The sequence below is a fragment of the Equus quagga genome, chromosome 13 (assembly GCF_021613505.1).
Source record: "Equus quagga isolate Etosha38 chromosome 13, UCLA_HA_Equagga_1.0, whole genome shotgun sequence".
NCBI classification, from domain to species: Eukaryota; Metazoa; Chordata; class Mammalia; order Perissodactyla; family Equidae; genus Equus; species Equus quagga.
Window position 1 is genome coordinate 96,983,275 of NC_060279.1, and position 135,049 is coordinate 97,118,323.

Below are 135,049 nucleotides of genomic sequence, written 5' to 3' on the forward strand. Positions count from 1 at the left end.
AGCCCCAACAGTGGGTGGGGGGACAGAATTCTGGATTCGTGGAGGTGGGGCTGGAGGCTGGAACTCCTGGTTCTCTGAAAGGAGACAGAGCTGAGAGCTCGGACCCCGTGAGTCCTGAGGAAGGTTGAGGGGCCTGCAGTCCTGCGTTCCGGGAAAGGAGATTTGCTAGACATCTGGTTGGGAGGGAAGAGAAGGCTGGGGTGGGAAGTCAGATCTCAAAGGAAGAGGGGCCCGGAGCTGCTGGTTCACGGTGGAGTCGGTGGAGTCGCGCTGCCCCCCAACCCCCGCCCCCGGGTCCTGAGGGAGGAGGAGCCTGCAACCGGCAGTCAGGTCCAGGGGGAAGGACAGCGGAGGGGTCTGTTCTCCTGGTTCCACGCGGGGGGTGGAGAGTACTGAGGGCCCAGACCCCTAGTTCTGAGACTGCTGGGGGCTGGGGACCTGGATTTCCAGATCCTGAGGGAAGAGGGAGCTGGAGGCCCGGACTCCTGGGTCTGAGGGAGGCAGGAGCTGGGGATCTGAACTCCTAGGCATGGAATGAGGGGCTGAGACGGGGACTCCTGGGTCTGTATGAAGGAGGAGGGATCTCTGGGGCGGGGCTCTGGGGTCTCGGCGGAGAAGGGGGTCAGCGGCCCCGACCGGGACCCGCTGAGCACCGGCTCCGTGTAGCTCTCTGGCCGCTGGGGCCCGGTGTTCACGGTGCGGCTGGGCCCGCGCCCTGCGGTGATGCTGTGCGGCTACGCAGCGCTGCGGGACGCGTTGGTGCTGCAGGCGGATACCTTCTCCGGCCGCGGGGCCATGACAGTCTTCGAACGCTTCACACGCGGGAACGGTGAGGCTCCAGGACCCGCCACTTTGGGCGACTAAAGGGCGGGGCCCGGTAGAGAATCCCGGCTAATGAGCGCAAACTGCGAGGAGAGGGCGAGGCGGAGCTAAAGCGCAGGGCTCGAATCGGGGGGCTGGTTCCTCGTGCAGCCAATAGAAAAGAGCCTGAGAGTGAAAGCCAAAGAGAGCAAGCGCTGGTCAGGGATGCGGACCAGCGGAGGTGGGGCCAATGTATGGGCAGGGCCGAGAAGGCTGGGGTGGCAACCAAGAGGTCTGGAAAAGAAGCAGAGTGAAGGGTTGCGAGGAAGTGGGCTCCCGGACCGAACGCTTCCGGGATGGGCGTGGCCAACTCCCCGGGCCGCCCCCTTCTCTGCCCCATCCCCAGGCATCTTGTTTTCTAATGGACAGCGCTGGCGGACGCTGCGCAATTTTGCAGTCGGAGCGCTTAAGGAGTTCGGGTTGGGTACGCGGACCGTCGAGGAGCGCGTCCTGGAGGAAACGGCTTGTCTGCTTGGCGAATTTCAAGCCCTCGCTGATGCGGCCTGGCGGGAAAGAAGAGGGGCCTGGTGTGGGTGTGATCAACGGATGAGAAGGGGACGTGGGAAGACGTTTGGGTGGAAGGAAGCCAGTAAGCTCAAGAGCTAGCGAGGGGCTGGGCCAAGCGTTATGACCTCATCTATTCTAACTCCCAGGAGCCCCGTTCGACCCCCGGCGGCTACTAGATAATGCTGTATCTAATGTTATCTGTTTCGTGGTCTTCGGGAACCGCTATGGCTATCAGGACCCGGAGTTCCTGAAGCTCCTGGACCTCTTCAGTGAGAACTTCCGTATCATGAGTTCCAGATGGGGCGAGGTGAGAGGACCGCCCGACCCCTCCGTCGTGTGCCCATCCTATGCCAAACCCCGAGTACACAGACCCACCTACACTGGATCATTAGAATGGGGCGATCTTAGAATCTTGGAATGTTAGAGCTCTGGAACTGATAACATCGCAGTCCTGGTCCAGTCTCACCGTATGGAAACTAGTGGTCTTGTTCAAGGTCCTATTGAGATCCCGTCCCCGGAGATGTACAACATTTTCCCCTCCATCCTGCACTGGCTCCCGGGCCCGCACCACCGAATCTTCCGAAACTTCGCGGAGCTTCGGGTCTTCATCTCCGAGCAAATCCAGCGGCACCGGCAGACGCGGCAGCCGGGGGAGCCCCGCGATTTCATTGATTGCTTTCTGGATCAGATGGATCAGGTGCACGCCCCCGCTGCCCTAAACTCCATCTATGCCTCCCACCAGCAGGCGCCTGGCACGCGGCAGCGCCCGTCTCCTCTGCCCACAGGAACAGAAGGACTCAGAGAGACATTTCCAGGAGGAGACATTGGTGATGACGACGCACCTTTTCTTCGGTGGCACCGAGACCACGAGCAACACCCTGCGCTATGGGCTCCTCATTCTGCTCAAGTACCCAGAGGTGGCAGGTCTGCGAGCTGGAGGGCCAGGGATGAGGGGGCTAGGGTTGGGGCTGGCTGGGGTCCACGGCGGATGCAGCTCACAGCCTGAGCCGGCCCCAGCCAAGGTACAGGCTGAGCTAGACGCCGTGGTGGGTCGGATGCGTGCCCCAAGCCTGGAAGACCGTGGGCGCCTGCCCTACACCAACGGTGTGCTGCACGAGATCCAGCGCTTCATCAGTGTGGTGCCGCTGGGGCTGCCACGTGCCCTCACCCCCGACACCCACCTGCGCGGCCACTTCCTGCCCAAGGTACCCACCAAGCCTGGGGATTCTGTGTGTTGGCGCGGGGAGGGAGCGGCCTACCTATTAGCCGACATCTGCAGGCTTGGGCGTGCACACAGCGCTGACCGACTAGCCCTGGGAACAAGAAGGGCGGCACTGGCTTTTAAATGGGGTCTTGGATGGATGAAGGATAGTGGCCTGCCAAGTCCCTGAGGAACTCTTGTGTATCCCTCCAGGGCACCTTCATGATTCCTCTGCTGGTGTCCGCGCACCGGGACCCCACCCAATTCAAGGACCCAAACTCCTTCAACCCCAGGAACTTCTTGAACAATGAGGGCGAGTTCCAGAGCAATGATGCCTTCACGCCCTTTGCCCTAGGTCCGGGCCAGGCAGGGAGGGGAACAGCCTGGACAGGCCCTGGGGCACATGAGGTTCTCACTCCACATCCCTGTGTCCCCAGGAAAGCAGATGTGCCTGGGCACAGGCCTGGCCCGATCCGAGATCTTCCTCTTCTTCACTGCCATCCTGCAGCGGTTCTGCCTGCTCCCTGTGGGGAGCCCCACCAACCTCGACCTCACCCCACAGTGCACCAGCCTGGGCAACATGCCCCCAGCCTTCCAGCTCCGCCTGGTGACCCTCTGAGGTCAAGCCTGGCCACCCTCTGCACACTGGCTCTCAGACCTCCTTACCCGCCATGGTCAATAAAGGCCCTGAACGGCAGGCGAAGGGGTCTCCTCACCGAGAGCGGGAGTGGGAGGCAGGGGTGTGCAGCTCTGAGGTAAACTTTTATTTATTTCTTGGCTGACAGGACTTTCACACCCATGCTCCTCCCGGCACCTCTTATCCTGCCCAAGCAGCAGCAGCCTAGTCCAAAAGGTGCCATGGCCAAAGGGGTTGGGGAGTCACTTCACATTCCAGGCTGGAGGAGTGGGGGGCTTGGGGATACTCCCCCCACAAACCTTGGCCAGCAAGAGGCCATGACTCAACCCAACCCCAAATCCTACACCTGGTGGGAGGTGGCAATGCCTCCTTCCAGCTCCCCACCCCTGGGACACAGGCCCCAGCTCCAGGAGTGGGAGCCCCCAACACTGGCCCCTGCCCAGGTCAACCCCAGGCCCCATCATGGGGCAGCAGGGGTCTCTCCTCCTCCTCAGTCCTCAGTGACGGACGGAACCCTCCACACCAGGCAGGACAGAGGCAAAGTCGGAAGCAGCAGCGGAGGCGGGGAAGGAGCAGGCACCGAGACTGGCGGGCTGCTGGCCCGGCAGCACAGGGCCCGCGCTCTCCCGAAGTCAGGGCAAGCTGTCTGTCCATGCAGCTCTGGAGCTGGCCACTAGGTGGGTGTAGTCGGCTGTGACACAGGGACTTGGACACCTTTCTGTCCTGATGCTGGGGAAGAGAGGGGGACCAGAGAGAGTGAGTCATCAGGGAAGGGACAAAGAGGCCAAGGAAAACCTGGGAAGATGGGGGAGAGGACCAGAAGAGAGGGGGCTCCTGCTGGAGGTGCAGGAGAGTGGGCTGTCTGGGGAAGGTGGGCAGAGATGAGGAAAAACGAGTGGACGATTTAATAAGAGACTGACGAGGTGGATGAGGTGGCTTGAGGCCTAGTGAGGTACATGGACTAGGAAGGACGTGAGGGAGCAGGACGCTGTTTGGGAAGCACGTACCTAGCAGATACTTGTCTTTGGCTGCTGCTCTCTCCTTGGCATCAAAATACCAGACAGTGATGGCGTACCTGGGGACCAGAGCATCCGCAGGGCAGTTACAGACCACTCTTCTTCATTCCAGGCACTGTATCCACAGTGACGCTAGAGTCCATCAACCCTTCTGAGCCTGGTTCTGTTCCCACCTAGGCTCCCTCTCAGCACTTCGTCACTCCCTAGTCACTCCCGGGGTCTAACAAGACTTTCTTGGCACGGGGGGGGGAAGGGAGGGCACCTGGGCACAACCCCAGAAGTATAGATCGTACCTGGTGGCATAGGCAGGTTTCACCTCATGGGGATTCCGCCGGTCAGACCAGAAAATGAGCAGGCGGTCAAAGAGGGGCTCGATGTTGGCTACCACGGGCCGGCCCTCAGGGAAGATCTGTAGCAAGCCGCCATGCACCTGAGGGCAGGCCAGAGGGTGAGACTCCTAGGAGGCTGGCTGGGCTCTCTGGAGCCTCCACCCTGCATCGCCTACCCCCAGGGAGCCCAGCAGGAGACACAGGACCCGCACACATCACACCCTCCCACCACTCAGGCTCTTAGGATGAATGACAGCCCAGAGTCCACATCACCATGGAGACAGGCAGGAAGCTACTCAAGAAGACAGAAAATGGAGGGGGGCAGGGAGGAGGGGGAAGGGGGAGCACTGGGTAGACAGCACCATTCCCTGAAGCTGTCACCACAGTCTGCTGGAGAGGAGGTGCCATTTCTCAGAAAGAGAATGCCGTGGACGGCACCGCCCGCTGTGGGTTGAGAGGAGGAAGGGGAGAACCCTAAACGCTGAGCTGGGAGTGGAAAATGAAGTGGATACAAGCCTCCCCACGCCCACCCCCACCCCCTACCTTGATGTCCCAGTTCTGATTCAGGTAATAGATACAGGTGATGCAGCGCCCATCGCCGTGGGGATTGTCAACGTGCCTCACGTACCCCAGCCCATTGCCTGGGTAACACGCCACCATGGCCTGGCAGAGAGGGATGGAGGTGGGTCGACTGGGGTAGCCAAGGACGTTACCTGCTTTCTCACCCACCCCTACCCCTCATCTCTCCTGACTCAAGTGCCCTGGGCTCCAACCCCAGACCTTCTCCTTTTTCAGCCAAGCCCCCATCCACCAGAAACCTCAGCTCCTGCACCTCAATAGCCCACTCCCCCACCAACACACATGCCCAGGGCCTGGCACCCAGATGGACCTCAGTTTTTGAGGGTTTGCTTTTCTAAAGACAACCTGACCCCACCTCAGACATTTCAGTAGAATGAAGCCAATTTAAACGTCTTCTGGGGCGCAGGGATGTGCCCTCACAGCCTGCACTGCGGGTTCCACCCTTGGCTGCAGAGTGGAATGCCCTGGGACACTGATGCCCAGGACCACCTCGGCGGTTGGTCTAGGGTGGAGCCTGAAATTTTTCCAGGTTCCCCAGGTCATTCTAACATGCAGCAGTGCTGAGAACCACTGCCCTTAACTACCAAGAATCCCCACTAAATAAATTCTGCCTCCTAGGCATGTGAACAGGTACCAAAACCTAGAGTGTGGTTAATCTGAGATCTAATCCCAACTCTAGCCCTGGACAGTCCCATCATCGGCACGGGCCTCAACTGCCTCCTCTGTAAAATGGAGCTAAAAACACCTGCTCTGTGGACGGCTGTAGCATTAGCCCCTCTGACAACATAACCCACAGGTCTCACAGTACTCATTCCAGGTCCTGGCTCCTGTGGTTACAGATATGGTCACGGGGTTCTCGCCTCCTCTCCCTGATGGCGGCCCTGGCCCTGGCCCTGCCCAGCCCTGCCCACACTAAGGCCTGGGCCCAGTGACTCCAGGTCCGTTTCACATCAGGGAGCCGAGGGAAAGGTGGATGTGGTGTGAGGGAAAGGGCCCAGGCATTCCTACAGACCTAACTCCCGGGGTCAAGTCTCAGTCCTGCCACATGAGCTGTGATGTCAGGCAGGCGACTTCACTCCCCTGTCTCAGTTCCTCACCCATGAAATGGAGCCGACAGGTACTTCACAGTTGTGGGAACTGAGCAAGATAAAAATTTCTGGAAAGGCACCCAGCATGGTGCCTGCCACATGATGCAAAGCCAAGCACAGGCTGAAATAACATTTTAAAAAAAAGGCCCTGTCCTACCCTGGGCCCAAAGCCACTGGGAGGACTGGATGAGGCAAAGAGGGAAGCACCCGCATGAAGACCCTCCCGCTCCTCCCCAGCTGGGGACCATCTGTCTTGACCCCTTGACCCAGACTGATGCCAGTCCAGGCTCTGCTGGCTGCTGCTCCCCTCTAATGCTCAGCTACACCTGTGGCCCGCAGCCTGGCAAGACAGCCCTGAGATAAATATTCCCAATCAAAATGATCAGCATCTGCTCCCAAATAGGCTTGCCTGGCACACTGCGGAGGCCAGCTGACTCGGCCCCTCGGCCTCCTCCCAACACGGTATTCCCAGGGCTCACCCCAGCGTGGACAGCACACCACTCTGCATTAAACATGTGCACTCGACCCTCCACGGAACCTACCCTGGGAAAGGAGGCCAGGAGGACTGCCACCAGGTAACGCCACCCAGCAGTGGAGAGCCACGCTCCTCTCTGGCAGCACCAGGGCAAGACCCTGGCCCCCACCCTCCCGGTCCCGAAGAACCTTCTCTGCACTGCTCACTCCCTACGGATGGGTCAGCCTCTGAGTAAGCACCTCAACAGGAGGAAAGATCGTGGCTGTGGGCCAGGGTGGGGGTCTGGAATCAGTGAGGCCTTGGTTAGGGACGGGCAAACCCTCCCCAGTTGGAATCCAAGCAGAGATTCTGCTAGTTCTGCACAAGGACGGGGTGGGGAAAGGGTCCAGCGCTGCAACCTCTTCCCCCAAAATCTATCCCCACACAGCAGCCAGAGACCCTTTGCCCCAGCTCTCCATTGCTCCAATTCCTCAAGTTCCCCACTGCATCCCAAGAAAATACAAATTCCCAACCACAGCCTCCAAAGCCACCAACCTCATCTACTATCCCCATCACTCTGCTCCAGCCTTGAGGGCCTCCTGACTGCTCTCTGACCAGGCCAAGGCCATCCCCAAGCTTCTGCACCTGCCTGGAACTCTTCCCCTGGTCCTCCTGGTTATTCAGGTCTCAGGTCAAGGGGCACCTTGAGTACTCTGGCTGAAGGCACTTGGGCTGATTTTCTACTCCACCTCCTCAATGTGAAATGAGCACAGGGACTTGTTTACCTAGTATTGGCCCTACAGGCGGCCCCATGCAATCCCCTGGGGCCAGGCCTGTCACCTTGGTGCCCAGGTGGCAGCTGCTGACTGCAAGCACTCCTCTGGGTCTCAGGGCCTCTGTTCCGTCCTGCCCTGTGCACCCTCACACAGGGTCTCCCACCACACAGGGAGGGACACCCATGGAATGGGACTCATGCATGAAAGCTGGGCACAGAAACAAGCCCTTTAAGGCCCCATCCTTCCTCCTACATACACACACCCTGAGGCGGGGAGCATCCTCTGGCCCCAGAGGCATCTACTTCCTGCCCCAACATGGGAAAGGGACAACAAGCAGAGTGACATGGAAACTTGCTCTTCATCCCGCCATCTCAGGGAAGGGGCAGCTGGGATCAGACCCAGGAGACTAAAGAGTTAAAGGCTATTCCGTGACAAGGTGCCAAGAGCCCCATCACACACACAGCCCCAAGTCAGGAGACTGAGCCAATGACAGCAAGCTCCACCTCCACACTCCTCTTAAAAGGGCAAACCAAGCCAGCGAGACCCTCCCTGGGGTCCCCTATGGTAGTCCTTGACACCAGTGGGAGTCAACTCTTTCCCAGCTGCACGTCAACTGAGCAGAGGAACTAGGGAAAGGAGGGAAGACAGGACAACACAGGAGCTCCAGTCAGGCTGGGGCCGACCCTAGCCACACTGGGGATCTGTGCCCCACCACCACTGTGGCCACCCACCTCAACGGCCCCCAGTCTTACTTCAGAGCCTGGGGAGGGAGCCCAGACGGCACTCTGTGAAGGTGGGGAAGCCTGGAGCTGCTGTCTCAGCAGGGCAGTGGAGGGTCTGTGAGGAACTCCAGGGACTGGGTTGGCTCCTCCCCGCCCTTCTCAGTCCAGCCTGGCTTGTTCTCACCTCGCAGGGCAATAAGAGTCACCCAGGGCTAAAAAGGTCCCAATACTCCCCCTATCCTAGCCAGGGCCCCATTCCAAGCACATCGAAGGCACCAAAGGGGAAGAGATCTGCTCCTTCTACTCTCCCCTCCCCTCCCCTCCTAATACGGCCACAGCCTAGCTAGGGACTTAACCTGGTTTCCCTGTCCTGTGGATGAGCACCCTGAGCCTCAGAGACATGGCCTGCCCTGGGCCACTCAGCTCTTGTAGTCTCCCCCCAACCTCCCTCCTGTGAGGACAGGTGACCCTAGGGTGAAGGTGCTCAGCACCTGTGGCCAAGGAAACTCCCACTGACTTCTCCCGCCTGTGCAGGAGCCGAGCCCAGGGAACGGCCACCTCCAGCTCCCCAGCTATCAAGTGCTGCGAGCGAGAGGGAAGTAGGCCAAGTTCTAGCTGAGGTGGGGAGGACCCTGGCCTCAGCTGGGGGGAGCCCTGGTCCCTAGCCAGCTCCAGCCCGAAAGGGAAGCTGCACAGAGACAAAACCTGAAATGGAATCTGAGGGAGGAGGGAGGGGACATCAGAAGCACAACCTCATGCCCACAGGGCAGATGGCAGCCTGTGCCATCAGCCAGGCATCACTGGCGTGCAGTGGGCACACCTGTATGGCCTTGTCCCAATGACACCAAGGCTTGGACTCAAGGCCAGGACCCTCACACCCGTCAACGAAGAGAATTATCATGTCAGCAGGCGGGAAAGGCCCTGTGGACTATTGTCTTGTGCAGGGTTCCTGACCCCAGGTTCTTGAATGGGCAGCTGGAGGCCCAGGAGGCCCTGACAAGTGCACATAAACTCTAATCAAATGAGGTTTCCTTAAGAGAGGATCTGTGGGTTTTGGCAGATTCTCAAAAAGACCCAGATTCCAAAAAAAGATTAATTACTACTACTATAAAGTAAAAATAAGGGACCAAGAAGAGACACGAAGGCACAGGATCAAGGAAACAGACCAGCTCTGGACAGGAACGAAGTGATGGGCAGACAGGACAGAAAGGATGGAGGACAGAGACTAGGACAGGGAGGGGGAAGACGGAGACAGGACCTTCACCTGGACAGGTGCACAGTCGCCCAGTGCAACCCCAAGAAAGCTGTCCTTGATGCAAGTGGCAGAGTATGGCACAATACAGTCCAGCACCAGGCACGGCAGGCAGCGCCTCCTCCCTCAGCCTGGCACTGGCCTCACCACTACCACCCTCCCCCAACCATCTCCTGGTTCTCCTGCCTGGAAGACAGAATGGACAGACCAGAGACAGATGGCAGACAGGATGGAATAGACGGACAGGACAGCACAAAGGGACAGATGAAGGGACAGGTGAACAACGAAGGATCAAGACAGGGACAGATAGGTGCAGATGACCAGAGCAGAAACGTGGGCCTGTCTACAAGGACCATTCTAGGTCTGGGGCCCATGAACTTCCATCAGGGAGCTGTGAACCCACCAGGGCTCACACAGCTGTGGGGCTATGAATGTCGGCACCTTTTCTCAGGTTCTTCAAGATGAACCCTGGCAAAGTCAAGAACCACTGTTCCTACACGCCAAAACCCTGGTTTACAGGTGCACAAACTCAGGGCCACAGGGAGAAAGCACACAGACCCCCCCCCCCCAGTCCCCAAGGGGAGCGAGAGCCCAAAGCGAACCCCAACACTCCTCCATTGGAGCTGCCTAAACCGTTCGTGACCCCAGAAGCCCGCCTCCAAGCCCAATGATGCTCAGAGCACTAGGCAACCAACAAATGAGCGCGGGCAGCCCCTCCACCCAAGGCCCCGCAGCCTCACCTTGGTGCGCCCGTTGATGACGTAGCCGCCCAGCCGCCCGGCGCAGTGCCGGATGACGGCGTCCACGTGGGCCATGAGGGCGCCGATGCTGCGGCAGCCCGGCTCGTGGCCCTCCACCCAGGCGATCTGGTCCCCGCGGATGCTGCGTGGCGGGATAGCCCGCTGGCTCACTAGCTGCCCGTCACGCAGGCGCCCGCCCCGCTTCAGGGCCTCCACCTCGGCCAGCACGCGGCCGCCCAGCGCCGCCCCCAGGAAGCTGTCCTTGACGCAGATGCCATAGTACCGCATGCAGGGCACAATATAGTCCAGGGCCAAGCGCTCAGGCGCAGCGGGCAGCACCTCCTCCCTCGGCCCGGCGCTGGCCTCGCCATTGCCACTGCTGCAGCCCACGCCACCCTGCCCCTCCCCCTCCGCCTCCTGGTTCTCCTGCTTTGCCCAGGGCCGCTTGCTGGGTGCGGGGGCATCCCCACCATCCTCTGCCCATTTCCGTTTGGGAGCCTCAGGCCGGGCGCCCTGGGCCGCCAGTCTCTGGCACCCCTTGGTGACCAGCGCTGCAGCGCCCTCACTCTGAAGCGGCCGCAGTTCGCCGCCATCCTGCCCGCCAAAGCCCTCCCGCAGGGGGCTGGCTGTGGTGGAAGAGGCTGTGGCTCTGGGGGTCCCACTCCCCGCCGAGGCCTCACCAGGCACTCCTGGACAGTGGTAGGAGGGTAGCAAGGAACAGGGCAGGTAACTTTCCACCCCCATCCTGGCCCGGCCAGGCTCCAAGGGCTCTGACACAGAATCCAGCAACTGAGGGAGAGCTTGATTCAGGGGCTGCGGCTGGCACGGGCTGTCCATGGCAGCAGCGTCTTCATCCCCCGGGCATGGAGGGCACGGCCCGGGCCCATGGTGCCACCCTCCTCCGCCTCCTCCTCCTCCACTTGATGCAGCCGGGGGCAGGGGCGGCTGGGCCTGGCGTGGGGCAGAGTGAGACAGGGCAGGCAGCAGAGGCTCTTCTCGTGCCCTGGGGGTGCTCGCTGGTCCCCAAGTCCTCTGCTGTCCCTAGGGGCTTGGGAAGGGACCCGTCAGGGTGGCTGGATGGAGAGAGAGAAAAAGAGATGTGAGACGAGTTAGAGGCAGGCCTACTTGGGGAAGGAGTGAGGGATTTAGGGGCAGTGGAAAGGAAGACTGACTTGGCTACAGAGATCCCCAGAACCTAAATCAAGTGGGGGAGAAGACTGTAGGAATTTGGGGGGGAAGTCACTGACAAGAGGCAGAGAGGGGGGCAGCTGGAGGAGTGAGGCTGGGTAGATGACCCAAAGCCAAAGGACTGCATCGGGGGCTGTGGGAGAGAGCATCCTCAGACAGACAGAAGACAGAAAACAGAAAACGGAGACGGGGCCCGTAGTGGAAAAGAAATGCAGGAAGAGTGGGGAGCAGGAGAGTTGGAAACAAATAGACAGGGGGGGATCTGCCTGGGGGTTCCAGAGACACAGAGGAGGAATGTGGGAGGTCCACAGACGGAGGAAGCTGGGGAGACCAGAGACAAAGAGAACCGGGAGCCCAGAGACAGAAAAACAGACCGAAGAGAAGCTGGGAGGGAGGGCCTGAGACAGCCGGACACAACAGGGTGGAGGGGTCGACCCGAGCGCAACGGGAGGAAGCCTGCTGGGGGCTGACACACATCCAGACGGAAGGGAGGTCCTAAGACAGACAGACAGACGGAAGGAGCCGCGGGAGGAGGGTTCACAGCGACAGAGGGAAGGGCGGGGGAGGGTTCACGCACTTCGGGGACAAGACGGAAGAAAAAGGAGCCCCCCTCCCAACTCCCTGCAGTGCCGGGCCTGAGGCCCCCTCGGGGCGCAGCAGGCGACGGAGGCAGGGCCTCGGGACCGCCCGGACCCCGCGCCTGCTCCCCTCCCCCAGCCGGCGCGCGCTCCCAGCTCCCACCCCCACCCCCCAAACGGCCCGCACTCGACATGCCGGCGCGCGCTCCCTCCCCCACGCCCCACCCTCCCCTCCCCGGGGCCGCCACGCGCCGCCACGGCGTGCCGGCGCGCGCCCCCAAGCCCCGCCGGCGTCGCGCCGGCACCCCGGCTCGAACGGCGTCTGCTCCTCGCTCCCTTCCCTCCCCGCGCTCCCCTCACCGAGCCTTTTCCTCCGGCCCCGGCGCCGCCGTTTGTGCCAGCCGCCCAGCGCCGCACAGCGCGCCATACCCCGCCCCCACCGCCCGCGACGCTCCGCCCCCGCCTCGCCCGGTGGGCACGTGACCGCACCCGGGCGGAGGGACATCCGTGCGCAGGCGCGAGCGGCGCGGGGCGGGGCGAGGAAGTTCAGAACTCCCCCCTCGAGAAAGGGGAAGTGGGTCGGGCGCCGACGCGAGGTTCATTTGCATTCTTCGCTCCGCCCGCTCCGCGCGAGAGGAGGACGGCGGTTAGGAAGGGCTGGACTGGGGAGGGGGAGCTTCTGCGCCTATTATGCCAAACACGCCGGAGGGGTATGCAAATAAGGCTATTTACAGGGGCAGGCCCACCCGCTCAGAGCCCAGACCGCTGCGGAATAATAAGTAGCCGGCTCCGGGAGTGCCGTGCACATCATCGATGTCATTTGTACGGACAGCTCCGCCCTCTTACAGCCGAAGAATAGGGATGAGGCTTTGAGAAATGTCTGCGCAGTTAGTTGGGAAATTTATGTAAATTCGCACGTCAGTAAGTAATTTACGTAAGGATTTTTTATAACGGAGGAAAGAAAGTGCAGAACGTCCTTGAGGAAGGGAGAACGGACTAGAAGCGATGTGCAAATCTACCGTGACCCGCTCCGCCCTGCCCCCTCGGGACAATTGTGGGAGTCGGAATAAAGCAACCTAGGAAAGCTACATTTGCACGGCAGCCTCTAGTCTTTACTAACATTTTGGGCGCAGGCCTGGGGGGACTATGCAGATTAGGTTATTTATATGCCCCGCCCCCTCCGCCATCGGCCGTGCTGAGCAGGGGCTCAGGCCTGCCGAGGATGTGGGTTAAGGCCGACTTGAGGGTGGCCGAGCAATTGGGAATGTCCTGAGGGGCTGCACCTGTCCCTGGCAGAGCACGTGCAGGTGTCAGCGGTTCACCTGGACACAAGGTGGTAACACACCAGTCTTGACTATGCACCTGAGTCAGGGTTGCATAAAGCCCCACGTAGCGCTCTTGGGCAGACACAGGGTTCACACAAGTATATCAAAGGAGCCAAATTCACACCAAAACGCATGCAGACCTCAGGGGCATACGTTTCACAGTCACGTACGCAATTGTCTGACACCGCCTCAGACTTTCAGGAATTTTCAAGAATGTGCCGTGCGTGGGTGTCGCCCACCAGGCACCAGCCGCAGCTCACTAACAGGCCAGAATTCTCATTTCCTGGCCTTGGGGTCCCAACACCACCAGCCTCGTGGATACAATCACCAAGGACAGAGTAGTCACAAGCAACAATGTCACACACAAGCAGCACATTCCTACAGATCTCTTCACACACATCACAAACATAAGGACATCAGTGTTACATATGTAGGCCTCCAGCATGCATTGCCACAAAATGTGCACACAGTGCCGATTCCCTCCACAACAGACACCTGAGTCATGGAGTCATGGAGTACCCCCACACTACGACCAACCCAAAAACATGGACCCCAAACACCCTGACACATGAGTCTTCCATCAGGGACCTCTTCTGTCTCTCCTCCCTCCCCACCACCCCAAAATGATGGAGGCCAAGACACAGGTGTAAACAATGCTTTATGGGGGCGGGGTGGGGACGGGACAGGCCTCCAGGTAATAAATAACACGTACTCGCAATGGCAGGACCAGGCAGGGAGCTGGGGCCAAATGGCCCTGGTCTCAGGCTTTGGGAACTCTTCGAGTATGGCTGGGGTTTCAGGGGGAACAGGGGTTAGCCAAGACAGATGAAGCAGCAGCAGGTACGGATTCCCCCTTCCCCCGTGGCTCAGTCTTGCCCCTCAGCCAGGCCCCACCAGGCCAGGGAAGGGGGACAGGTGGCGGGGCAGCTTCTCCGGGGCCAGGACAGGTGAGGGGCTTGGCCTCCTGGGGCCTGGGACTGGGCCCCAGCCGGAAGGGCAGGGCTGGTCCTGGAGAACAGGTGAGCTGAAAGAAAAGTGTGTGGTGAACTCGAGGGATCCTGGCTCTGTCCAGCTGGTGTCTCTGTCTCGTTTCTGGGTATCTTCCTGCCCTCCTATCTGTGTCTGTCTGTCCATACCTATCTCTTTCTCCTAAAGTTTCTACATGGTCTGTCTGTCTGACTTTGTTTCTCGTCTGCAGGTAATTCGGGCTCTCTCTTGGAGTGTGCCAGCCCTGGTTAAGATTGAGTGTTTTCACTGCTGCTGCGGCCCAGGTCACCCAGGTTCCCCAGTCTGTCAGGTTGTAATACTGTGGCAGCTGCAAGCTGCTGGGATGCATGTCACCAGTATTTCCAATACCAGCAGGGTCCCCTATGGTGGACAGGTTTCAGCGGATCTTCCAGACTAAGACAGACTAGGAAAAAGGACATGGCCACCCTCTGGAAAAACTGGCCATGAAAACCCTACGAACAGCAGCGGAGCATTGTCTGATAGAGCGCCAGAAGGTGAGAGGATGGCACAAAAAGACCAGGCTGGGTTCCACTCTGCTGGACACAGGCTCACCAGGAGTCGGAATCAACTCCAGGGCACTAACAACTCTGAGGGTTCTTGCATCTTCTTGTTTCTCTGCCTCAGAGAGCTGTCTCCTTGAGTCTGTAGAAGGGCATCTCAATGTCTACATTTTCTATCTCTACGTCCTTCTATGTTTCTGGACCACCCTGGCTCTACATCCCGTTCCAGTGTTTTCTAAAATGCGGAGACTCATTTAGTTAGCGGTTCTTGATTTGGCTGCAGATAGCGTTACCTGGGAGCTTCTAGAAATCCCGAAACCACTTCAGAATCTCTGGGGTGAGGCCCGGGCTGCAGCAGCCATTAAGGCTCTCCGGGTGATTCCAGTGTGCAGCACATGAATGGGCTGGGAAATCAGTTTGGTGGGCCTGGACCGATTTTTTTATTGAAATGGAATAAAATAGAATAGAAAATATCAGAGCGCATCATATGTAATAAGAATATACTGGTCCATAGAGACAGAAAGCAAATTGGTGGGTGCCCAGAGCCTGGGTGGGATGGGGAGAGACTGCTGAGTGGGTGAGGGGTTTCCTTTTAGGGTGATAAAACTGTTGTGGAACTAGACAGAGGCAGTGGTTGCCCAAGTTGTTGCACAAGTGAACGGCACGCTTTAAAAGGCCTAAATTTATGTTACGTGAATTACACATCCATTTTTTTAAAAAAACAGATTGGTGCTAGGAAACATGTGTTTCAGTTTTCTATTTGTGTGTGACTATATTAGGTCAACATAGAAAATATATTTCCTCCTGCAGATCGCAGTCAACAAAGTTTGAAAGAGCACTGTCTTAGGACATTGGATTCACTGAGGCCAATTCTGAAACAGATATACTAAGCCCTGACGTGAGCAGTACACACCCACCCACTTCTGCACAGCCCAGAGGCTTTCCAATGGGGAGTGAGAAGAAAAATAACAAGTAGCCCTCCGTCTACCAAGTCTTTACTAAGTGTCTGGCTCTGTTCTAAGCACTTTATGTGAACTAACTTAATCTTCTGAATACCCACCTGAGGGACGTACTATTATAGCCCCATTTGACAGATGAGGAAACCAAGGCCCAGAGAGGTTAAGTAATTTGCCCAGAGTCACTCTGGCACCAGGTGAGAGAGCCAGAGTGTAACACAGGCAGCCTGGCTCTGGAGCCTGGTCTAGCACCCCCTTCCCTTCTCAGATGGGGAAGACAAACGCCATACAGATAACAATGATCAAGTGTACAGAGCTGGATGCTTTCAAAAAGGAAAGGGCACTTGGGGGACCACCCAGCAAGAGGGAGTAACCCCAGCTGGGAAGCCCTTAAAGGTTTCCTGCTGCAGGAAGAGTCATTTGAGCAGAGAGCAGATGATGAGTGGCAGCTGGCGGGAAAAAGAAGGCAGGCAGAGGGGTGCGCCAGGCCGAGGCCCAGCAGACACAAAGGCCTGGAGGGAAGAGAGAGCGCTGCCGAAGCACTCACCCTTGACTCCTCTCTCTCAAATTCCAGATCCATTCCATCAGGAAACCACAGTGGCTCTGCCAAAGGCTAACCACTTTCCCCACCGCCGCCCTGGAGCAGCCGATGGCTGGGAGGAGGGTGGGCAGGAAGCACAGAGGGGAGAATTGGGAAGATATACACAGCCCCGGAGAGGTGGGGAGAGGTGGGAGTTGGGGCAGGGGAGTTCGGCAGTGGCCAGTCCCTGCAGGGGGTCAAACACCAGGCTCAGGAGGCTTAGCTGTGTCCCCTGGGCCCCGGGAACCATGGATGGTCCAAACAGGGGGAGGACAGGATGAGATCTGTGCTTTAGGAAGACCTGGTGGCTACATCAAGAGGGGACAGGACTGGAGACAGAGGCCAGAAGGATACAAACCTATCCACTTCTCAGTCCCTCCTCTGCCCCCGGCCTGGTCCTGTCCACCATCGTCTCTCATCTTGACTTTGCAGTAGCCTCTTCGCTGGTCTCCTGCCCCCCACAGTCTCTCCTCTATATGCAGTCAGAGGGACCCTGAGTCAGATCCTGTCCCTCCTCTGCTTAGAGCGCTCCTGTGGCTCCCGTCCCACCCAGGGTATAAGCCAGAGGCCTCAGCATGGTCCACAAGGCCCTAACTGATCTGCTTCCCCCAACCCGAGGCCTCATCTCCTGCTCAACTCCCCCCTCAATACATACACACCACACACACTGCACTCCAGCCATGCTGGCCTCCTTGGACTTCCTCACCCAGGCCAGGCACAACCCTACCTCAGGGCCTTTGCACCAGCTGTTCTCTCTGCCTAGAGCACCTTCCCCTAGGGACCCACATGACACCCTCCCTCACCTCCTTCAGGTCTTTGCTCAAATGTCACCTTCCCTGTGAGTCCTTTCCTCATCATCATGTCCAACATTCCACTCCGCCCCCTCTCCTCTCTTTGCCTGGCTTTATTTTTCTCTATATTCTTATGTTTCTAACTACTATGCCATTTACTCATGTATCTTGTTTACTGTCTGTCTCCTCCCAAGAACATGTGGGCTCCACCCGGGCAGGGATTTTTGTCTGTGTTCCCAGTGCATGAACAGGACCTGGCCCTCAGTGGGCACTCAATAAAAATCTGGTGAATTATGCATGGAGGGTCAGAGATCCAGGGCAGAGAGCCGGCAGTGGGATGAGAAGGACCGGTGAGTTCCCTGTGGCCAGGAAGATGGCTCCTTTAACTCAAGTGGTCTTGCATCTTTCTCTCTCATTGTTTCTCGTCATCTCTCCTGTCCCGTGTCTCTGTCTCTGCCGCATACACCCCTTTGCCAGGAGACCACCCCTGCGGTCCCTGAGTCCCCAGTATCCCACCTGGCTCCGCAGGTCTCAGCAGCCACAGGGCTGAGGGGCCACGGCCTGGGCGCTCCGAGGCTGCCGCAGCTGGCGAAGGGAGGCGTCCCCGTACTGAATGCCTGAGCCCATCCTCTCGGGGTCGAGCTCGCCTAGGGAGGAGGGCAGAGGTCAGGACTGGTCCCTCGGAGGAGACCTCGGCGCCCCACCTTCCTCTCCGACTCTTGCTGGTCAGTCAGTCGGGGGCCTCACCTGAGTCGATCTTGTTCAGGATGGTGCGAGCACACTTCAGGAAAGCCTCCTCCACGTTCTCACCGGTGAGAGCGCTGGTTTCCAGGAACATCAGCTCTGGGGGCAGATGCTCCGGAAGGTCAGGGCCTCGGGCGTCCCCATCCCCCAATCCCACTCTGACCTGCTGCCCCTCAGTCTGTTCCTCAAACGCTCCTCCTTTGCCCTCACTCCTTGTCTGTGTTGTTACCCTGCCATGAATGCCGCCCTCCCCAGGTACCCACCCAGCTCTTCCTTCAGAGCTCAGCCACACATCTCCTCCTCCAGAAAGTTCTCCTTGACCTCCCAGGATGGGTCAGGTGCCTCCTTTGGGCTCCCACAGCCCCTGTGCCTCCCCCATCCCAGCTCTGACCCCTCTGGGCTGTCACTATCTGCAAATGGGCCTGGCCCCCTCCCCCACCCACTGGACTGTGAGCCTATGAGAGCTGGGCCCAGACTGTCCTTGTCACTGTGTCCCCAGCACCATCTAGCACAGGCCTAGGCGCCCTGTGACAGGGCCACGCAGTAAGTTAAGAGCCAGGATTCAAACCCACATCTCTCTAACGGCAAAACCTCCTCTCCAGTTTGGAGATTACAAACTGGAGAACATGGGCAGATGCTAAAGCCAGCAGCTGCTTGGCCAATGTGATATTTTCGAATGAGATATCCCCTAGGGCCATGGGAGTTTGCGGTCTCCACCTTATACCAGTAGCCCCCTCACTGCCTCCCCATCCTGGTGGAAACCTCCTTAGCAGCCAATGTTAATCAAGCACCCACCCAGCGCAGGAGGTGCTGAGGGCTTTCCATGTACCATCTCCCTTTAACCATCATGGATAATGGGAGGTGGAAACACTGTGATACCCACTTTCCAAATGAGGAAACTGACGATCACAGTGGTCACACAGCTCGCATGTGGCAGCACTCAAATTTGAACCCAGACTTCTAAATCTCCACATTCCCCTGCTGGGTACAGCCAGAGACACAGGAGGCCCAGAGAACTGTCCCCTCCTCCAATGAGCCCCCTGCCCCTGCCGGCCCATGGCTCGGCCCTCACCGTTCTCCTGGGCAAAGCGGGAGGCCTCCAGGAAGGTGACCTCACGCTCCGGGTCCAGGTCCTTCTTGTTGCCACAGAGGATGACCACGATGTTGGGGCTGGCCAGCGTGCGGGCATCCGTCAGCCAGGCAGCCAGCGAGTTGTAAGTCTCCCGGCTGTGGAGGAAGGAGAGAGGAGGGAGGCCAGGCAGGAGAGGGGTGGCCCCGGCCCCGCCCGGCCCGCTCCGAGCACCCACCTGGTGATGTCGTACACCAGCAGGGCTCCAGCCGCCCCTCGGTAGTAACTCCGTGTCACCGACCTGTGGGGCCAGGGGGACCCAGTCACCCCTGAGGCTGGGGTCTGCCCCGAGACTGCCCCCCTCTGCGGAGAGAGACTGGTGGTTCGGAGGCCCCCCTTCACTGCTGGCCCATCCCCCAAAACCTGGCCGTGGTCTGGTCTCACTACAGTTTCTCTGTCTGTGAGGCAGTCCCTCAATGTCTGTCTCTCTAGCTGCCTGTCTGAGTCTCCCCCATCTTTGACTCTCTCTGTGTCCCCATCTTTCTGTAGCTCTTCACTGGTCTCTGTCTTTCTGTCTGTCTCTCTTATGTGCGTATGTCTTTAATTCTCTATTTCTCTGGCTCTGCCTCTCTCTGATTCTGGCTCTCTCATCCTCACCCTTGCTTTCCCATTCATTCATTCATTCATCATTTTCTGTCATCTCCCCTTTGCCCAGTCCTGGCCAAGTGCTATGCAACAACATTCACTTGTCCCTTTCCGGCTGTGTCTCAGGGAGGCCCCTTTCCCAGTGTGGCCGACTGTCTGTATCTCCCTGTATCACCGTCTGGGTGCCTCTGGAACTCGTGCAATCATTCCACAAGCATGTAATGAGCACTTCCTGTAAACCCAGCCCATGCCACACACCTGTCTCTGTCTGTCTCTGGGCTCCATGCACCTCATCCAGGGAATTCACACATGAGTATTAACTTAGCAGCTACTAAGGACTGCCCAGGGAGCACACTTCTCTGTGGACTGGATTCCCTGTTTTTCTCTCCTTCTCGGTCTCTGTTTCTATGTGTCTATTATCTTTTCTGCAGACATGTCCTGAAGACATACTGTGCTAAGCCCTATGTATTTCTCTCTTTTTCCCCAGAACACATCCATTTCTCCATCTCTCTGGTTCCACCTGTCCCACTTCTCCATCTCTCTCTGTCTCTGCCTCTGGCTCTCTTCTGTCTCCTAATCTCCCTTATCTTTCTCTTCTTCTCAGTCTCTGTCTCTCTTTCTCTCTCCCTCTCTGAGTGTGTGTATCTCTCTTGCAAGCTTCCCTTTCTGTTTTAGTCATTCTCTCTCAACTTTGACCCCTCGCACCCACCCCTAAACATCTCTTTCTCTCCAGGCAGGCCCCATCTCTCCCTGGGCACAGGTCTCCATCCCTCCAGCCACATGGGTCTATCTATCATAGTCTCTCCAGGGCCTGTCGGTCCCTCCCTGCCTCTCTCTCTCTTCATTATGTTTCTTTCTCAATCTCTTTTCCTCTCACTGTCTCTGTCGTCCTCTCTCCAGGAATCCGTCTCTCTCTGGCTCTATGTACCTGCTAATCAGAGTCTCTCTCCCTCTGCCTTGCCTGCCCTCTCCGTGTCTCCCTGCTCCTATCATCTCCAAGTGACTCTGCACACCTCTCTCTCTCTCATTTTCTCTCCTCTCTCCTCCCCCTTCCTCTCCCTCTTTCTGTCCTTGGGAGCCCAGCCCACCTACCGAAATCGCTCCTGGCCAGCTGTGTCCCAAATCTGCAGCTTCACAGTCTTCCCACCCACGTTGACCACCCGGGATCCAAACTCCACGCCGATCGTGTGGTTGGAGTCCTGTTTGACTGGGAGTGGGAGGGAGAGAAGAGGCAGTGCAGGAGCTCCGAGGATTCCCTGTCCTCCAAGGCCTCCTCAGCCTGTACAAACCCATTCTCATTGCTGGGGTTACTGAGGCTCAAGGAGGACCTAGCAAAGGCCATACACCAAGGCAAGGAGCAGGCAGCCAGCACTGGAGTTGGACCTATGGCCAGCCCTGCCCCTGTCCACCCCATAGTGCGTACGCCATGCCCATGCCCACGGTTCAATGCTCCCAGGACCACCCCCAGAAACTCACACTTATTCTCAATGAACTGATGAAGGAGACATGATTTGCCGGTTCCTGCACTGCCAATCACCAGGAATTTGAAAAGGAAGTCTGGGCAGATGGAGCAAAAATCAGGGAAACCCATTCGGGGAGAGAGAGAGACAGGGGAAAAGACAGAAACCAAGAGATCATCACAGTTACAGGGAGAGAAATAGACACAGGCAGAAACTGAGCAACGGATAACAACAATAACAGATCGTTCTTATATAGTGCTTACCATGTACCAGGCACAGTTATAAAGTGCTTTACTTACACCAACAGCTCACTTAATCCTCAGGAAAACTCTATGAGAGGGGTATACTAATAATTATCCCCATTTTCCAGATGAGGAAACTGAGGCCAGAAAGGTTAACTGACTTGCCCAAGGTCCCCCAACTAGGCAGAACTGGGATTGGAACCCAGGTCAAATGGCTCCAGAGTCCAAAACCTTAGCTAATTATTTGGCAATCGTCTCTTGAAAGCCATTTTATCAAGGTCTACAATCTTGTCCTTGTCCCTCACGACTTCACCTCCTACTACTCTCTGCCTCAGTCACTCCACTCCAGCCTCTGTCCTTCAGTTGATTCCCTGAAAATGACAAGCTGGTTCCCATTTGCTCCCTCTGCTTTTCTCTATTTGTTGAATGAATAGAGACTCCTAAACCAGTCCTAATAAGACTCTCTGACTCCTGAACCAGTGCTCTTTCCACTGCACCCTGTCGTCGCACCTCGTATCCATCCATCCTGATTTCCCAATTCTCAGTCCCTCCTCCCTCCCTCTGCCCAAGGCCCTGACCATATTCTCAAGCTTAAGCCCCACCCCTTGCCACTAGTCCCAGCCCCTACTTCAAGGCCAACTTATCCCCAACCCCACTCCAGACCTCTCAAACCAGAGCAGTCCAGGGTCCAGAGCATCCCTTCACGCTTCCCCCTAAACCATCAAGCTCGACCCCTGCCATTCACACAGTCAGCCCCGCCCCATCCTCTCAGGCTCCGCCCGACACACTAAGGCCCACCCTTTCCCTCAAGGTCTATCTCTGATCCATCGTGACTGGCTCCCACAAATCCCGCCCCAGATCTATTTAAACCACACACCAGACCCTCAGGCTCCGCCCAAATCGATGAAACTCAGCCTTAGACCCACTAAACCCCTCCCAGCATCCACTAGGCCCTGCCCCACAATACCAGACCCCGCCCCCGGATATGTAAAGCCCCGCCCCACTCCCCACAGGCCGCATCCTCCCCCAGCTCGGACCCCAGACCCCAGCTTCGGTCCATCACCCTCACCGTAGGTCTCGGCCATGACTCGGTCGCGGCCGCTGGGGGCCACAATATGGCGCCGCGGCCGCGCCTGCTCCTCGGCTGGCAGCCGCTCCACTCCGGCTGCAGCCCGGGCTCCTTCCTACTCCCGGGGCCCGGCGCCGCCACTTCCGCCTCCACCCCCCTCCGGCGCGACCCGCTAGGGTTGCGGGATACCGGGCCACGCTCCTCGAGGGCAGGGATTGGGGGACTCGGCGTCCGGGGGGTGGGACGAAAGGCGCGGATTGGCGGTGTGAGAGGGGACGAGCCGAGAGGGGCGGGACCAAAGCGAGTGATTGGCGGAGGAAGTGGGAAGGGGCGGTGCAGAGGATGCTCCGCCGAGCAGAGAAACGGATTTGGTCAGGAGTCCGACTCCGGATTGGGTAGGAGCAGACTGGGGCGGGGATACGGATGCAAAGAAGAGGCCACGGGCAGGATTGACAGAGCCTGGAAGAGGAGAGGATTTTGAGCTGGCGAACGCGGTTTCTGACCTCAAAGGCAAGAAGGATGAAAATTGGGGGGGATACACGCAAGTTAACCTCCGCCTCCCTTTGCAGATAATCTGCCAAGAAAACCTCTGCTCTGCGATTTGTGTCTTGCTCACGGTCTGATTGGCTCATTCCCAATACTTCAGTTTCCTTTCATTGGCCGAGAGGACACTACCATCCCCCAATTGGGCTGTTTTCTCATTTGCTTGTATGTGATACTTAAGCTTAGGAGCCCCCCTCCAGTACCCAGTGCAGCAAAGAGCTTTGAGTCTGTGAAACTCTGCCCAGCAACCACTGACGTCACCACAGTCAGTGAGTTGATTGGCTAAATGCAGGAACGCGGGGGAAACATTTCCTTTATAGAGCCCCACCACAAAGACCACAGAGACCAGCAGTTTGCACTTGGCTGATGTATTTGCATAAAGCCGGGGAGAAAAAAACAGCAAGGACGGCGGTAGGCTGAGCTCACTGGCAGTAGAAATCCCATTTCTGAAAGAGAAAGGGGAAACCGTGGGGAGAAACCCAGCGATCACACCACAAAGGATCAGTGGTTTTAGCAAAGCCTGTGGCGGCAGGCGCCGGTTTGGCTGCACAAGTGCTATGCAAATTAGCCCAGGGCCCTCTAATCTTTGCACCTCTCAACTTCACCGGGACTTAGAAATCACTCCCCATTTTACAAATGAGAAAACTGAAGCAGGGAATTTGTCCCAGCACGCAGAACTAGGCTGCCGGGAGCCAAGGGGAGGGGCATCTTTGCCCATCATCACAACCCAAGGATCCTCCCTCCAGATCCCTGCAGGCCCCCGAAACACTCACATCTGTCTTCACTTCGATTTTGCCAGGTTTCAGAGTGGACTCCTCGCGTACAATGCTACTGGGGAAATAGCCCAGGCGAGCAGCCAGGTCTCCATAGTAATCTCCCTGAACCTGGAGAAGAGGGGTTACAAGGCAGGGTCTGGGAAGATGGCAAGCTCGTTCCTGCTGAAGACCTTTGCACTCTCTCTTCTCCCTGATCTCCACATGGCTGGCTCCATCTTTATGATGGAGACTCGGGTCTCAGCTTAAAAACCCGCCCTGACCGCCGGATGTAAAGTAGTCATCTGGTCACTCTGTATTAATTCTCAGAGCAGCGCGTATCTGCTGATATTTTTGAGGACTTGTCTCCTTCCATTAGAATAAAAGGGATCATTTGCTGTTCTATCTGCAGTGTCTAGAACAGAACTTGGCCCCACAGCAGGTACCCAAAAGTAAAAGTAAAGTAGATCACAGTAGCCCCCCAAAACTATTTCAGTTCACCCCCTCGAATTTCCCCTTCAAGAGCAAAATTAGGGTGCACTCCCACCCTAGCCCCACACCCTTTCCTCTTCTGTTCTCCCAAGACTCACGCTGCCTCCCCAGAAGAGCCGCCCTCGGCCCTTCAGCTTGGAGTAGACATACACGACTTGGCCCCTGTGTATGGTCAGGAAACGGCAGTCGGGGGCCACGTAGTCCTGAAGGGCCACAGCCATGGAGATGGGGTCTGGGGAAGGAATAGAAGGGAATGACAGGACCCTCCTCACAAGATAGCAAGCCAAGCCCCCACACCCGCCACCCCCCAACTCTTACGGCTGCATTCCTCATCAGCACACAGCTTCCGATCAGCCAGTTTGGGCATGGGGCCTCCGACACTAGGCCCTGGGAAGGCAGACAGCAAGATGATGACACCGAGGAATACCGGAGACCAAGCCATCGTGGATTATGAGTGAGAGTGCAACCAAGGGGAAATGGGGTCTCCGATTTCCTCCTGCCCCACCTCTCTCCAGCAGGACAAGGAAACCTGTGTTCTGCCTCTTGTCCCCGCCCTAAAACAGTCCCAAATTTCGCCCACACCACCTAGAGGCTGCTACCCAGCCAGAACCATTTCAAGGGCAGGGTGAGGGTTGCCTGCCCAAGGAAATGCCCAGTAGGCCCAAAGCAGCCCAGGCCACTCCAAGTGACAGCCACCCCCTCAACAATCAGAGAGGCCCAGACAGGCAGGTTGACATATGCAATTCTATCTTCTCCTGAGTCTGCTTGGGTACCTGGGCCCCTCTGCTGTCCCCTCCAGGGACAGAACCAGAGGAGCCGGTATGGAAAACTACCTTGGAATTTCCTGTGCTGAGGGGCAAGAGAAAAAGGCAGCCCTTTGATGGCAGGAACAGCCCCAGCTCTCAAGTACTGAAAGATTACATGTTGGGCCCGAGGCTGGAGCGATGCCCTACCAAGATCACATTTATCCTCACAAGCCACTTCCTGACCCGGTGGCCTGGGCTAAGCTAGTTCTCCTCTCAGAGCCTCATCTGTAAAATAAGGATAATAAGAGCTAATGGTTATTTATACAGCATTCACCATGTGTATTTTCATTAACTCACATGGATACTCTGCATCTCCTCAAGAGGGGCTATCATAACCCCAGTTTACGTGGACATGGAAGTGTAGCTTTAAGGAACTTGTCCAGGGTTACAGCCAGGAAGTAGGGGGGCTAGATTTGGCCCCAGGCCCACACCCACACCACCGAGCTTGGAGTTCAGGTGTCCAAGAGAATAAGAAAGCGCTGGAGGATCTGAACTCCAGTCTCACCTCTAACTGTGAGCCTCAGAAATCCCTGCTGAACTCACTCTCCTGAGCATCCAGTTCTTTCCCCAAGCATTCTCTCACCTCTGGGACGGCAAGTCCCACCCTTTTGTAGGGGGAAGAGGATGAACACACACAGGCTTAGAGAGGGGAGGACTTCATGAGGGGCAAAGACTGGCCCTAAGCCATCCCTACATACCCAACACCCACCACCAAGTCCCAGGAGAGGGTAAAACAGCTCTACTCCAATGTCACCTCCTCTGAGGGGCTTTCCTGGATCCGTCCAGTCACTGTGTGCCAGCCCCACCACCCCATCACTCCATTAAGTCAGTTCTGTTTTTATCAGAACACAATATTTGGAATTAGCTTATCTATTTTATTCACCACTGCCTAGCTTATGCCAAGAACAGTATTTAGCACATAACAGGTACTCAGCAAGTATTGCTGAATTTATTGAGTGCTTACTAAGTGCCTGGCAGTGGGGGGTGTGTGTTGGGGGCAGTGACAAGTACAAACAATATAGAGATTCCTCTTTATGCAGGAAGACAATGAAGCTCAGAGTTCCAGCATCAATTGCTTATGGGAACAGCTAAGGGGTGCCCCAGGCAGACAGCAGAAGCCAGGATCTGCTGACCACGGAACCGGTGGTTGCCCGTGTGGGGGTGAGATGGTTCCACTCGTCGTCTGCAGTAACACTGTGCCTTTTGGTGAGGCCGGCAAACCCTCTCCATTCAGTCTTTCAGATCCTACAGGACGGTGTGCACTTGGTGCCAGAAGTCTCCATCACTCCGGACACTCATGTTCCTCTTTATGGGAGAAAGCCGAGCAGGGGCAGACTTGGGCTCACAGCCTTGGCAGAAAGAAACATCCCAAGAGAATTTAACACTATGTCTTATGTATTTTGCTTCGTGGTTAATTTTCTACTTCTGGCAAATGATCTCATTTTCCTATCTATATGGGATGAGAAAGGGTTTTAACCAATATTTTGTTTTTGAGTCAATTTAAAATTTCCCAGGTTAGGTGTGGGACAGACTGCTAAGAAAGGTCCCCCATTCAATCTGCCTTTCTTATCCATAGCTTCAGCTGGGTACGTGGCTGTCCAGCCAGAAATGACATCTCCTAGACTCCCCTGCAGCTAGGGCACAGGAGGGGAATTTGGTTCAGCCACCGGTCCGGGCCTCCTGGCCGGCAGCTGGCCAGCAAGGGAGAGCAGCTGTGCTTGAAGCGGCCACACTCTTCACCCCAGCATCCGGTCAGTAGCTTCCCACGTGTGATCAGGTCAGCTGGGGACCCCCAGCAGCAGCAGCGGCATCTTCCTCAACTCTAGCCTGCAGCTCCATCAGGTGCTGCAGACTTGAACTTGAACTTGAACTCTCAAACCCAGACTGCCACTCCTACCATCCCTGCAACGATTTCACGAGCACCCAATTCCCTCCCTTTTTCCTGAACGACCCAGAGTGGTTTCTGCAGGACTCTTGCCACAACAGAAGGCACTTTCGTGAAGGTTAGAAAAAAGTAAAGAAAAACCTCTTCCTTAACACTATCGCATTAGCAAATTGTTGGAACTGTCTACAAAGTGAATGGTGTGCCATCAAAGGTGGCATCCTTGTGCGGCACAGAACCTGCCCAGTGTACATGGCAGCCTGGTCTCAATTTCCTGCCCTGAATGCTGATTGAGACAAAACAGAAATCTCCCGGAGTAGTAAAGGTGGCTTAAGCTTGGACAATATTACTACACCACTCCGTGTGTCACCAAGGCTGTAACCCCCAATGTGCCGGGAGGTCCAAATACCCAGAATATTCTGATGTGCAGGGAAGGGAAACAGAGAAGACAAGAAAATAAAAACAACAAATGGTTGTGAAAAACCGAACCTCAAAAAACCACTTTAATTCCGGCCTAACAGCGCCAGGTGCAATGTCTGGGGACAGACTCTGGGTACAATGCTGTGTGGCGACCACTCACTCACACACGGCTCCAAGAAGGCCCCCAAGGGGGACTTACCTTCAGGGGGCTGAGCCAAGGGGGGAGGGGTGGCCCCAGAACAGGGGGCGGGGGCAGGCATGGGGAAAGGGTGCTACTTCTTGGCAAAGGAGATCTTCATGGCGTTGTTCTGGGTGATCTTAAAGCCCTGCAGGGCGTCACGAGCGGCCCCTGCCTGCACCTCATTGTCAAACTCCACGAAGGCGATGTCGTGCCGCCCGGGGACCAGCCGGACCTCTTTGAAGCCAGGGAACCTGAGAGAAGGGGACAGACCTCAGGGATCCAGAGTCAGCATTTCCCCCTAACATTGTGGCTTCTGGTGGGTAGAGGCCCGGGATGGTGCTGAACATCCTCCAATGCAGAGGACGGCCTCAATAACAAAGAATTACCCCGCCCCAATAAATATACTAGTGCTAAGTTGAGAAACCCTAATATAAACAAGTGCATACAGCGTAAACATATGATTTTAATAAGAAATTTTAACACGAACACCCATGTGACCATCACTTAGATCAAGAAACAACACTGCCCCACCCCCATCCTTCCCAAACCATAACCCACCCACCTCCGCTCCAGAAATAACCACCACCCTGAACCCTATGATCTGCTCTTTCATTTCCCTCTTCTCTTTCCTACTTCCTTCCCCATTAAGCAATCACTCTCATGTTTACTGGGTATCCTTTTTTCCATCAGCATTCTTAGAAAACACATATTGTTTTGTTGACATGCTATCAACATGGTATTGTTTTTCTGTTTTATCCAGTTTCTCAGAATTTCCTCCCAGTGCTATCATGAAGAACCACCCACAGTGCTGGGGGGGAATCAGAACTGGCTACCTCAAGATGTGTCTCTAGCTTGCTTATTTTTAAGAACAAAAGACTCTGAAAGAAACCTTGACCTTCCCCCTAACTGCCTACAAGATAATTTCAGATAAAAGGCCTGTCCCCAGGACAGGCCATCACCACAGATAACTCTGGGTATCAGTAGACAGGGAGGGTCCTGGTTAAGCCCATTCTTATCTACCAAACACTTGCTTTTCCATTTCCATGAGAATTGCCTTCCTCCCCTTTGAAGCCCCAAACCACTACCCCCAACACCCTCCTTTGTCTGTAGCTGAAGATAGGGCGATCAGAATTGGCCACCTCACTGCTCTTTCTGCATCTCCGGTGCTGCTCTCTCCCTTCTCCCAGGCTGCCTCCAACTCCCCATCTACACCCCTCGGACAGTGTTAAGAATTTCTTTAGGATATGAGATCAGAAGCAGAGCCGCCAGGTGAGCACACTGCCCAACTTTTGGTTACCCTCCGCAATGGCAATGGCCTCGGCGGTCTGCATCCCGTCAGCAGGTCAAGAGGGTTCAAACACCTCCTCCCACACTCGCAGTTTGACAGCCCTGATTTTGCCAGTCTAGCCAGCGTTCAATGACGTCTCGCTGCTGTTTTACATGCACCTTGCATGCCTCCACTTTAGAGACCGGCAAGATGAGGCCCAGAGCCTGGTCGCCCACCCCATGAAGGCTGGCATGCCCCGGCTATGGCTGAGCTCCAGCCTCATCACCACCACACCCCTGTCCTGCTTGCAAAGCATAAGCAGCCTCAGGGCTCCATCACCAGAATTCTGAGGCCTGTCCCCACAGTGACAAGCTTCTGGCTATCGCCCTCCAGCCCCTGCCCAGACACAGGCCCCACTTACTGGTTGAAAAGCATGGACAGCATGAGCTCGTTGGTCTCCTCCGGCAGGTTGGTGAGGAACAAGATGTGATTTGGTGGATTTTCGGAAAGCTGCGGGCGAGACAGGAGCCTGTGAGTCTAGCAGAGGATCTACGGCCCTCCTGCTCTCCATCCCCTACAATGCTTGAATTCTTGCTAGCCCTTCACCTGACATAGCCTCTGTTGCTGCTATCTACCCTTCTCTGCCCCCACTAACCGTAAGCCACCAGAGAGCACTGCCGTATCCATAAGCAGACGCTCAGCAGAAGTTCACTGAATGGATCTAGGTGCTGGCCTCTGCTCCAGCCTCACCAGAACCTTCCAAAGCTCCTCCCACAAGTATGCCACACCCTCTCCAGTGCACACCCCCATCCTCATCCTCCAACAGCACCTCCTCAGGGAGGCGTGCCCAGACCACCTAACCCACAACAGCGCCCCTACCCATCCCCTCCTATTATCATGCTCTGATTCTGACTATTGACAGGAGACCCCAGAGGACTAGACACTTACAGGCTGGGCAGGCGGCATCTGCCCCGGCATAAGCTGCTGCGGGGGCATGGCACCCGGTGGGATCTGGCCGGGTGCCAGGCCTGGTGGTGGGATCATGCCAGGCGGCGGCATGTAGGGAGGCTGGCCCGGCATGTGGTGCATGATGCGGGGCGCCTGAGTCATGGGCGGCATGCCCTGCGGAGAGAGGGAGGGCAGGACTGAGGGTGAGGCCCGCAGGGGACAGGAGACGTGCTTTCAGTGTCAGCAGGAGGGGAGAGGAGAATGGGCTGTTAGAGGAAGCCCAGGGTGTGAGAGACACAGGGAGAAAGACCCAGACTCGGAAAGAGGCAAAAACGGCACCCAATGAGAGATGGAGCGAAACAGACCGAGGGCCACAGAGGGACATTAAATCAGAAGGAGTTAAAAATAAATTTTAACGTAGAAAAACTAGTCAGTATGACCTAACTTTGTTTAGAGATATGTTAAAGAAAGAAAAAAAGGACTACAAAAGAAATCAAAACATTAACAATTAACTAAAAGCGGTGGAAATAAACACCATACTGAGCATGCCGTACTTTTGCTTCTAAAAATAAACTTTAAGGAGAAAAAAAGAAACTCAGGGACGCACAGAGAAAAGTGACAGTGGACGACAGAGCTGGACGAGGATGGGCAGGGCAGGTGCAGAGACAAATGGGAGGGGTGGTGGTGTGGGAAGGAGAGAGTCCAACGGCACACAGCACAGGCACCCAGGGGAGATGGGGGCTGCCAGAGCTGGAACCACAATCTGAAGTCATATATGGACAGAAAGCTGGGTGCAGGGAGGGGAGGGCAAGTGGGGAAGCTCGACACTAACCCAGACAGCGCTGCTGACCCAGAGAAAGTGTGAGTTGGACAAACAGAGCGTGACCATCAGAGAAGCCGACACGAAGACTCGGAGACCTGGGAGAGGGGTCCCAGCCATCCACCTTGTCTCCAGCACTTGGTGTTTTCTGTATCCTGTTTAGAAAACAGGATGCTTCCACTTGTCATGCCCTTACCAAGGTTGAAGACATTTTCCTGTTTTCTTCTAGAACCTTTATTGTTTTTGCTGCCACTTTCAGGTCTATGATTCATCTCATGTTAACTTAGATAGAGTTGAGGTAGGGCTAATTTTTCCCTTACAGACATCAAATTGGCCCAGAATCCTTTACGAGCAGAAAAAGTCCTTTGACCCCTGGATGGAGGGGTGCCTTGATCGCATGTGGAGTAACCATACACGTTCAGATCTGTTTCTAGACTCTATTCTGCCCCCTGGTCCACCTTCCTACCATTACGCCAACACCTCACCATCTTGACCACTATCACAGGTCCCCTGGCTTGTCTAGGCCTCGTCTGCCTTGCTTTGCCTTTCCAGGCATTTAGAAACAGCCTGTCAGGGTTCCAAAAGTTCCTGTTGGGATTTTGATTGGGAATTGTGTTGAATCTTAGATCAATCTGGAGAAGTGACATCTTAACAACCGCGAGCCTTTCCAGCCATTTGCTGACGTCGCCCCCAGCCTCTCTCGGCACCGTTCTGCAGCTTCGCTCGGGCCGTTATGCCCACCTCTCGTTGGATTTACTCCTCGGTGCTATTTTTCAGTTTGAAGTCTACTTGTTTGTTCCATGTTGACCTTCTATCCAGCGGCCTTGCTAAATTAGATTCACTTACTAATCCTAACTGTTGGTTAGTGGTTTCCTCTGCATTTGCTACACAGACACGGACTTAAAAGACGCACAATGCGGAATCAAGGTCAAGGAGAGAGAGGAAGCAAGAGACTGAGACACAGAGAAAGAGATCCTGAGGAACAGGCAGGAACAGGCATTTCCGAGTGGAGATATCATTATTCAGGTGCTCAACTGCCCCCCAGAAGACACCCCTCCCACCCTGCCCCAAGCCAAGCCATGTGGCTGAGGACGGCCAGGGGATGAGAGGGCTGTGTCTCTGGGCCCTGGCTTACCGGGACAGGCCCCTGGACAGCGCCCACCACGGGGGCAGCTGCCCCACCCTGCACGGCCTTCTTGGCAGCTGGGGTCTCCTGGCTCTTGGGCTTCCTCTTCTCCCGCTTGCGGTCCCGCTCCACAAAGGTGCCCTTCATCTTGGCAATGATGTCCGAGTCGGTCTTGGCGTACTGGATGCGCTGCCAAACAGAGGAGACGGGTCAAGTGGAGTGGACCTCAAGCCAAATCACCCAGGTGGAAAAGCAGGCCTTCCCAGGAGCTTGGTGAGCAACGTCATGAAGACCACTTGTCCTCAGCGTCCTCATCTGTAAAACGGGGATTGTGACGTTCCCACTTCCAAGGGTGACTGAGGACTAAATGAGTCACATGCTTTGAACAGTACCTGGCACGTAGCAAGGGCTCAGTCAGGGGGCTGCTGGGATTCTGAAGGAAAGACGGGATGCCTGGCCCCCACAGCCACCTGAGGGTGTACCCTCGGAAAAGGAAGGTACTATCAGCCTATTTCCTGAAGAACACTGTGTATGGTTTCGTTCCCTAGGAACAAAGGAAAGTTAAAGTACAAAAAAAAAAGTGGCCGGCCGGGTGGCACAGCAGTTAAGTTTGCATGTTCCACTTCGGTGGCCCGGGATTCGCCAGTTTGGATCCGGGGTACAGACATGGCGCCACGTGGCAAGCCATGCTGTGGCAGGCATCCCACATATAAAGTAGAGGAAGACGGGCATGGATGTTAGCTCAGGGTCAGTCTTCCTCAGCAAAAAGAGGAGGATTGGCAGCAGATGTGAGCTCAGGGCTAATCTTCCCTCCCAAAAATAAAATAAAATAAAATAAAATTTAAATTAAAAAAAAAAAGTGCATTGGAGAAGGGGATGTGAAGTGTTGAGAACTGAAATTTTCAGTGTGGCCGGCAAAGGCCGCTTGAAGGGACACTGGTGTAGACACACAGGGAGGGAGGGAGTCATGTAGACACCCAGGGAAAGAGCATTCTAGCAAAGGGAACAGCCATCCAAGAGGCCAGTGTGGATGAGGAGGGAGGAGACAAGGTTACAGAGGCAGCAGGGACCTTGGGGACCATGGTGAGACTTTGTCCTTTCCTGAGAAAGCCGGAAGCCGTGGAGTGTCTCGAAGGAGCACTATGGTTGTGGCATAGAGGAGCCTGTGAGGCGCAGAGGTCAAAGCAGGGGCACCAGCAGGCAGCTGCTGCCACACTCCTGACGAGGGACAGCGGTGCCCGGGACCAGCGGGCGGCAGGGGAGGGGTGAGAACCAGGCAGTCAGGGGATGTTTTGAAGGTGGAGCTAACAGGAGTCCCCAACAACTCACACATCCCCAGCCCTGATTTGGGCAAGAAAAGGTGCGGAGACTCAACACAAAAAGGTCGATGGTTGTTACACCTCAAAAGCTACTTAAGTTCTCTCACTCCGCTTTGGAGGCCCAGGGTTTCGCAGGTTCGGATCCTAGGCATGGACATGGCACTGCTCATCAGGCCTTACTGAGGTGGCGTCCCACATGCCACAACTAGAAGAACCCACGACTAAGAATATACAACTATGGACCGGGGCGGGGGGGGGGGGGGGGGGGTTTGGGGGAAAAAAAGCGGGGGGGGAAAAAAAAAAGATTGCCAACAGGTGTTAGCTCAGGTGCCAATCTTAAGGAAAAAAAAAAAAGCTACTTCCTAGCTGCTCCCGAAAGGCAGTGGAAAGTACGGCGACTCTGGGTCCACACACCCAGAGGCGACAACAGGCAGGAGCTAAAGGGCTGCCCTCTCCAGATGGAGGCGAGGGCCCCCGCCTACTGTCTTCCACACGAGCTGACCTGCCAGGGACCTGCACACACTGAGACTTGTCACCTCCCCAAGGGAGCTGGTCCAGGGTATTCCAATCAGGTGAAACGTGAAAACTTTGAGGCACAAGAGAAAAGGCCTGAAGAACCACAGATAGAGTCTGCTAGCAACAGGGCAGAATTCTAGTTCAGGGCAGGGACTTCAAACCTCTCCTCACCACCCAGACTGCCGCCCCCGGGCCGTCCACTCAGCCTCCTGAACATCTGCAGCCCACCCCTTCCTCCCATCCCATGGCCCCTGCCCTGCTCCTGGCCCAACCTCTCCTGCCCGGGAGCCCCACTCAGCCTCACCTTGGCGAGCGGGCCCTAACGTTCCTCCTCCAATCCACTCTGCGCAACAGCCACGGGCATCTCCCTAAACCCTCCCATGGCTCCCCAGCCCCCTGGGAATCCAGTGCACTTTCAGGACAAACCCCAGCTCCTTAGCCTGACTTCTGACACGCTCTCCAGGTCACGCCCTCCCCATCACTTTCCACCCTTCACTCCAGCCAAATGAATCTGACTCACTTCCTCAATTACTTACTTCTTGGTTATCTCTGGGTCTTAGTCCACAGAGTCCCTCTGCCTGATACTTTCTCCCTCTCCTCCCCCAGCTCTCTCTCCCTCTCCTTCAGTCTCACCTCCTCCAGAAAGCCTTCCCTGAGCCCTCTCACTAGGTGCCAGGCCTCCTCCAACCTCCCCCAGCTCTGTGCACTACCCCCAACCCAGCCCTGACCCCTCTGGGTCGCCACCCTCTGGTGACAGGCTTGTCTCTCCCACAGCATTGTGGGTCTGAGAGGGCAGGGCTGGGGGCTCCTTTGGTCACTGTGTGTCCCCACACCCCAGTACAGTGACAGTGAAAGCCGAGGGATAGGAAGAGAGACTCCTGTCCTTAAGAGACTGGACTACAGGTCCCAGAAGTCCAGGCCCACCCAGTGTCCTACAGCACTTGGCACATGTGTGCACACACAGGCATGCTCACACGCACATCCTCCACACCCCCAGTGCTCACCATGGGCTTGTCGTAGAAGGGGAAACCTTGCATGGAGCGCAGGGCGTTGGTGGCGCTGCTGACCTCCTTGAAGATGACAAAAGCCTGGCCCCTCATCTTCAGGCTCCGAGACACCAGGATATCCAGGATCTGGCCAAACTGGGAGAAGATGGCATACAGGGACTTCTTCAGCTCTGCAGAGGGGGAGGGAAAGATCCAGGGGTGACCAGAGGCCTTGGTACCACGTCCTGGGGCTTGAAGTCCCTTTTTCAGAAGGAAGTGCAGCCCAGAAGAGAAACCATCAGTCAACTGACAGCCTACCCAGAATGCCGTGGGTCAGCAATCCCTCAAGAGCCAGCAACACCAGCAGCAGCCAAGAATGGCCCCAGTGGTCATGTGCATCCGCTGTAAGAGGTGGGCAGTAACAATACCCACCCACAGGGCTGCTGTATGAGGAACGAGCCATACTTACAAGGGCACACAGCCACCGCCCCAGAAATGCACACTCTTTTCATTGTCCCTAGCACCTTGACACAGGCCTGGGTGATGTGGCCCTGGCTGACTTCTCCAACCTCATCTCTCCCCACACTCCATCTCACCCTGGTATCTCCAACCACACTAGTCTCCCGACCCTTTCTCGGGCCCGTCACACAGATTTCTGCCTCAGGACCTTTGCACCAGCTGCTCCCTCTCCAGGAACCTTTCTCCTGATGTGTACATGGCTACTTCCTTCTAGTCACCCAGGTCTCAGCAGAAACGTTGCCACCTTGGAGGCCTTCCCCGACCACTCTGTCTAAAGAAATGCCCCCTCGTGTCACTCTCCCCTGGCCTCGTACTCTACCTGCTTTTCCTTCAGAGCATTTTCCACCTCCTAACATGTTTACTTGTTGTCTAGCTCTCCTTCTGAAGACCTACAGCCCATCCAATTTGTTTTACACAGCATCCCCACGCTCAGCACAGGCTCCAGCACACAAACTTCACAAACATTTCCAAGGAAAAAGACACCATGAAGCGCTTGATGGAAGTAACTTCATTAAATCTCACAACAGCCCCACGAGGGAGCAACTGAACCGTCTCCGTTTTACCAAGATGGAAGCAGGATCTGATGTTTATCACGGGCCTAGGAGGGGTGTCCCGAGGGTGCCGGGAAACCCCTGCAGAGCTGGGAAGAGCCAAGTCCACCTGAGTCCAGTGTCACCGCAGCTCACTAGCAAGATGCCTCCTCACTGGACAGCAAGCGGAAGTCAAACTAGACTCAGGAAGGACCTCTCCTACCGCCTGGGCTGGAAAAGGGGACCGATCTTACGCAAAGAAGGTATCTGAGCTCAAACGGCTAGTGAAAGACATTCTAGGGGAGGGAAGAAATGAAAATGTGTGTGTAGGCAGGGCAAGTGGGGTTCAGGGGGAAGCCAGATTTTCTTTTCTTAATGCTTTTTGGTGAGGAAGATTGGCCCTGAGCTAACACCTGTTGCCAATCTTCTTTTTTCTCTTTTTTTTCCCTCCCCAAAGCCCCAGTACCTAGTTGTCCATCCTAGTTGTAGGTCCTTCTAGTTCTTGTGTGGGATCTGCCACAGCACGGCTGGATGAGCAGTGCTAGGTGTGCGCCAAGGATCTGAACTGGCGAACCCTGAGCTGCCGAAGCAGAGCACGCAAACGTAACCACTCAGCCACGGGGCCGGCCCCACAAGGGTGTTTTGAAGCAATTAACCAAAATTCTCCCGGTGATATTTCTGTTTGCTTTTTTTTTTTTAAAGATGGGCACCTGCACTAACATCTGTTGTCAATCTTTTTTTTTCTCTTCTTCCGCAAAGACCCCCAGTACATAGCTGTAGATTCTAGTTGTGAGTGCCGCTGGTTGTGCTATGTGGGACGCCGCCTCAGCGTGCGTGGCCTGATGAGCAGTGCCATGTCCATGCCCAGGATCTGAACCAGTGAAACCCTGGGCCACGGAAGTGGAGCACACGAACTTATCCGCTCGGCCGTGGAGCCAGCCCCGAAATTTCTGGGTTTTGTCTCTCTCCTCCATCCCCATGACCCCAGCCGGGGCCTCAGTCATCCCACTGGACTCTGGGCCTCTCCCCAGTGTCCTCCCTCGCCCACCCAAGTTCACCTTCCGCAGTTGGGAAGAACTTTCACGACTGACTGCATCCCTTGCCTGGCTCCCGATGCCCTCAGGACGAAGTCCCATGCTGCACCCGGCTCACAGGGCCCCATGAGCCACCAGGTCACGGCTCCCTGGAAGCTGCTCCTCTAGGCCTCAGGGACACCAGATTACCTGTAGTTCCCAGAATGCCCCAGCTCTCCTTGGGCCCCAGCTATTTGCACATGCTGGTCCAGGTTAGGAACACTCTTCCAGAATGTCTCCTCCTCTACGAAGCTGAATGAATCCCTCTTTCTATGAATGAATTTCATGAACGAATTCCTCCATGAAGGCAGGACCAGGACTGTCTGAGCCACCAGTGCATGCCCAGCCCTGCAGGGTGCTGGCTGGGCATGATGCTAGAAAGCACATAGGGGCTTTACGTGGCTTGTTGTTTTCAACAGCAACTTTACTGGTAACCTGAAACTTAATCCCAGCAAGCTCCTTCGGTTCTCCCGACAATTTTCTCGAGGTGATGACGGGAGCTAACCTTCATCCAGCCCCTGCTAACTGCCAGGTACCATAAAAACAAGGGCTGCACGGAGATTTAGCTAATGTAATCCCCGTAACATCCACGCCAAGCAGGTATTATGTTTTGCCCAGTTTTCAAATACAGAAAGTGAGCTTCAATAAAGGTAAAAACTCGCTGGAAAAAATGGAACAGTATGTTGGATGTCAAGAATCAAGTCCTGGGGCCAGCCTGAGGGCGGAGTGAGTAAGTTCGCACATTCTGCTTTGGCAGCCCAGGGTTTGCAGGGCTGGATCCAGCGTCAGATCCTGGGCGCAGACCTACACACGGCTCATCAGGCCATACCGTGGCAGATCCCACATAGAAGAACTAGAATGACTTACAAGTAGGATATACAACTAGGTACTGGGGCTTTGAGGAATAGAAAAAAAAAAGAAGAGGAAGATTGGCAACAGGTGTTAACTCAGAGCCAATCTTCTTCACCAAAAAAATAAAAATAAAAAAGAATCAATTCTTTTAGCAGAATTCCACACTGGTGGCCTCAGTCACTTTTCCTTGCTGTGTGACCTTGGACAAGTCACATCACCCCTGAGTCTCAATTTCCTAATCTAAGAAATGGGAATAATAGCTCCTTCCTGCAGGACTGCTGTGAAAATTAAATGTGATCAAGATTCCGATATCAGCACCCGGCAGAGTGCTGGCCATCACGATTATTCTTCGCATTTTTAAAAATTAAAGTATTAATAGTCATTTTCACTTTGGAACAAAACATTTTTTTCTTGGGCTCATCACTGAGGACACAACAGTGACCAGGGCAGTCCCAATTCTTACCCTCATGAAGCTCAGAGGCCAGTGGAGAGACAGCCCCATGACAGCCCAGAACGATCTGGGCGAAGGGGGAATGTCCAGGGCCTGTGGGAAGTCAGAGGCAGGCACCTGAGGGGAAAGGGGGTGGGGAAGACTTCCTGGAGGAGGGGTCCTGTAAGCCGAAACCCTGAAGGATGAGCAACAGTGACCAGGTTACCGTGCCGTGCCCGAGTGTGAGATGCGCGGAGGGAGTGGTGAAGACAGAGGAAGCAGCACGTGCAAAGGCCGAGGGGTCAACTCTAACAGTCTGGCTGGAGAAGGCTGAGGAAGACAGGCGGATACCGGGGATGGAAGAGGGGGCCGGCTCCTGCGGGCCAGCCCGGAGTCTGGACTATTACGAGAACTCACCATCCTTCTTGATCTTCTCGTTGAGGTTGTTGATATAAATAGTGTGGTTGGGGCGGGTCTCGGGAACTGCCATGGAGTGAGGTAGGGCTGAAAAAGTGAAGAAGGCAACCTCAGCCCTGGCTTTCTCCAAATCTTTTGCCCCAACGCGGGCTGCCTAGAGATCTTCCTCCCAGGAGGAAGTCAGGTAGGGCGTGGAGGAGGGAAGAGACAAGCGAAGCTCGGGAAACAAAGCGAACGCAAGACACCGCTTCTCCTCCCCGCGTGCGAGGGAACTCTCGAAAGCGCTACTACGAGTCCCAGCATGCTCTACGCGATCAGTAGGCGGAGCGTTCTAAGTGGCGATTCCCATTGGCCCAAGCGCTCAGAGGGCAGCCCAGGAGAAAAAGCCCGGATGTAAGAGCCCGTTGGGGAAGGAGAGATGACTTTGTGGCGCCCTGGCCTCGCGCAGCGGGAAAATAGTTTCCCCACACGAGGCGCAGGAAGGCCCGGGAGCCAAGCGATACGCCCGCCCGGCGTCGAATACCTCCTGACCCATAGATTACTCACCGACAGAACCGCAGCTCCCGCAAGCGGCGCCTGCTACGTTTCTGAGCGCCGGTCACTGAGCTTCCTCTCCTGGCCCCGCCTCTGTCTTTCTGCAAGCCAATCCCCGCGCGGACACTCGGTAGCTTGGCCAATTAGAGTAAGTCTCGCCCCTGGGCCCAGATCTTGCCAATCGAAACGGCATTTGGATTCCCGCCTCAGCAGGAAAGCCCCGCCCACTCCCCGCAAACCCTCCGCCTTCTGCTGTGCCCGGGGCTACGGACCAATCAGTGATGGCTACGCCCCCTCACGCGCTTCTCGCCAATCGGGACGCGTCTCTTCCGGAGGCAGTCCTTTGGAAGCCCCACCTCTCCGCCCTCTCTGTCACGTGACCGCTGAAGGGGCGGGCCCGAGTTGCGAGCCCTACCACGTGACGTGGGAAAGGTTGTGTGCTGCTGCCGCCATTTTGCGGGAAGGCGGAGGCGTCTTTTTCTTCCATTCCCTGTGCCGGCGGTATCGCGGCTCCCAGCGCCCTCCGCGTTCTGAGCCTTCCCCAGCCCACAAGACTTTTCCTGTGGCGCTCTGATTCCAGGACCTTCTCCACCACTAGGCTGGTTTTCCTGCCAGGTGTCCTTTTGACCTCTGACTCAAAGGTCAGCCAAGGTTCTGAATTCGGGCCTGGGAATGTGAGGGGTTACGGAGCCTGAACTCCCCAGGCTGCAGCCCTGGGTTTCTAAATCCCACCCTTTAGGTGCCTCACCCCAAATTTGAGCCTTCATATCCCAAAATTGACCCCCCAAGTTTCCATATCTAGCCCGGATAGTAAGTTAACCCCCACTCCCTTTCCCTCCCCGAGGCTTGCAGCCAGCTCTGTACCACAAATCTGGCTCCGGATGAAAGGACCCCACCCTGCTTAACCCTCAGATCCCTCCTGATTTGAGTCAGCCGCCATCCCGGCTCCCATGGTCCCAGTTTTACCCTGATTCTTTTCATGACTGCTCAGCCCTCAAATTCGGGAACTCAGCTCTAAAAGCTTCAATCTCCATCCCTGAGACCAACTCATTTTGGAGGATCCTTCCCTCTCCCATTCTCGATTTTCCAACCCATGCCATAGACCCCAAAATGATTTCTCCATGCCCTCCTCCTCCAGAGCCCCCAGCCCCTCCTCCAAAAGCGCCTGCACCCCAGGCCCCCATCCTGCCACCTCCTCCCCTGCCCCCACATCTCCCCGACTTAGCTCTTCCACCCCCTTCCTCGAGTCTTGAGGCCCCGGTTCCCCCGCCACCCCCACTGCCACCTCCACCCACCGCCCCAGGGGTTGCCCCCCCTCACGTCTACGGCCTGGAGAAGAGCCGGCTCCTGAAGGAGGCCTTGGAGAAGGCCGGCCCAGTCCCCAGGGGCAGAGAGGACGTCAAGAGGCTCCTGAAGCTGCACAAGGACCGGTAGGGTCCCCGTGCCCCGCCCCACCCCACCCGCACAGGGTCTCGCCAACCCACCTGTGCCCAGATCACTTGAGCCCTCTCCTCTTGGGGGTTCCCATTCCCTCAAGGTCAAACAGTCTGGCTGCTCCAGCCGTGTCCTGAGACCCTTCAGCAGGCCAGTGAGAGACAGATCCCTCCCTCCACGGGACAGGGGCAGCCCAGCGTGGTCAGAGCTGTGATGAGGGCACCCAGAGGGACTGCCCGACCCAGGCTGGGGGTCCGTGGGGCCTGTCTGGAGAAGGGGAGCCCCGAGTGCTGTTGAGCAAGTCCTGCAGGGCTGTGTGATGAGAGTAAGCAGCCTGTGCAGAGACCCAGAGTGAGAGGAAGACTTGTTCTGTTGAGGAACCTGCAAACATGTTCTGTAACGGAACAGGGGAAGTGGCGAAGATGGGGTTTCACAGGTGGGCAGGGCAGGACGGGCACGTGAAGGAAGCTAGACTGTCCTGAGGGCCCCGGGGAGCCGTGGAGGGCCTCATACAGGAAGGGAGGCCACCTGCGGGGAGTGGAGGTGGTGACACTGGAATCTGGGGGCCCAGGTGGGAGGGGAGGGGGCTAGACCTGGGCTCAGGCTGTGGGGACCCCGTGTAACGATTGCCTGGCTGAGGGAAAGAGGGAGAAGTGACTTGCCCAGACTCCTCGAGGAAACTTCCAGCTCTCCAGACAAGTTATTAATCTGCCCTAAGTGCCCCAGCCATAGTGAGGCAAATTTGATGCAAATAACAGCATCCGCTGTGTGTGCCCTGCACACATCAGGCACTGTGCTGAGTGTTTTTAAGTTCTTATTTAATCTGCTCAGCAACTCCAAGGGGTAGGAACTATTAGCCCATTTTCCAGATGAGAAAACTGAGGCTCGTAGAAGTGAAGTCACTTAGCCACAGTGCCTAGAAGAGGAAGAGCCCAGTTTGAACTCTGGCAACAGGGGTCCACACTTTTAACCGTGTATGGTGATATGGCCTGCTCTCATCAGGAGGGTGGGGTGTCCCCACCAGCCTTGCCTTGGAATAGAAGTATAAGTGCTTCACCCAGCCCCTCAGGAGCCCTGGAGGGGTGGGATGGGCATCCTGGGAGCAGTGTGCGTGGGCGGTGGGGGGGAGGGGCTGGACAGGCCTGCAAGGGCTCGTTATGAAGGCGATCTTTAGGCCTGGAGCATGTTCTGGTTTTACTCAAGGCTGGATTAAGGGATTTGCAGCCCCTTTGCAGTCTGCTCTTTGCCCCTTCACTAACTGAAGAGCAGGGAGCAGCAGGTGGAAGGATGGTTCCCATTGAGCAGATGAGGAAACTGAGGCTCGGGAAGGGGAAGTGCCTCGTCAGTGGTCAGCGATAGAGCCTGGAGCGGCCCTCGGGCCTCAGGACTGCCAGGCCTGTGTTCCTCCTCTTCAGCGTCCCTTGATGCCCCACTCCCAGCCAGACCTCCAGCGGGGGCTCTGGGAGCTGGTTCCCGCGTGACCCGAGTGTGGCTCTGATCCAGTTTCAGAAGTGACTTGCGGTGGATCCTCTTCTGTGCCGAGCTGCCCTCCCTCATCCAAGAAGGCCCTCAGTACGTGCCCTGTGGCGGAACTCCAGCGCCCTGGCCACCGGTCTTGCGAGCCCCTGCCTTTGCTGTGCTTCTGAGGATTTACCCTGGGGGGTGGGAGGAGGCAGCCTGGGGAGGAGGAGGAGGGAAAGGGGGGAACTTACCAAGTCAGGGTCCTGGGTGCCTGCATCATAAACAGAACTGGAACCAATGAGCAGGTGAGTGGACAGATGGACCCAGAGCCTCATCTCTAACTCCACTTCAGCACCTGCTCCTCCTGGAAGCCCAGGTGACATTTCTGCCCACCCTCCCACCCCGCCTGCAGCCCTCCAGCCCTGGGCCCAGGCCTTGGCCATTCTCTTTCTCGTGAAGAGGGGTCAGGTGTCCCCACCTGGCCTGAGAGAGAGGAGGGGAGCTCCCCCAGGGCAGCAATCCTGTTCCCCACCTGCCAGCTTCCAGGGCAGAGGGGGCCCAGTAAAGACGTGACTTAGGGGTTGAGGGGCTGGGCCTGGCTCTCCCCAGGTGCGGACTGGTGGCCTTGTGGATGGCAGGCACTCTTCTGGTGCCCCCCAGCGGCATCCCCCTGGAGAGACTCGTGCAGATGGCCATGGAGAGAGGCTACACAGCCCAGGGGGAGATGTTCTCTGGTGAGTTGAGTGTAGAAGGGTCGCAAGCTGGGTGGAGAGGAAAGGGCTGTAGAGGCTGAGTGGGACACTGCCAGGCGCGTTAGGGGCCCTTATTCCATTCCTTAGGCTCTCCTCCCCACCCAGTAGAGCCAAGTGTTAGAAGGTAGACTCAAGTCAGGCTGCCCGGGTTCCCAGCTCAGCTCTGCCACCTCCTGCTGTGTGGCCCTGGACAAGCAGCTTACCCTCTCTGTACCTCATTTTCTGCATTTGTGCAAACAGGTGATGGTCATGGTGAGGGTTAGAGGTGTCAGTCCCTGGAGAGCCCTTGGCATGGTGCCAGGCACGCAGTGATTTCTCATTCTGTGTCTGCTTTTTGTCTGCAGTGGCCGACATGGGCAGGCTGGCCCAGGAGGCACTGGGTTGCCAGGCGGAGCTGCTCTGCGGTGGCCTGGGAGGTCCCAACCGAGACCATGTCCTGCGTCACCTTGTCGCCGGACATCCCTTGCTTATCCCGTATCCCAAGGCCATGAAGAGAGCAGGGTGGGGAGAGCGAAGGGTGGGTCCCAGGGCCACACCACAGCTTTGACCTTGACCCCAGCGCCAGCTACGACGAGGACTTCAACCACGAGCCATGTCAGAGGAGGGGCTGCAAGGCCCACTGGGCAGTGAGTGCAGGTGAGTCCTCCACACCTGCACCCCAAGCCCTCACCTGCATCTCCCCAGCCCCTCTCCACCCCTCCTCACAGTCTCACCGTTGCACTGGCACTTCCCCAGTCCCTCGAGGCAGGGACCAAGGCTGGGTCATCCCTGTCCCCGCAGGGTCCTTAGCAGGGCCCTGGCGGACAGCAGGTGCCTCACTGTCTGCCAGTCGGGGTTTCCACAAACAAGCTCTGAGCACAGACTTTAGGATCAGACAGTCTGGGCTGCAGGCCCGGGCCAGCCACTTTCAGGCTCTGACTCTGGCCTTCCATTTCTCTATCTGGAAATCAAGGTGACAGTAGTAGCCACCTCACTGGCCTGCCTCCTAGGCAGAACATGTAAAACTTGTACAATGGTGCCTGGCACGTTACCCGTCTCAGCATTAGCTGTGATCAGCATTGTCGTCATTCCACCTGCCTGAAAGAAGGACGGATTTGCATGTGTCCGGTGGCCTGTATCTTTGGCCTTGAGGCCTCCTCTCTGAGCGTCTTTTTCTTGATGCAAACAGCTGTTTGCTCTGTTTGTTTTTGTTTGTTTGAGGAAGATTAGCCCTGAGCTAACTACTGCCAATCCCCCTCTTTTTGCTGAGGAAGACTGGCCGTGAGCTAACATCCATGCCCATCTTCCTCTACTTTATATGTGGGACGCCTACCACAGCATGGCTTCTGCCAAGCGGTGCCATGTCCACACCCGGGATCCGAACCAGTGAACCCTGGGCTGCCAAGAAGCGGAACGTGTGAACTTAACTGCTGCGCCACCAGGCCAGCCCTGTTTGCTCTGTTTAATGCTGCCTGTTCACCTCCCTGTGCTAACAGGCTGTGGGAGGCAAGACTTAAATGTCTACGGCTCTGGAGCCAGACACCCTGGGTCCAATCTCAGCCCTGCCTGCTGGCCCCCGACTTCTCTGTAACGTGGGCATCGAGGCAACACCTACTCTGAAGGGCTGTGGGGGGACTCAGTGAGCCCCAGCACCTGGTCAGGGTTCAGCTCCCACTCACAGCCTCCCCGTCTCCTCCCAGGGGTCCTGCTGGGCGTGCAGCATGTGCCAGGCCTGAGCTATGCTGAGGACCCTGACCTGCCAGGCCTCTTCCACCCAGCACCTGGCATGCCCCACCAGCCACCATCTCTGCCGGAGGAAGGCTCGCCAGGAGCTGTCTACCTTCTCTCCAAGCAGGGCAAGAGTTGGCACTACCAGCTGTGGGACTACGACCAAGTCCGGGATAGCAACCTGCAGCTGACGGACTTCTCGCCCACGAGGGCCGCCGATGGCCGGGAGTATGTGGTGCCTGCTGGTGGGGTGCAAGCCGGCCTCTGTGGCCAGGCCCTGCTCCTCAGACCACAGGACTCCAGCCCCAAGCCTGCTGCAGCCCTGAACCAGGGGACCGGGCCCCAGCCACAGCCTGGCTCTGTCACTGTTTGAAGAGCTCCCCAGGTTCTTGTTTTGTATGACAGCCCAAGGGTTTGGGTTGGATCTCTGAGGACCTCCAGCCAGAGATCCTTCATGCAGGGTCCCCCCCAGTCCATCCAGTCCCAATCCTGGCATTATCCCCACTCCCCCCCCCGCCAAGCCCATCCCCCCAGTATTGAGCACCTACTGTGTAGGCTGGGGTTACAGCCAGGAGCCTGACAGACCAGCTCCCTCTCTCCAGGGGAGACTGATGACAGCTCAGACCCCATGTCCTGTCCATCACACCTCGATGTTGCACCCATCCGTTTCTCACTGGTGACCCCCCCCCTTCTAGACCACTGTCCTCTCTCTGGTCATCTGCAGGAGCCCCCCCACTGGACCCCCTGCTGCCCCGTGGCTGTTCACATGGAGCCAGGGCTGAGGGAGCAAAAAAACACCAACCAGATCTTCCCACTCTCCACCAGAGAAGCTTCTAGCAGCTCCTTGTTCCTCACACGATAGGGACTGACCTCTCCCAGCCTCAGCTCGCTTCTCCTTGTCCTAGGCCGTTCTTCCTCACACTTTTGCCACCAGCCACACTGGCCTGTCAGGCCCCTGTCGTACCCCACTGCAGCCCTCTGCTAACTCCTTAACTGCCCCATCATGGCTGTCACTTCCTCAGGGAAGGTGCCCTCAGCCCCGGCTGGGCCCCTCTCCCATCTCTGTGTTCTTCTGATTTAAAAACAACAAGCAAATCCTTCTGAGAACACTTACTACGTGCCAACCCCCGTACCTGTGTTAAGCCATGAAATCCTCCAGGCCTGTAAGGAAGGTGCTAGATCCTCTCCGTCTTCCAGATGAGAGACTGAAGCCAGGAGAAGTGCAGCCACCAGCCTAAGGTCACGTGGCTTGGCCAGTCCCAGGGCCAAGATTCAAACCAGGGAGTTAGTACCCATACAGATATATACGTAGAGCAATTATCAGTTTAGTGAATACTTGTTGCCTTTACTCTGAAAGGGGAGGGAGAGGGAGAAATCTGTCTTGGTCACTGCTCTGTCCCCGGTGCCCAGCAAAGAGTCTTAGCCAGAGCAAAGGTTCAGTGTAGTGTTTCTAACCAGAAGTGTGGTGTCCCCCATCCCAGCCCTGACATTGGTTGGCACTGACAGGTGTACTGGCCTGGGAGCCGCTGAGGGCAGAGCTTGGAGCTGCCTAGTGATCACTGTGTCTCCTGCATCGTCCGGCACAGAGCCAAGCACAAGAGTAACAGCTCAGTAACCACTGATGACCGGACAGCCCATGCCGAGCCTGCCTTTACCCCAGACGGATCATTGTCCCCTTACCCCACCTGGCACTAAGGCTCAGATCAGGAGCTTTGAGCCCGCACACCCCGATGCAAAAGGAAAAACGCCACAAAGTTGACTCTGAATGTCCTGTTTATTGGGGGGTCGTCACGGGGGAGAAGGCAGTGAGGCAGTTTTGCCTCCTGTTCCCGACGCTGCCCCATCTAACAACTACTGTCTCGTATAAATAAGTATAAAGGTCAGTAGAAAAGGAGCGCACCGCAGGCCCAGAAGACAGTGTGAGAGCCTTGGGGAGAGGGAGGTGCCTGTCCCCCACCCCCCACCCTGGCCCAGCCTTGTGGGCCAGGAAGCCAAAGTGACGGGCAGGAGGAGGGGACAGAAGGCCATCACCCACACCTCAGGGGGCTGGGATCTTGGGCTGGGACCAAGTTGCAAGCCTGCAGTCCTGGTCAGCGGCCCCACCCTGCACCCCTGGCCTGAGCTGGGCACTTTTCAGGGATGGGGGCCCTCCGGAGGAATGCAGCCCTGCTTCCTGACCTTTTGGAAAGCCTTGTGTGCCACTGCAGTCGGCCAGGAAGGAGAAAGTGAGGCTGCACTGTGCTCGAGGAAAGCTTGTGCTGGTCACACTGCTGGCGTGGGATGTGGTTGTGGTTTTGGTCTGCAGAGGGTCAGCAGAATTCTCCCAGGAGGAAGGGAGGGCAGGACAGAGTGAGCCGGGCACCACCCAGCAGTGTCAGCTCTCGGAGAGGTCCCGTGGTGTCAGCCCTTCCTCAGAGCCTCCCACAGCCCTGGAACAGCCCCCAGATGAAGAGATGGGGCTGTAATTCTAGGCGGACGAGCGGCTCCAGCATTGGTTCACAAATGTCTAGTTCTCTGGGACACCACAGACGAAGCTGACCGGTCCCTGGCCTCAGGGAGCCAGCTTCCAGCTGGGAGGGGGCTGACAAGGAGGCAGTGATTACAGTTCTTCATGCACTGACAGGCGCCAGGTCACACGTGTACCTGCAGCACCTGCATTGTGTTCTCTCGGGGCACCTGGTTTAGCTGTGGCCTCCGGCAGCCCCTCAGGAGCCTTCCTGGCTGGTCAGCAGACCCAATCTGTCAGGCCCCCTCTCTGTTCTTTACAACCCCTGTACCATGAAAGGGCCAGGTGCTACCCAGTCTCCGAGGCCCTGCAGATCTTCCACTCCGGTCTTGTGAGGTGTACAACCACCTCTCCCATGCCTGGATGCCAGCTCCCCCGTGGCCAACCTCAGGCCCCGTGCATCTCAGGCTCTTCCAGCCAGACAGGCACCATCCAATAAATAAACATGGTGGGGGGCGAGCGGGTCAGCTCTGAGCCAGCCCCTGAAGGAGGCAGATCATGTTGTCCAGGCCCCAGAGGTAGCCGTCCTCACGGTTGCCCTCAGCCCAGGGTAGCCGGTGGCTGAGCGTCTGGTGGTCAGGCAGGGCCACTGTCTTGCCGAAGTCGATCATCCAGACCTTGGCCAGGCCGGTGTGGTCATGCACAAAGAGGAGGGAGCTGCCTACCACCTGCAGGGGAAGAGGCCGGAGGTTAGGGGGAGGCACAGGCCCGGGTCAAGGTCCCTTCCCCACAGGCAGCTGAGGGGGGTAGCTGACAGCATGAACTTTGGAACTCAGTTGCCTGGGTTCAAGTCCTGGCTCTGCCATTTACTGGCTTTGTGGCCTTGGGTGGGTGACTTAACCTCTCCTTATCTCTGCACTGGAATAATAGCACCATCGACCTCAAAGGTTGCTGTGCATATTTTTATGTATGAATTAATCCATATAAAACTCTCAGAACAGTTGCCAGTATAACAAACTCACAACAAAGGTTAACACACATCCTTTTTCAGGCTGGGGTACAAATTCACATGCCTGCAGGATCCTGGGTGGGTCACAAGAGCCCTGGCAGGAGGTTGGGGGGGTCATACTAAGGAAGTGGATAATGCTCACCCCACAGAAAGGGGCAGCAACTCCTCAGCCCCAGCAGATTGCTGCTGGTGACCCCAAGCAAAGTGGCTTCCTTTCTCCAGGCCTCGGTTTCCTCATCTGTAGAATGGGGTGACGGGAACAGCCCCAACCTCCTGGGGTCGTTGGCGGCATTCCACAATCCACACGCTCCTAAGTTGCCCTGTGGTGCTGGGCACACAGCCCTCAGTAGATGCTGTTTTTCTTTTTTTGATTAGCAATATGTTCCTTCCCTTCAACTAACTCCAGGTTTGTGAGCCCCTCGCTTATTCTAGTCAGGCTTCAATCACCACTGCTCCCAGAGAACCCAGATGACTGGGCAGACGGGCAGGTGAGAAGAGGCAGGCACCGCCCAGCTCTGGACGGCTGTGGGCACACGGCGAGGGGCCCTGTGTTGCCACGTCTCCCAGTGTGCCGAGGGAAACTGGAAATCCCAATTTTGGTGTGAAATCTCACGTTTTAAATGTTTAAACTCTTTTTTTAAAGTACTAAGTCACTAAGCAGGTGAAACCAAACATGAAGACAGAAGAGATGCAGTCCCCTGGCCTCCTCTTTGTGACTTGCATACAAAGCCGGAAAGCAGTGACAAGGACTACGAGGGTGACGTTTGATAACAAACGTGGCAATAACAGCTGGCACACACTGAGGGTTTACTATGGGCTGGGCCTGCACTACATTCACCCTCATAACCTCCCCCATGCCCCGGAGGCAGGTGCTCCTGTCACCCCAGCATGCAGCTCAGCAGACAGGCCCGTGGGACCACTGCCCAGGCCCAGGCGACTGGGGAGGGCAAAGCTGGGGTTTGACCCCAAGCCGGCCTGAACCCCAGATCAGTGCTCTTTCAGAAGTGAGTGATATCAGGAAAGAGAGGAGAGAGGGGCTTGATGGCAGAGGAGCTTGGAGAGGACACAGGCGGTGACCTCACCACCTCACAGACTTTCTGAGACAGGCCCAGAGTGATGAATGTTTCCAAAGAGACGCAGCTGCAGAAGGGAGGGAGAAGGGAAAGGGAAGGGGCGAGCCACCAAACAAGGAAGGCAGATAACAGTAACTGGAACTAACTGAGATGATAAATTAGCTGCAAGAGCTAGGAGGTAAAAGCACTTCTTCGCTCGTCTCACGCCTCAGCAGCCGCGTGAAGAAAGCACTACTGTTCTTCCCCATGTCAGGAGGAAGCCGAGGCCCGAGAGGGTAGTTCACACGCCCAGGGTCAACCAGCCTTCATCCCAGGCCACCCGGCTCGAGTCCGTGCTCCTAACTGTCCCACCTCCCAGAAATCCCCTGTGCTGCCTACCCCAAAAAGGCAAACCCCCAAACCTGGGGCCTCCTTTTTACAGCTGTGGCCTGTAACTCTGTCAGCAGTTTCCCCTCAGTGCCACCTGACCTGGACCCCGACAGTCCCCCCCACCCCGACAGGGCCGTCTGCTCCCATGGTGGCCGGGGCTCGCACCTCGTGGGTCTTGAAGAAGGGCGAGTTCTCCAGGGCCTCACGAAGGTCTTCCAGGCGAGCCACATACTTTCTCTGTGTGTGAGAGGGAGGGTTTCTTGGTTAGCACAGGGACCTTGTGGGTCCTTACTCACCTTGAGACCTGACCTCGTTCCATACCCCAAAAGGAGTGGGCAGACCCCAGCCAGGATGGGATAAGGGGAGCCATGGGGAAAATGGGATGGGGCTGGGGGGTCGGATGCATCAGGGTGGCACAGAAAAGAGTGTGGTTGGTAGGTTACGTGATACCCACAATTCCTAGCAGCTCCTCCCACCAAGAGGTGGAGTTTGCTCCCGTTTAATCTAGGCTTGGTCATAGGACTTGCTTTGGCCAATAGAACATGGCAGAAATGATGGTGGCCATTCTGAGCCTAACCATCAAGGGGTCTTGCGTTTTCACTTGTTCTCTTGGCCACCTGCTTCCACACTGAGAACAAGCCCAGGCTAGCCTGCTGGATCATGAGAGACATGTGGCCAAGTCATGAGCCGAGACAGCGAGCTAGCCGCCAGACGTGTGAGCAGGACTATCCTAGACCAGCCAGGCCTAGCCAAGCCCCTAGGTGACCAAAGATGGTGGGCAACACCAGCCAGTATCAGCCAACCTCAGCCCAAAGTAAAAGCCCATTGACTTGGGAGCAACCATGATGGTGGTGGTCCCAAGCTGCTAAGTTTGGGGCATGGGTGACCCACTCACCAGGAGTCCATGGTTCCCATCCACAAAGTCCTCCAGCACCTTTGTCACCTGCTCCACCTCCTGCGTCTTCTTGAAGTTGGTGTTGCAGGTCCCATTGGCTTTCTGCAGGGCAAGGGGTGAAGGCACAGTGTCATGCCTTCTCCTTCCCATGCCCAATGCCAGCAGCCACCAGCACCTCCTGGGGCCATCGCCCTGCCTCCACGCTTACTTGCTGTTCGGGGGAAGTCAGCCCAACTGCTCAGCCCAGCTCAACTGAGCCAAAGTCACACTTCTGAGCAACCAGTCCTTCCAGCTCTCACCTTGAACCCCCTGGTTGAGCCAGTCTAGCCAAGTGGGCTTTGAATCATGACTCTGCCACTTCCTAGTTGGGCAGCTTGAAACAAGTCACTTCACCTGTCTCAGCCTCAGTTTCCTCATCTGGAAAGTGGGAACTGTGCTCGTACCCACTTGCTAAAGCTGTGTAAGAATTAGAGGAAACCGGATGTGTAGGATGCATAGCACAGTGCCTGGCACATAGTAAGGAAGCACCTGATAAAGGAGACCAATGCTACTTTTTATATCTGAGAGGGGCACAGAGAAGCCACCTGAGTCATTCTGCCATTCTGTGCCAGGTACCGTGTGGGCATTGGTAACATGGAGGTAACAGGATAGACATAGTCAGATGAGGGAGGCAGATATTGAATAAGATCATCACAAAAGGAGATAAGCATAATGAAGCAGTGGCAGGCTCAGTGGCGCAGCAGTTAAGTACCCATGTTCCGCTTCGGAGGCCTGGGGTTCGCCAGTTCAAATCCTGGGTACAGACATGGCACCGCTTGCCAAGCCATGCTGTGGTAGGCATCCCACGTATAAAGTAGAGGAAGGTGGGCACGGATGTTAGCTCAGGGCCAGTCTTCCTCAGCAAAAAGAGGAGGATTGGCAGCAGTTAGCTCAGGGCTAATCTTCCTCCAAAAAAAAAAGAATGAAGGAGTATAGGGAGCTATGAGCCAGCCCCGGTGGTCTAGTGGTTAAGATTCGGCGCTCTCACCATTGTGGCCTGGGTTCATTTCCTGGTCAGGGAACCATCTGTCTGGCGGTTGTCAGACTGTGGCAGCTGTGTGTTGCTGTGATGCTGAAAGCTATGCCACCAGTATTTCAAATACCAGCAGGGTCACCGATGGTGGACAGGCTTCAGTGGAGCTTCCAGACTATGACAGCCTAGGAAAAGGACCTGGCCACCCACTTCCGAAAAAATTGGCCATGAAAACTCTATCAATAGCAGCAAAGCATTGACTGATACAATGCCAGAAGGTGAGAAGATGGTCCAAAAAGACCGGGCAGGGTTCCACTCTGCTGTCCACAGGATTGCCAGGAGTCAGAATTTACTCAACGGTACTAACAACAACAACAGGAAGCTATGAGGAGGTAGAGAGGGGGCCCTGATCTAGTAGGACGGAAATCAAACAGGGCTTCCTGGAGGAAGTAAAATTTAAAAGGAGACAGGAAAATGACTGGGAGTCAATCAGGGGAACAGTAGAGGGAAGATAAGTCCAGACAGAGGGAACAGCATGTGCAGAGGCCAAGTGGCACGAGACAGTGGGACCCCTTCATGGAAATGAAAGTGCATCACTGTGGCCTGAGGTAAACAAGGAGGAAGAGAGGGATGAGAGATGAGACTAGACCCCGGAGGGCCCTCGAGGCCAGGGAACTTCTCCTGAGGATACTAGGGGGTCATGGAAGGGTCTTGAACAGGAGAATGACACTGTCAGATTTGCAACCTGGAAGGATGGCTCAGGTGAGGCCGTGGGGAAAGAGGCACTCTCACTGGCGGCATGCACAGTGGTACGACACCCATGAAAGGAGTTTGGCAATCTCTAACCGAATTCCCAATGCGTTTAGTCTTTGACCCAGTAGTCCTGCTCTGGGCATCTAGTCTACAGCTAAACCCACACATTTACAATATGTCTTATGTACAAAGTGACTCATTGATGCATTGTTTGTAATGGCAAAAATGGGAACCACCCAGGTGGCCATCTATAGGGGACTGTGGCACATCCACAAAAAGCTATTCCGCAGCTATGAAAAAAAAAAAAAAAGGAAAGAAAGAAAGAGGAAACTTTCTATGGAATGATGGGGGAAATTCTCCAGGACGTTGCCAATCAGTGTGTGTAGTGCACCACCTTTGGTGTAAGAGAGGGAGGGAAAGTTAGGATATGCAATTGCATTTGTTGGTGTCTGCAGGAAGAAATATAAGAAACTGATAAAGGGCTCCCCATGAGCAGGTGAGGGGTGCAGAGCTGGAATGAGAAGGACAGCTGCAGGGCTGGGAGAGAAAATTCTCCTGTATACCTTTTTATAATATCATTTGACTTTTGAACTGTGTGAACGCCTATTCAAACAATTAGACTTAATTTACCAAAGAAAAAGAAGAAAACTTTCTCCATAAGGTGGGAGGGGGGGTAAAAGGACCCCTCTAACTGCTGTGTGGGACAGTGGATCAGAGGGGGTAGGACCACAGCCCGGGAGCTTAGGGAGGCTGGGGCAGGAGAAGGCAGGGCCAGACTAGGACAGGGCCACAGGGAGGGGAGAAGATGGAATCAAGAGATGCTCAGACACATGGATACACTAAACTTGGTCATGATGGGTGTGGGGGTGAGAGAGAAGCAGGACGCCACTCCCCATCCCCCCACCCCGCCTCAGTCTTTTCATCGTCTGCAGTCTCCTGCTCTCTCTCCTGGTCTTGCTTTTTTCCAGCCTTCCCTGAAACCCACGTTCTCCCAGAAGCCCTGCCTCAGATCTAGTTCCCAGCCCTCTAGCGACAGGCCAGCAGCTCCTGGCTCTCACCTTGATGCCCTCGATCCGGAAGCCCAGGGTGGAGGTGGAGCTCACGGTCTCCCTCCACTGCATGTAGCGGGGCTTGGTGACTGCCCCCTGGGCGTGCTCCTCGGGGGTGGGGGCCCCGGGGTCCACGGCCACCATCTTCTCATACATGTCCTTCCGGGGCCGGGGCCTTTCTCGCGCCTTCACCAGCTCCTCCTCCAGGTAGGTCCTGGGACACAGAGGACATGACGAAGGAAATTATGGAGAACAAAGGTGGTGGACTTACACTCCCTGGTATCGAAGCACGTTATAAAACTACCGTGTGGCACAAGAACAGACAAATAGATCGATGGACCAGAACAGAGTCCACAGGCAGACACACACGTGTATATTCACCCAATTTATGACAAAGAAGCCACTGCAATTCAGCAGGGAAAGGCAAGTCTTTTCAATAAATGGTGCTGGGTATACAACTATGTACTGGGGGGCTTTGGGGAGAAAAAAGAAAAAAGAAAAAATCTTAAAAAAATAAAATAAAATAAATAAATGGTGCTGGGTCAATAGGATCTCCATATGGGAAAAAAAAATGAACCTCGATCCCTACCTCAAATAAAAATTAATTCTAGATGGACTGCAGATCTAAATGGGAAAGTTAAAACAATAAAGCTTGAAGATGAAAACACAGGAGAAGATCTTCATGATCTTGGAGTGCACAGATTTCTTAAACATAAAGCTCCTAACCATAATGAAAAAAATTGACAAACTAGACTAAATTCAAAGTACTTCAGGGGCCGGCCCAGTGGCACAGCAGTTAAGGGCACACGTTCCCCTTCTCAGCAGCCTGGGGTTCACTGGTTCAGATCCTGGGTGTGGACATGGCACTGCCTGGCACGCCATGCTGTGGCAGGTGTCCCATGTAAAAAGCAGAGGAAGATGGGCATGGATGTTAGCTCAGGGCCAGTCTTCCTCAGCAAAAAGAGGATTGGCAGTAGTTAGCTCAGGGCTAATCTTCCTCAAGAAAAAAAAAGCACTTCTGTTTATCAAAAGACACTATTAAGAGAGTGAAATGGGAGAGTTGGACAATGTGTGTGTATCTCCAACAAAGGATTATTATTTTTTTTGGGGGGGGTGGGGAAGATTGTCGCTGAGCCAATATCTGTGCCAATCTTCCTCTATTTTGTATGTGGGATGCCACCACAGCGTGGCTTGATGAGTGATGTGTATGTCTGCACCTGGGATCTGAACCTATGCACTCTGGGCCGCCAAAGCAGACCACGCAAACTTAACCACTACGCCACTGGGCCAGCCCCTCCAACAAAGGATTTGTATCTAGAATATATAAAGAATTACATATCAAAAAGAAAAAGACAGACAGCACAATAGAAAAATGGGCAAAATATTCAAATAAGTACTTTTCCAAAGAGGATTTCCAAACGGTCAATCAACATTCAACTTCTTTGGTCATCAGAGAAATAGAAGTGAAAACCATAATGAGACACTCAGCAGAACGGTTAAAATTAATAAAACAGATAATACCCAGTGTTGCTGACAAAATAGAACAACCAGAATTCTTATACACTGCCGGTGGGAATGTACGCGGGTACCACTTTGAAGATTGACTTGGCACTGTCTTCAAAAATGCCCACCACCGCCCTCCACCTCTGCCTCCTGGCTATTCCTGACCCCACCTGCTGCCCATCTTGCAGTCCATGATGGAGGGGCCCTCGAAGTCCGCCAGGAGATCTTCCATCTGGTTGAAGGCCTGGCCGTCCCGCTGCACTGTGCCATAGTAGGCAGGCACGAAAGGCCGCAGGGGGTCGCTCATCAGCTGCTCCAGGCTGTGCTGCTCACACTGACAGAAACGCTTTAGAATCCGACCATCCTCTCCTGCCTGGAAGTTCCCTATGAGCAGCACAGTCAATGAGAGGGTCAGAAACTGGATCAGCAAGCGAATCCCCCCATCTCCCATATGCATCAGATCCTGGCCACCATCGTCTTGCCTAACCCTTCTGCCATGTTTTTTCTCTCTCCCTGCAACTATTAAGATCTGGGCCAGGGGTGCTGAGGGAAGGGCCTATTTCTGCTCTTTGTTGAAACAAAGTCCTCTTCACAACAGACTGTGTCCTCATTTGTTTTCTAATTTTGGATTGTGAGCTCAGGATCAACTGTGGGAATTTTCGTGAGATCTGAGTTGAGAGCCCGACTCTCCAGAGCAGATGTGCATTTGTCTCTGCCTGGAGCCCCAAAGTGCTGACTGCTGAAGCCTATTTAGGTTCATTTACAAATCTGGCATTTCCTGGCCCATGCAGATAGTTAATATAGATTAGACTTACAAATTCTTATTGAAGCAGATTGTATTTTCAGATTATATTTTCCCAAGATGGCTGCAACAATAGCTCCTGTCCCACACACACTTCTAGAATTTCCCCACTCCATCAAGAAGTACAGGGTAATTCTGCCCTTGACTCTGGCAGGGCTTATGGCAGAAGCAACACTGTGTGACTTCAGAGCCTACGTCATAAACAGACATGCAGCTTCCACTTTATTAGCAGAGGCGCTAGCCCTTGCAGTCCTGAGCTGCCACATAAGAAATCTGGCTACTCGAGGCCACCATACTGTGAGGAAGCCCAAGCAACTATGCAGAGAAGCCACATATAGGCTTTCCAGCCAGCTGCCCCCAGTGAGACCCAGCCAACAGCCAGTATCAATCACCAGGCGTGTGAGCGAATGAACCTCCAAAATTTCCAGATTGCAGCCTTCGAGCTGTCCTAGCTGAGTTCCCAGATATCACAGAGCAGGAACAAGCCATCCTTGCCATGTCCTGCCTGAATTCCCGACCCAAAACCTGTGAGTGTAATAAAATGGTTGTTTTATTCCATTGCGTTTTTTTTTTCTTTTTCCTCCCAAAGCCCCCCAGTACATAGTTGTATATTCTAGCTGCGGGTCCTTCTAGTTCTGCTGTGTGGGACGCCGCCTCAGCATGGCTTGATGAATGCTGCTAGGTCCGCAACTGGCATCTGAACTGGCGAAACCCTGGGCTGCTGAAGCGGAATTCGCGAACTTAACCGCTTGGCCACGGGGCCGGCCCCCATGAAGTTTTTTTTTCAACCACTTTTTTTTTTTAGTTTCAAGTTTTCTATTTTTTGTTTTTGTAAACTCAGCCATAGTAACTAGAACACATATAGACGACAGGCCTGAGTTTATAGTTTCGGGGGCCCTGCCTTTCCTCTGACTCAGATCTAAGGATGAACAAGGCAGATAAGTTCCCTTCTTGTCTCCCTTTGGTGGTGGGAACAGTTTGTCTAGTCCAGCCCATTGCCCGTTTTTGTAAATAAAGTTTTATTGGGACACAGACACCCTCATATGTTTACGCATCACCTATGGCTGCTTTCACGCTGCAACAGCAGAGTTGACTAGCTGATTTATCATCTAGCCCTTTACAAAAAGTGCTATATGCTGGGCGTGGTGCTACTATGTGCTGGAGACACTGTGCTGGGTCCTGGGGCAAACCCTTACAGCTGCTGTTTACTGGGGGCCCACCCTGCTCTGGACACAGGGCGAGGACGAGGAATGATAATTTCCATTTATGAGGGGCCTGTCTCTCAATCTTGATGTACGTTTTGATTTTTTTAACCCTTCAGTTAACCCTGCCGGGGAGGCACAATTATCTCCATATTACAGATGAGGAAACTGAGGCCCAGCGAGGGAAAGTAACTTGCCCAGGGTCACCCACGAATAAAGAGCAGACCTAGGATTTGAGCCCAGGCCCATTTGTCCCCAAAGTTGAGGACTTTCTCCCCGACACCAGGATAAGAGGGAACAGCCCTCAGCCCTGATGTATGAATGGGCCAGCCCAGGTCTAAGCACTTCCCATAGGAGCCCCACGAGGTGCACCCTGTCACCAAGCCCACTGTACAGATGGGGAAACTAAACTCCAGAGAGCAGCTCTGTAGCTCTTTCCTCAGCCCAGGCGTCTGCCCAGCGCTGTGTGCCCCCCGCCCCGCCCCCCGGCTCTCACCAGCGTGTCCAGACAGCTGGACCCAAGGGTAGTGTTTTCGAAAGGAGACCACGAAGGGTGAATACTTCAGGACCGTCTTCAGCTTCTTCCACGGTTTGTTCTGTGTGGGGCAGAGCAGGGTGGGGTCAAGGCCAAGGCCAAGGAGGGAAGGGGATGGGGGTGCCGCCATGAGGGAACCAAGGTGGACCTGGGGTCCTGCCAGGGCCAGGGGACTTCCTTGGATCAGTGCTCCCAAATTCGTGAGGGTGAGCGAAGCCCACTTACTTCAGCAATCACAGGATCCCCTAAAGGTGTCAGCAAAGGTGGGGAAGAATCTGTTCACGTCTGTCTGTCTCTGTCATCACTTTCTCTGTATCTGTGTCTCTCTGTCCTTCTCGATTGAGTAAAGATAGGCTAGATTCTGTTCCAGTGACCAGCAACCCCCAAATCTTCCCCCAACACACACACACACCAAAAACCTGGAAGCCTCATCTCTGTCCCCGAACCAAGTCAGACCTTCTGCGGAAAACGATCGAGACAGAGGTTGACGGATGGAGCCGAACCAGAGACAGAAATAGAGGCAGAGGACAAAGTGACGACAGAGACAGAGAGACAGGGACAAAGAGGGACGACAGCAGTCATGAGAGCTGCTCACCAAATCCCTCCAGCCCTGCCTCCTACGGGAACATCCCTGCCCTCCTGAACTTTGGTTACTGACTTGCTCTGGCCAATGAAATGTGAGCACGAGTGTCCCTTCTGGGTGGAAGCCTTAAAGCCAGTGCACAACTCCCCATGTTCTTTTCCGTCCAGTAGAAAGGGGTAGAAAGAGAAATGGAGGCTTCCTCAGCCTGGGCCCTGAGTGAAGACAGCCTGGAGCAGAGGCCCCCACCCACCACTGACCCACGGTCGACGTGAAACATGAACAAAAACAATCCTTCGTTGTTCCAAGTCACTAAGATGGGGCTTGTTTGTTACTACAGCAAACCCTGGCCTATCCTAACTAATACAAAGACAGCTAGTTACCAAAAGACAAAGAAAGAAGCATAGGAAGACAGGGAGACACAGATACAAAGGAATGACAGAGAAAGAAAAAGACAGAAGCAGAGAAAGACAGAGAGAGAGCTCAACAGAAAACAATGACATAGTTGTATCATGTTGACTCAAACAAGAGCTTCCTGAGACCAGGTTAGTCTCTGACTCACAAGCACGTTCACATGTGTACACACACACACACACACACACACACACACAAATACATTCTCTGCTCCAAGCACATAGCAGGCCCTTAGCAAGTACTGGCAGAATGAGCTGTCTCCAGAGAAGGAATCTGTGAGGCTCATGCCCACCCCCCGACTACCTTGGGTCCAAGGCCATGTTCTCTCCCAGCCCCTCAGAACCCAGCTACCTAGCAGACACCTAACTGACGGTGGGAAGGTCAAATAGAGTCAGGAGGCTGGACTACAGGATTCAGGAAGGGCTCTTCTCTACCCCCTCCAGCTGCCAGCTATGGGGAGGAGGTGATGAATAAAGGTTCCTGTTTACTAAGCACCTGGAACATTCCAGGCACAATGACAAAGACTTAGTGTGACATAACCTACTTAATCCTCAAAACACAACCCCAGGAGGATGGTTGACTATGTTACAGAGGAGGAAATAAAGGTTCAGAGGGGTGAAGTCACTTGCCTAAATCACACAGCACAGTGCTGGGGTTCTACCACTGGTCTGACCCCACTGCCCTGGCCTCACCCACTACGGCGTTGCTGGACTGCAAGCTCCTGAGGGCAGGGACTGGGGATGTTATGGTTACGACTGGGTCTCCAGCTCACAGCCTGGCACACAATGGGTGCTCCAAAAATGTTGCTTGGATTGAAGAAGGATAGTTGAAATTGTCTTTTTTTAATCCTAAGCAGATTCAATATCTTCTCTCCCTTTTTTCTTAGATCTGATGGTTAACATGGGCTTTCTCAGATGGTTTCATGATGGACTCAGCTCACACGTCCCCTCCTCCAGGGAACCCTCTCTGATACCCCAGGTCTGGCCAGTCACCTCTGGACTCCCATAACCCTTTGGGCTTCCTGCATCCCAGCCCTGACCACTCTGAGCTGTCGCTGCCTGGTGATGGGTCTGCCTCCTCCACTGGCCTGGAAGCTCCATGAGGGCAGTGTCTCGGTCGCTGCTGTGTCCCCAGCAAAGCCAACAAATAGTAGGGGCTCAGGGACTGTCTGTGGTCTGATTAGGAGAACAGGATGGATGTGAGAAGGAAGGAAGTGGGGAGGAAAGGAACAAAGTAGCTGGGCCTTCAATGTCAGATGGGATTTCAAAATGAAGCGAGAAGGAAGCGGGGGTATTCTGGGCAGCAGGAACAGCTTAAGCAACAAGAGGAGGCAGGATGGTGGCAGCGTGTTCGAGGAACAGTGTGTACTTCGCTTTGTTGCGGCAGAGGGGGTCAGGAGGGGAGAAGGGAAGCTGAACGTGGGAAGGAGCCCGGAGACAGGAAGCCCTGAACACAGCACTGAACTCCTGATCGCTATCAGGAAGGCCCTTGGGAGCCATGGAAGGCACTGGAGCGGGGAAGTTCAAAAGTTGATCAGAGCTGGACCATGGAGGCAGATTCCCACATTCCAGAAGGATGAGGAGAAACGGGAGACAGGGAGGCCTGGGAGGAAAGCAAGTTAGGGACCAATTCACCCACCGCAGGCATTAACATGACTGGGTTTTAAACTCAGCCAGAATTGAGTTAGGATCCTGGCTCTGACCAGATACGGCCAACCCTGAGCAAGTACCCTCGCCTCTCTATCCCTCATTTTCCCCTCTGTAAAATGGAGATAATAATAATCCCAAACTCATAGTCTTGTTCTAAGGCTTCAAAGAGTTAACACACAGAAAGCACTTAGAAAAGTGCCTGGTCAGGACCGGCCCGGTGCAGCGGTTAAGTTCGTACGTTCCGCTTCTGCGGCCCAGGGTTCACCAGTTCAGATCCCAGGTGTGGACATGGCACCGCTTGGCAAAAGCCATGCTGTGGTAGGGTCCCACATATAAAGTAGAGGAAGATGGGCATGGATGTTAGCTCAGGGCCAGTCTTCCTCAGCAAAAAGCGGAGGATCGGCAGCAGTTAGCTGAGGGCTAACCTTCCTCACAAAAAAGAAAAGAAAAGTGCCTGGTATTCATTAAGGGTTTGAATCTCAGCTCTGTGTCTTGCAAGGTGTGTGACCTTGGACAAGCATCTTGACCTCTCTGGGCCTCAGATTCCTCATCTGTAAAATGGGGATAATGACAGTATCTGCCTCTGTGAGGACGTAATGCATTAAGACAAGCAAAGAGCTTAGCACAGGCTGAGTGCTAACTGCTATTATTATTAGATCTCTATTTCTTTCACCCACTTCCAGCTCAGCTGTGCTGAGATGCCAAGGAGGTGAGAGAGGAGGGGGAGGGAAAGGCAATGGCAGAAAGCCCCAGAGGGTCAGCTCCTTTGCTGGGGCGCAGGCAGGCCGAGGCACGTCTGTCTCTCACAGCTGTTGCCACATGTGTGAGCATGTTCCTAAGGCAGGCATGTGGGGTGAGGGGGGCTCAGGGCAGACTCCAGCCAGGGGCCCCAGACTCTGGGAGGACCCAGCGGGCAGACGCGAACGAGCCTCTCTCACCTGGCCCTCCCTCCCTGAACCTGCCCTGCCGGCCCTCCTGATTCACCGGGGAGAACCGCACCCAAGCTGGGGGTGAGGGCGGAGGATGTAAACAAGTCTGCAGGGGGCCCCCTGGGAGCTGGGGGACAGGGGGGAGACCAGAGCGTCCCTGGCTAGCCTGGGGATCCCTTAGCGTTTGGGGTTCACACAGCGAGAATTGAGAATCGGATACAGGCTGGGGGCTCGCTCTCTACAAAAGTGCATGGGTTCTAAGGAGGGCTGAAGGTTGACAACCCCTTAAAGCAGCCACAGGCCCCAGACTAAGAAATCTGGGGTGGAAAGTGCACCCTTTCCAACTCCCTGTACTGGTGCTCTTCCAATTTGGGGGTCACAGACTCTCCAGAGGATCTGACAGAAGTCACAGACCCTTGCTGCAAAAATCTCTGGGTATACACACAGAATCACACAAGCGTACAATTTCAGGGGGTCCTGGGTGCCATGAAGTCGGCCAGTGGCCGTCCATTTTAGACCCCAGGACTGGAGGCAGTGGGTGAGAGGGAAGGAGAGAATTAGGAGGAGGGTGCCCGGAGTGGATTAGTAACCCCGTCTGTCAGAGGGAGGTCTGTGGATGAAAGAGGTACCTGGAGATGAAATTGCTGGTAGGTGCTAGAAAACTTCTCAAAGCAAAGGCAGGGGCATTAGGGGTCCAAGGGGATGTGGCTCAAGGGCAGGATGGGTCCCACTCACCCCAGACCTGTCCTCGGGGTCGCTGGCACCTCCGCCCCCAGCCACCACGTCATCCTCAGATTCGTCGAAAGAGGAGGCAGAGGAGAAGCCGCCACTGCCCCCCTCCAGCCGGGTGGGGGGTCCCACGGGCTGAGCCTCAGGCTCAGGGGTTTCAGGAGTGATGATGAGGCGGGGCACAGGGGTCAGGGAGCTACTCTCCAGGTGAGAGTACAGGTGAGTCACCAACTCCCCATGCTCTGGTTCCTCTAATGAGTCATCTTGGTTGGGCTCCCCCAAAAGGCAATCTGTCCAAGACTCTGTCTGGGGTCTGTGAGTATCTTGCATCTGGGGACCATGAGCGCCAGGCTGTGTCCAGGCTGTTTCAGTATCTTGTTGTATCTGGGAGCCATCAGTGTGAGGTTCCGTCCAGGGGCCTTCAGTATCCTGTTGTGTCCTGGAGCCATCAGTGTACAATTCCTTCCAGGAGCCATCAGCGCTTGGCTCTGTTGAGGGACAGCCCCTCTCTGGCTGAGTCCATAGGCTGGACCTGTTCTGGTGGGTCCAGAGATTGGTGCAAGGCTTGGCCCTCTCTAGCTGGGTCGGTGACCCGTGTATTTCTAGCTCTGTCCAGGGCCCGTCAACCCCTGGCTCTGTCCAGAGGCGAGCCCGCTCTGGCTGAGGCTGGAGGCCGGACCTGTGTGGATTAGTCCAAAAGCCATCTGTCCTAGTCTCAGTCCAAGGACCAGCTGTCTCCAGCTCTGACCCGCGGCTGCTCCTTTCTAGATGTGTCCGGAGCCTGGACCTGTTTGGCTCCGTCTTTCGACTGGGCCGCTCCGTCTCTGCTCCGAAGCCAGCTGCTTTAGGCTCAGCCTGTCTGTCGGTCCCCGGCTCAGGCCCGAGGCCGGCCCTCTCGGGCTCGATGTGAAGGCTGGACTCCTCGGTCCGGGTCCGGGGCCTGCCCCCCTCCGGCCGCCCCGCCGGGCCCCCTGCGCCGGGCCCAGGTCGCTGCTGCCCCGGCTGCCGCCGCCGCCCCCCTCGCGGCGCCTCCAGCCCCATGCGGGCCGCCCCCGGCAGCGCCCCGGCCTCCGCCTCGCTCAGGCTCCCTCGGCACGGGCAGCGCCGCATGCCCGCTCCCTTGGTTCGGGCTTCGGCCTGACCCGGCGCCTCCTGCCCCTTTAAACCCCGCGAGGGGTGTGGCTGGGGAGCCCCGACTCCCGGGTTCCGGCCCGCGGAGCTCCAGCCCGCCCGGCCACGCAGGGGTTAACCGATACTCCTCCTCCCGAGGAAAGCCCCGGAGCCCCGCCCCGCCGGACGTGACGTAAGGGGGGACGGGCTTCGCCTGGCCACGCCCTCCCACGTTGGAGGGGGTGGGCTCGGAGCGCCGGACGCTGGTCCAGGCTGGGTCTGTGGCGCCGGGCGCCGGGTCGCGGGCTGGTAAGGCCGTTTCCTAGCCTCCCGCAACCAATCCATCCTTCCTCTACACCTTCGAGTGACCAGTTTAGCCTCTCTACAGCCCTCGGTGACCAGTCCAGCAGCGCGCCCATTCTTCTCCCAGGGCAGGGACTGACTTTCAAAGACTCGGGAATTCCAAGGACGTGGTTCGAGACCCGCCTCTGCCACTTCCTAGCTGTGTTACCTTCAGCGAGTGATTTATGCTCCCTACCCCCTTGCCCCAGCCTGAATGTTCTCACCTGTAAAATGAGGAAACACAATATTTTGTTTCGAGAAAATGTGTTCAATGCCACAAAAGCCAAGCCCTTTTACTAAGAGGGAAATGGCCTAGAACAACGAAAGAATTTCTCTCAAGGTCAAAGGGAGGTTAGATGAAAGGCAAAGCCAGGGCCTTAATTCTGAGGCTAAGATGCTTGGTTTCAAATCCTGGCTCCAACACTCACTTCTGGGATGATCTTTCCCAACAGACTGTTTCCTCTGGGCCTCAGTTTCCTCATGTGTAAAAGGGGGATAGTGATGATAAATTTTTCACAGGGTTGTTATGGGAATTTTTATTTATTTATAGCATTGACATTAGTGCACTTGCTTTGTGCCAGCGCTATACTTGCCACTTTATACCCCAAATGTTGTAAAGTGGGGATCACCATCCCCATTGCACAGAAAGGCAAAGCAGTGAGGTCAAGGTCACGCATCTAAGTTGTATACATTTGAACCCAGGCCCACCCAACCCATCGTCTGGGCTTTTGGGGTGGTCTAACTTGCTTTTGAGGCTGGGGGTATTGGAGGAAGAGCCGGAAGTAGGAGTATTTTCTCTAAATCAGATCATGTCCCTCCTCTGCTCAGAACCCTCCATGCTTCCTGATGGGGGCTGGGTGAGTCAAGGAGTCGAAAGAAAGATTTCTTGGACTCTCAAGGTTTGGCAGTAGTGCTCTTTTATTCAGAGAATAGTATGGAATTGCATGGGGACAGGACCCATGGGCAGTAAGAGCTGCAATGTGTTGAGGGTTAGAGCTAAATTTATAAGGCATAGGTATGTGAGTTATTTCTGTACAAGACAAAGGAAAGATCATGAAAAAAATCATTAAAATGGTATCAGTGCAGGTGGGGTCTGGTAACTTTAGATAAGAATCAGATCGGATTAAGTCAGGACGTCCTATGCTTCCTGGAAGATGATACAGATCAGTATGTAGGGCAGGACACCTTGGGCTTCTCTCCCTGGAGCAGCCTTCATCCTCATCAGTTCCCATCCCACTCAGGGCAAAAGCCACAGTCTTCACCATGACTCACTATACCCTCTGTGATCTGGCTCCAGTTAACTCTCAACCTCTTCTCCTCTCTCTTTTCCCCTCATTCACTCTGCCCATTGGCTTCTCTCCTGTTTCTCTGAGATATCTTCCACCACAGGGCCTTTGTACTGGTTATTCCCTCTGCCTGGAACATTCTTCCCTCAGATATTCCAATAGCTCTCTCCTTCACCTCCTTCAAGTCTTTACTCAAACATCACCTCCTCAGTAAGGCCTTCTCTGACCACACTATTTCAACTCACAAACTTCACTCCACTTCCTGCCCCCCTTCCCTGGTTTTTCTATTTAACACATGTCACCTTATTAAATAGAGTTATTTTATTTTGTATATTGTGCCCCTCACAAGAAGCCAGCACCAAGAGGACGAAGATTTTTGCCTGTGTTGTTCCTTGCTGTGTCCCCAGTGTCTAGAAAAGCACATGGTAAGTGGTTAATAGGAATTTTGAAAAGAATGACTTTTTTTCGGTAAGCAATTTCTCCCATGTATAGAGCTCTTGTTCTGAACCAGGCCCTGTGCCAGTCTCTTTACAGACACTGTTTAACTGCATCTCTCTCTCACCAACACTGAGCAAGAGGCAGTGCCACTGTCCCCCTTTTACAGATGGAGACACTGAGGCTCAGAAGTCTGTCAGCCTTTAGCCACCAGGCTATCTGATATGACCTCCTGTTTGTGAAGCAGTGGCGCTAGGTTTGGCACCATCAGCCACAGTCCGGTAGAGTTAGTTATTGTCATAGGTGCTTTTTATATAGATTTGCCCCCAAGGGTGAGCTGTCACGCAGCTCCTGAGTCAGACCTTTATGTCTGGAGGGAGACAGGGGGTGGTTTCTGTCTTGAAATTGAGTCACCTGGGAGAGGGGCATTGGGCACAGGCCCAGGGCTCTAAAATGAGTCATCTTTTCACAGACCAATGAGAGGCATAGCAGGGGCCCCGTAATGTATCATACAGGTTGGGAAGCTGAGGTCCAAAAAGGGTTGAGGCTTTTCTGAGGTCACACAGCACAGGGACAGAGACAGGGAGGTCTGACTCCTGACAAAGGGGGTTAGAGACGGGTGGGGGAAGCGTCACATCCCTCCCTCTCCCAGGGGTGGGAGAGATGCCCCAGCCAGCTGCTTCTGTTCCAGACTGTGAGAAGAGGGGTGAGTCAGCCTGCTGTGGGGGGAGCAGGCTTTAAGCCTATCCCCCACTATACACACACACCCAGATGGGCTGGAAGCTGTTTTTCTGGGATGCCAAGGCTCCTGACTCAGCATTGGGAATCTTGGCTGAGTGTGTTCTGGGAAATGTCAGGCCAACAGGAAACAGAGGGCTCCCACTCACACCATCCTGCAGGTGGGCGGGGAGCAGAGAGAGCAGAGTGTACGACGGAACAGGGGCCCAGTGTGCGAGGGGCTGAGTGCGAGGGGGGTTAGGTACACGGGAGAGTCGAGGGTGTGGGAGCGACAGTTGGAGAGCAAGGCAGGGGGTCGATGTGTGCAAGGGGAGAGGCTGGGTGCCCGGCTGTGGGTGTTTGAAGCAGAGGATGGCTGTGTAAAGTGGAGGGGTTCCATGTGCAAGGGAAATGTTTGCTGGGAAGATGTGTGTTCCAAGGAGGGATGTTGAGCCTGTTGGGGGTAAAAATAAGAAGGGAGGTTGGTGGGGGACCTGCCGGCCAGTGGCCTAGTAGTTAAGTTGTCGCGCCCCGCTTCGGTGGCCTGGGTTCATCGGTTCGGATCCTGGGGACAGACACGGCACAGCCCATCAGGCCAGGTTGAGGCGGCATTCCACATGCCACAACTAGAAGGACCCACAACTAAAAATACACAACTATGTACCCAGGGGCTTTGGGGAGAAAAAGGAAAAAATAAAAGCTTTAAAAGAAAAAAGAAGAAGGGAGGTTAGCAAGATGTTGGCGCAGAGGAGAGGTGTGAACTTCGTAAGGGGCGGGGGCGGGGGGCGGGGGTGTTTGCAAAAAAGACCCCCGCGTACAAAGACCCCTGAACCGAGGGAAGGGCGTAAAAAGGCACGTGAGCGCTCCCGCCTGCCCCGGCAAAATCCCCAGCAGGCCTCAAAGCCCACCCTTAGACCCCGCCCCCGGCTCCGCCCCCTCACGCACGGCTGGGCGTGCTTCGTGCCAGTCAGAGAGCTGCTGCTCCGCCATTGGCTGGCTGACCGGAGGGGGCGGGCTTTCGGGAACTCCCGGAAGCGCAAGAGGCCTTCGAGCGTAGCGGATCCGGAGCCCGGGAGCAGTGGGTGCTTAGCAACGGGGGGAGGTGCCCAGTAACCGGGTAGGGGGGACACGGGAGGAATTGTGGGTGCCTAGCAACAGAGGGAAAGGCGGTGCCTAGCAATGAGGGGGGGCTCCCAGAGAAGCCAAGAGGTAGCCCTGGAGGATCTGTGGGTGTCTAGCCACGGGGGAGGCGCGGGACAGGGGGAAAGTGGGTTTAGGGAGGCGCGCAGGAAGAGCTGTGGGTTTCTAGCAACGAGAGAGGGAACCAGGAGAAACTGGGGGCCTATTAACCGAGGGGGAAGTCTGATGGGTGGGGGTCTTAGTTTAGGGTGTACGCGGAGGAATGTGAGGGCTTGGCAAAGACTGGGGCAAAGCCTGGAGTGGAAATCCCACAACTCCCACCGGAAAAATCCCTCCTCTTCTCCCCCAGGCGATGTGGCTGGAGGTGGGGGGCCTCCTGCGGGGGACCTGTGGACAGCTGGGTCGGACTGTTGGTCTGCCTTGTGGGGCCCCGAGGCCTGGGCCCCACTGGTGGGTAAGAGGCTGGGGAGTGGTCTCCCAGGGCAAGAGGCTGAGGGAGCCTTCAGGGAGTAAAAGGAGAGGGAGGGTCCAAAAGGGTCAGGCACACTCGTGTCCTCCACTCCTTACCAGTGTCCATGTCTCTTGCAGGGGCCATGTGGGGGTTCTTGGGCCCAAAAGCTTCATCAGGATGGGCCAGGCAGAGGTCTGGGTGAGGAAGACATTCGCCGGGCACGGGAGGCCCGGATCAGGAAGACACCCCGGCCCCAGGTATCATTGCCCCCCACTCACCCAGCAACACTGCCTGAAGGCAGCTGGCCTCCTGAGCTTGGGGAATGGTGTGGAGGCACGTTGGTTGGACTCCCTGGACGCTATGCCCACCCTCCCGCCCTCACACCTTTTCCCCATTTCCCAGCTGAGTGATCGCTCTCGAGAACGCAAGGTGCCCGCCTCCCGCATCAGCCGCTTGGCCAACTTTGGGGGTAGGTGTGCCCCGGGGAGATGTGACCCAGATCAGAGGAGGCAACATTTACCGAATGAAGCAAGGGAGAGGGTGAATCAGAGACAGAGAAGGGAGGGAGAGATGGAAAGAGAAGGAAGGCAAAGGCCTGCAAAACCAAGAGGAACAGAGAGGAACTTAACATTTTTTGAGAACGTGGAATGTACAAGGCCTCAAGCACATGTGATCTCTGCACTGACTCAATGAGTGTTTATTTCCATTCTGTAGATGAGGAGATAGAGGCTAAGGGAGGTGAAGGGACTTGACGCCAGGTCACGCAACAGGAATGATCAAACTTCAGGTCACAATCTGCATGAAATAATTTAGTGGGTTGCAACCAGCATGAAAAAGAATAAAATGGAAAATATGAGTGCCCCTGCAGAGTAAGGGAAAGTCTTATTTCATGAAATATTGTACGTACATTGGTCTCTACCGGTTATAATGCAAATGACTTCTTTACTGTGGGTCACGGTTCAAGTTTTAAACATACCATTTCACAGTATAAAGAAGGAGTGGAATGCCCTGGTTAGATCTGTGATACCAGGCTGCCCAAGTTTCAAGGAACGATTCTGCTGTGTCCTCACTTTGTGACTCTGGATGAGTTATTCTCTGAGCCTCAATTTCCTTTTCTGTAAAACGGAAGTTTTCCTGTAAAACTTTTCTCATGAGGGTGTGAGGACAAAATGAGTTAATGCATATGAGGCACTAGGAATGGTTCCTGCCAGGTAGGAAGTGCTCAGAAAATGCCAGCTACGGTAATTTACAGAGGTGGTAACAGTGAAAAAGACAGAGAAACTCTAGATGTCTTTGGAGCCAAGGAGACAGAGGGGGCAGAGGGAATCAGAGCTGGAGAGATAACATCAAAAGGGAGAACAGAGAGAAAGAGGCCTAGACAGACGTGCCAAGTGGAGCGAAGGGGAGAGAGAGAGAAGTAACTGATTTAGAAAGGGAGAGGTGAGCATGAAGAGGAGGAGGTGTGGACAGAGAAACAGGAGTCCTAGGATGACGGGGAGACCCAGGGGGATTATTTTGAGGCCTTCTTACCCTTGGCTACACACTAGAATCATCTGGGATGCTTAAAAATAACAGCGAATTCCAAGGCCTCATCTCATGCCATTTGAATCAGAAGCTCTGTAGCAGGGCCTGACCATTGTATTTACCAAAACTCCTCACGTGACTCAGATGTGCAGCCAGGGGTGAGAACTGCTGACATGGGAGACAGAGACGTGGAGAGACGGATCGAGAAATAGGTGGCCTCACCTTGGAGGGAAGCCCAAGCAGGGAGGGAGGGAGTCAGAGGTTGAGCGGAGGACAGAGAGCTGGCAACAAAGAGGTGGGAGACAAGGGTGCTTAGAAAGAGACTGAGAGAGCAGAGAGGGTCTGGGGAACGCCCGGGCAAGCGGGCACTCAGGCTGCTCTCTCACTCCCCAGGACTGGCTGTGGGCTTGGGACTTGGAGCGCTGGCTGAGGTGGCTAAGAAGTCCCTGCCAGGAGGACATCGACAATCAGGTGAGTGAGCCACAGTGGCCTTGCTGTGTGACTTGGGGCAAGTGGCTTCACCTCTCGGAGCCCCAGTTTCCTCGTCTGGAAAATGGAGGTGATGATAATATATCCACCCCTTGGGTCATTGCGAAATGCTCAGAACAGGGTGAAGCCACCATCAGGGCTGTGATGGGTAGAAGCGTATCACGTGAGAAAAAGATTTAAGCCATGGAGAGTTTAGTTCCTAACTCGGAGCAGGAGAGGGAAGCTGAAAACAGGAGTGCCACTGGGGTCTGTGTACAACAGGGATGGAAGGAGATGAGTAGAGATCAGCGTTTGTGGGCAGAATTCCCCAACAAGTCAGAGTCGTGAAACAAAACTGGGGGTGGAGAGTCGAGATTAAAAAGAGATCATAACTGACAAATGGAATGTGTGAACCATGATTGGATGTTAGTTTGAAAAAAATAAGTATAAAAAACTCTCAGGGACAACTGGCAAAATCTGAATACGGACCGGATAGTAGATATTAGAGATTCAGTGTGAATTTTCATTCTTTTTTTTTTTAAAGATTTTATTTTTCCTTTTTTCTCCCCAAAGCCCCCCGGTACATAGTTGTATATTTTTAGTTGTGGGTCCTTCTAGTTGTGGCATGTGGGATGCCGCCTCAGCATGGCCTGATGAGCAGTGCCGTGTCCGCGCCCATGATCTGAGCTGGCGTAACCCTGGGCCACCGAAGCAGAGCGCTCGAACTTAACCACTTGGCCACGGGGCCCGCCCCGTAGTGTTAATTTTCTTAGGTGTGATTACGGCCCTGGGATTGTGTAGAGAATAGCCTTATTAGCACAGGTCAAGTACAACTACATGCAAATGGATGAGCAAAAAATAGTGGTAAGTGTTTGGGTTCACAAACAGAAAAAGAAGATGAGACTGTTAAAATGTTGAGTCAAACGTGCGGGTGTTCATGATACTATGTGTGCAAGTTTTCTGTCTGTTTGGATTTTTTTCAAAATAAAAAGTTAAGGGTAAGGCTGGCCCGGTGGCGCAGCAGTTAAGTTCGCACATTCCGCTTCAGCGACCCGGGGTTCGCTGGTTCGGATCCCGGGTGCAGACATGGCACTGCTTGGCAAGCCATGCTGTGGTAGGCATCCCACAAATAAAGTAGAGGAAGATAGGCACGAATGTTAGCTCAGGGCCAGTCTTCCTCAGCAAAAAGAGGAGGATTGCCGGCAGATGTTAGCTCAGGGCTAATCTTCCTCAAAAAAAAAGAAAAACAAGTTAAGGGTAGGTGGAAGATTAAGCTGAGTCCACAACCTGAGTCTCCACCCTGCTCCACCTGTGCTGTGTGACCCAGGGCCAGGCACTGTACCTCTCTGAATCTCTTGCTTCCTCACCTCAAAAATTAAGGCATTGGTAGTTCTCACTTCTTGGGATGATTGTGAGGATTCAGCCAGAGAATCCACAGAGACACTTACAATTCTGCCTGGCACAGGGTGAGCCCTCAGTAAAGAGCTCAGTAAGTTTTTTATAAAATAAATAAGAGCTTAATAAACGATTTACCGAATAAGAATATAATTTGCATATAGAACTGTGCACATAACATAAGCATTCAGCTTGGTTCATTTTCACAAAGTGGACACGTCTGTGCACCCAGATCAAGAAACCCTAGAACAGCAGTTCTCAAACGTTTTGGTCTCAGGATCCCTGCACACTGTTAAAACTGAGGACTCGATAAACAAAATGTGTGATATCCATACAATGGGACATCGTTCGGCCATCAAAAGGGATGAAGTACTGATCCTAGCTACAATGTGGATGACGCTTGAAAACATTGTCTTAAGTGAAAGAAGCCAGACACAGGAGGCCACATACTGTGTGATTCCATTTATATGAAATGTCCAGAAGAGGGAAATCTATAGAGACAGGAAGTAGATTAATGGTTTCCAGGAGCTCACGGGGAGGGAGTTGGGAGAAATGGGGGGGTGACTGCTAATAGGTATGGGGTTTATTTTTGGGGTGATGAAAATCTTCCAAAATTGGTTGTAGCAATAGCTGGAAAACTGAATATACTAGAAGCCATTGAACTGTACAGCTTAAATGGGTGAATTAAATGGTATGTGAATTATAGCTCAAGAAAGCTGTTAAAACATAGAATGAGGGCTCCCAAGAGCTTGTTTATGTGGGTTATAGTTTACGGATATTTACTATATCAGAGATTAAAACTGAGAAATTTTTAAAACACAGGAATATACACACATATTCCCTCGGCCGTCAGCAATGACATCATCACAGGTCGTGGGGCTTCGGGGAAACTCCACTGAACGTGTCTGGGAGAATGAGAGTCAAAAAGGGCAAATAACGTATTAATATTATTATGAAAATAGTTTTGACCTCACAGACCCTCCTGAAGGGTCTCAGGGACCCTCAGGGGACTGCGGTCCACATTTTGAGAATCACTGCCCTGGGTCTCCAGAAGCCCCCCTCACGCCCCGTCCTGGCCACTCCCCTCACCAAGGGTAACCACTATCCCGGCTTGTGACCCGGGAGATTAGTTTTTCCTGTTCTTCTCTTTACACCAATGTAATCGGGCATTGTATTCTCGTCTGTGTCTGGCTTCTTCTGCCCAACATCCTGTTGAGAGATGCATCCACGTTGCTCTGAGTAGACGTGGGTTGTTTATTCATTACTGTAGTCGTCACTCTGTGACTGTTCCACAATTCCTTTGTTCATTCTGTTGATGGTCATTTGGGTTATTTCCAGTTTGGGACTGTTACAAATAGTGCTGCCAGGAACCTTCCTGGAAGATCTGTCCGTGGACACATTTATATGTTTCTCTTGGGTATAGATCTAGGGCAGAATTGCCTCAGGTGTAGGTGTGTGCTTTACTAGAAACTTCCCAACTGTCTTCCAAAGGGCCTGTGCCATGACTGGCTCTCTCATCAGCAGTGTTGGCATTCAGGCTGCTCCATATCTCTGCCCACACTTGGTATTGTCTTTTTCATTTTAGCCATTCGAGTGGGTGTGCAGTGGCGCTATGGTGTCATAATGATTATTTTTGTGGTTGTCATACGAATGATCATTCTCTCCACCCCAGAAGGCAGCTCCCAGCCAGGCTCCAGCCCTTTGCTGTCGGAGGCCAACGCCGAGCGGATTGTGCAGACCTTGTGTACAGTTCGAGGGGCCGCCCTCAAGATTGGCCAAATGCTCAGCATCCAGGGTACAGCATGACCCTCGACTCCTGACCCCTGGCCTCACTTCTCCCCCGCCCCACCCATCAACAAGCCCCGACTTCAGATACTCCCACAGGGGCCCCTCCTTGGCTCCTCGCTCACTGCTTCCCTTGTCCCGCTGTCTCCCAAGACAACAGCTTCATCAGCCCCCAGCTGCAGCGCATCTTCGAGCGGGTCCGCCAGAGCGCCGACTTCATGCCCCGCTGGCAGATGCTGGTGAGTGCCTGCCGGGGCGAGGCTGGCCGGGGAGGCGTGCTCCACCTGCCTGAGCCTCCTGGCTTCATTGCTCGACTCCTCATCTGACTCTAGTCTCAGTTTCCCCATCTATAAAATGGGGATCACTAAAGCTCACATCTCAGAGGAGTGTTGTGTTGATTAACTGAGAGAATGGTGCGGGGTGCTCAGTCCAGTCCCTGGCAGGCTCTGTCACGGCTGATAAAGAGGCAGTGATGTGCAGTGGTTAGGGGCCAGACTCCGTGAGTTCAAACCCTGGCTCTGCTGCTTACTACCTGTGTGATCTCAGACATGTGGCCTGACCTCTCTGTGCCTCAGTTACCTCATCTGTGAAGTGGCAATGGTGATTGCATCACCGACATCCTAGGGTCACGTAAATTAGTATATGGAAAGCACTTAGAAGGGTTTCTGACACACCAGGAGTGACGTGCGAGTTTTTGCTATTATTATTACTGGTTTTGTAATTAAAGGACATCATGTCTGTAAATAGGTTGGCACAGCGCCTGGCACTGAGTAAGTGCCCAAGACATGAGCTGTTCTTCTAATAACTGGGTGAGGGTGTAGAATCCAGAGTCCAGCCGCCTGCCTGCCTTCTTTTTTTTTTTTAATTTTTAATTTTTTTTGAGGAAGATTAGCCCTGAGCTAACATCTGCCACCAATTCTCCTCTTTTTGCTGAGGAAGGTTGGCCCTGAGCTAACACCCGTGCCCATCTTCCTCTGCTTTATATGTGGGATGCCTACCACAGCATGGCTTGCCAAGCAGTGCCATGTCTGCACCCGGGATCTGAACCGGCGGACCCCGGGTGGCCAAAGTGGAACGTGCACACTTAACCGCTGCGCCACCGGGCCAGCCCCTGCCTTCCTTCTGATCTCTGTTCTGCTTACTCGCCATGCGACTCTGGGTAATTACTGCCCCTTGCTGAGCCACTCTGGAATGGACCCGGCCCACAGGAGGCCCTCTGTAATCGTCAGCTCTTCTTTATCACATTAACTTTGAGTTAATAATACAATATATGAGTATAATGAAGGATTATTATCAGTCTTCACTATACACGATAGCAGTCCCCACAACAGCCCGCACAGCCTCAGGAGTACAGGCTCACGCTGGGCCTCCCAGTTTGCCAGCGCCTGGCTCGTCACCTTGGCCAAGAGACTTCTCTCTCAGCCTCAGTTTCCTCGTCTGTAAAGTGGGATAGTAGCCAAGAGCTTAGCCCAGGGCCCAGTGTGTGGTGAGTGGGGTTATTAATACGCAAAGCGCTCAGCCCAGGGAGTAAACTCAGCTGCCCTTCACCATGATGACAGTTGTCACAATCACCCTCCACAGAGAGTTCTCGAGGAGGAGCTCGGCACAGACTGGCAGGCCAAGGTGGCCTCTTTGGAGGAGGTGCCCTTTGCCGCTGCGTCAATCGGGCAGGTGCACCAGGGCCTGCTGAGGGACGGGACAGAGGTCGCCGTGAAGATCCAGGTGAGAGGGGAGACGGGGCAGGAGCGGGGGTGGGCACCCTGCTGTTTCAGAGGAGTGACTCCCACCCTCCGGCCCTTCCTCCCTCGCAGTACCCAGGTGTTGCCCAGAGCATTCAGAGCGACATGCAGAACCTGCTGGCGGTGCTCAAGATGAGCGTGGCCCTGCCGGAGGGTGAGGCGCCCGCTCCACCCCTGAGTGTGGGCGGGATACCCCGAAGAGAGGGGCTGGACGGAGGGAGGGCAGCCGGCTTGGGGCAGGGTGCGCCGTGTGTGTGAGTGAATGTGTAAGTCTGTGCGTTTGAGACAGAAAGAAGGGACACCAAGCAGGGAGAGCCCAGAGAGTAGGAACATGTGAGAAAAAGACAAACTAGAGATTGCAACAGAGAGACGGACGCCCAGACCAAAATCGAGAAACAGACACACAGAGGATGTGCAAAGGGGGACAGCAGGTGCAAAAAAGAGCCACAGACGCAGGAAGGCAGGGTAAGCGGGCCCTTGTGTTTGTGCTACAGCATGTGAGAAAGCGCCTGGAGACAATGGAGCAGGGTGTGTGTGTGAGCGAGAGGGAGAGACAGAGAGGCAGGCCTAGAAGTAAGATTAAGAGGCAGAGAGCAGTGTGCGAGAGACAGTAGGGAAAAGAGACCGAGGAGGTGGCATGTGTGACTATGAAAGAGATGCCTCGCGGGACTGTTGTATGTGCCTGTCAGAGAGACAGACCCCAGGAGAGGGGCTTCAGAAGAGCAGAAGTGTGTGGACAGACGATGCAGGTAAAAGGCACGTAGCAGAAGCTGTGAGGGACAGCAAGACGGAGAGGAGGAGACACCAGTAACACAATCGTCATGACTAGGAGCCTGAGGGGTTGGGCGGGAGGTGGAGGGGACAGGCTGTGGCGTTCCCTGGCTGATGTGGCTGCCTCCACCGCCCCCTCAGGCCTGTTTGCTGAGCAGAGCCTGCAGGCCTTGCAGCAGGAGCTGGCTTGGGAGTGTGACTACCGTCGGGAAGCGGCTTGTGCCCAGAACTTCAGGTGAGCTGAGCCCCCTGCAGGCCCCTCAAGGACCTGGTCCCTCCAGCTCCCCTCCCTGGATGAACGGGAGGTGGATGCCCCCACAGCCTCTGGCAGCTGGAGCCCTGGGGTGGGGCTGGCAAACTCTTGTCTCTTCTTTCATTTGTTCATCCATCCGTCCCTTCACTCATTACTTCATTTACCCCCTGGGTCCTCTGGGAGCTTGGGCAGGTCACGTCCTCTCCGTGTCAGTTTCCTCCTCTTTCGAACGGGGCACATAAGCCCTGCCATCTGATGGGGGAGACGGACTTGTCAACAGGCACTTAACCGCACAAGGAGATACTGACAAAGATGAAGCGGTCTCACTGTCAGGAGTTGGAGAGGAGAGGGCTCCAGGGCCTCCCTGTGCACCACGGGCAGAAGGAGAAATTGATCGAAGCATTTTGGAGAACAATCTGGCATCATCAAGGCTTGATATTCACCTACATCCCAACAGTCATCCTTGCTAACTCCTCTAGGGACCCTGACACCAGTAGACACCATCAGACTGTTCCAGGATGCTCAGCCCCAGCAATGGCCCCAAACTGGAAACAACTCAGATCTATCAAATTCAGCCCACAGGGTGGATAAATAAATGATGGCATATTCATCAGTGGACTGTCATACAGCAGTGAAAAGGAATGAATGACAGATACAGAGAACAATGCGGCTGTATCTTAGAAGCATTGTGATGGGCAGCAATTCATTAGACCACAGTGTGGAGTGTGGCCCACACATTTATTGAGCCAAGCTCTGTAGACAATGGAGCGAGAGAAAGGGCAGTAGAAGCAGTGGTTAGGGGCATGGGCCCTGGCCTCAGATGTGGGATCCAGTCCCGGGTCAGCCCCTCACAGGCTGGGTGGCCTCACTCTGCACAGTGGCCTCGGAAGGGTAACCTCCTTCTAGGAGAGTGAGGATAAAAGGGAATTGTGCTGGTTAAATGCTTAGCACGGGGCATGGCCCATGAGGAGTGGTTCAAAATCAGAGATTTATAAACGAGGACAAAAATACAAGTCCCGAAGGAAGCAAGATGTTGAGGAAGAGGGTGCGAGGTGGGCTGGGCCAGAGCACTCCCTGGGGGTCTCTGAGACAACCCCCCAACACACACACAGGATTTCCTAGTGCCCTTCGGATAAAGCCCAGATCATTCCCCTGGCCCCTCCCCGTCTCCCTGCTCCCCACCGCTCTGCTCCACCCATCCCACAGATCGCCAGCCACAGGCCACGCTCATACTCTTTGCCTCCCCAATCTTACCCTGACACACTCATCTCAATCTCTGATCGGTCTCTTTGTTTGTGAGAGTGTGGTCTCCCGTGTGTGTGGTGGGCAGACCCACACTCCTCTGCTACTCTGCCCATTGTCCAGCACAGGGACCAAGACCGAGAGGGACGCTTTCCCCTTATGAACCAGTGACTCCACGGAGTGACCAATGAGTACCACTATGGACTCAGAGATTTTTATATCAGTGACTGTTTTTTGGATGGATTAATTAATGAGTTGATGAAAAAGTAATGATCAGCAAGCTAAATACATTGAGCTCACACTGGGACAACCGGAAGTCATACCAATGTTTCTAGTGGGAAAGTGGCAGCTGGGTCTCCAGTAGCACCCCGCTTAGGGGCAGGCAGAGTGGGTGCTGTGGAGATATTTGCGGAATGAGTGAGTGACATGTCTGAGTGCATGTCAGTCCAGCCAGGTCTTGGCCATCACTCAGGGCAGACAGAAGCAAGAGGAGGGCAGGAGGGAAGGCAAGACATCAGCCATTCATGGAGGACTTCTCAGAGGAGGAGGCCTCGAGCTGGGCCATAGGGGCCTGAAGTACAAAGTCTTCTCCCCTCCCCTCTCTTGTCTCTTGTCTCAGGCAGCTGTTGGCGGATGACCCCTTCTTCCGGGTGCCGGCTGTGATTAAGGAGCTGTGCACGACGCGGGTGCTGGGCATGGAGCTGGCTGGAGGGGTGCCCCTGGACCAGTGCCAGGGCCTGAGCCAGGACATCCGGAACCAGGTACGTGGTCTTGTGGGACAGTAGGAAGGGTGCTGCCCAGGGCAGGGCTGGCCATACCCACGGTCCTTCTCCAGGCCAGAGAGAGCTTTACAGGGGCGGGTCACTCTGAGGTGTCTGTTCCTCCTTCTCCCTGCCCCAGATTTGCTTCCAGCTCCTGAGGCTGTGTCTGCGGGAGCTGTTTGAGTTCCGATTCATGCAGACGGACCCCAACTGGGCCAACTTCCTGTATGATGCCTCCAGCCACCAGGTCGGTTCCTTGTGATGTATGTCAGGGTACATTAGCTATTGTAAGAAATATTTCCTGATAGTTCAGTAGCTCAATGCAATAGTAGTTTATTACCCTCGCAACAGGCTGGGGTGGTCCTTCTGCATGTGGTGATTCAGGGACCCAGGCTCCTTCCCTTCTCTGATTGTGTCAGCCCCTAGGCCTGGCAATGCTCTGCTTCCAGTGGAAGGGGAAAGAGAGGCTGAGAAGGTAACCCCCTGCCTAACTGCCTTGGCCAGTCCCTTTACCATTCCATTGGTGAGAACTGGTCACATGGCCTGTCTAGGGGCAAGGGATGCTGGGAAATGGAGTCCTTGGCTAGGCAGTGGCTTCCTACTGGCAGTGTGACAGTATAGAAGACAGAGCACAACTTTTGGAAGGCAGTAAGTCACCACTACCACACTTGTCCTTCCTTTAGAGCACACCAAGCACCCACTGTCTGCCTCTTGACAGCGATGGCAAGACATCCCTGATCCTCGCCTTCTGAGTTCCCTGTCTAACAGGGGGACCCGTGACCAGACAGTGATGACCTAGAGGTGTTAGGCCCATGATGGGGAGGCCCAGGCCAGAGTGGGCAGTGATCGGGGAGGTGGAGGGGGTTGTGGGGAGCCAGGGAAAGTGGCCCACCCAGCCCAGGTGGCAGAGGGGGATCAAGGAAGGCTTCTTAAAGGAAGTGCCATTAGAGCTGAAACCAGAAGTGTGAGAAGGGACAGCCATCCAAAGAGCAGGGAAGAGTGTTCCCAGCCAAGGACACAGGGTGTCCACAGGCCTGGGGCGAAACTTTGGACGGCAAGACTCTCAGTGTGCGTGGTTGCCAAATGGCTCTCAAAGTGGTACGTACCCAGTCTGTCCCCATCACAGCTCCCCAGCACCCTCGGGATCAAGTCTGAGCCCTTTGCCGAGTATGCTGTGGCCCATCTGAGTCTCCAGCCTCAGTCCCTTGTCATCCCCTCCCGCCAAGTACACATACCCCCTGCATCCTCTCCTAGGCTCATTCCCCAGGGAGGTAGGTGTTTTTCTGACTCTGGGGGTGATAGGAGTCCTGACATCGATTTACTGGGTCTCAACAGTATTTTTGTTTTAACGGCATAGAATAGAAAATAGCAGGGTGTCGCAGATGGGAGGGATCCGTATTATTTCGGGACACTTTTGTTTGACATTTACATTTACATGTGCATGAGCACTGGCACCCAGCGTGGTCTGTACTTCTTACTGTGGGTTGTGATCGAGAGTTTGAACTCACTGCCCTAGAGAAACTCGTACATGTGTGTTCATCGAGCACTGTTTCTAACAGCAAAACCCAGAAACACCCAGCATGTCCATCCACCAGATAAATGCATTGTGATATAGTCACACAGCAGAGTCTTCACACAGCAGTGAAAAATGAATGAACGAGCTGGAACTGCACGTGGCAATGGAATAAATCGCAAAACCATGTCGGGCACAGATAACAAGTTGCAGGATAACCGTCATAAATACCATTTAGATGAAGTTTTAAAATAGGCAAAAAGATTACTGTGTATTGTACAATATGTATGCCCATGTTGTTCATGCGTATACATATGTGTATAAAATATAGAAATGCACACCTGGGAATTTCAGGATATCATAATTTAATAATAATAATTTCAGGAAAGTGGGGACCATGGAAGAGAGGATGGGGACATGGGGCAGGGAGGATCAGGCTGGGGTACACGGGAGGCCCCACCTGGACTAGCGGTGTTTTATATTTTAAGCTGAGGGGTGGGATTGGTGGCTGTTCATTTTACTTTTCCATATATTATTCTCTGGATTTTCTTCCGTGCTTAAAACATGTTATTATAAAAATAATTAGGACCAAAATAATAAAAGCCGGGTCCTTTCAGGTTCATGTGAGGGTGGATTGGAAGTGTGGAGACTGGAGGCAGCTGGGTGGGGACTCTGGCGGCGGGGGAGGGGGACAAGGAGGGACCCTGGCCACCCCTGTAGACGGTGAGGAGCATGGGTGGACTCCTAGCATCCCTTTCCCCATCCCTCATTTCCAGGTGACCCTGCTGGACTTCGGTGCAAGCCGGGAATTTGGAACTGAATTCACAGATCATTACATCGAGGTGAGTCCCTCCAACCCTGGGGTCTCAGGGGCCGAGCTTCAAGCCAGACACTGAGACAAGGGTGAGAAGGAGAAATACAGTATCTGGAATTAAGAAATCATACGTAATAATAATATCAATAGCCAAGAAATACCAAGCACTTAATATTATGTCAGGCACTGTTCTAACTGCTGTCCCTGTGCTGTGTGATCTAAGCCACACAGCAACTCTATGGGGTAAGGACCATTTTTAGCCCCATTTTACAGATGAAGTAACTGGGGCTCAGAGAGGTTAATTCACTTGCCCAAGGTCACAGCAGACCTGGGATTCAAACTCAGGCAGTCTGGGTCCAGAGCCCATGCTCCCAACCCCTGACCAGCCCTTTCCTCACAGAAAGGCCCACGACGGCCATCCTGTCACCTCCACACACCCACACTGTCCAGGGCCTTGGTGTCCAGCCTTATGCTCACATCCTCCCCGGCAGGCTGCTCCATAGGGGCCTCGCTCTCCTCAGGAAGTGTTTCCTTACTGATGTTGCCCGTCCCTCCCACTGTCCATCCTGCCCACCGGGCTTGATTGGTCTCAGAGGCCACAGACAACACCGTCTCATTAACTTGTTGAGATTGGACATTTGACCTGGTCTTCCAATCATTCAGTTAAGTCAAACCTTCTCTGACAGCCCTCTGTTCCCACCTATTCTAGGCAACACTGGGGTTAACAGTGACCCATCCAACCCAGGTCCCCGCCGTCACAGAGCTCACAGGCCAGTAAGGGGACAGACAAGAAGGACCCAGAGTGGTCAGGGCTGGGATGGGGAAGCCCAGGGGACTGTGGGGGCCCAGAGGAGGAGCCTGGCCCAGCCTAGAGGATGAGGGAGAGCTTCCTGGAGGAGGAGACATCAGAGTGGAGACCTGAGGGATGAGGAGACCAATCAGGAAGAGGCTGGGAGGGCACTCCAGACAGATGACATGTGCAAGGGCCCAGAGGTGAGGAAGCAGATGTATTCCATTAGAGCAGCACTTCTCAAACTGTAATGTACACGACGAACACCCTGCTCCATGATGCTGTCAAAATGCAGCTTCTGCCTAGAGTCAGGCATCACATGCTGCGTTTCTCACACACCCCCAGGTGACGCCAAAGCTACTTGTACAGGGACAGCCCCTGGAGTACAGTCCCATGTTGCTTAACGACAGGACACGTTCTGAGAAATGCAACGTTAGGCTATTTTGTCATGAAACACCGTAGAGTGCACTTACACAAACCCAGACGGTACAATCTACTGCACACCTAGGCTCTGTGGTACTAACCTCACCGGTGCCCGTCGAACATGCGGTCCATCGTTGACTGAATGTCTGAAATGTCCTCGTGTGGCACACGGCTTTAGTAAGGTTCTAGAGGACCAGCAGCAAGTTCATGTTCTGACTGGGCCCGTGGAGCAGGAGCCAGCAATGAGGCTGGAGCCAAATCACTGTGGGTCTTAGAAGCCATGCTTTGCAGCTTGTCCTTCCTCCGGGTACCATGGGGAGCCACGGAGGGATCTGAGCAGAGGAGGGACACAGTCGGAATTAGAAAACTCCCTCTGAATACTGGTCTTTAAGACTGGGAGCTGAGGGGCTGGCCCGGTGGCGCAGCGGTTAAGTTTGCACATTCTGCTTCGGCGGCTGGGGGTTCGCCGGTTTGGATCTCAGGTGCAGACATGGCACCGCTTGGCAAGCCATGCTGTGGCAGGCGTCCCACGCATAAAGTTGAGGAAGATGGACACGGATGTTAGCTCAGGGCCAGTCTTCCTCAGCGAAAAGAGGAAGATTGGCAGCAGTTAGCTCAGGGCTGATCTTCCTCAAAAAAAAAGAAAAAAAAAGACTGGGAGCTGGGAGGCTGTGGGGAGGGGAGGGGAGGGACAAGGCCCAGGGCTCTGGCCTGGGGACTGGAGGATGGTGGGGCCACCCCTGGGATCAGGACTGGAAGGAGGAGCTGGTAATCCTCCCCCCAACACACACAGGCCCCTTGCGGCCCTCTCTGCAGGCTACTTGAGACACAAAGCCGAGGCCTGTCTTTCTGAGTAGCTGGGACATCTTGTGCCGCCCTCCCGCCCCCAGGCCCTCCTCCCGTCTCCCCAGCCTTTTCCAGTTTAAAAAAGCCCTGTCACACAGGCCCCCGAGGACCACAGGCCTGACAGATGGCCGGACGGGCTCGGGCAGGGGCAGCTGAGACAGAAGAGAGCTGCCAGAGTTAATCCTGTATTCCCCTTCCTCCCACGGAAGGGCACCCCAGCGGCTAAGGGCTCGCCCTGCTCTACTTCTTGCCATTCTCTGCCCTGAGCCTTCTCCCTCTTCTGTGACGTGGGGACCCTCATAGCCACCTCTTGAGAAGAACAGCAGCTCCTAATATTCATGACGCTTCCTACACGCAGACACAGTGCTAAATACTCCACAGGCATCACCTCCTTTATCTTCCCAGCAACCCCATGAGGAGGAGACTTTCCTCGTCCCCACTTCACAGAGGAGAAAGCAGAGGCCTGAGACAAGGCGACTTGCCCAGAGTCTCCCAGCCAGCAAGTGGCAGAGCTGGGATCAAGCCCAGGCAGGCTGGCTCCCACTTCTGTCTGTCTGTCCGTGTGCCCTCCCCATGGGCACTCGTGGCTGGTGCTCAGCTCTGCACACTGATTTGCTAAACAAAGGTTCACCAAGGGCCTTCTGGGCCCCACGGCCCGTGCCACACGGGACTACACCCAACCAGAACCCCCGCTCTCTCTGGGCTCCCCATCCAGTGCAGGAGACAGACATTGACAGACGTCACAGAGATGGCCCGGAGCAACCTCGCCCACAGTTCTGGGTCACAGTCACATCCTCATCCAGTTGAGGGTTTGGACCCATGACAGCCCCTCACATTTATCTTCCTGTGCTGTTTCCCTGTGGTAGTTTCCAGGCAGGCGCTGTGTTCCCAGCGAGGTGGGCAGAACCTCTGACCAGCTGCACCCCCAGGCTCTGGGACAGTTTCCAGGGAGACATGGGGGCAAGGGGAGGAGGGGGAGGCTTCTAGCCAGAGGACTTAGGGAGCTGAGAAGGAAAGTGGGTATGGGGAGGGCCAGGCTTCTAGCTCCGGCTGCAGACCCCTCCTTGAACCCCGGCTTGCTTGCCCTGGGCCTTTGACCCTCTGCCCATCCCCCCAGGTGGTGATGGCTGCAGCCAACGGAGACCGAGACCAGGTCCTGCAGAAATCCCGGGACCTCAGATTCCTCACAGGCTTTGAAACCAAGGTCAGGAGACACTGGAGGAGTAGGGGCAGGTGTCCACTGGGAGGAGCGCGGAGCTGTCTGTCTCTACTGGGGGAACTCTCTCAGGGAGTGGGGAAGTCTAGGGGGCTGCTTGTCTATAGTGGGGGGGGGGAACGCCCTCTGGGGAGGGGGGGGGGGGGGGGGGGGGGGGGGCTGCTTGGCTACTCAGGAACCCTGGGAAAATGGGAGCCACTTTTCTGGGGGAGGGAGTAGGGGACTGCTAGTGGGTACTGGGGGTCCGGATTGGAGGCTGCTTCTCTGTTCTAAAGTGAGGGCTACTTGTCTGTCAGAGGTTCTGAGAGGAAGTGAAGGGCCATTTCTTTTGCGAGTAGGGGACTGCTTGTCTCCTAGGGGATCTGGAGGGAGTGGAGGCTGCTTATTACTCTTTGGGGAGTCGGGGGGTGGCACTTGTGTTCATACTTGAGACCCTGAGGGATTGAGGTCTGTGCGTCCCTTCCTGGTAAGTGGAGGACTGTACTGGGGGCCTCTGCTCTCCTTCACTCCTAGGCATTCTCTGACGCCCACGTGGAGGCGGTGATGATCCTGGGGGAGCCCTTCGCCACTCCCGGCCCCTACGACTTCGGGGCAGGTGACACTGCCCGCCGGGTGCAGGCTCTCATCCCTGTGCTGCTGCGGCACCGGCTCCGCCCCCCGCCTGAGGAGACCTATGCCCTGCACCGCAAGCTGGCAGGGGCTTTCCTAGCCTGTGCCCGCCTCCGCGCCCACATCGCCTGCCGGGACCTCTTCCAGGACACCTACCACCGCTACTGGGCCAGTCGCCAGGCATAGCCACTGCCCGCAGCCTCCTGACCAGAGCGATGTCTGGTCAGACCCCTCAGAGAGACTCCATCCTGTGATTCCGGCCCCAGAGCGGGCCATCCCCTGGTCTGATGCCTCCTTCCCACTCTGCTCCAGGTCTGGGGACCCCCTCCAACTTGGGCATCCCCATTTTGCCTAGCTCCCTTCCCTGGGGGCTGAGGAACCCTGGGGCTAGGGAACTCCCTTTCACGCCCCCATCTTCTGCCCTCTTCACTCCAAAGTGGGCACCCAGGAACCCTACACCAGGGATTAATTTATTTCTGCCAACCTTCGAGAGAGCCTTAACCCCTGCAGCCATCATGGAGATCCAGACTCATCTAGAGGGGAAGCCCCTCCCCTCTGCCTCAGGTCTCCCGCGGACCTGGCCAGTGAAAGGGGCGGGGGGTGGGCGGAGGCAGCCTCACCTTTGCCTCCCTCGCCCCTCCGCCAGCTGCCTTCTCCCCGGTCCATCTTTTCTGTGTTGGGGAGGGGGAAGGCGGGTGTTTCAACCTTCAGTCCGAATAAAAGCGGCCCTCCCCTTCCCCCAGCTCTTTTCTCTGCGCTGGGGGGGAGGGGGAGGAGCTCGCGGGCTGCCTCCAGGTGCAGATGGCCAGCCCCCTCCCATCCTCTTGTCTGAAAGCCCCAGGCCTGCCTGGGCCATCTGTTGCCGGGAACTTCCTTCTCCCCTTTCCCTCCCACCCCCTCACCCGCCCCTCCCGCACGTGCTGACCACCTGCTCGAAAGGCTGCAGCAGCTGAGAAGTCCTCCCCGACAACACACACCACCTCCCAGGCTCCGGGCCCCTTCCCTTCGCCTCCCAGCAACCTCGCCTTTGCTAATGGGCCTTAATGCCCCTGCCAGCTGCTTTGCCAAACCCACAGGATTGGGCGGGGGCGCAGCGGCGGCCAGAACCGCGCCCTCGTCCCAGCCTGGCGCCTCCGCCCCCCAAGCCGAACCGCTCGCGCACCAGGACGCCGGGGTCTGTTCATTCCCCCTCCCCTTCCTTGCAAAAAGTGCCTCGTCACCGCTTCTGCCCGCCCCCGCTGGGCTGGGAGAACCGTGGGGTTAGCGGGAACATTTGGGTATGTGGGGCGGCATGGCGCCTCCCGAAGGAACTCTGTCGGACGCGGGACAGAGGGGGCTCTGAGGTCAAGGGTCACGGAGGAGAACGGAGCCTAAGCCTGGGGACAGGGCTCAGCGAGGCTCTTGTACCTGCCCTGTCAGGGACCGGCCAATGGGCGTGGCGGGGCGGTGGCCGCACCGGGGAAGGCGGGATCGTGTTTTGCGTGTGGGCGTGGCCTACGGTCAAGGGGCGGGGCTTGAGCGGCGAGGCGCCGGGCAGGGGCGGGGCCTCTTTGCATATCCAGCAGGCGGCGGACCAATGGGCGGGGCTGGGGCGGGGAGCTGAGGCGGGAGGGGCGCACCCCCGCCCCCGGAACGGAATCCTCCGGGGAGCGGAGCAGGCTCGCGCGCGTGCATCCCGCGCCAGCCCCCGGCCCCCGGCCCCGGCCCGCGTCAGACTGAGCTGCCGCCGCCGCCGCCACAGCAGCAGCAGCGCTCGGGGATCCGGGCCCAGCCGGGGCCGCGGGAGGCGGGGGCGCCCGGGCCCTGGATGTCCCGCACCGCGGCGGCCAGCGTGAGAAGGGCGGGAGAGGGGGGCTCGGGTGGGGGGCGGCGCCGCTGCTGATGTGGCGGAGGGTGGGAGGCAGCCGCAGCGCCCGGATGGAGAGAGGGTGCGAGGGCTGGGGAGGGTAGTCGTGGGTGGGGGTCCAGGAACAGGCCCCCACCAAGCCAAAGATTGGGAGATAGGGGTCTTGCGCACAGGCCCTCTCTTGCCAAGGCCCTAGAGGTAGACCTACCCCATCAAAAAGATCAAGGACAGGGGGATAGATTCTAGGTACAACCCCCCAGGCAAGGTTTTGGGGATGGGTCCGGGACACAACCCCCATATGAAGCCAAGGCCTCCGGGAGGCGATTCCAGACCAGACGCAGCCCCAACGCCTCCCTGCCTGAGGGGATCTCGAAGCACAACAACCGTCTAGGCAAGGTCTTGGGAATGGGGTCCCTGGGCACAGCGTCCCCACCAAGCCAAGGCCTGGGGGCATTCCAGACACAGTCTGTCCCCAGGCTTCAGGGCGTCCTGAGCACAGCATCCCCCCAATCCTTGGGCGGCGTCCCAGAATAGACCCTTTTCAAAACAAGCTCCCTGTGCCTGGGACTCCATCCCCTCCCTAGCCTGAATAAAATAAGGGAAATTTTAGCCCCCCCCCCCAAGGCTTGATCAAGGGTCCCAGGGTACAGGTCCCCTGGGCCACCCCTTTTGTCCCTGGGGCTGCCCAGCTGTCTGGGAGCAGCCCCACCCGCAGACAATGCGCCGCCTTCCTCTCCCAGTTCTGACCCCCCAGATTCGTGCTGGGGGGGGGGCGGCTCCCCAGGGACCGGGTACAGCCCTGTCTGTCTGCAGCGTCTGCGTGACGGTGGCTTTGTGTGTGGTACCTGGGGGGACAAGGGAAAGCAACGGATGGGGAGGTGGCTAACTGTGACCCCATGTTTGTGTTACTGTAGCTGTGTTGTGTGTCTGTTTTGTGGTTGTGTCTGGCAGTGTTTGTGATTGTGTCTGTGTGTGAGCTCAGCATTTGTGTGAGTGTGTGATAGCTGCTCACTGTGCAGAACACTGTACTATTTAGTCTTTCTGTGTTTGAGTGTGTATGTGGTTGTGACTGTGTGGTTGTGTCTGTGGTTACATCTTTTGTGACCCTATGTTTGTGTGCCTTGGTGACTATCACTGGGTATGTGACAATGTATGCGTTGAGTCTGGTTTGGGGCATGTGTGTGGCTAACTAAAGATGTGGGTGGAGTTGTGACCGTGTGTAAGTAGAATTGTGTCTATGACTGTCCATGTACGACTCTCCCAATGACTGTGTTTGTGGTTGTGTCTGTAACTGATTTTATATGTGTCACGCATGTGGCTGTGTGTTACACAATGTCCCTGCAACTCTGGGTGTGTGACTGCCATTGTATACGAAGTCACATTGTGCCTATGTGACTGGGGTGGTGTGGTGGCACTGTGACTTGTATGTTTGTATGACAGTGGTTGTGTGTTCATGGCCACATCTGTGTGTGTGACCAGGTGGTATAAATGACTGCACCTAGCTCTGTGTGTTGATACTGAGTGACCGTGTACATTTATAGTTGTGTATGTGTGATTTGGGTTGTGTATTTGAGTTGAGGTCTGAAACCCTGGCTGACTATTAATAGTGGGTTATTTCATTGTGTGTGACTGAAACTGTAGGTGTGTCTGTGTGTGGTGGCACCAGGCAACTTGTGTGTGTTTGTGCGGATGTGTGTATGTGACTGTGGCTTCTATATTTTTATGTGACCTGCATGTCTGTGACCCTGGGTAACCATATGTACTTGTGTCTGTGTCATGTCTGTGAGAGTGTGTGTGTCTGTAGCTGTGTGACTGTTTGGTGTGTGTGTGTCTGCATGCATGCTGGACTGCTTGTGTTTGAATCTGTGTGATTTGGTGACAGGGCCACTGCGTACATGGCTCTGTCAGGAACCGTGTCTTCTGTGTAAACGCAGCTATCAAGCTACGTCTGGGTCACTGCCTTTCTGAGCATACACCCGCCGGTGCGCTTTTGATGTGTAAAATGGAAATTATGTGCTAATATCTCTATGTATGCGATATTATGTGTCAGTCCACATGGGGCTGTGGTTGTGTGTGGCTACATACTTGTGTGTGTGACTTGTGTGTTTGCATGAAAAGAGACTATGTGTTTTTCTGTGGTGGTATGCCATGGCACATTGGGTGACGGTATTATGACTGTGATATATGGCTGGGTACTACGGACACTGATGCTATGTGACTTTGCATACATGACCATTTCTGAAATGTGTATGGCTGTGACTCTCACCACCGACTTTGCGACTGTGTCTGAGTGTGGCCATCCTTAGGGATGGTTGTCTCTGGGTGGTTGTATGTGTGTCTTGAGTGTTTTGGGGGGCACGGGGGTATGTGTTTATAACACCTGGGCCGTGGCCATCAGTGTCTCTGTGTGATTGGGTATGGAGGACTGTCCATATAAGTGTGGCTGATACTATGACCAAATGTGTGTCCCTACAACTGGGTATGTGTGACAGTGTGTGACCAAGAAGTTGTGTTGGTGTGACTGATAGAAGGGGTTGAGTGTCCATGCACAGCTGTGTGCTGTAGATGATCAAACACATGGCTGTGATGGGGTGTGGCCGTGTGTGACCAAATTCGTGTCAGTATGTCCACAGGCATCCATGACCAGATGTCAACATGCAGGAGTGAGCTATGTATGACAAGTGTGTGTGCTGTGATTGTGTCTGTGTGGCTTAGTGCTAGTGGATGACCTCTGACTGGGTGTGATTCTCTGTGGGTGGGTATGTGACATGAGGATCTTGGGTGGGTGCCTGAGGAAACATGACTGTCATTGGTGTGGCTGTGCCTGTGCCACTCTGGTGGGTGTGCCTGGCCCCAGCTGTTTGTGTGTGGCTGAGAAAATAGAAGTGACCGAATGCCAGCAGCTGATGTGAGCAGACGTTTGTGGCAGTGCCTAGGCAGGCTGGGACTCCCCGTGGGCAGGTGGACCAGTGTCCGTAATGGAGACTGTGTATGCCTGTGAACACAGGTATGTGACCAGATGTTTACAGTGGTTGTGACCATTTATGGGTATCTGTGTCATCTGGTGTGTGTGGCTGTGGTTGTGCCTGTGTGTAAGTAAAAGCACAGAGCTGTCACTAGGTGCTAGGGACAACCGTGGCCATGAGTTGCATGTATACATATGGCTGTATGTTTGTGTGTATCCCTGGACGTGTGTCTAGATAGCAAGGTTACTCCCTCCTGACACCATCTCCTTGGGTACTGAGGGCCTCCTGAGGCTGGGACATCCCCAACAAATGCCCCCCAAACACACCTACTCATTCCTGGGCCCTTGCAACCAGGTGGCTCATCTCTCTAGTAACAGTTGCTATGACAACCAGGGCTCTCATCAGGGAGCCTGAGATGGAGGGGTGTTGGCTGATGTCCAAAGAGGGGGTGAGGGAGAGGACTGAACCCCATCCCAAGCCAGCTTCTTACCTTCTTCTCCCTTCCTCGGGCAGGGCGGACCCAGGAGGCCTGAGCAGCATCTGCCCCCAGCCCCCTGTGGGGCCCTGGGGCCCCCTGAAACCTCCAGGACGGAGCCAGGTGAGTGACCAGCTGGGGACAGGGCAGGGGCTGAGTGGCTGGGTGGGTCTGCCTAGCACCATCAGAGGAACTGCCCCTGCGGTCACAGAGGCCTAATCACCTTCATGAGTGGACACCCTCAGACCTCTTCCCTGCACACTCAGTAACCGTCACAGCCCGACTTATTCACACACACACACACACACACACACACACACCTAGACTATGTCACACACACACTCAGACATTCAGACACACACCGACATCCCCACACCCACAGGTGCAGGGTCACACAAACAAACAGACACATTCTGAGACAACACCCAGGCTCCCTCACACAGGCGACTACGGACACTAACCAGATACAGACTCAGATACACACTCCCAAGGGACACACTCTGACACACAGATAGTCTCCCAGACAACACGCACATACCCACACTTTTATAGACAACAGCTGTACTTTCACAAGCAGACACAGCCTTCCAGACAGTACCCATGGAGCCATGCTCTCACAAAGAGCCACACTTTTGCCCACAGACGCAGTCTCACATAGAATACTCAGCACTCTCATAGACAGGAGCCACCTTCTCACACAGTCACCTCCTCACAAATAAGCCTCATGAACACACTCTCAAAGACGACAGCCTCATTGGACTGTTTCTCACACACCCTCATGGACGTGCAGTTGCCTACTGACACCCCCTCAGAACAACACCCATGGACCCAACTCACTTTGATAGTGGCCACATGCTCTGATGCAGACACACCCTCACAAACAACAGCCTCCCCACCAACAGCTGCACTCTTGGACAGCGACATGGTCTCTGGGGCAACTCTCACAGACACAACGTCACAGGCAACAGTCCTAAAGACAACAGCCACACTCTCACAGAGACACAGCTTCAAAGACAACAGTCATGGACATACCCTTGCAAAGACAACAGCCTCATGCTCAAACAGACATCCTCACAGGCAACATTCCATGACACACACGCACAGCCACTCTCACACATGGATACCCTTCAGCAACAACCTTCAGGGACCTGCACTCACAGACCACAGCTACACTCCTGGACACAGACCCCCTCAGGGACAGCATTCACAGACACACACTCATAAACAGCCGTTCTCAGACCTGCGTCCTTCCATACAGCCTTCAGAAATACACTCACAGACAAAAGTTGCATGCTCAGATCTAGACACCCTCATAGGTACCATTCAGGAACACACCAGCTGCACACCAGCTTGCACACACACACAGTCCCCCCCTGCTGTTGGTGCTCTGTCCTGGGTGTCCCTTCACCCTCCTCCTGGGACTGTCAGTATGGCTTATCAGTCAGTGAAGACTGTCCTAGTCAATGAAGACCGTCTTTGTGGCTGGCCACGCCCCCTCCCCTCCCCCTACCTCTGATGGTCACAGGTGCACACCGCCCCCGGGGCCCCTGCCTTACCCTAGACCTACTTGTCAGAGGGGCGGTATCTCAGAGGCACAGAGACAAGCTCCCGTTCCCCACCCGCCTCTGGCCTGGGCTCTGGACCTCAATCCCTGGACCTTCTGAGTCACCCCACATTTGACCCATGCAACTCCCAACCCCTTTGCCCTCTGACCACTTCATCCCCTGACCTTGTGACCCCTGACGCCTATGCCCTCTAACCCCATGCCTTTCCATTACTTTGGATGTTCATGCCTCTTGACTCAGATCCCTAATCTCCAGACCCCGAAAAGCTGTGAGCGCTCCATCCCCAACTGCCATGCCCCTTAGTCCATGTCTCCTGAACCCCCACTGCTGACTCTCACACTCCCCTGCCTCTGTTGCCCCCTTTCCGGGCGTCCCCTGACCGCTGCTGATCCATGTTCCCTGAATGTCATGTCCTCTGCCCAGTGACCCCTAACCCGGTAACCCTACTCCCATGCTAGCTGACCCCGTGCTCCCTGAACACTGTCTCCCTCCCCCTTGAGCCCCATGCCTCTGACCCCGCCCTTGACCTGCACCCCTGTCCTGTGTCACCAGACGGGGCGGGCACCATGAACAAGTTACGGCAGAGCCTGCGCCGGCGGAAGCCAGCCTACGTGCCCGAAGCGTCGCGCCCACACCAGTGGCAGGCGGACGAGGACGCGGTGCGCAAGGGCACGTGCAGCTTCCTGGTCAGGGTGAGTGGGGGCGGCGGGCGGAGCTGTCCGCATGCGTCTGAGGGCTGGGCCCTATGGTGAGACCCTGTCATGTGTGGAAGAAACGCCCATCCCCAGAGAACTGTGGACCATGCCGCAGCAGGACTGCACAGCCCAAGCCCTTCAAAGGAGGGATTAAAAACCAACACGTGGACAGGCCTAGGGGTGTGGTGGTTCAGTTCGTGCCCTCCACTGTGCTGCGCCCAGGGTTCAGGGGTGCCAATCTCCAGGGGTGGACCTGCACGCTGTTCATCAAGCCATGCTATGGTGGCATCCCCATGCAAAATAGAGGAAGGTTGGCACAGATGTTAGCTCAGGGCCAATCTTCCTCACCCCCCAAAAAAAAAAAAACACCAACACACGTTCTCTTATACCAAGAAAATATTACCTGGGGGACATCCTGCCTGGAGTCGCCCTATTCTGTGGGAGCTCACAATTTCCAGAGGGCAGTGGAAAGTCACAGAAATTCTGTAGCATTTGCAAAGCTTTCTACTGTTAAGTGCTTTCTGGTTTAGACCACCATGACCCTTTACAACACACGTTACACTTTTATAAGCGAGACAGCAGGATTCAGATCCAAATCCCAACTCAGTCCCTTCCCGGCTGGGTGATGACACACCGTGGTCACAGCCCCTCCACCTTATTTTCCCTTCCCCTGGAAGTAGCCCTTAAGTCCGAGGGGTCCATTTGGGAGGTGCAGGAAATGCTGGTGGGGGTGAGGAAGAGAAGGCAGCCAGTGGAGGATGTGTCACTAAACTACGGCTGTGGGCAACTGAGCTTGATGCCACGGGGGGATCTGGGAGACAGAGCCATCCCACTCATAGGTGAGGGAGCTGGGCCGTGTGTACCCCAGCTCCTGTCAGTCATTGCGTGGGGCCAGTCCCCAGAGATGCAGACATTCACACTCGGAAGGACGACAGGGACTTGTTAAGGCCCGGGGATAGAGGCAGGCTGGGAATCTCTCCTACACGCCATGTTTCAGTTTTGTCATCTCTGTGTCTGGGCCGGGAGTGGGTACCTACCTTGTAGAGTTGAGGTGCCAAGTAAATGAGTTAACGCCTACGATGTGCTCAGGACACTGTGATGCGTTGCAGCTGCTCAGTGAATGCTAGGAGTCATTGCTTACTGTGCTGATGGCATGTCCTCCCCTCCCCCCTCCCTCCCCCCAAGTACCTGGGCCACGTGGAGGTGGAGGAGTCTCGGGGTATGCACGTGTGCGAAGACGCTGTGAAGAAGCTGAAGGCGGTGAGTGAGGGGCTGGAGCAGTGAGGGGGCAAGGTCAGACCAGAAGAGGCAGCCCTGAGCAGGCCCTTTATCTTCCTCCCCCACCCCAGATGGGCCGGAAGTCTGTGAAGTCTGTCCTTTGGGTGTCAGCCGATGGCCTCCGAGTGGTGGATGACAAGACCAAGGTAGGAGGCTGGTGGGGGTGGGAGTGGGTGCCACTGGGCGCCTTTCCTCATCCCACTCAGATCGAGGCTGAGAATGCGTCCCTGCCCACCTCTAGGATGTTCCTCCCTCAGGGCCCTTCTAGACTATGCCATGTGCTCCTACAACGTCTTGGCACACCTTACAGTCATAATTCAGAGTTGAGTCCTGCTGTTACTTGTGAGCTGGCATAGATAGTGGGTGAGAGCACAGACTGGGGAGCAGCCGCCTCAGCTCACGTCCCAGCTCACCCGCTTCCCAGCTGGGTGACCCCAGCTAGGAGATTTAACCCTTCTGTGCCTCAGTTGCATCCTCTGTAAAATGGGGATATAAATGGACCCTGTCATTGAAGGAGAAAGGATATGCAAAGGGTTTAAAACGGTGCCTGGAACAGCGTAAGCGTTCAGATCCATAAATGTTAGCTGTTGTGTGTTTATCGTCAGTCTACCCAGCCAGACGGGAGCACCGTAGGGCCAGATCCGCATGTCCAGTTGCTCACCATTGAACTCCCTGCCCCTGGACCAGAGACTGCCCAAGGAGGCGGCCAGCACATGATGAAAGTTAGGTTAATGACTGAACAGGACTGACAGCTTTGCGCAGTCAGTTCCCTCTGTCTGAAATGCTGTTCCCTGCCTTTTTGCCTAGTTAATACCTCCTCAAGGAAGTTTTGCCTGACTCCCCCGACAAGTTGGGACATGCACCTCCTCTTGGCTCCTGCAGGCCCCTGGGCCTCCCCCTGACTCCCGGCCCTGCCTCTTCTGCCTGTGCCTCCCTCGTTGCAGCCTGGCTGTGACTTGGGGCTGTCTCCATCTGGTGATGGCTCTGATCCCCGCACTAAACTGGGAGCCCCGTGCAAGCAGGGCGCACAGCTGTTTCAAGCCGTGCTGGGTCCCCACCCGGTTCAGGACAGACCATAGAGCAGACACTAAGGGAATGTTGAATGAATACGTGCAAGACAGTTCACGACCCTCTCCTGGCCTCCCCGGCCCCTCCCAGGACCTGCTGGTAGACCAGACCATCGAAAAGGTCTCCTTTTGTGCCCCTGACCGCAACCTGGACAAGGCCTTCTCCTACATCTGCCGCGACGGCACCACCCGCCGCTGGATCTGCCACTGTTTCCTGGCACTCAAGGACTCCGTGAGTATCCCCAAAGCCCGGGGCCGGCTGACTTCTCTCGCATGCCCTGGCGTCCCAGCCCCGGCCCCGACCGGCCTGGTGGAGTCAGCGGGTCACTCACCTCTCCTCTCCCTGCCCTGTGTCCTCATCTGGAAAACAGGGTGTACTCGGAGCTCCTGACTTAGGGATTCTTATGAGACCTGAGGGGGTTAATACAAAGTATTTAGAACAACGCCTGGCACGTAGGAAGGGCTCAGGAAGACGTTAGTTCTCATCGTCCTCCTCATGACCAGTCATGCGCCGCATAACGATGTTTGCGTCAACGACGGACCGCATCTACGACAGTGGTCCCTTCGGATTAGGACCATAAAGCCTAGGGGTGTAGGAGGCTGTACCATCTAGGTTTGTGTAAGTGCACTCTAGTGGTTCGCACAACAACAAAATCGCCTAATGATGCATCTCCCAGAACGTGTCCCCGTCGTTAAGCGACCCATAGTTCTTCTGACTTTTCTCCTGAGGGTCATGTCCACACAGTCATGTGCACTGATGGTCCGGATACAGCTCCACGAATTTTTGCTTAGGCATAAACCCCACCCAGGTCAAGGTGTAGAGCGTTTCCTGCCCCCAGCGGGCTCCCTCGGGCCCTTCTGAAACAGTACCGCCCAGGGTGCCTGCTCTTCCTTCAGCCTCCATTCATTTTGCCTGTGGTTCTTAATATTTGGGGGTTCAAGGCCCCCTCTGAGAATCTGATGGAGGCAACAAATGGACTGTCTTCTCAGAAGCATTCTCACAGTTGGGAGTCTGAGGCTTGTGACAGATACCAGTCATTTCAGCAAGGTAGAAGTTTGTTTCTGTTTCGTGTGAAAGACATCCAGAGGCTGGCAGTGCGGCATTGGTGTGACTCCTCCCCTCTCATCAGGGGCCGTGGCTCCTTTTATCTTGTTGCAATGCTGGAATATGGCTTCCACTCCATGATCCAAGATGGATGCTCATGCTCCAGCCTTCACTTCTTCATTCCAGCTGCATAAAGGAAGGAGGCATGAAGAGGGGCACACCTTCTTCTTTTGGAGAGCCACGTAACACTTCTGATTACATCGCATTGGTCAGAACCTTCTTGCATGAACATCCCTGCAAAAGATGCAAACATCAGCTGCAAAAGATGGTGGAAAATATAGTCTTTATTCTGCGCTGGCCTGTGGCCCCTGACTTCAGACCCCACCTGACTTGGTAGGAAGCCACTGTCTCAGCCCTTTACATTAGCCAGCATTCTTTGGTTGCTGGCAGCAAAACTAATCTGGCTAATTTAAATCCAAAATAAAATTAATGGCAGGATATGAGGAATCTCACAAGATCAAAGGCAGTCAGAGCATTAAGCATCAGAAAGAGCAGAGAGCAGGGCAGCCTGGGGACACTGCCGAGATGAATCCACTGCTGAGGCTCTGGGTTCAAATTCTGGTGAGAGGGCGTGGATTGGTCTGACTCTTGGCCGGGGGAGGGTGGAGCATCAGATTGACTTAGAATGTTGAAGAGGAGTTCTCCAAAGGCATTTGGCGTGCTGGTATCAAAAGCAGGGCGAATGGTTGGGGGCCACCCAGTGGCGCAGCAGTTAAGTTCACACGTTCTGCTTTGGCAGCCTGGGGTTTGCTGGTTCAGATCCTGGGTGCTGACATGGCACCGCTTGGCAAGCCGTGGTGTGGTAGGCGTCCCATGTATAAAGTAGAGGAAGATGGGCATGGATGTTAGCTCAGGGCCAGTCTTCCTCAGCAAAAAGAGGAGGATTGGCCGCAGGTGTTAGCTCAAGGCCAATCTTTCTCAAAAAAAAAGCAGGATGAATGGATCCTGAGCAAGTACAACCATGCCTTTGTCTGTAGACGCTACCAGTCTCCACTCAGGGATTCCTTCCTGTTACAGAAACCCTGCTCCAAAGAGCGCTGAGCCCCCGAAGTGAGTCAGCGCCCCCAATTTCCTCACTCACACACACACTTTCAGACTAGGGCTGCAAAACGAATTTGCGAGTGTCAGTCCTGACTAGTGCCTGCCAGGGGCTGGTGTGGAAATATTGGCAACCCAGAGCCAGGAGCAGCTGCTGTTGCCCGAGCCCGGCACAGTGGTTGTATCAGTTCTCCATCACTGAGGAACGAGTGGCTCCAACACTTAGTGACTGAAACTTGCAATGATCTCTTCCCTCTCGTGGTTTGTGTAGGTGAGGAATCTGGGGAAGGCTCGGCTGGGTGCGTCTGGCTTCAGGGTCTCTCATGCTGTTGCAATCAGATGGTGTCTGGAGCTGTAACACCAGGAGAACGGCCAGACATGTCTCTGTCTTCGTGGAGTCTCGGCACCTCCCCAGTAGGGTCTCTCCCGCGTGGAGAGCTGGGCTTCCTACGTGGTGGCTCAGGGCTCCAGAGCAAGGAGAGAGAGAGAATGAGCATGGGAGCCAGCTAGGAGGAAGCTGAGTTGCCTTGCTGGGCTTGGTCTTAGAAACCACAGCATTGCTTCTGCAGTCTTCTGTCTGTCTGTCCAGGTGGTCACAGAGGTCTTCCCAGGCTGAGGGAAGAGGACATAGGCTCTGCCTCTGAAGGGGGAGCATGCGGGGCCAGAAATTTCTTGCGGCTGTTTTTGGAAAATAAAATGCTACCTGCTTAGTGTGGATTTGGGTCAGACCACCTGGCTGTGGGACCTTAGGGACGAGTGACTTCTCTCCGGGACTCAGTTTCTTCTTCTATGAAATGGGGAGCATAGCAGCGGCTGCTCAGAGATTTCCTGGGGAAGCATTTGTTATGGTCACACACACAAAGTTCTAAACAGAGTCCCACAGTAAGTGTTCCATAAGTAGGAACCGTTGCTGTCATTGGGGAAGTATTTGGGGATGAGAATCAGAGCAAGGAAAGAGCAAGGCCATCTCCTCTGGGTACAGAGTGTGGCGTTGGCTGAATTCCTTCCCTCTGTTTCTTTTCTTTTTTTTTTTTTTTTGAGGAAGATTAGCTCTGAGCTAACTGCTGCCAATCCTCCTCTTTTTTTGCTGAGGAAGACTGGCCCTGAGCTAACATCCATGCCCATCTTCCTCTACTTTATATGTGGGATGCCTACCACAGCATGGCTTTTGCCAAGCAGTGCCATGTCCTCATCTGGGATCCAAATTGGCGAACCCCAGGCTGCCAAAGCGAAACGTGCACACTTAACAGCTGCACCACCGGGCCAGCCCCTCCTTCCCTCTTCTGAGCTTCAGGTTTTAAACATTAAGCAGTAGAGTTCTCAGATTCCCTAATTTAAGGGGGTTTTTTTAGGTGAAATTCACATAAAATCCATCATTTTAGGGTGTACAGTTCAATGGCATTTAGTGCCTTTACAATATTGTTTAACCATCACCTCTATCTAGTTCCAGACATTTCCATCACTCCTACAAGAGGCCTCATCCCATTAAGCAGCCACTCCCAGCCCCTACACATACATCCCAAGCCCCTGGCAACCACTAATCTGCTCTCTGTCTCATAGATTTCTCTCTTTTGGATATTTCATACAAATTGAATCATACAGCACGTGGTTTTTTTGTGACTGGCTTCCTTCGCTTAGCATGATGTTTTCAGGGTTCATCCATGTGGCAGCGTGTTCATTCATTCCTTTTTGTGGCTGAATAATATTCCACTGTATGGAGGTACCACATTTTGTTTCTCTCTTCATCCGCTGATGGACATTTGGGTTGTTTACATCTTTTGGCTATTGTGAACAGTGCTGCTCTGGACATTTGTGTGCAGGTATTTATTTGAATACCTGTTTTTGATTCTTTTGGGTGTATACCTAGGAGTAGAATTGCTGAGTCACATAGTAACTTTTTGAGGAATTGCCAAATTGTTTCCCACAGCAGCTGCACCATTTACATTCCCAGTAACAATGTTCCAGTTTCTCCACATCCTCATCAATGCTTACTATTTTCCATTTTTTTATTGTAGCCATCCTAATAGGTATAAAGTGGTTCTCTTATTGTGGTTTTGATTTGCATTTCCTAAATGACTAATGATGTTGAGCATCTTTTCTTATGCTTATTGGCCGTTTGTATATGTTCTTTGAAGAAATATCTATTCAAATCCTTTACCCATGTTTTTAATTGGGTTGTTTGTCTTTTTATTGTTGAGTTGGAGGAGTTCTTTATATTTTCTGCATACTAGACTCTTAGCAGTTGTATGATTAGCAAAAATTTTTCCCCCTTCTGTGAGTTGTCTTTTCACTTTCTTGATGATGTCCTTTGATATACAAACACTTTTAATTTTGATGAAGTTCAACTTATCTATTTTTCTTTTGTTGTCATACCTAAGAATGCACTGCCAAAGCCAGGGTCATAAGGATTTACCCCATGTTATGTTCTAAGAATTTTAAGATTTTATTTTTTTTTCCGTTTTCTCCCCAAAGCCCCCCAGTACATAGTCATATATTCTTGTGGGTCCTTCTATTTGTGGCATGTGGGACGCTGCCTCAGCGTGGTTTGATGAGCAGTGCCATGTCCGCGCCCAGGATTTGAACCAACGAAACACTGGGCCGCCTGCAGCAGAGTGCGCAAACTTAACCACTCGGCCACGGGGCCAGCCCCAAGTTCTAAGAATTTTATAGTTTTAGCTCTTACAGTTAGGTCTTTGATCCATTTTGAGTTAGTTTTTGTAAATGGTGTGAGGTAGGGGTCCAACTTCCTTTTTTTTTCCATGTGAATATCCACTTGTCTCAGGACCATTTATTAGACTGTTCTTTCTCCATTGAATAACCTTGGCACCGTTACTGAAAATCAATTGAGTGTAGATGTCTGGGTCTATATCTTGGCTCTCACTTCTATTTCATTGGGTCTGTATGTCGGTCCTTGAGCCAGTATCACACTGTTTTGATTACTGGAGCTTTGGAGTAAGTTTTTAAATAAAAAATGTAAGTTCTTCTATTTTGTTCTCTCTCAAAACTGTTTTGGCTGATCTGGGTCCTTTGCAATTCCATATGGATTTTAGGATCGGCTTTTCCATTTCTGCAAGAGTCCATTGGGATTTTGACAGGGGACTGTGTTAAAGCTGTAGATCACTCAGGGAAATATTGCCACCTTGACAATGTTAAGTATTCCAGTACACGAACACAGGATGTATTTCCTTTTACTGAGGTCGTCTTTATTTCTTTCAGCAGTGTTTTGTAGTCGTCAGTGTACGTGTCTTTCATTTCCTTGCTTAAATTTATTCCTAACCATTTTATCCTTTTAGATACTATTATAAATGGAATTATTATTTTAATTTCATTTTTGCATTAGTCACTGCCAGTGTATATAGATATAACTAATTTTTGTTGATCTTATATCCTGAAATTTTGCTGAATTCACTTATTAGCACTAACAGTTTGTGGATTCTTTGGGATTTTCTACATATAAGATCATGCCATCTGCAAATAGAGATCATTTTACTTCTCTCTTTCCAGTTTGGATGCCTTTTATTTCTTTTTCTTGTCTAATTACTATGGCTAGAACTTCCAATTCAGTGTTGAATATAAGTGTTGGAAATGGGCATCATTGTCTTGTTCCTGGTCTTAGGGGAACGCTTGCAGTCTTTCATCATTGAGTATGACATTAACTGTGAGTTTTTCATAAATGTCCTTCATTAGGTTGAGGAAGTTCACGTCTATTCCAACTTTGTTGAGTGTTTTTATCATGAAAGGGTGTTGGATTTTGTCAAACATTTTCTGCATCAATTGAGATGATCATGTGGTTTTTTTCCTTCATTCTATTAATGTGGTGTATTATGTTCATTGATTTTCATATATTGAACCAACCTTGCATTCCTGGAATAAATCTCACTTGATAATCATGCATAATCTTTTAAAAATGCTGCTGGGTTCCGTTTGCCAGTATTTTGTTGAGGATTTCTATGTCCAAGTTTAACTTTAAGAATGACTGAGCATCTTGGTTAGGAAACAGAAGTCAGACAGATCTTATGAGAATCCCAACTCTGCCACTTGTTATCACGGGTGTGTTGACCGAGCCTCAGTTTCTTCATCTGTAAAATGGGTTCATAAGAGTGTCCACCTCTGGTACTGTTGTGAGGATTCTGTAAAAGGATGCAAGTCAGGGCTCAGCCCAGAGCTGGACAGATTTACGCTGGCACGTATGTGGTATTTCCCTGTGCCTCACTCTGTGCTGCATGCCTTGCGTATATAAATTCACCTAATTCTTGCAACAACCCTGTGAAGTAGGTGCTATGAGGGCCTTCATTTTACAGATGAGGAGCCTCAGGTACTGAGAAGTGAAGTGATTTTCTTGAGAACACACAGCTGGAAAGTGGGAAGCCAGCATCCATCCCAGGCTGTCTGGTCTTGGAGCCTCTCAAGTAGGCACTCAAGAAACAGCAACTGTCATTTTTACTCCCAGCATTTTATTAGAAAATGTTTTCAAGCACGCAGCAAAAGCAAAAACAAAGGCTTGGACGGTGACCGTCACCTGGACGCCCACCACTCAGATCCTGTCATTCACATTTATCTGTCTTAGTTTATCGCTTATTTATCCATCTCATTTTTGATGCATTTCAAAGTTGTAAGCGTCAGAATACTTCCCCTAAACACGCCGGCATGCATACCATGGAGCAGAATTCATATGTGTTTCCAGCTCTTTTTCTTTGGAAGTAAAATACATGCTGTGCACAAACCTTAAGTATACATTTGTTGAGTTTTAACTACTGCATACACCTGTGTAGCCCAAACCCCCATCAAGATCTAGAACGTCATCACCACCCCAGGCTGTCCCCTCCTGCCCCTTCTCAGTCAGTTCCCACCCTGCTCCCTAAGAAACAGCCACTGTTCTGACTTTTTTCACCACAGTTTAATTTCGCCCATTCTAGAACTTCATATAAATGGAGCCATACAGTGTTTCACTGTTTCTGGCTTTTTTCACTTGGGGCTGTCATTTATTTCCCTCGTGGTGCAAATACACCCTGAGGCTCAGAGAGGTTAAGGGACTCGTCTGGGATCAGCCAGCACCTAGCTGCTGGAACCCCGGGCTCCTGGCATCCAGTCTGCACAACACGGTGTCTCTAACCCCCACCCCAACCTCTTCCCCTAGGGCGAGAGGCTGAGCCACGCTGTGGGCTGTGCTTTTGCGGCCTGCCTGGAGCGGAAACAGCGGCGGGAGAAGGAATGCGGGGTCACGGCCGCCTTCGATGCCAGCCGCACCAGCTTCGCCCGCGAGGGCTCCTTCCGCCTGTCTGGGGGCGGGCGGCCTGCTGAGCGAGAGGCCGCCGACAAAAAGAAAGGTGGGTGCTGCCCAGAGGGCAGGGCTGGGCACAGAGTGGGCCCCGGGTTGGGGTCGGGCCAGGGGATCCAGTTTGCAGGGAGCGCTGCAGAAGGCACAGGGACTCTACAGTTTACCAAGCACGGCACCAACCACAAAGTTGGGTTACAGCTGATACAGCATCCTTCAGTTTAAGGAGTTCTTGGGCCGTATTCTGTGGGCCACAAATCCCAGGAGAGCGCCCCAAGCCAGAGCTGTATTCTCTGCTAACTCAGGGAGGCTCCTGGGCTTTTCAGACTGTGTGTCAAGACCTGTTCATGGGTGTGAAGTTAGCTCACTGGACTGAGGCTGGAGTTTGGAGAAGTGAAAGAGAGAAGAATAGAAAAGACCAGAGTAATCGAATGTAGTAAGAGTCAGGATAGTTTAGGGATTGTTCCCTTTCAGTAGGTGTATTTGCACGCAGGGGGCTGTGTGTATGTGTGTGTGTGTGTGTGTGGAATGGTTTCCCATGTAAAAGGCATTTCTTACTCTGGGTTGCCATCAAGAAAGTTTGAAAAATACCTGGTAAACTCTAACATTCTAAGTAAATGGCACATAGTCTATAAATTGTGAAACAGTTGTTTTTTTTAAAATGTAAATGTGTTAAGCGCTGAGTCACAGTGTAATTCATTTTATTTTGTTTATTTATGTATCTTACTGTGGATTCTGGTTTTAAGATTTTTGGAAAATGCCGCTTCTGTTAGAATTTATAAAGAATTTACCATTGGGAACTGTTCCAGATTAAAGGAGACTAAAGAGATTTGACAGGTTTTAATAAATGCAATGTGCGATCTTGAATTGGATCCTGGATTATATATATATATATATGTAAAGGACGTCTATAAAGGATGTGATTGGAATCACGTGATTGGAATTGGATAATTGGGGGAATTGGAATATGGGCTGTAGATTAGCTAATGGCATCATATCCATGTTACGTTTCCCAAGTGAGAAATTGTTCTGTGGTTTAGCAGGAGTCTGTCCTTGTTCTTAGGAAGTACGTGCTGAAGGTTTTAGGGTTGAGTTGTCTGCAGCTTACTCTTAAATGGTACAGAAAAATAATGATGGAAGGAGAGAGAGAGCGAGTACGGTAACATGTTAACACTGGAGACCATAGGTTCAGAGAAACTGTGCGCTCATTGTTCCATTATTCCATCTTTTCTGTAAGTTTAAAATATTTCTAACTACAAAGTTAGGAAAACAGAAGTTTTCATCACTTACTGTTATATTAGCGTTGACAAAGTATGCTTTTATTTGTAAATTACGTGGCTATTTACAAGCCTCTTTACAAATTTACAAAGTTCTTCACAGCTTATAAAGTATTTCACTGTTTACATCATCCATTAGATTTGTAAAGAATTTTATCCTCGGCAAAGCAGATTGCAAAGTGAAGTTAATAGAGGGCCTGATAATGTATGTGATATTTTACTGTTTACAAAAGAACACTGGGTCCACCGCCCTTCACAGTTTACAAATATTTCTTTACTATTTATATAGGATATTAGAATTTACAAAGAATGTTGTCACATGCTTTAGAGATTGCAAAGGGTTTTGCTGTTTCCGAAGGGTATTATACTTTCCAGGTACTCTGCAATGTGGAAAGCCCTTTACAGCTTGCACAGCAAAATGAGAATTTACAGAGTGTGTTTTGATCAGCCAAACACCTCACACAACCATTGCTATGCGCTGATTCGCAGTCTCAAGCCCCCACACTTGTAGGCAGAGCCCTTTCGAGTTAGGAGTACTGAGCAGTGAGCTCTCCACAAAGCTGTTTACCAAGCTTTCGTCAGATTCCAAAAGACTGGCCATTCACTGCTTTGCCTCACCCTCCCAGGAGGCCTGGGGAGGTGGCGTAGGGATGTGCATCCCAGGTTTATAGTCCAGAAAGGAGCCCAGAGAGGGGAGGGGCCTTCCTGAGGTCACACGTGAGGTGGGCGCAGAGGTGGTTCCCTGGTTCAGCCTGTTTCCATGGCCCCAGGCCAGGCCTGGGTGAGAACCTCCCCACCTCCACCTTGAAGATGGGAGAAGAAACGCTGGGTGACCTCTCTGCCCTCTCTGGGCCTGAGTTTAATCTCACCGGTATTCAGGCTGGAGCCAAGGTGAGGCCCTGATTGGAGGATGGGGATGGGTTTGTGTATTGGCAGGGGTGGGGAGACCCTGCCATTGAAGAGCTCGCCTCTCTGCTGAGTGGGGAGACCAGGTACCCCCAGAGGACAGAGAACGGTCCCAGAGTGGAGGGAGCCCAGTCTGAGGGGCTGGAACAATCTGGAAATTTCCCCAGAGGAAGAAGTGTGCCAAGCTGGGTCTGGAACGATGGGTCGCAACTGGAGGAAGGGAGGAGGTGCTTGAGGTGGGAAGTGGAGAAACAGAGAGAAGAGCAGACAGAATGACAGGAAGACAGCATGGTGTGGAGAACCAGCTGGAAGGAGGGTCAGGGTAGGACTGTCATTCGGAGCACAGACACTGGAGTCAGCCGGCCCCTTGACTAGCATGTGCCTCAGGCAAGTCACTTACCATTGCTGGGCCTCAGTTTCCACATCTGTAAAATGGGGATAATGGTAGTATCCACCTCATTGGATGGCTGTGAGGATCGAATGAGTTAATACTTGCAAGGCCTTGGAACAATGCCTGATACACTGGTCGTGCACCAAAGGTTAGTTAAACTAATCAGAAAGGGAGACAGAAGGTCTCAGAGGCAAAAACAGCAGGAGCAGCAGAAGAAGATAGATCAGAGGCAGAAAGCTGGAGAGACACAGAGCTCAGGTTCAGGAACAATTCCCCAAGGGCCTCCTGGGCGAGGTGGTCTTGGCTTGGGTAGGAATGAGGGACATTTCAGGGCTCTGACCAGCCTGTCTTGAGGGCAGGACACATGCAGTGAGGAAGAAAGCCCTGGAAAATGATCAGGGGACTGGGCGGGACAGGCCTAAATGCCAAGGTGAGGAATCTAACCACTTGTCTCCCCCATGTCTCCAGCAGAGGCAGCAGCTGCCCCCACTGCGGCTCCCGGCCCTGCCCAGCCTGGGCATGTGTCCCCGACACCAGCCACCACATCCCCTGGTGAGAAGGGTGAGGCAGGCACCCCAGTGGCTGCAGGCACCACTGCGGCCGCCATCCCCCGGCGCCATGCCCCCCTGGAGCAGCTGGTCCGCCAGGGCTCCTTCCGTGGGTTCCCGGCACTCAGCCAGAAGAACTCGCCTTTCAAACGGCAGCTGAGCCTACGGCTGAATGAGCTGCCATCCACGCTGCAGCGCCGCACTGACTTCCAGGTGAAGGGCACAGGTGAGCTCCAGGCTCAGTGGAAGGAACATCAGGATCAATACTACTGTCTGTTGTATGCAAGAGATAGAGAAGAGGTGGTACACACCATGATTGATTAGCACTGTCTGCCATGGGCAAAGGAGAGAGAGGTGGAACACATGGTGATCAATTAGTAGTGTCTGCCACTGGCAAGGAATAGGAGAGAGGTAGTATAAATCATGATTGATTAGCAATGTCTGCTATGGGCAAAGGATAGCAAATATGTAGCACAAGACATTATCAATTAGTAATGTCTGCTGTAGTTAGGGAAATGAGAGAGGTAGCATATGTCATTACTGATTAGCGAAATCTGCCACAGGCAAGGGAGAGGAGAGAAGCTGCCTAGGTGCCATGTTTTTGCTCAGGAGGAGGCTGAAGCACCAGGCTAATGCTCCCTCCAAGCATTTGGCCAGTAGAGCCATGAGATCTGGCCAGGTGAAGGGTACAGCCTCAGAGGAAAGGAGGATTGTGATGGATTAACAGCGTGTGCCTCGGGCAGGGAGAATAGAGTGATGGCCTTCGTCATGATCTCGTTACAAAGTCTGCCATGAGCAAGAAAAAGGAGCGGGGTGGCATACCACACGGTGAATTAGCGAAGTTTGCCGTGGGCAAGGGAGGAGAGAGAGAGCAGCAGGAGCGTTAGAGTTTTGCCCAAGGGGAGACTCCCAGAACTTGGCCCATGGAAACATGAGGTGAAGGGCACAAGTGAGCACGGGGATCAGGGGGTCAGGTCATCCACAGTGATGGATTCACGATGTCTCTTGTGGGCAAAGGATGGGGCAGAGGCAGCATCCATCCTCATTGATTAGCCATGTCTTCCAGGGACAGTAATGAACGGGGTAGCGCATCCTCATCGATTAGCAATGTCTGCCATGGGCAGTGATAGGAGAGAGGCAGTAGAAATGTCCTGTTTTGCATGGAACGAAGATGCAGTTACAAGGACCAGTCTTGTCTTCCAGCATTTGGCCAGTAGAGCCGTGAGATCTGGCCAGGTGAGGGGTGAGATGAGCAGAGTTCAGTGGGAAAAAAGCATTGTGTTTAATTCCTAATGTCTGCCATGGGCCAGGAAAAGGAGAGAGGTGGCATATGTCATGATCTAAAAGCAACGTCTGCCGGGGGAAAGGGAGAAGAGAGAGGTTGGCACGGGACCATGTCTTGCCCGAGGGAGACAGGCAGGAGGGTTGTCTCTCCTCCCAGCTGTCAGTGAAGTCATGCGGTCTGGCCTGCCCTCCATATGCCAGATCTGAGACACCTACCTCTTCTGGCCTCGGGCATTGGCGTGGGAGGTATTGAGCTGTCTCCAGGAGGCTGGGCTACTCCAAAAGGTGACTGCTGAGCCGACGCCAATGCTTATTGAGAATGAGGCACACTCACTCTGTGTCCCGCAGGACCTCTTGGCCATCTCACACCCTCAGATGTGCTGTCCTCATGCAGCCTGACTTTAAGTACACCCCCAGGGCTGTCACACGTGCTCCCTGAGAAGTGGCAGGCTCCCCAGGCTTTTGGAGAAAGCTTCACACTACTGTAACCAGTTCCACACTTGCTTGAATGTGACTCGCCACACAGAAGTTTCACAGACTCACACAGGTGTCACACTCTGCCGCAGGTGTCACACACACTCAGAAGTCAGTCACACACACTTGGAAGTCGCACATGCAGATTCGTGTACACTCGCCAACCCACTCATACATCACACAGGCGGATTGGCTCACACTGGGGAATCAGAACCAGAACATCACACACCTGGATTTCAGTCACACTCAGACGCCACACCCTCAGAAGCTGCACACCTGTTTGGACTAACACACACAGTCATCATCGAATTGACCTGGAAACCACCTACCCTCCCACCTGGGCACCCCCACGTCACACCTGCTGGCTCCTACCGCCAGTTGCTTTCTGATGCTCCTTGAAACACCGTGCATGCTCCCTTGGAGACAGCCACTTGCTGCAATGTCACAGGCACTTGTCACACACCACACTTGGTGGTCCTCTGTTGTTTATTCGGATGTGCCTTTGCTCAAGCCCTCACGAGGCCACCACACCTGTTCAGGGTCTCCTGTCTTGCTGGCACATGTGCATCTCTGCCCTCATGATGTATGTTATGGGCTGGGCCGGGTGGGGCGAGCAGGATCCCAGTCCTCTACCCAAAGCAGGACAAATGATCGCCAGCCAGTGAATACCAGCATGGCCGAGATCCATTCTGACCAGTCGATGCTCTTGCCATACACGTGGTTGAACATATTTTTTAATTCATGAATGTGGTTAAACATTTTAAATATTTTTTCTGGTTTGTGGCTATGCACAGGTCTTCAGGTCCTCCTCAGTTTGGGGTCCCTGTAACTGTCAGCCAACCAACGTCACACACTACTTGGCTGCTATACCACTCAGATGTCACACAGACATAGGCACAGAGTTATCATTTTTGTGGCCACGGCCACTTGGTTACTGAAGAGTGGACCCTCTGACCCACACACCTTGCGAGGGAAAGGTCCACAGGTCATAAGAGAGGGACACCTGAGGGCATGGGGTCAAGGGCACGGCCTGGGCCTGTTCACTGACCTCCACCCTTCCCTGACTTCCCAGTGCCTGAGATGGAGCCCCCTGGTGCCAGTGACAGCGATGGCATCAATGCTCTGTGCACACAGATCAGCTCGTCCTTCGCCAGTGCCGGCGCACCAGCGGCAGGGCCACCGCCAGCCTCAGCAGGTAAACTCAGCCCTTCTATTGGGGCAGACACCCTGCGGTGTCCTCTGAGAGCTATGGGCTCATTCTAGAACCAGGGTGTCACTTTAGAACCGTGGCTCATCTCAGAGTCAGGGGTTACCGTAGCACGATCTTAGGACCACGGGGTCATCTCGGAGCCGGGCTTCATCCTAGAACCAGAGAGAACATTAGAACCATGGGGTCATCTCAGAACCGTGGGGTCAATTTTAACCTTTCCTGTCTTAGAACCATAAAATCTAGAAAACTACAGCCTTAGAATCAAAGGAGATTAACAGATTTGGAACCCTGAAACCTTGGGACCTCACAGCTTTAGAAGAACTGAGAACCAGCACCATGGAACCCTAGACCATGAGCTTATCCTAGAACCAAGAAGCACCTTGGAATCGCAAAGAACGTAAATTTAGAACTGTAGAATCCTAGACAACACAAACGGAAAGCCGTTGAACCTTACCCAGTATGTGAGAATAGTATGCTCTGGGAATAATCCATGCAGTCAGAATCTTGGCCTCCTAAGACAGCATGTTGGCAAAATGTCAGAACCAAGGGTGATATTAACAGTGTTTACTCACAGGTTCGGCATTGACCAATCAGAAGGGAAGCCAGGCCGGGTGATTGTCAGTCTTCCCTGTGCTTTTCCATCTCAGGATAACCCTGACATCTCAGAAGTGTATTTCCTCAGCACTGCGGACCCCTCATGTGGTCCAGGATGGTTAAGCCATTTGCCCAGCATCAACACAGCTGGCGAGGAACAGAGCTGGACTCAAGGCAGGCAGCCTGGCTGCAGGGCCTGATGCCCAGCCCGGGGTTCTTTCCACCGCAGCCCATGCCCCTCATCCGCCTCTCTCCTCTCTCCAGGGACTTCTGCTTGGGGCGAGCCCTCCGTGCCCCCTGCAGCTGCCTTCCAGCCCGGGCACAAGCGGACCCCTTCGGAGGCTGAGAGGTGGCTAGAGGAGGTGTCGCAGGCAGCCAAAGCACAGCAGCAGCAGCAGCAGCAACAGCAGCAACAGCAGCAAGTGGCCCCGGTGCCCGCCGTGCCCCCCGCCCTGCAGCCCTTCCCCGCCCCCATGGGGCCCTTCGATGCCGCCCCCACCCAGGTGGCCGTGTTCCTGCCGCCCCCACACATGCAGCCCCCTTTTGTGCCCGCCTACCCGGGCTTGGGCTACCCGCCCATGCCCCGGGTGCCCGTGGTGGGCATCACACCCTCACAGATGGTGGCCAACGCCTTCTGCTCAGCTGCCCAGCTGCAGCCCCAGCCGGCCACCCTGCTCGGGAAAGCTGGGGCCTTCCCGCCCCCCACTGCGCCCAGTGCCCCTGGGGGCCAGGCCCGCCCACGCCCCAATGGGGCACCCTGGCCCCCGGAGCCCGCGCCGGCCCCGGCCCCTGAGTTGGACCCCTTTGAGGCCCAGTGGGCAGCGTTAGAAGGCAAACCCGCTGTGGAAAAGCCTTCCAACCCCTTCTCGGGCGACCTGCAGAAGACCTTCGAGATTGAACTGTAGCCCGAGCCACGCTGCCCGCCCCCTCATCTCCAGGTGCCCCACGCCTGGGAGTGGGGGGCATCCTCTCCCCTAGCCCTGCTCCCTGGGGCTGCGCCCCCAACACCCCCTCTAACCCCTTCTCTTGACCACCCCCTCCCCCCCAGCCACTACAGAACCAACATTGTGACGCCCAGGTTGCGACAGGATGGAATTCAGGGACGGATGCAGCCTGGCGAAGGGACCTATTTCACTGCCGGACTCAGGCTGGCAATGCCCCTCTCCCCCCACCCCAGACGCAGGGGGATGGCCACAATCCCACTGAGCGCCCTCCGTTCAAGTTACATTTCCTAGTTTCTGTTGTTGACCTTCCACCTTCCAGTATTGGGTGGGATGCAGGAGGGGTGCCCACTTAGGGGCTCTCCTGGGCGCCCCCCGAGTGCCCACCCCAAGTCTGGTCATCCCCTCCGCCCACACACAGCACAAGCAAAGGGCTTCCCTTGGCCCACCCGCTGCGTTCACTGCCAATGCTGTGCTCACCCCTGTCGCCCCTGCCCCCAACATGGGGCCCACCTCTTCTTTGGGCCAAGGTCTCATGGGGGCAGGAACCAAGTTGGGGGTCCAGGAGGCGGGGTAGGGGGAAGGGGGAGGAGATCCTCAGTTACCTCACGTCGGTGCCCGCTGGGGAGGGGTCCGGGGAGATGGGGGGGTGCCTGGCGGGTACTTTTCTATCTTTTGTTTCCAGATTTTTTTGTATCTAAACTTGCAGATTTGTATTATACAAGGACAGCCAATAAAGGAAGAATATAACGGTGCCCCTCGGGAAAGCAGGGTGTGTGTCCAGGGGGGTGGCATGGTCACAGCCCTTCCTCCTGAGTCATCTCCTAAAACAAGAGGGAGTAAAAAGGGTCTCCCTGTCTGACGTCTGGGTCCCAACAAGGGAGCAGGTAACGCGGACCCAGCACCTGAGAGGTGGGTGTTAAAGGGCACCCAAAATTACTCACCCCATTTTTGATTCTTACAAATTTTGAACCAAGGAATTAAAAAAATTATAACCCAGGAGCTGGCCCCGTAGCCTAGTGGTTAAGTTTGGCACGATCTGCTTCGGCTGCCCGGGTTCAGTTCCCGGGTGCTGACCTACACTCGTCAGCCATACTGTAGCAGCATCCTACACACAAAATAGAGAAAGATTGGCACAGATGTTAGCTCAGGGCCAATCTTCCTCAAGCAAAAAAAAAAAAAAAAATCTGCTAATCACTATTAAAATTTTAAATAATCAAGTTTGGAATACTATATCTTTGAGCTGGCAATTCCCGTTCTGTCAATTGCACTTTCTGTAACTTAGGTACAGACACAGTGCCATCTGACGTGGCAGCATGTTGTTTTTATGTCTCCCTATTGTTTCTTGGGTCCTTGATTTAATCTACAAATTCTATATTTTTAAATATGTAATATATAAATTATATGTTTAAATTATTATAGCTGTTTAAAATGCGGTGATTGATTTTGTGAAACCCGGTATTATATCCCTATTTGATGGATGGGGAAATTGAGTCACTTGCTCAAGGTCACACATCTGATTAGGCGGGGAGCTGAGATTCAGACCCAGCTTCTGGCTGACCTCAAGGCCAGTCATTAAACTACCAGGCTGTGATGACCAAGGCAAGGGTCTGCCCTCAAGAGTTTACATTACAGCCATCAACCAGCTATGGATCCTGAACCCAGAGATCTGTGACAGATGGCCCTGCCAGGGCACCCAGGGGATCCCCAGGGAGGGAACAAAGAATTTTGGTAGAAATGAGCCACACTCACCTCCAAGCCTTTGCAGACGGCATTCCCTCTGCCTAGAAAACTCCTGATACTGCACCTTCTGAAGAATGCTACTCATTCTTCAGGCTTCAAACACCTCTTTTTAGAAGTGGAGCCTCTTCTAAGGCCCGCCCCGCATCCAGTCCTTTCAAAGTTTAGGCTGCCCCTTCACCCCCTTCAGGCTGAGTCAGGAGCGCCGGCTCTCCAGATCCTAGAGGGCCCTTTGATTCCCCCATCCTGGCCCTAACTCCTCTGCCTGTTTCCCCCATCTCAGCGCCGACCCATTCTGGGCTGTCACTATCTGGTCCCCACTGGACTGTGAATGAAGGGTGGGTCTGGGGCTGTCTCCGTCACTTCCGTGTCCCAGCACAGGGCCAGCCACAGAAAAGGCAATCCCAGTAACTGACCTCTGCAAACCGCGGGCAAGTGAGCAGGGCAGAAAGGGCCTAGGACTTCCACAGGGATGATTCGACCTACTGGACTAATGGGGAAATTGAGGCCACAAAGTGCGCAGGAAATTGGGGACAGAGTCAAGGTCCACTTCCCTGCCAGAGGCTGCTCTTTGCCCGGAACCATTCTTCCCTGTGCCGGAGCGATCTTCCTCAGAGCTCCCCCAGCAACAGTCCCCGGAGAGGCAGACTTCTGGTCCCGCGGAGCTGCACAGACCCGTTATCTCCGAGGACCTCCCATGGGCTCCTCTAAGCCGATTTCCCATCTTCCCTCCCACGCCTGATGGAGACTCGCTCTTCACGCTACTTCTCTCTGCCTCCCACCCTCCACTCCCCCAAGCTTCGTCTCTTTCACAGCAGACCGGGAGGGACGTGCAGTTAACGCCCTCGCCCTGCCTGGTGACCTCGTCCCACCTAAGGCCACGTGCTGCACCCACCACCCCACCTCACCCCCATCTAGGTTGTTACAGCAGGGCATGCGGCTCAGGCAGTCTCAGCACCCCCTTTCCTGTTGTCTTTGGAGAGCCCCGCCCACCCCGACAGCAGTGCCCGGCGCCCCCTGCGCCCACATCATGCCAGTTGGCGCAGGCCGGCGTGCAGTGCCCCCCTTTCCCGCGCTCTTTGAAAGCCCCGCCCCCCGCTGGAGCCCCGCCCCTTTAGGCGCCTCGTCTCCAGCATCCACGCGGACAGCGAGGGCTGTTTCGCAACATTCCACGCAGGACGGTGCCTAGCGCCGCGCCCCCTTTCCCGCGCTCCTTGGAAAGCTCCGCCCTGCGCTGCAGCCAAGGGGCGCCCCGACCCTGGAGGCGGGGTTCTCCCGGGACGGGCCCACGCGGGACCGGACAGCCCCCGCCGCGCCGGCGTCCTCCTCCTCCCCGGGGCACCGCCGCCTTCGCTGTGCGCAGGGCCACATGCCGGCCCTGTTGGCGCGGTCTCCTCTGGAACGTTTCCCCCACAAACACCCCCACCCCCGACACATTGCGCAGACTTCCGGCTCCTGCCGGGCCAAGTGGATCGCCGGAGACACCCCGCGAGCGCGAGCGAACAGCGCCCCCTTGTGGCCCCGGCCTCGGGAACGCGAGGAAGGGCCAGATGCGAGGCTCTGAAGGAGGGACCCGCCAGGCGGATGCTGAGGCAGAAAAAGTGTAAAAAAAGAAAAAAATTGGCGTCGCAGTCATGAGCCACATTATCCTTCAGGCTCTGTCTCAGTCGTTCGCCCCTCTAGGAAACTCTCCCTGACTCCTCGCATCTGGATCGGGAGCCTCCCCTGGGCTCCTACGGTCCCCTATGCTTCCCCCAGCCTGGCCCTGCCCCCTCCGGGCTGTCACGGTCCAGGGACAGGGGTTGCCTTGGTCACTACTGTGTCCCCAGGATCGCCCAGGGCTGTGCACAGAGTCAGGCTCAGATGACCTGCAGGGCTCCTCCCGGGGAGCGCTCATGTACTGGGTATAATCGTATCATAAAATTCACCTGTTTTAAGTGACTTAGTGATTTGGGGTGATTTTACAGCGTCGTACAGCCAGCACCACAATCCAATTTTAGGATATTTCCATCACCCTCTAAAGATCTCTTGTGCCCACTCACAATCAATTCCCAGCCCCAGGCAACCACCGATCTACTTTCCACCATTATTTGTTCTTTTCTTCATTTTAGAAGCATTTCCAGAATACTTGCTTCTGTCAGGTGTTGAGGGCTGAGGATACACAAGGACATACACAGGCCCTGCCCTCGGGGACCTCAGAGTCTGGTTGGGGCGATAGCTAACGGGAAAATGCATGACTCACCCAGTCACTCATTCAAAAATAAGTCCCGGGCACCTTGCGTGAGCGGGTACTATGCTAGGCCCCAGGGATACAGCGGTGGGAAAGAGAAAAGGCAAAAATCCTGCTTGGCTGCAGCTGACATTCTAATGAGAGGATTAAAAAAATAAAGAAAGAAGTAGATATGTGATTTAATGGCTGGTTGTGAAAAAGTATTATGAAGAAAATAAAGCAGTGGAGAGCACAGCAAGTGATGGGATGTGATTTTCAACAGGGTGGTCAGAGAGCTCCTCTCTGAGAAGGAAATATTTGATCAGAGAGCTGACTGACGTGAGGAAGTCATGCCCACAACTGAGGGAACAGTGTTGCTGACAGAGGGGAACAGCCAGGGCAAAGGCCCCGAGGTGGGAACAAGCAGGTTGGAGGGCTGGGAAAGGCAGTTGGAGAGGTGGTGAGAGCGTCCAGACAGCCGGATCCATAGGGCCGTGGAAGCCACAGTAAGTGTTTGCCTTCTGGTCTAAGAAGGATGGGGAGCCGCGGGTGATTTTCCGCAGGGGAGTGACATGATCTGATTGAGGTTTTACAAAGGTTCACTCTGACTGCTGAGAGGAGAATGGGCGATGGGGTGGCCGGCAGGGAGGCAGGGAGCTGGAGTGAGAGGTGCTGATGAGCTGGTCGGGGGCAGGAGCAAAGAGGAGGGAGAGAGCATGCATCGAGCTGTGATCAGGAGAGAAAATCAAGGTATGTTAAGTGGAGGACATCAGCAGGTCAGTCAAGGAAGTTTGTATAAGGCCTGTATACTGCATGAGTGTCAAAGTTTCCAGGTGGGATAATGGCACTGTGGCGGCGTAGGAGAATGTCCTTGTTCTTGGGAGGTGTCTGCTGAAATATCAGGGGTGACATGTCACAAAAGGACTCAATTCGCAAATGAATCTCTCTCTTCCCATTTATATCTCTAGCTATAGATATCTATCTATCTATCTATTCACCAGTTTTTAACAGTCATCTCACTCTCTTTATTTATCTATCAATATCTATATACATATCTATCAATAGATAGAGACAGATATATAAAGACAGAGAGAGGGCTGATTGTTAAAACCGGTGAATCCCTATCAAGGGTGGAAGGACGGCCCTTGTACTTTTCTTGCAATTCTTGTGCATGTTTAGAAATTTTCAAAATTAAAAGTTGGAGGGAGGTGCCGGCCCCCTAGGGTAGCAGTTAAGTTAGCGCGTTCTGCTTCGTTGGCCCAGGGTTCGCCGGTTGGGATCCTGGGCCCGGACCTACACACCGCTCATCAAACCACGCTGTGGCAGGCGTCCCACATATAAAATAGAGGAAGATGGGCACAGATGTGAGCTCAGGGCCAGTCTTCCTCAGCAAAAAGAGGAGGATTGGTGGCAAATATTAGTTCAAGGTCAATCTTCCTTAAAAAAAAAAAGAAAGAAAGTTGGAGGGGGGGAAGCACCTCTTTTGGAGACAAGCAAGACTAGTGGATGGGTGGGATCTGTGGAGTGAGGAGAGGAAGGTGCCCTCCATCACCCAGGTTCCTGGCTGGAGCTACTGGGTGGGGAGAGAAGCTCTGATCTGAGGTTGGGACGACTGTGGTGGGGGAGGGGACAGGCGCGAAGGGGAGAACGGACAGCTTAGGAAAGACATCCTCAGTGTCCGTCAGAGGCTTGTCAAGAAAACAGAAACCACACAAGGTGTTTCAACAGAGAGAACTGAATACAAGGATCCGGCTTAGCAGTGAGACTTGCCTGACATCCCCAAATAGGTTCGTCCCCAAGGACTTGGAAGGCGGGGCTGGAACTCCGAGGAGCGGGCTGGGCTAGGTCGGGGCACAGGGGACAGCAGGGCTGTATTTGTGGAAGACACACAGACAGGAGATGAGGACAAGTACCCTCCGGGTGCATCTGCTCACGCTGGCTCCAGCCGGGCGACGGATGGCAGAGGCGTGTGGCGAGGGGGTTAGCCTGGGGCACACGTTCCATCCTCTGGGCAGTTGGGCCAGCAGGCACTAGACTGGGTCAGCGCACATTTCCCAGAGATTTTTGTCTGTAGAAGAGTTTTGCCTTTTATTTACTTTATGTGCACACATAGGAGAGAGAGAGAATGAGAAAGACAGAGATGAGAAAGAAAATGAAACAGAAAGAGAGAGATTCCCTTGTGAGGAGCCCCAGGAATTTGGAACGGCCTTTGAAAACTCCTTCCTTCACGTTTCGTGGCTGTCCCATGACTTGCGTGATTGATCTATGATTGGGGGGTTAGGACGATTTGCCACCATAAGCGGTGCTGTGATGGACACTCTCCTTGTTAAATTCTTCTGCAGATGTATGTACATAATAACTGTATTTTATCAACTCCCCTTCTCTCCCTTTTTTTTTTTTTTTTTTTTGAGGAAGATTAGCCCTGAGCCAACATCTGCCGCCAATCCTCCTCCTTTTGCTGAGGAAGACTGGCCCTGAGCGAACATCCGTGCCCATCTTCCTTCACTTTATACGTGGGACACTGCCTCAGCATGGCTTGATAAATGGTGCATAGGTCCATGCCCGGGATCCAAACCGGTGAACCCCCGGCCGCCAAAGCAGAGCACATGAACTCAACCGCCACGGGGCCAGCCCCTCTCCCATATTTTAACAGCTCTGAAATCAGGATGCTTCTTATAATAATCGTGTGTCATAGTTCAACTGGCAGCTTTTTTCTCTCTTGGTGATTTGGAGTAAGGGTCCATCTTACCATCGATGCCCCCTTGGATGGGAACGGTGACTGAGCAACAGGAATACTCAGAGTAAACACTCACGTAACACGGACTATGTGCCAAGCTAACTCTTATGACAACCCTGGGAGGTAGATACTATTATTGTCTCCATTTTCCTCATGAGAAACAGAGCCACAGAGTGGTTAAAGAACTTGCCCAAAGTCACACAGCTAGCAAGTGATGGAGTGGGGATTCGAACCCAGGCGATAGCTCCAGAGTTTCTATGTATGTCTGAGGCTCCCAGTATTTGGTACCAAGTTGAACACCGTAGTTGAGATGCCTCCCCACCACACCCCCTCTGCAGCCCTGCTTGTACACAAGGGACCCCTCCAGGCCGCAGATAACTGGACCAAAGGGACACCAGTCCATCCAAAGGGGCACTTCTGACATTTGGGGCTGCATCGTCCCACCCACTGCAGCACATTCGCCTGCTTGGCCATTCCAGGCTTATACGTGCCTTTAGAGCAGGTCTCGGAGTTTGGTCCAGGGCCCCCTGGGAGTCCCTGAGAACTTTTGTCCACAAAGTTAAAACTATTTTCATAGTACCAGGATGTTTTTTGCCTGTTTCGTTCTCATTCTCTTATGAGCGTACAGTGGAGTCTTCTAGAGGCTCCACGACGTGCAATGACATCATTGTTCTGCCAGCTAATGGAATGTGTGCTTGCGGATGCTTGTATTTCAAAATTATCAGTTTTAAGTTCTACTACGGTAAAAATCAATAGTTATAGCCCACATCAATAAAAGCTCTTTGGGGTCAGTACGTCTAAGAGTGTAAAAGAGAGCCAGCCCTGATGGCCTAGTGGTTAAAGTTCCGTGTGCTCTGACTCGGTGACCCAGGTTTGGTTCCCGGGCACAGAACCACACCACTCGTCTGTCAGTAGCCGTGTTAAAGAACCAGAAGAATTCACAGCTATACACAACTGTGTACTGGGGCTTTGGGGGAAACAGGAAGAAAAAAGGAGGAAGATTGGCAACAGATGTTAGCTTAGGGCAAATCTTCTCCTGCAAAAAAAAAAAAAAAAAAAACCAAAACAAAAAACAAAAACCCAGAGTATAAAAGGGTCTTGACATCAGAAAGTTTCAATACAGCTGCCCACAGCAACTCTTTCCCAAGTCACTGTGACAGTCACAGAACATCACACATGTTTCCAAAGGCACTGTCCCTAGGCGAGAATCATAGCCATCAGCTGCTGAAAGCCAAGTGGAGTCTCTGTTCTTCTGACTTCTGTAAAAAGATGCTGAGTTGGATTATTCCAGGACCTCCAGAATTGCTACCAGGCCCAAAGCTGGGGACAAAAGCAGCTAACTACCCCCACAGCCTAAGTTCAAGGTCACTGTGATTGGAACCAGCCACCTACCCAAAGAACTCACTGGGAGGACACAGGGCTGGTCCAGCTTCTATCATCTCCCCAGAAAAGGAGGAAGAGGAGGAAAGAAGTGCCAGTCTGTTTTGGGGGAAATGAGAGAGTAGAGTTCTCAAGAGAACCTGAGCCTTTCCCTTTTTTTTCTTTTTTTTTGAGGAAGATTAGCCCTGAGCTAACTACTGCCAATCCTCCTCTTTTTGCTGAGGAAGACTGGCCCTGAGCTAACATCCATGCCCATCTTCCTCTACGTTACATGTGGGATGCCAACCACAGCATGGCTTGCCAAGCTGTGCCATGTCCACACTCGGGACTCGAACCAGTGAACCCCGGGCCACCGAGAAGCGGAACGTGCAAACCCAACCCCTGTGCCACCGGGCCGCCCCGGGCCTTTCCCTTTAAATCAGGTTTCAGCCAGTTTTTTTCCACCTGTGGGAATTAATCAAAGAAAACAACTAAACTGGAGTCGGGCAGGCCTGCAGGGGGAGCTGTTACATCCTGTCACACGTCGTCAATAACACCAAACAGAAAGAGGCAGACACTTGCATCTTGGACCAAAAGTAAAGCTGCTTTACTACTAAAGGAAGATTTCCCTCCCCACCCGGGCGACAGCCCTGCCAATGAGAGGCCCTGAAGCCCTGAGCTGTTAGCTCCCCCCGTGGATTTTCCTTCAGAACAGCCCCTCCCTATGCTCCCTTTTTCTCTACACAAGCAGCTCCCGGCCTTTCTTTTCCAGATTTGCCTGTGATTTGCCATAGCATGCACATCCTGAATTGCACTTCTTTTGTTTATTCCAGAATAAACTCATTTTCAGATCAAATAACAGGCAAATTTGCTTTTTAAGGTGACATCTCAAATATTTGTTATGAAAAAAATTTAAATCTATGGGAAAGTTGAAAGAACAGTGCAATTACCCTCCACAGACCCTCCACCTAGAATCAGCAGTTGTTGACATTTCATGCTGTTGGTTTTCTCTCTCTCTGAATACCCACACCTGCTCGCACACGAGACTATTTGCTGAGTCATTCTGAGTCTTGGCTTCTAAATACGCCAACGTGTATCCACTAAGAATGAGGCCATTCCTCTTACAGAACCACAATACCGTTATCACACCTAGCAAACAGGAGCAATCACTCCATAAAAGGATCTAGTATCCAACACTGTTTAAAAATAAATGAAAATGACAGAAACCTTAGAGAATCTGGTGAAACTGTCATTAAGATTCCCCGTAGCCTTTAACCAGCGGGGAAAAAGGAAATTCACATAGATAGCAGGTGGGCGCAGTTACTAAAAAGCAAAAAACGATCCTGTTTTCCATCCCAAGGAATTGAGACGTCTCCATAAACTATTTCCACGTAGAATTGGGACTTGGAGGCTGTGCCCCCGGCGGATGGTATTGGGCACTGACTGTACAGGGGCAGGTCTTAAGTTAGTCCCAGAGAGACAGGCGGTAATTTCCAAAGACGGCTGCAGAAACGTTTCTGTGGAAATTAATAAAAGAAACCTTAACTAAATTGGAGTCGGGAAGGCCTGGAGAGGGAACTCTCACGCCCTATCACACATCACCGATTACACCAAATAGGAAAAGATTTACCCTTGCATCTTCCACAGGCCGTAAAACCACTTTTCACTGAAGGAAGATTTCTCTCCCCACCCAGCAACAGCCCAGCCAATGAGAAGTGCTGCAGCTCAGCCAATGAGAAACGCCACAGCTCAGCCAATGAGAAATGCCACAGCTCAGCCAATGAGAAGTGCTGCTGCTCAGCCAATGAGAAACGCCGCAGCTCAGCCAATGAGAAACGCCACAGCTCAGCCAATGAGAAGTGCTGCAGCTCAGCCAATGAGAAGCGCTGCAGCTCAGCCAATGAGAAACACCGCAGCCCAGCCAATGAGAAACACCACAGCCCAGCCAACGAGAAACACCTCAGCTCAGCCAATGAGAAACACCGCAGCTCAGCCAACGAGAAACACCACAGCTCAGCCAACGAGAAACACCTCAGCCCAGCCAATGAGAAACACCGCAGCTCAGCCAATGAGAAACACCACAGCTCAGCCAACGAGAAACACCGCAGCCCAGCCAATGAGGAGCCGAGGCCGCCGGGAACTGTTACTTTTCCCCCAATGGATTTTCCTTCAGAACAGCCCCTCCCTACTCCCCCTTTTTCTGTATAAACGCAGCTCCCCTCCTTTGTTTTCTGGCTTTGACTATGGTTCGACATAGCGTGCAGAGCCCCAATTGTGATTCTTTTGGCTATTCACGAATAAACTCATTTTGAGGTAAAATAACGGGCGACTTTGCTTTAAAGTTGACGTTTCCCATCCACATATTTTTCTAGAACCTTGAACCCCGCCTCCCATTGCAAAGTGGGGTTTGTGTGCCCCTCTCTTTGGATCCGGGCAAGCTTGCGAGATGCTTGTGACCAGTAGTATGTGGCCGAAGTGATGTTGGATGATTCCCTAGGCTAGATCAGAAGAGGTGAGGTCGCCTCTGCCCCCTTTGGGAAACACTGGCGCTGGAGGCCAGAGCTGCCATGCAAGAGGTCTGACTGCCCTGCGGCCACCATGATTGGAAGAGGCCCAAACCAGCCCACGCGGAGAGGCTACATGAAGAAGGCCTGAGCCTACAGGAGAGACAGAGATGTCCACCGGACCCCTAGCTGCTCCACTGTCGCAGCTTCAGCCACCAGCTGATTGCACCATATGAGATCCCAGGCCAGAACTGCCCGGCTGGACCCTTCCCAAAAATCTGAGCACAGACGTGATGAGAGAGAATAGGCTGACGGTTGTTGTTTGAAGCCACTGTGTTTTGGAGCGAGTTGTTACTCAGCAATAGTAACTAGAAAGAGGGTGGAGAGCAGGAATAAGGGGCTTGCAGAGCACTGCAGCCTGGAGAGCTGAGAATGATCATAGAATGACACTAACAGCAGCTAACCTTTAGGTGCTTTCTATCTAGGAGACCCATTCTAAGTGGCATTAACCAACTCATTTATTCCTCACATCACCCTAGGAGGCAAGCGTCATTATTATCTCCGTTTCACAAATGGGAATCACGGAAGCGAAGACAGCAGGAATTGGCTAAAAATGGAAATTTGAACCCTGGTCGGGGTTTCAGCAGCCGGCGTTAACCGCTCACGTGAGCAGGGAGGAACATGTGACTTGGCTCAGCCAATCAGGGCATCCGGGTCCACCCCCCCCCCCCCCCACCAAGGCCACAGTGATTGGCTCTGGCTTGGGCATGTGACCTCAGCTAGCCAATCAGAATCAGCCTCATTACTTTGACCGAGAGATGTGAGACCCAGGTGCTCACCTTTACCTGCGGGATGTGAATACAGCTCCATGGGGCCGCAAGGCTGCTCACAGCCGTCTTGGGAGCTGCCACTGGAGAAGATGGGACAGAGGGGTGAAAAGAAACGGAGTCCTCGATGACGTTGCTGAGCTGTGGTGTCAACTTTAGTTGAAGCCAGCTAGTGTGGATTTTCCAGTTACAAATTCCCTTTACAGTTTAGGCCGTTTGAGTCAGCTTTTCTGTTACTTGCGTCGGAGACTAGTAAAAATATTTAACAACCAGTACTTGGGGCGCTGAGCAATCAGAATGGTTCATGGCTGCGCCCGACATGAACACTTTTCTTGCATTGTGGAAAGTCCTGGGGGAGGCACCAGGGCAGCTGGAGTGGTCATGATGAGGGACGTTTGCCGGCCTCGAGGCAGCATAACCTACCAGCCAGTACAGAAACCTTTTAGTATCTCAACAATCTCCATAGCAAGATAGATTGTCCAAGCAGAATATTAGCTTTCCTTATGGAGTGATACAACCGGGTTTTGACATGGGCTAGTGTGAATGGATTTCTGTTTCCTGCAACTGGGGGAAAAAAAAAAAGGCATGCTCTCATGAATCAAACCTTTAGGAAATAACAAATAGCAGTGAAATGTCACTTTAATCGAATGAGGTCATTTCAGCTGCGAGTCAGGCAGAAACTACGGAGATTTTGAGCGTGAGCTGCCAAAAGATCCGCACCCTTTGGCCCAGGAATCCTGCCTCTGGGACGCTCAAGGATGTGCATCGCGACATTATTTATAATGGGAGGAAACTGGAAACAGCTTCAATGTCTGGCAACACTGCCCGGTTGAGTAAACATCGTGCAAACATTAGAGATTGTGTTTACACAAAGATGTTTTAACAGGGGAACAGCTTACGTTTTAAGAAGGGAAAAAGCAGGACTGTATAAACAATTTGCTCACACAGTTATGTAAGACACACACACTCACACACACACACTCACACACACACATTTTTAAAAGCCCAAATAAAATAGAAAAGGCTGAATGGAAATGCATCAAAATGTTAACTACCGCTGTGATGTGGGGCCGGCAGAAGGAGAGGTCTCTGTGTCTTTCTAGTTTTCTGTATTTTCCAAATTGTGCTTAAGGAACAACAAACTCTTCTTTTTTAATTTCATCTTCCAAAATTTTAACTTAGATCATAAACATCTCCAAACAGATACAAAAGGCAGAGTGGACCCCCGTGGGCCCATCACACAGCTTTATGAACCATCAACATTTTGCCATTTCATCTTCTTCCCCTCCCCATTTTTTTTGAATAGTTAAAAAATATATACAAGGGATGTTCCTTCTTCAGTACTACAAGGAGCATCTCAAAAAAGGTGGGGGATGCACTTCCTTACATAACTACAATGCTTTATCACATCGAACATAATTAACAAATTCCTTAATATCATCTAATATCCAGTCCGTATTCAAATTTGCCTCAACTGTCTCAAAAACATCTTTTTACAGTTGTTCTGATTGAATTGGGATCCAGACGAAGTACATTCATCGTATTTGTTTTTGGTTTATTAATATTCTTATTTACAAACAGTGAAAGCCATGGGTGTGTGTGTGCACTGTGAGCTCCATGAGTTTTGACAAATGCACAGAGTTGTGTAACCACCACCACAGGCAGAATTCATGGCAGTTTATCGCTTCAAAAACTCCCTCAGGCTTTGTAGTTCAGTGTATTTGGTTTTTATATATCTGTATTTATTTTTCTAGTGGGAGAAAAAGCAATACTCAGAGGCAGTTTAAGCCCTGAAGTTACTTAAGATATGCGCTTTTTTTTTTTTTTTTGGCGAGGAAGATTGGCCCTGAGCTAACATCTGTTGCCAGTCTTCCTCTTTGTTTTCTTTTTTTTTTCCCCTCCTCAAAGCCCCAGTACCTAGTTGTATAACCCAGTTGTAAGTCATTCTAGTTCTTCCATGTGGGATGCTGCCACAGCATGGCTTGATGAGCAGCGTGTAGGTCCACACCCAGGATCTGAACCAGTGAACCCTGGGCCATTGAAGCGGAGCATGAGAACTTAACCACTCAGCCGTGGGGCCAGCCCCCAAAGTTACTTAAGATTTCAAAGCACAGGGCCAGCCCAGTGGCATAGTGGTTAAGTTCAGGCACTCCGCTTCAGTGGCCCAGGGTTTGTGGGTTTGGATCCAAAGCATGGACCTACACCACTGACCATGCTGTGGCAGCGTCCCACCTACAAAATAGAGGAAGACTGGCACAGACGTTAGCTCAGGGACAGTCTTCCTCACAAAAAAAGAAGATTTCAAAGCACAGGGTTAGGCAGAAGACCTGGGCTCCAGTCCCGCTCTCCAGCTTGGGGCCTTCTTCTCTCTGAGCCTCAGTTTCCTCATCTGTCAGCTGGGTGGTGAGGGCCTATGGCGTTAGGAAGGGGACCCAGGATGCTCCCAGTCACAGCTACGGTTCGTCTGACCTGCCCATCCTTCTTTCTTTACAGCCCCCAGGCTGAGTCATCTGCTTGTCCAGGCACCAGGCCTAACACAGCAGCCAGGGCTCCTTGTCCCCTCCCTCCCCTTCAGCCAACAGGGCACCAAGTTCTGTGGTTTCTACCTCCATTGCCACTGGAATTCACCCCCTCCCCAGCCCAGAGTCCCCAGGGTCTGTCCCACCTGGGTCCCTGCCTGGCCTTTAGCCCTGCCATGCGTCCTCTGGGACCCAGCCCCCTCAGCCATCTAAGGGGACTTCCTAAATCTCGCCACGCGCTCCCGTATCCCTCGGGATGTCACAGAGCCCTGCCAGGCACCTCCATTCCCTGTATGACACAATTATTTCCAGTAACATCAGGAAAGGAAGCGAACAGTACTAATGGCCAGAAAAGAAATGCAGGCGGGGAACATTTTCTTGTCTTGAGCCTCATCTATATAAATTCATGCCAGCAAAAAAGAATTAAAAAATAAATATTACAGTACAAAGTAAAAAAAAAAAAGCACTACTATTTATTCAAAGTTTATTGAAAGATTGAAGGTTTGAATTTGGATCCTTTGGTTAAAATCTGATGTAATAAACCTTTATGTAAATAACTGCGAGTTTTTTCTCCTTGAGGAGAGAGAGGTGGGAGGGAGGGAGGGAGAGAGTCGCAGAGCCAGAGAGACAGGGAGAGAGACGGTGCGGGAGCAGCACGCCAGCAGGTTGCGTTTCCGAGGCTGCTTTGCAAGAGGGCTCGCTGGGCCCTGAATACTTGGGGGCGCCCTGCAAAGCTCCCCCCACCCTCCCTCAGAATTTAGGGCAAGAGCATCGCAGAAACATCACCTCCCCCTGCCCTGGCTCCGTCGGGAAGTCCGTCTGTCAGTGGCCCGCCTCCCCACTCCCAACTCGCTCAGAGCCCACTGCTCCTGCTCTGCTGGTTAAACTGGGGAAAGGAACTCAGGTTACAAAAGCTCATTGTGAGGGGAGAGAGTGGCCTGAGGGCTGGGAATGCCTTGTTTCTTTCCTTCTTTTTTTTTTTTTAAAGTTACAGGAACAGGTTTGTTTTTTTTTTTTTTTTTTTTTTTGGTGAGGAAGATTGGCCCTGAGCTAACATCTGTTGCCACTCCTCTTCTTTGTTTTCTTTTTCTCCCCAAAGCCCCAAGACCTAGTTGTATACCCCAGTTGTAAGTCATTCTAGTTCTTCTATGTGGGATGCTGCCACAGCATGGCTGGATGAGCCATGGGTAGGTCCGCGCCCAGGATCTGAACCCACCAACCCTTGGCCACCAAAGCAGAGTGTGCGAACTTAACCACTACACCATTGGGCCAGCCACAAATGCCCTGTTTCTTAAGCTGGGGACAAGAAGGTTCATTTCGTGTCTTTTTGTTGTTGTTGTTGTTGTTGTTTTAACTGTTTATTGAAGTAGGCACACATGCAAAACGCTACAAACCGTAAGTGCGCCCCGGGGCGAATTTTCACCAACTGAACACACGTGTCGCCAGCGCCCAGACCAAGAAACGTTTCCAGCCTCTCAGAAGCTCTCTGCGGCTGCTTTCAATCCATCTTCTCTCCCCTCAAGGTCGCCATCATTCTGACTTCCGATTGCACAGACTTCCTGTCTTGAATTGTATGTAAGTGGAATCAGAGCATATGTCATCTTTAGCGTCTGGCTTTTCCCCTCCACAGAGGGCGAGATTTGTTCTTGTAACCGTGTGTCCTTATGGGTTATCTGCATGCAGCCGTGTGATTCGGCCGTGTGAGTGTACCCGGTTTATTTATCCATTCTCTGTTGGTGGTGGGCGGTGAGCCAAGTGGAAAGAGTCCCCCAGGCAAAGGGCACAGCCAGTGCAAAGGTCCTGAGGTGAGAACATGTCTGGTATTTTAGAGCAACAACAAGGAGATCCATGTGGCTGGAGAGGAGCGAGCCAGGCCATGGGGGCAGGGAGTGGCGGGCAGACACAAGGTCCGAGGGGGAACAAGAAGCAGATGGTGCAGAGTCTTACGAGGACTTGGGTGTCCAGAGTCCCTCTATGCTGAGGAAAGAGACCCCCGGGGGCAGCAGTGGACAGGAAGCCCAGAGAGAAGGGTGAGACCTGGGTGGAAGCAGGCGAGGCAGCAAGAAGTGTGGAGACTCAGAACACACCTTTTGACTATGTGATTAGTGATATATTTTATCTACATCTGCTGTCTTACTCTGTGACTCTCTTGTCCCCTTTTTTCTAAACTTCTCCTCCACTCTCATTTAGGCATCTTTGAAATGGCTACATTTTTTCTTTGGTTTGGTTTTATGTTTTCTCAATCCCTCTGCTAGTTTGGAATGAGTGCACCATTTCTATTCTATTAATAGTGATCCTTGGAATTTTACCATGCACACTTTTTTTTTGGTGAGGAAGATTGGTCCTGAGCTAACATCTGGGCCAATCTTCCCCTATTTTGTATGTGGGACACCACCATAGCATGGCTTGGTGAGCGGTGTGTAGGTCGGAGACCCAGATCTGAACCCGCGAACCCCCAGCTGCCAAAGCGGAGCGCGCAAACTTAACTACTGTACCAGCGGGCCGGCCCCTCCATGCACACTTTGAAAACTCAGGTCTGAAGTTTCATCAAGAGTCGCATCGTTGTACCAAACACTACCGGGATCACAGAGTCCCTTATCTTTATCTCCCAGGGCTATTTATATTATGTTGCTGTCCACGATTTCGGATCTCTCATTTTAAAACATATTTTTTCACTTTTTATTTGGAGATAATTACAAATTTACAAAGGAGTTGCAAGACTAGGAACAGTACAAAGAACACTCATATACTTTTTACTCGTTCACTGATGTTAACATTGTTGCTCTATTCACTTTATTGTTTGCTCTGTCTCTCTAGCATGTGGTTTTGTGGGTTTCTTTCTGCACCATTTGAGGTTAAGCTGCACACACCATGACCCTTCACTCCTAAATACTTCAGTGTGTATTTCCTAAGAATAGGGATATTCTCTTACACAGCCACAGTACAATAACTAACTTTAGTAAATTTAACGTTAATACACAAAATTTTCCTAATCTACTTATTGTCGTCCAGTTTTGTCATTGACTCAGTGATGTTCTAATTTATAGCGTCGCTTTTCCTCCAATATGAGATGGCCACCTTTCATAGGTGGAGTTGATGGAATTTGCTGATAGAGTTGATGAATTTAGGGATTGGCTGGACCCAGAGGCACAGATGACGTATGTCAGGTACCGTCTCTCTGTTGATCTCCCAGCCCTGCTTCCCCCTGTGTTGGCTTTGTTTTCAGACCAGCTCCTCCCCCGTGGAAGCCCCCAGTGTTCCAGGCCTATGCCCCTCCAGCACAGCTAGCCTAGGAGGCGGGGCCCCAACAGTCCAGGCGTAGTCCCAGGGCTGGCTCTCATTGGTCCAGCTTCAGGGACACGCCCCTCCCTGAACCAATTACAAAGGCCAGGCGGAAGGGATTCACTCATTGGCCAATCCTGGAGTCTTCTGGGGGGCTCAGCTGCATGGAGACAGTTCTCCCAAAGAGAGAGAGTGAGTGTTGGGCACACAAAACAGCACACGTAAGGACCTGCGTTATTTTGGGCAATGGTTCTCAGAGTGTGGCTCCTGGATCGGCAGCAGCAGCAGCAGCAGCCCCTGGGAACTTATCTGAAGTACAAATGCTCAGTTCCTACTGCAGACTTACTGGGAGGGGCGCTCAGCAATCTGTCTTTTTTTTTTTTTTTTTAAAGATTTTATTTTTCCTTTTTCTCCCCAAAGCTCCCCGGTACATAGTTGTATATTCTTCGTTGTGGGTCCTTCTAGTTGTGGCATGTGGGATGCTGCCTCAGCGTGGTTTCATGAGCAGTGCCATGTCTGCGCCCAGGATTCGAACCAAAGAAACACTGGGCCACCTGCAGCCGAGCGCGCGAACTTAACCACTCGGCCACGGGGCCAGCCCCGCAATCTGTCTTTTAATGAGCCCTCCAGGGGATTCTGATGCCCTCCTTTTAGGATATGAGCTAAGTCGCTGTAACAAAGAGACTTCAAAATAAAAAATAAAAAATGACTCAAATAAAAAAGAAGTTTATTCGCACATAATACGCCAAGGGTGAAATGTTCCAGGCTGGCAGTGTGGGGACCCAGGCACCTAAGTTCTTTCCGCTTTGACACTCAGATGTTCTGTAGGATTAAAGCAATCCCCAACCATCAGGTTATTTCACTTCATGCTTAGTTTTGAATGGTTCAGAAGATGGACTCTGGGCCCAGGCTGCCTAGATTCGATCCAGACTCTGCCACTTAGTAGGTGTGTGATCTTGGGTAAGTTTTCTTACCTCTCTGTGCTTCAGATGAGGAAAATGGAGATGATTAGTACCTATTTCTTAGGTCTGGTGTGCGAATTAAATGAGGTGATCTATCTATCTATCTGTCTAGATAGATAAATATAAAGCAGCATAGTGCTTGCCACATAGGAAGCGCTATTTACGTATTAGCTATGATGATGATGATGATGACGATGGCGACAAGGAGGATCCCAGTCTGCGGACCACGGCCTGGCACTGGAGGTGGGTGATGGCTGATGATGACTGTATGAGCATTGGCCATTAGGGGGCGCGGGCGGCTTGGGATGCGCCGGCGGGCGGTGACCGTCAGGGGGCGCTGCGGCTCTTGTCCCTCGAGCGCGGCGACGGCCTGGACTTTTTCCCCTCATGTCCTCTGGACATTCCAGAGGAGAACGCGTTGGTCCCGGCCGGTGCCAAGGACCCCCACAGCGCCGGGGCTGCGCTGGGGATCAGTGGGGGGGGGTGTAGACAGGATAAATGCTGGATCCTTGGCACGCCCTCCAGGCCCTGCAGGGGGTGAGAGGGATGCTTGGACATCTCAGACCTCATGCCCTGGTCCACAGGACGCTGGAATTTGACAAAGCTTCCCAGCTTCCCAGCACTTGGCCAACCCTGTCCCCATTGCCATTGCTGGGAATGGGGACATTTATTTTATTATTTATTTTTGAGAAAGATTAGCCCTGAGCTAACTACTGTCAATCCTCCTCCTCTTTTTGCTGGGGAAGACTGGCCCTGAGCTAACATCCGTACCCATCTTCCTCTGCTCTGTATGTGGAACGCCTGCCACAGCATGGCTTTTTGCCCAGCAGTGCCATGTCCGCACCCAGGATCCGAACCGGCGAACCCCGGGCTGCCAAAGCGGAAGGTGCGCACTTAACCGCTGCACCACCGGGCTGGCCCCTGGTGGGACATTTATACAGCAGGGTGGTTGTTGGGGAGAATGGGATGCTCAGGGGCTTCCCAGGCACAGGGGCTTCCTGGAATGGGAATATTCGGGAATTGCCTACAACGTTTGCTTGTGTGTTTTTCTTCTGTGAACGTTCAGAGCTTTCAGGAGATTCTCAAAGAGATCTAGAACCCAAAACAGATCGAAACTCTCTCTTCCTCCAGCAGGTGTTCCCTGACATTCTCTCAGACTGGGTCAGGTGCCTCCTCTGGGCACTCACAGCCTCTGACCTTCCCCATCCCTGCCCCTCTACCTGGCCCCCCATCCCACCCTGACCCCTCTTCCTGGGCCCCCCATCCGGGCCCTGACCCCTCTACCTGGGCCCCCCATCCCACCTGGACCCCTCTCCCTGCGCCCCTCGCCCACCCCAGCACACATTGTCATGTCTGGCAGTATATGTCTGCGTCCCTCACTGGAGCTCCATGAAGGCAGGGACCAGGGATTTCTTAGGGACCAAAATTGTCACCATTTTTGGACAGCATTGTCCAACACAGAGACTGACAAATGAAAAAAAAAACCAAGGCATTTAAAGGACTTTGCCTTCCTTACCTCCAGGCCTTTGACACGCTGCTCCCTCCTGCTGGCACACCCTCCTCCACCGCCTCATCTGGCTCTCTTCCCCGAGTCGTCAGCTCTCCCTCCCCAGCTCCCAGCCCCGGAGGCCGAGTTAGGGTTTGTTTTTGTTTCCAATACTCACGTATTACAAAGCAGATGTAAAAAATGTTTGTCGAGTGAGTGAATGAGAGGTCAGTGTTTGGGCCGGGTTCCTGTGTCAGCTGGCGGGTCGCTTCCTGAGCCGCCTTTGTAGAGTTCTTTTTTCTTTTTAACAGTCTAGTTGAACTATAACTCACACACCATGCAACGTACCCCGCTAACGAGTAGGTTCCAGTGGTTTTTAGCACAGAGCTGTGCAGCCCGTGCCCTCTCTGTGGAGCCTTGAGCCCCTCGGGTCTGACGCCCCGTCCTGTCAGGGCCTCTGTGCTGGGCGTTTCTCGCTGTCCTGTTGGAGGAGATGTAGTCTGGCTTCCTCCCCGACCTGGGAGGGAGATCGGGCAAAGAACAGGTCTAGCCACCTGCCTGTCCTCCGCTGACCGGCCACAGGGCTCGGCGTTTCCCCGGAGGCCCAGGCTTGCTTGCCGTGTGCTGGGCACAGGTCTAAGGACTTGACACAGAGCGGTTCATGGAACTGCCCCCGACACTCCTGCAGAGCAGGCACGGCGAGGATGATCCTCGTGGGTCCCCGGCGGGAACGCGAACCCCCCCCGAAGCTCAGGAAGTAGGTAGGAGTCAGGTCAAGGACGCCCGTCCCCCCTTTACACAACGTGAGCTGCACTGGAAGAATTAGAACTGGTGGCTCATGGGCCATACATGACCCACAGGGTGGTCATAAAAAAATATTATTCTTTAAAATGGGGAGATTTCCCTCTCTGTTCCACCCGCCCCAACCCTGACACAGGATGTCTCTGATTGTGTGTTTTCACCTTTGCACTTCCATTTTCTTTTCTTTCTTTTTCTTTCTTTCTTTTTTTGAAGATTAGCCCTGAGCTAACATCTGCTGCCAATCCTCCCCTTTTGGCCAAGGAAGACTGGCCCTGAGCTAACATCCATGCCCACTTCCTCTACTTTATACGTGGGACGCCTGCCACAGCATGGCTTTTGCCAAGCGTTGCCATGTCTGCACCCAGGATCCGAAACAGCCAACCCTGGGCCACCGAGAATCGGAACGTGCGAACTTAACCGCTGCGCCCTGGCCAGCCTCTGTACTTCGATTTTCTTATCCTGCACCTGCTTGCCTTTAACATCATTTGCCTGGTCCCCGAAGCATTTGACTTTGAGACCCCAACACTCATCGGGGGGTGACGAATGACTCAGTACAGTCTTTGGTTTCGGTGCCAGCGAGCTCCTCCGTTCCTGACCATCTTCTGGACCCTGAGTTTATGCCTCTCCAGGCTGTTTTTTGTTCCTTTTTCCCGGAGGGGAATTTTGGACTCCCCCATGGCCAGGAAGTCGGCCACTGAGAGGTCTGTGCTGGGCACTTTACCGTCACACACACAGCTCGTTCCTGCCTCCACACGTCCTTGCACAGGCCACCCACCAGGACGGCCACTCCCTACTCTGCCACAGCCAAACCCCAGTGGGAGGCCCAGGTCTGGGTTTAGCCTTCCGGGGACACCTGCCCCCGCCCCCTCCCCATACCCCACTGGTCCCACGATAGCTTTTGACTGCTTTGGGGAGTCGAGGAAATCTGGGGTTCCTTCTGGCTCAGTTAAGGGGGAGCCCCCTGAGCAGAGGCTGAGGCTGCCCCGTCCCATCCCTTCCTGGGCCCCACACAGGGGGAGGCGGCGGCTCCCGCGCTGATTGGGATCAAAATTCGGGAGGCAAGATCTCTCTGGAGATTAGAGATAATGAAACGGACAGAGGAGGAAAGAGACAGACACAGAAACAGACGAAAAGACACAATGACAGAGAATTCGGCAGAGAAGACGAAGCAGAAAGACAAGAGACAGAAGACAGAGACAGAGAAACAGACGGAGAGGGAGAAAGATGAGACCAAGAGAGACAGACTAAGCGACGCAGGCACGGGAATTAAGAGACAGACACGGCGTCAGCGGTGAGAAGAGGATGCAATTTAGCGGCTCCAAGAATAAACTCCGGAGCCAGACTCTGAGAAACATTGGCAGATAGAGGCAGAAGGTACAAAATAGGTGTTTTTTTAATTGAAAAGTTTTATAAAAAGGAGAGGGAATGTGAAGGGGACCGTGGGCTAGTCCCGGGCCCCGTGGCGGGGGTAGACGGGGCTGGGGGTGGCGGGAACAGTGAAGGGCGTCCTTCCTCCCATCGGTCTGTCTGTACTCTCCAACCAGGCAGGCATCCCTGTGCGCATGCGCGTAGGTGGGCGGGCGGGACCGCGGGGCAGGGCCCCGAGTGCGCAGGCGCCGGGTGGGCAGGCCTGGGCTCAGGCTCGGGGCCGGGCGGGCGTGCAGTGGTGCGGCTGGTGCGAGGGTGCGAATCCCGGGCGGCAGACACAGCGGAAGGAGCCGTCGGTGTTGACGCAGCGCGCGTTGACGCACAGCGGGGAGGCCGCCTCGGCCTCGTCACACTCGTTGATGTCTGGGGAGGGGGGTGCATGGAGGGCTGCTCAGGACTGGGGCCCCGAGAGCCGCCTCCCTAGTCCCTGACGCTCCTGGGGCAGAGGGGTGTGGATGCTGAGCTTCCTGTTTGGAGTCTAATCCAGCCACTCCTACCTGCTAGCTGTGTGACCCTAGGGAGGTGACTTAACCTCTCTGTGCCTCAGCTTCGAGTTCTGTAAGATGGGTATGGTAGCCTCTAGGTCACTAGGTTTTTGTTAGGAAAATAAAACTGATGACGATATCCACAACAACAAATGCTTACTCTATAGCAGACGTTGTTTTAAGCATATTACTTGTATTAACTTTATCCTCCTAATAACCCTACGAGGTAGCTACTGTGATCCCGTGTTACACATGCGCAAACTGACGCCCAGCGTGGGGAGGCCCCTTGCCCAACGTCCCGCCAGAGCCCACAGTCTGCCCGGGGGCTTCTCAGACCAGCTCTCAAAGTCTCTGGGTGCCCGGCCCCCCCGCTCTTTCACAGCTGTGAGACCCTGGGGCCCTTAATTCTCTTTTCTGCGCCTCGGTTTACACATAGGCCTCAGCAGCGTTGTAAATCCATGTTAACGATGTTCTCAAGACTATGAAATGGGTTCTATGACTATGCTCACTTTTCAGATGAGAAAACCAAGCAAGGGACAGTGACCTGTCCAGGGTCACACAGCAAGTGACTGGACTGAGTCTGAGATCTCTGCTTTCCTCCCGGTCCGACCCCGCCTTCTGCAGGCAAGCCCCACTCCAGTGCAAGAATTACTTCCTGGTCCCTCCGGGCGGGCCTGCCCCCTCGATGTCCCTGACCGCCCCCTCTGTCAGGGCTTCCCCCCCCCCCCCCCCCCCCCAGCCGGCCCCCCCCGCCCCCCCCCCCGCCCCCCCCCCCCCCCCCGCATGCTGGCCCCGGCCCGCCCCTCACCGACGCAGGCCATGCGGGTCATGTCCAGGCGGTAGCCGTCGAAGCAGTCGCAGGTGAAGCCCTCGGGGACACGCACGCAGCGGCCGTGCGCGCAGCCGTCCAGGATCCCGCATTCTTCCGCCTCCAGCCCCTCGTAGGGCCCGGCCAGGGTGCCTGCTGAGAATGTGGGGACTCTGCCTTCGGTGGCTCAGGGTCTCTGCCTTCCGTCCCTTATGCCCCCGCAGTGGGGGTGCGCCCCTGGCTCCGGGTGTCCCCTTCTAAGCGGTCCATCCCGCTCAGGGCTGTGGGGGGCGCTGTGGGGCCAGGAGGGTCACCTGGCTCCGCTCTCCCCAGCCTTCCCTCTGTCCTCATGTCTTTCTTGGTGGCTCTACAGGAACGTCTCCGTTCCTCTTCATCGCTGCCCTCCGTCTGTATCTGTTTTCCCATCTCTCTGCGCCTCTCTCGCCCGGGCTTCTCTCTGGTTCTGTATCTCTCCCTCCCTCCTCCCTGTCTCCATCTCTCGGCACACCTCATCTCAGTCTCCATCACTCGGCGCGCAGTGCTCACCAGCATAGCCTCCACCTTCAGGCGACTCCTCAGGCTCGGGGAAGGAGCCCCGGGTGTCGCGGGGCCGATAGCGCCAGCGGGTGCCCGGGCCGGGTGGAGCAGGAGCCTCAGAGTCACCGTAGGGGCCACCGTCGTCCTCAAAGTCGGGCATGTCGAAGGGTGGCGCCCCGTAGGGGGCCTCCCGGCGCGCGAAGGGCCCAGGTGGTGGTGGGTAGGGGTCGTAGGGTAGCACGGGGGGCGGGTACAACTCGGGCCCATACGGAAAGCCCTGGTAAGGTGCACCTAGGTCTGGGCCATACTCGTAGGGGAGTCCAAAGCCACCTGGCCGCACGGGACCGTACGCAGGGGGGCGCAGCACATTGCACAGGGCCTCAAAGTCATCTGCGAACAGGAGCCAGGCCTAGCAGTCAGCCCTTGCTGGCCTCACACCCACCATTCCTTTTCCCCCTCTGGGAGGGGGGGCTGGACGAGAGGTTGGGAGGGCCTTGGGCTGAGGCATGGGAGGGGCTCCAAACGAGGGGTGGGATCAGGGGTTCCGGAGCCAAGATGGAGGGCTGAGGGCTGAGACTGGGATTCCACGGGTCTGGGATCAAGAGGACCAAGGACTGCAGGTGGGCATCAGGGTCCAAGTGCTGGAATTGGGGGACCCATGGGAGCTCGGACTAGGGGCCCACAGAAATGGGGTGGGAGTGCTTTAGGGACCAGGACCACTAGTCGGGGCTGGAGGGGCCAGGATGTATGGGAGGGGCTCTGAGCCACAGGCCCTGGAGGTCTGAGGATTGAGGACCCGGGTCTTTGGGCCTGGGGGTGCAGCTGGGTGCCCAGGGGCTGAGGACTGGGGGACTCGGAGGTTTTAAGAGCCAAGACTTGGGGATCTCCAGGGCTGTGTGTTGGGGTCCTAGGCACTTGGATGTGGGTGGGACTTGGAGGTCTGTTGGCCAGGATGGTGGGGTCTGAGCAACTGGTATTTGAGGCCTAAGGGTCCAGGATTTGGGAGAGGGGCTGTCTTATGGGCCATCCTGGGGTCCTAGAGACCAGGAGTGGAGGGTCTGAGAGACCAGACCTCAGAGCTCCATGGGACCGGAACTATGGGACCTGCTGAGTCAGGCATTGGGGTTTCTGTGGTTGGGACTTGGAGGTGTTTGGGATGTGACGTGGGGTATAAGGGACCAAGGTTTAGGGATGGGCTGGGACAGAGAGGTCTGAGGGGCCGAGTTTGGGGCCATCTGGGAATCTGAGGGCCTGGATCTGGAGCCTGAGGGGCAGGGCCCTGAGGGCAGCCAGGCAGGTGGCAGTACCTGAGTCCTGGGCGGGGCAGAGGGCGCAGTCCATGCCCCAGGCCTCACCGTAGAGGCAGCAGCACTCCGTGTAGGTGGCCTGGCGGTCCAGCCGAGGGCGACTGCACACGAGGTCAGCCCCCACCTCCTGCCAGCACACCCCCACATTGTCATCTGAGGGTGGAGACAGCATGCATCAGGGTGGGACCGGTCCTCGGGTCCTCCCCTGCTGGAGCAGCCCAGCCACCCCCTGCCTATCACCAAATCCTTGTCGTTGGCTGTGATCTGACTCCCGGCGGCCCTCTGAGGGAGCTGCGGGTGTGGACAGCACTTGGTCTGGCATGAGGCTGTGACATAGGACGAGAGAGCAGGAGGGGTCCAGTGGCTGAGAGATAGGGTCTGAGAGGGCTCTATGACCTCGGGGCAGTTGCTTTTCCTCTCTGAGCATTATCTGAATGAAGTCTCCGGGTGTGGGGGGCATGTTGTAGGAACAGGAAGTGGGAGAAGAGAGTTTGGGTCAGTGGGCAAAAAGAGAGAAAGAAAGGACCCAAAGACAGACACATCTAAAGAGTCAGAGACTCAGAGAAAACCAGGAAAGCAAAGACGCAGAGACGGAAAGAAACAGACCTGGAAACAAAGTCAGACCCAGGGAGTGTCAGCAATTCAGAGAAAAACCTAAAGACAGAAACCCACAGAGAGGTGGAAAGAGACAGAGACACACCGGGAAATAACAGGAAGCGCGCCTTCAGCACTCAGCAAGACCAGCTCCCGCTGTGTCCTTAAAAACAAGGTTCCTCACAGCCACCCTGTAAGGAGGTGCTATTGCCAATCCACCCAGTGTGCAGAAAGCAAGCTGGGGCCCAAGAGGCGACGAGCAACGGGCACCTGTACACACGCCCAGCAAGTGGCAGCCTCCTCTAAAACCTTTGCCTCTAACCCCCAGGCCGGCTGGCCTCTCCAAGAGGCAGACACAGACATGCTAAACGGGGCTTGACGGGGCGTGGCCTAGACGGGCGCGGGGCGTGGCCTTTCCGAGGGCGTGGCCTGGGGGGCCTGAGGCTGAGCCGAGGGAGCGAGGGGCGGGGCGAGGCGGGCCCGGGGACGGGGTTACCGAGGCTCTGGCTCTCGTTGGAGACGCAGCGGCGCCGCGAGCCGTCCAGCACCAGCGGAGGCTCGCACGTGCAGTGATAGGAGCCGATGGTGTTGACGCAGCGGCCGCCCTCACAGGCCGGCTCCTCGTCCGCGCACTCGTCGTTATCTAGGGAGCCATGGAGGGGGCAGTTAAGAAGCAGCCCGCCACTCTTTCCCATTTTCCCAGCGTCCTGACAGTGTGATGGATGGAGTCTAGACTCCAGGAAGGACCTCCTGCTGGTGGTGGCCACCTTCCAGAGAGCAGCTGGCGTGGTCCAGGGTTGGGGAGGGTTCCCCCGGGGACACGGGGAGGCGGGGGGGAGCTCGTACCGATGCACTCCAGTCGCTGGGCATGATAGTAGTAGCCGTTGCTGCAATAGCATGAGTAGCCTGGGGCAGTGTTCACGCACACGCCGCTCTTGCACACCTGGTCTCGGAAGAGCTGGCACTCGTCCACGTCTGTGGGAAAGATGGTCAGAGATGCACCCCCCCACTAAGAGAGATGGGGGTGGGCTGGAGCGGGGGCAGGGGCAGGGGGAGTGTGTGTCTGCGGGGTATGACCAAGGAAGAGAGAGACAGAGATGGCCATAGAGACCCAGAGGTAGAGACAGGGAATGATGGAGACAGAGAGAACAGAGGACTCGGGGAGGGTCGGGGGGCGGAGACCAAGAGAGAAACAGGGTGAGAGACAGAGAGAAAGAAGACAGACAGAGACAGGGTGAGCCAGAGCTGGGCCTGGGGCTGCGGTGGGGGCTTGACTCTGGCCTCACCTCTCCGGAGGCTGGGGTCTCCGCTGGGTACCAGGTAGCCGCGGCCGTGAGGGCACAATGACTGGTACTCGGCTGCACACAGAGACACGCCTGAGACAGACCCTGCGGCCCAGCCCCTGCCCTGGGCCTGTCACGCCCACCCATCTCAGCACTTACTGTTGTCCCTGCCCAAGCCGCCCAAGCCCTCAGCACCCATACCCATTTGTGCCCACTTCTCAGCCCCAGGCACACCAGGCTGGCAGCTCACTCTTGCCCTTGCAGTACCAGTACCTCAGCCCCGTGTCCACATGGGTCCCCTGTGCCAGTCCATGCCCACCTATTTCCACCCCACTCTGAGCCATGTGTCCACCCCGTAGCCCATGCCCACCTGTCTCGGTGCTTGGGCACTGCTGGATGCGGCAGCCGCTGCCCCAGCCCTCGCCCACAGTGCAGCAGCACTCCTGCCACGTCACGTTCCGCGCCAGGATGTTGTCACATGCATCCGGAGCTGCTGTGTCAAAGTAGCACTCCCGGCGCCCGCTGCTCAAGGGGCCCTGCCTGGGCGTGCTGGGCCGGCGGGGCGGGGGTGGCTGGGGTGGCC

The 135,049-nt window shown here is 54.3% G+C and overlaps 10 protein-coding genes across 25 annotated transcripts in view; 4 read left to right on the plus strand and 6 right to left on the minus strand.

Annotated features, from left to right (window-relative positions):
- The first annotated feature begins 850 nt into the window (after positions 1 to 850).
- LOC124250567 (putative inactive cytochrome P450 2G1) lies at positions 851 to 3,192 on the plus strand. Its single transcript, XM_046682566.1, has 3 exons — positions 851 to 2,573; positions 2,783 to 2,924; positions 3,007 to 3,192. The coding sequence occupies exons 1-3, from the start codon at positions 2,097 to 2,099 to the stop codon at positions 3,186 to 3,188; spliced, it is 801 nt and encodes a 266-aa protein (XP_046538522.1). The 5' UTR covers positions 851 to 2,096; the 3' UTR covers positions 3,189 to 3,192.
- A 118-nt stretch (positions 3,193 to 3,310) lies between these two features.
- Positions 3,311 to 12,364, minus strand: EGLN2 (egl-9 family hypoxia inducible factor 2). Its single transcript, XM_046682565.1, has 6 exons — positions 12,289 to 12,364; positions 10,163 to 11,235; positions 5,095 to 5,214; positions 4,516 to 4,652; positions 4,214 to 4,281; positions 3,311 to 3,935 (listed from the first exon to the last, which is right to left on the minus strand). Exons 2-6 carry the CDS (start codon positions 10,997 to 10,999, stop codon positions 3,880 to 3,882), a joined length of 1,218 nt encoding a protein of 405 aa, XP_046538521.1. The 5' UTR covers positions 11,000 to 11,235; positions 12,289 to 12,364; the 3' UTR covers positions 3,311 to 3,879.
- Positions 12,365 to 13,898: 1,534 nt separating this feature from the next.
- On the minus strand, positions 13,899 to 22,475 carry RAB4B (RAB4B, member RAS oncogene family). Of its 5 annotated transcripts, XR_006891749.1 has the most exons (9): positions 22,318 to 22,399; positions 20,639 to 21,103; positions 19,140 to 19,264; positions 18,905 to 19,059; positions 17,836 to 17,931; positions 17,605 to 17,735; positions 16,656 to 16,769; positions 15,055 to 15,187; positions 13,899 to 14,277 (listed from the first exon to the last, which is right to left on the minus strand). XR_006891749.1 is itself a non-coding variant. In XM_046684153.1 (8 exons), the coding sequence occupies exons 1-7, from the start codon at positions 22,331 to 22,333 to the stop codon at positions 17,620 to 17,622; spliced, it is 642 nt and encodes a 213-aa protein (XP_046540109.1). In that variant the 5' UTR covers positions 22,334 to 22,475; the 3' UTR covers positions 13,899 to 14,277; positions 17,605 to 17,619. The 5 variants fall into 5 exon arrangements, 2 of the variants coding, with proteins under 2 accessions (XP_046540109.1, XP_046540108.1); XR_006891750.1 differs by lacking the exon at positions 16,656 to 16,769; XR_006891748.1 differs by lacking the exon at positions 15,055 to 15,187.
- A 737-nt stretch (positions 22,476 to 23,212) lies between these two features.
- Positions 23,213 to 24,563, minus strand: MIA (MIA SH3 domain containing). The gene is made up of 4 exons (XM_046684138.1): positions 24,423 to 24,563; positions 24,203 to 24,336; positions 23,634 to 23,744; positions 23,213 to 23,306 (listed from the first exon to the last, which is right to left on the minus strand). Exons 1-4 carry the CDS (start codon positions 24,544 to 24,546, stop codon positions 23,283 to 23,285), a joined length of 393 nt encoding a protein of 130 aa, XP_046540094.1. The 5' UTR covers positions 24,547 to 24,563; the 3' UTR covers positions 23,213 to 23,282.
- A 1,560-nt stretch (positions 24,564 to 26,123) lies between these two features.
- On the minus strand, positions 26,124 to 38,891 carry SNRPA (small nuclear ribonucleoprotein polypeptide A). Of its 3 annotated transcripts, XR_006891744.1 has the most exons (8): positions 38,743 to 38,891; positions 38,197 to 38,283; positions 34,394 to 34,566; positions 31,564 to 31,743; positions 29,609 to 29,782; positions 29,082 to 29,170; positions 27,412 to 27,644; positions 26,124 to 26,259 (listed from the first exon to the last, which is right to left on the minus strand). XR_006891744.1 is itself a non-coding variant. In XM_046684136.1 (7 exons), the coding sequence occupies exons 2-7, from the start codon at positions 38,267 to 38,269 to the stop codon at positions 27,485 to 27,487; spliced, it is 849 nt and encodes a 282-aa protein (XP_046540092.1). In that variant the 5' UTR covers positions 38,270 to 38,283; positions 38,743 to 38,891; the 3' UTR covers positions 27,266 to 27,484. The 3 variants fall into 3 exon arrangements, 2 of the variants coding, with proteins under 2 accessions (XP_046540092.1, XP_046540093.1); XM_046684136.1 differs by lacking the exon at positions 26,124 to 26,259 and having other exon boundaries at positions 27,266 to 27,644; XM_046684137.1 differs by lacking the exons at positions 26,124 to 26,259; positions 38,743 to 38,891 and having other exon boundaries at positions 27,266 to 27,644; positions 38,197 to 38,483.
- A 161-nt stretch (positions 38,892 to 39,052) lies between these two features.
- ACTMAP (actin maturation protease) lies at positions 39,053 to 45,843 on the plus strand. Of its 4 annotated transcripts, none has more exons than XM_046681855.1 (7): positions 39,053 to 40,160; positions 41,668 to 41,736; positions 42,235 to 42,359; positions 42,722 to 42,851; positions 42,943 to 43,013; positions 44,057 to 44,469; positions 45,566 to 45,843. In XM_046681855.1, exons 1-6 carry the CDS (start codon positions 39,841 to 39,843, stop codon positions 44,455 to 44,457), a joined length of 1,116 nt encoding a protein of 371 aa, XP_046537811.1. In that variant the 5' UTR covers positions 39,053 to 39,840; the 3' UTR covers positions 44,458 to 44,469; positions 45,566 to 45,843. The 4 variants fall into 4 exon arrangements, with proteins under 4 accessions (XP_046537811.1, XP_046537812.1, XP_046537810.1 ...); XM_046681856.1 differs by having other exon boundaries at positions 45,591 to 45,843; XM_046681854.1 differs by lacking the exon at positions 45,566 to 45,843 and having other exon boundaries at positions 39,068 to 39,371; positions 39,575 to 40,160; positions 44,057 to 45,193.
- Positions 45,840 to 62,259, minus strand: ITPKC (inositol-trisphosphate 3-kinase C). The gene is made up of 7 exons (XM_046681853.1): positions 61,040 to 62,259; positions 56,694 to 56,793; positions 54,364 to 54,577; positions 52,700 to 52,904; positions 49,877 to 49,978; positions 49,147 to 49,218; positions 45,840 to 47,258 (listed from the first exon to the last, which is right to left on the minus strand). Exons 1-7 carry the CDS (start codon positions 62,141 to 62,143, stop codon positions 47,055 to 47,057), a joined length of 2,001 nt encoding a protein of 666 aa, XP_046537809.1. The 5' UTR covers positions 62,144 to 62,259; the 3' UTR covers positions 45,840 to 47,054.
- A 164-nt stretch (positions 62,260 to 62,423) lies between these two features.
- COQ8B (coenzyme Q8B) lies at positions 62,424 to 83,400 on the plus strand. 6 transcript variants are annotated; one of them, XM_046680167.1, is made up of 16 exons: positions 62,424 to 62,452; positions 64,121 to 64,196; positions 66,413 to 66,517; positions 66,652 to 66,771; positions 66,917 to 66,983; positions 68,432 to 68,509; positions 71,574 to 71,696; positions 71,840 to 71,925; positions 73,268 to 73,408; positions 73,498 to 73,579; positions 74,338 to 74,431; positions 76,311 to 76,452; positions 76,592 to 76,699; positions 78,742 to 78,807; positions 81,956 to 82,042; positions 82,568 to 83,400. In XM_046680167.1, the coding sequence occupies exons 2-16, from the start codon at positions 64,194 to 64,196 to the stop codon at positions 82,847 to 82,849; spliced, it is 1,584 nt and encodes a 527-aa protein (XP_046536123.1). In that variant the 5' UTR covers positions 62,424 to 62,452; positions 64,121 to 64,193; the 3' UTR covers positions 82,850 to 83,400. The 6 variants fall into 6 exon arrangements, with proteins under 6 accessions (XP_046536123.1, XP_046536125.1, XP_046536126.1 ...); XM_046680169.1 differs by lacking the exons at positions 62,424 to 62,452; positions 64,121 to 64,196 and adding an exon at positions 65,980 to 66,001; XM_046680170.1 differs by lacking the exons at positions 62,424 to 62,452; positions 64,121 to 64,196 and adding an exon at positions 65,987 to 66,005.
- An 856-nt stretch (positions 83,401 to 84,256) lies between these two features.
- Positions 84,257 to 108,662, plus strand: NUMBL (NUMB like endocytic adaptor protein). 2 transcript variants are annotated; one of them, XM_046684230.1, is made up of 10 exons: positions 84,257 to 84,494; positions 87,989 to 88,073; positions 90,068 to 90,207; positions 91,396 to 91,470; positions 91,560 to 91,634; positions 92,647 to 92,787; positions 99,836 to 100,025; positions 103,019 to 103,321; positions 105,926 to 106,048; positions 106,922 to 108,662. In XM_046684230.1, exons 1-10 carry the CDS (start codon positions 84,471 to 84,473, stop codon positions 107,560 to 107,562), a joined length of 1,797 nt encoding a protein of 598 aa, XP_046540186.1. In that variant the 5' UTR covers positions 84,257 to 84,470; the 3' UTR covers positions 107,563 to 108,662. The 2 variants fall into 2 exon arrangements, with proteins under 2 accessions (XP_046540186.1, XP_046540185.1); XM_046684229.1 differs by having other exon boundaries at positions 84,259 to 84,494; positions 103,016 to 103,321; positions 106,922 to 108,661.
- A 20,737-nt stretch (positions 108,663 to 129,399) lies between these two features.
- Positions 129,400 to 135,049, minus strand: part of LTBP4 (latent transforming growth factor beta binding protein 4) — a 23,699-nt gene continuing 18,049 nt past the window's right edge. The window contains 8 exon segments of the mRNA XM_046682556.1: positions 129,400 to 129,815; positions 130,746 to 130,898; positions 131,292 to 131,672; positions 132,590 to 132,742; positions 133,680 to 133,826; positions 134,030 to 134,158; positions 134,470 to 134,541; positions 134,837 to 135,049. The exon segment at positions 134,837 to 135,049 is cut by the window's right edge and continues 54 nt beyond it. Of these exon segments, the coding sequence (XP_046538512.1) occupies positions 129,661 to 129,815; positions 130,746 to 130,898; positions 131,292 to 131,672; positions 132,590 to 132,742; positions 133,680 to 133,826; positions 134,030 to 134,158; positions 134,470 to 134,541; positions 134,837 to 135,049 (1,403 nt within the window). The 3' untranslated portion in view covers positions 129,400 to 129,660.

What these genes read in the sequence shown, in the direction of transcription:
- LOC124250567 (XM_046682566.1), top strand. Translation starts at nt 2,097, where the DNA reads ATGCCTCCCACCAGCAGGCGCCTGGCACGCGGCAGCGCCCGTCTCCTC. An exon ending in GCGGCCACTTCCTGCCCAAG is followed by an intron (nt 2,574 to 2,782) that starts GTACCCACCAAG and finishes GTATCCCTCCAG; the next exon opens with GGCACCTTCATGATTCCTCT. An exon ending in CTTCACGCCCTTTGCCCTAG is followed by an intron (nt 2,925 to 3,006) that starts GTCCGGGCCAGG and finishes CTGTGTCCCCAG; the next exon opens with GAAAGCAGATGTGCCTGGGC.
- EGLN2 (XM_046682565.1), bottom strand. Translation starts at nt 10,999, where the DNA reads ATGGACAGCCCGTGCCAGCCGCAGCCCCTGAATCAAGCTCTCCCTCAG. An exon ending in ATCAGAACTGGGACATCAAG is followed by an intron (nt 4,653 to 5,094) that starts GTAGGGGGTGGG and finishes GCCTGCCCTCAG; the next exon opens with GTGCATGGCGGCTTGCTACA. An exon ending in AAACCTGCCTATGCCACCAG is followed by an intron (nt 4,282 to 4,515) that starts GTACGATCTATA and finishes TCTGGTCCCCAG; the next exon opens with GTACGCCATCACTGTCTGGT.
- RAB4B (XM_046684152.1), bottom strand. Translation starts at nt 20,845, where the DNA reads ATGAGAATGGGTTTGTACAGGCTGAGGAGGCCTTGGAGGACAGGGAAT. An exon ending in CCGCTTTGCCCAGGAGAACG is followed by an intron (nt 17,932 to 18,904) that starts GTGAGGGCCGAG and finishes ATCTGCCCCCAG; the next exon opens with AGCTGATGTTCCTGGAAACC. An exon ending in CCTGAACAAGATCGACTCAG is followed by an intron (nt 17,736 to 17,835) that starts GTGAGGCCCCCG and finishes CCTCCTCCCTAG; the next exon opens with GCGAGCTCGACCCCGAGAGG.
- MIA (XM_046684138.1), bottom strand. Translation starts at nt 24,546, where the DNA reads ATGGCTTGGTCTCCGGTATTCCTCGGTGTCATCATCTTGCTGTCTGCC. An exon ending in TGCTGATGAGGAATGCAGCC is followed by an intron (nt 24,337 to 24,422) that starts GTAAGAGTTGGG and finishes TTCCTTCCCCAG; the next exon opens with ACCCCATCTCCATGGCTGTG. An exon ending in AAATCGAAGTGAAGACAGAT is followed by an intron (nt 23,307 to 23,633) that starts GTGAGTGTTTCG and finishes TTTCTCTTTCAG; the next exon opens with AAATGGGATTTCTACTGCCA.
- SNRPA (XM_046684136.1), bottom strand. Translation starts at nt 38,269, where the DNA reads ATGGCAGTTCCCGAGACCCGCCCCAACCACACTATTTATATCAACAAC. An exon ending in CTGTCCAGGGGCCTGTCCCG is followed by an intron (nt 29,783 to 31,563) that starts GTAAGCCAGGGC and finishes CTCTCTCCGCAG; the next exon opens with GGCATGCCGCCCATGACTCA. An exon ending in AGATGCCGCCTGCCCAGCCT is followed by an intron (nt 29,171 to 29,608) that starts GTAAGTGTCTAG and finishes TCTCGCCCGCAG; the next exon opens with CTTTCCGAAAATCCACCAAA.
- ACTMAP (XM_046681855.1), top strand. Translation starts at nt 39,841, where the DNA reads ATGATTTCTCCATGCCCTCCTCCTCCAGAGCCCCCAGCCCCTCCTCCA. An exon ending in CTGAAGCTGCACAAGGACCG is followed by an intron (nt 40,161 to 41,667) that starts GTAGGGTCCCCG and finishes GCTCTGATCCAG; the next exon opens with TTTCAGAAGTGACTTGCGGT. An exon ending in GGACATCCCTTGCTTATCCC is followed by an intron (nt 42,852 to 42,942) that starts GTATCCCAAGGC and finishes CCCCAGCGCCAG; the next exon opens with CTACGACGAGGACTTCAACC.
- ITPKC (XM_046681853.1), bottom strand. Translation starts at nt 62,143, where the DNA reads ATGCGGCGCTGCCCGTGCCGAGGGAGCCTGAGCGAGGCGGAGGCCGGG. An exon ending in ACCCCGAGGACAGGTCTGGG is followed by an intron (nt 56,794 to 61,039) that starts GTGAGTGGGACC and finishes TGCCCCACACAG; the next exon opens with AACAAACCGTGGAAGAAGCT. An exon ending in TCCGGATCGAGGGCATCAAG is followed by an intron (nt 49,979 to 52,699) that starts GTGAGAGCCAGG and finishes CTTGCCCTGCAG; the next exon opens with AAAGCCAATGGGACCTGCAA.
- COQ8B (XM_046680165.1), top strand. Translation starts at nt 66,103, where the DNA reads ATGAGGGGGGGCTCCCAGAGAAGCCAAGAG. An exon ending in GCTTGTGCCCAGAACTTCAG is followed by an intron (nt 74,432 to 76,310) that starts GTGAGCTGAGCC and finishes CTCTTGTCTCAG; the next exon opens with GCAGCTGTTGGCGGATGACC. An exon ending in TCACAGGCTTTGAAACCAAG is followed by an intron (nt 82,043 to 82,567) that starts GTCAGGAGACAC and finishes CTTCACTCCTAG; the next exon opens with GCATTCTCTGACGCCCACGT.
- NUMBL (XM_046684229.1), top strand. Translation starts at nt 84,471, where the DNA reads ATGTCCCGCACCGCGGCGGCCAGC. An exon ending in CGTGCAGCTTCCTGGTCAGG is followed by an intron (nt 90,208 to 91,395) that starts GTGAGTGGGGGC and finishes CCTCCCCCCAAG; the next exon opens with TACCTGGGCCACGTGGAGGT. An exon ending in GCCACCGCCAGCCTCAGCAG is followed by an intron (nt 106,049 to 106,921) that starts GTAAACTCAGCC and finishes TCCTCTCTCCAG; the next exon opens with GGACTTCTGCTTGGGGCGAG.